The sequence below is a fragment of the Numenius arquata genome, chromosome 9, assembly GCF_964106895.1.
Source record: "Numenius arquata chromosome 9, bNumArq3.hap1.1, whole genome shotgun sequence".
NCBI classification, from domain to species: domain Eukaryota; kingdom Metazoa; phylum Chordata; class Aves; order Charadriiformes; family Scolopacidae; genus Numenius; species Numenius arquata.
The window spans coordinates 5,012,314-5,156,001 of NC_133584.1; the positions used below are offsets into that span (position 1 = coordinate 5,012,314).

The 143,688-nt window shown below is 41.2% G+C and overlaps 6 protein-coding genes across 7 annotated transcripts; 1 reads left to right on the top strand and 5 right to left on the bottom strand.

Annotated features, from left to right (window-relative positions):
- Positions 1–592: 592 nt before the first annotated feature.
- SKIL (SKI like proto-oncogene) lies at positions 593–13,360 on the bottom strand. Its single transcript, XM_074153556.1, has 6 exons — positions 12,254–13,360; positions 7,271–7,368; positions 5,505–5,743; positions 5,051–5,292; positions 3,750–3,974; positions 593–754 (listed from the first exon to the last, which is right to left on the bottom strand). The coding sequence occupies exons 1-6, from the start codon at positions 13,358–13,360 to the stop codon at positions 593–595; spliced, it is 2,073 nt and encodes a 690-aa protein (XP_074009657.1).
- Positions 13,361–21,078: 7,718 nt separating this feature from the next.
- Positions 21,079–49,942, bottom strand: PRKCI (protein kinase C iota). Of its 2 annotated transcripts, XM_074154206.1 has the most exons (18): positions 49,719–49,942; positions 42,240–42,361; positions 37,362–37,451; positions 36,038–36,088; positions 34,806–34,891; positions 33,502–33,642; positions 32,666–32,720; positions 31,860–31,918; positions 31,228–31,404; positions 30,155–30,252; positions 29,057–29,143; positions 28,312–28,447; positions 27,213–27,300; positions 26,479–26,604; positions 26,297–26,376; positions 25,202–25,291; positions 24,787–24,902; positions 21,079–23,689 (listed from the first exon to the last, which is right to left on the bottom strand). In XM_074154206.1, exons 1-18 carry the CDS (start codon positions 49,832–49,834, stop codon positions 23,602–23,604), a joined length of 1,806 nt encoding a protein of 601 aa, XP_074010307.1. In that variant the 5' UTR covers positions 49,835–49,942; the 3' UTR covers positions 21,079–23,601. The 2 variants fall into 2 exon arrangements, with proteins under 2 accessions (XP_074010307.1, XP_074010308.1); XM_074154207.1 differs by lacking the exon at positions 34,806–34,891 and having other exon boundaries at positions 49,719–49,932.
- Positions 49,943–56,237: 6,295 nt separating this feature from the next.
- On the top strand, positions 56,238–82,835 carry PHC3 (polyhomeotic homolog 3). The gene is made up of 14 exons (XM_074153057.1): positions 56,238–56,363; positions 57,116–57,274; positions 58,703–58,780; positions 60,298–60,456; positions 61,657–61,755; positions 64,775–65,015; positions 66,515–67,392; positions 69,176–69,326; positions 70,161–70,414; positions 71,235–71,391; positions 73,635–73,749; positions 75,139–75,289; positions 75,381–75,612; positions 79,682–82,835. The coding sequence occupies exons 1-14, from the start codon at positions 56,238–56,240 to the stop codon at positions 79,834–79,836; spliced, it is 2,955 nt and encodes a 984-aa protein (XP_074009158.1). The 3' UTR covers positions 79,837–82,835.
- A 5,594-nt stretch (positions 82,836–88,429) lies between these two features.
- Positions 88,430–89,449, bottom strand: GPR160 (G protein-coupled receptor 160). The gene has a single exon (XM_074153058.1). The coding sequence runs from the start codon at positions 89,447–89,449 to the stop codon at positions 88,430–88,432; it is 1,020 nt and encodes a 339-aa protein (XP_074009159.1).
- Positions 89,450–102,705: 13,256 nt separating this feature from the next.
- Positions 102,706–121,304, bottom strand: SEC62 (SEC62 homolog, preprotein translocation factor). Its single transcript, XM_074153111.1, has 8 exons — positions 121,246–121,304; positions 112,963–113,071; positions 112,465–112,570; positions 109,944–110,154; positions 108,242–108,334; positions 106,684–106,744; positions 105,788–105,907; positions 102,706–104,818 (listed from the first exon to the last, which is right to left on the bottom strand). Exons 1-8 carry the CDS (start codon positions 121,279–121,281, stop codon positions 104,352–104,354), a joined length of 1,203 nt encoding a protein of 400 aa, XP_074009212.1. The 5' UTR covers positions 121,282–121,304; the 3' UTR covers positions 102,706–104,351.
- A 9,435-nt stretch (positions 121,305–130,739) lies between these two features.
- Positions 130,740–139,088, bottom strand: SAMD7 (sterile alpha motif domain containing 7). The gene is made up of 8 exons (XM_074153937.1): positions 138,986–139,088; positions 138,124–138,250; positions 137,855–137,991; positions 136,660–136,738; positions 133,492–134,171; positions 132,539–132,660; positions 131,928–132,038; positions 130,740–131,012 (listed from the first exon to the last, which is right to left on the bottom strand). The coding sequence occupies exons 1-8, from the start codon at positions 139,086–139,088 to the stop codon at positions 130,740–130,742; spliced, it is 1,632 nt and encodes a 543-aa protein (XP_074010038.1).
- Between the last annotated feature and the right edge of the window lie 4,600 nt (positions 139,089–143,688).

Consider the following 143,688-nt stretch of genomic DNA (forward strand, 5'->3'; position numbering starts at 1 on the left):
CTGAGAAGATCAGCTTGGCTTTACACAATGAAATGGGAAAAACGCTGGTCAATCACTTTTGGTGATCAATCATCTATCATTGTGGCGATTTTGAGTATTTCCTTACAGATGAAAAGTTGCCCTTGCTCCCCCCAGTTCGAGAATACATAATTCTCACTGAAACCCAAACTATTTTTGACCTCGAAGAATTCAGAATGTTTTTAATGTATTTTTATAACTGGATGTGCAATTGATAGCAAAATAAAGATCACCACATATATTTTAACAGACAATGTTAAAAGGTAGAGAGTCCTCAAGACTGCATTAGAAATAGACAGAAACTGGTCACTCTAAATCAAGAGTTTCGTATTTTTCATTGTTTGAGAAAAACACCAGTACAAATAAATGCAGATTTTCATTGGTTAGGAAAATCTAAAAATGTATACCTATCTATCTCTATTTATTTATATATATGTATACCTTCATCCGGACTTGTCTGGGAAGTAGAAATCTGTAGAGAATACTTATTCTCATCACACAGAAACTGCTCACCATTCATTAAAAACCAAAACACCCTGTTTGAAGGACGCAGTCATGCTTCCTCTTCTCATTTCTATTTTCCTTTCCCATTTTTTGAAGACTTCAAGATCTGTAGCTTCAATTCCTTTATCATCATCTCTAACTTTTCCCTCGCCTCTCGTTCTTGTCTCAGTTCATCCTGAAGCTCTTGTCTGTCTGCCTCCGCGTGATCCAATCTCTGTCTCAATTCTGCTAGCTGGAAAAGAGGAGAGAGAGAGGCAGAGCAAATTTTAGCAAACTTATTTGCAAACGTCAGCAATTCACTTCAAGACACCACTGATGACCACCCTGTGCATCAGATAAAAGTATTTATGAGCTCATCTTCTACTGTTACCAAGAATTATGCAGTTACCTACTCCACCGTTAGCAAATTATATCAATATGCAAAGTTGCATAAACATCATACTACAATAAAAAAAAAAGGGAAAGTCTAATTTTTAAATACATATAAATTGCAGTTATATGAACTGTCACACTAGACCATGTCAATAATACATATAATCTTTTAGGAAGATTGTGATGATGTCTGCAGCAGGCGTTTCACAAATCCCAAAATAAAGAGCACTTTTTCATTTCCCAGGTTCCCTTCTCTTACCTGACAAAATATTACTTATTTCAAAGCCTGAATGCATTTCTAGAACAAACAAAACCACCAACACTGTTTTTGATACCTTTTAGTGTAAATGAAACAGAATTACCAGCAATAACACCCAGAAAATCTTGAACATAACTGCCTGTGCGTTTATGTGTGTGTTCAAATATAAACATGAGTTCACCTAACTTCTTTTTGCCAAATATTTTGTGTTTAAACACAGAAATTAAATAATTTTTTCAACTTGGGAGTACAGTAAAACTGAAACTTGCTAGAGTGTCATCAAAACTTATTTACAGTGAGATCTGAAAACCTCTGATGAATTTTTCAAGTGTGGGAAAGCTACTGTAAAATTGCTTGTAAGTATTCTACCAGCAGTTAAAACAGGGAGGAGACTGGAAACCAGTTACCTTCTCTCCCATTGACTTAAGGGGTTATTTCTTACAAAAACACCTCACTGAATCTAAAAAAAAAAAAAAATCTGCCTTTATAATGACAGGTATCTATCTGATCTAAATCAACACTAAGCGTACACCTCACTGAAAATAAGGAAGACATGAGAATGAAAGAAGCAGGAGCCCAGAGGGTCACTGGGCTTCCCCAACTGCTATAAAATGTACTGGGCAAAGGAACTCCTGTGCTGACTTTAGAGAAACATCACATCCAGCGGCCTTTCATCTCCGCTTGTATAATCAGAAAGACTTAAACAGTTCTTTGTATAATCAGAAATATTTAAGCAGTTCTGAGACGGTAATAGGCTATTCATGTATGTCTCCCGACTCCAGTAAGCTGTGGCAGTGCTGTCATGCCCACTGCCTGCATGTTGCAGCACGTACTACACATGCACTTCTCCGGTTGAGTTTTGTTTTCCAGCTCTAAGGAAAGGTTCCAGTACTGGTTATACTGCCCTACTGTGATTGACAGCGTAAAGCAACAACTGAACTAGACAATTCAACAAGTAAGTCAAAAAGGGGGAGAAGACACTCAGTGCATCTTCAGGCAGGCCTAGAAAGAAGCACAGATATTTAAGCAAGTTGCAAATCCAAAATTACTCATTTTGTTTAATGTACAAAGAGGGTTCCTCCCAGTCGACAGTTCTGAGAGAATGGGCAGCCTGGGCAACTGCTTCATGATGACGTGGGATTAAGGCTTTTTTTTAATTGCTGTATACACAGCTTGGGAAAGGTTACTGGTTGCCAGGACCTCTGTTTAACTCGGGTACTTCTGACAACTGCTTGGAACCCAGGGTCCAAAATCTATTCTAAGATGTGGTAAGTGGAGAAAAAGGTTCAAATTGTATGTTGCAAATAGCTCTACTGCACAGGTAATAACAGAGTAAACTTTCACACAAGGAACGTGTTTAGTTTTCGAAGTCTGACTTCAAAAGAAACAACCAACCAATCTCCTTGGGGAACAACCTATGGTTTTTACCCTCTAAAGAAAGCAAGCTACACAAGCCATATAAAACATGCTATACATGATTATCTTCATAAATTAGAACACGCTGTTACTTGCAGTAATAGGGCTTGTACCAGATGTTTAGTAAATCAGGCCTTAGTCAGAGAGGATTATTTCTGGCAGCAAAGGCCAGGAATCTGTGGAGTGGGATGTCATGAAATTAAATTCATGAGAAGGATTTATGATGCTAGTCTCTGCCCTACTCCCCAAAAATACCAAAACCTGTCTCTCAAGTACTGCCTGTTTGTTAGTTTGAGACAGTAAGAACAGGAAATACACGCAGCTATGATCAAATGACCACAAAGCTCTACTGAGCTGAAGCTTCAGATTTCGTTTACTTTAAAAAAAAACCTGTAAAGACTAGTTTTCTTTATCACAGTACAAAATACATCACTATCCATTTAATCATAACTGCAACTGGTTTTGAAAAGGGGCATTCCAAAGCTCCCTTTGGCATTAACTATATTATTCCCATTGGAATGACATGAATAACCTCCAGCATAAAGAAGCAATACTAAAAGTTAAAAGGAAAGTGAAAGGAAAAAAAAAAAAAAAAATCTCTATCGGTTTTGACATATGAACCCAAGAGGTAGGAATGAGAGAAAAAAATATGGGTTTCCTTTCCAAGAGAAGTCCTGAACAAATGCTTTGATAGAGCACAGAAGGGGGCTCATCAGATAGTCCAGAAAATTCTACCACCGAGGAACAGAAAGAGCAGCAAGGTAGGCTACCAATCTGACAAAAAGGTCTTTGAGAGGTTTGGATTCTTTTTTTAACATAAAAGGAAGAAAAAGAGGAATTGCTTATTTCTGTAACTAAAATAAGGGTGTTTAATTCTATAACGCAGGCAAGCCTACATACGTTAAAAACATGATTTCTTTTAAATGAGTATGTAACAGGCCTTCTGTTTAAGATTAATATTTCATCAATAACATCGTATGCTTCTGTAAGTTGCATTCTATCTCAGTTTCAATCAAAGAACGGGGAAATAAATACTGCTGTCACTGGGACCTATTTTGGTATCCGTCTATGGTGTGCAAGACACATGGAGAAGATGAAACCTTAAGGTGCTGAGCAACAGCTTGGCAATTTCTTGATAGACTAAATACCATCTGGTTTGAAGCGAACTTTCCCTTCTCACCTGTGCTGCATATTCAGCTTCTTTGTCTTTTTCTAAATTGGAGTCGCAGCTACACTTTTGCTTCATCACTTGGTCCAGTTTCTTCTCTAAGTCTCTCTGCTCAAAATAAAATTCTTCCATTCTTTGAGCATGCTCCGTTTGCAAACATTCAAGTTCTTTTTGTAAATTCTGCTGCTCTTCAGTTAGTTCCTTCATAGCTTTAGAGTTGCTTAACATTTCCACTTCCTGTCAAGAAGAAGCAGGGTCACATACACCTTGGTTCTGAACCCAGAAAAGTGAAAAACTGAATTTACATGTCTAGCTGGAAACACCGAGGCCAAAAAGAGCACATTTATCTGATAACAATAGCCTGGTACCACTATTTATCTACTTATCAACGACAGCCTGTAGCAATCATTTCTTTTTTAAGAAATTATTTATACTTCCAAGTACATGGAGCTTCCAGAAACAGATTCACAACTTCCAGCAGTGAACCTCAGAAAGCAGCAACGTTGATCTACTAAAATATACTTTGAAGATGTAAGAAGTGCATAATCAGAAAACAGAATAATGTGTCTGCTTTCTTTTTCCACTAGCATTTTGTTATTTTTTAAAAGTCTTTATTTTTTTAAACTCATCTACAAGCTCTCCAACAGCCGAGCAACTTAAAAGCAGCAGCTCTAGGGCCCTATCTGAGCTCACAGATTCTGAGCTTAACATTAAATAAACTAAACTTAACTAAAATATTAGGTCTGGTCTATGAATGTAAGAAACAAAGGTGGTATTTACCTCAATTCAGAAAAGAGAAATGAGGCAAAATCACAAGTGAACACCAATATCTAATGTCATCCATTATTTAAAAAGGCTAACGAAATCCCCCTAAAAACAAGGGCTTATCAAACAGAAATAGGAAGGTGATATTCTTTTTTATGGAGGGCAGTGAGAAGCCCATTCCTAGAATATCGATGTCTGCATCTTTAAAATCCTGAAAACTGAGAAATTTTAGAGAACGTAAACTCCATTTGCCAAAATATTTTTAAACATTTTGAAGTGAAAGAAGTAGTTTTCATTTGGGTAAAACGAAGCAGGAGGTGCTTGAACACAGTTGCTGCAAACTGAAAAGACACCACTCTAGTGAACTCGAACCTAAAGAGCATCAGGGATATAAAAGATCTGGTGTCTGGATTCAAGCTGGGGGAAAAATTATCTGTGTGTTTTGGTGTTTCTAAATGAACGTTACCTGTGATACTGATTCTAGAACCAACAAACCAACATCAGTTTCCTGATGTCAAAAGTGAAATGCACTCAGATTAGCACCATACCATTTGAAGCTGCTGTTTTCTCCGCAAAATAGTATTTAGTTTTTCTTGCTGTTTGATGTAGGTTTTCATTACTTCTTCCATGATCCTCCCCTTGTCATCTTCACAGCTGATGTCTTTCATGAGAGTGGGGGACAAGGTTCGCACATCATTATCTGCTTCTACACGGCTGGACTCTCTAGTGATTTTGGAAGAAACGCGTTCAGATTTTCCACCTCTTGCAGAACGAGTTGACACAGGTGGATCTATAAAGAGAAGAAGAACACAGCATAATAATTGCAGAAAATCAAACTTCCAGAGTGGAAAAAAAAAAATGCAAAGAAAACTGAAGATTATAAAAAGGTGAAAAGAATTTTCTAAAAACTGAAGTGACATCACAAAATACCAGCTTGGTGTTGAGGTTTGCAAAATTACATGATAAAAAAAAATTGACTTCAACGTAATTTTCACTACTCACCTAAATGTTTATGCTGCTCCACGCCAGTTTTCAAGTCAATTTTTTCCTGCTCTTCAAGAGAAAGCTCCGGATAGGAGGCGGCTTTTTTGTGTTTTCCACTACTGAGCTTCTTTTCTGACTGTCCAGGTGAGGATTTCATTACTTCTGAAGCTTTGACTGTTGGTTTTGCAACATCCTTATATTGTGATGCAAGAGATACATTTGGGGCAACCACTTTATCACACATATAAAGGTAGTAACTGAAACAGCAGAAGAGTAAAAATTAAGAATGAAAGGTAAGGCATAATAAATGATGACTGGTAGAGAGCAGTAAATTTAATTTCATGTGATTTCACACTGTAAAAGCTTCAATGAAAAATAAGCACGTCCTTTTTAAATTTTTCCTATGCAAAAGGAAATCCTAATGACCCACTTAATATTTACTGAGTAGATTATCTAGATAAGGTTTTGAGGCTATCAAACAGAAGGATTTTTCAAATGTGGCTGATTAAAAAAATCTATAGAAAATCATATGAAGACTTCATTTAAATGCAGAGTGAAATTAGAATGCCACTGAATCCAGATTCTCTAGTATTTTCATAATCCTTATATTAGCAATGGAGGATAGGGGAAGCGACCAGTGCAGTGGGAAAGAGCAGATCGCTCTTTACAAAGCAAATCTGTGCACTGCCAGCGCTGGGGCACGTCTGTGACCAAGCCTGGACCTTCCTTCCCACATATATTGAGCAATCCATCTGGATTTTCACAGCTCCTGGACTCCTGGGAGCATCCTTCTGTACCGCCCTAACCCAGCCACTCAGCTTTTGTCTCATACAGAGGGAAAAAGAGCGCCAGATGTGTTAAGGTCAGCGCTGAGATAACCAGTGTCTCGATGGTGGAGTCAAGGTTGCTGTTTTCAACACTTTCCCTTCTCCTAGTTCTCCCAGTTTGGAAGGCACCGACAGAAACAGCAAACCGAGGGACTGTCACATTCACGTGTGAACTGGTTTGATGTGTGTGTGGCTTTGACGGGTGCTGGTAGCCAAAAGACTCTAATCTCACCCATATACGGTAAAGGCATAATCACATGGGGAAGAGGTACGTCAAGAAAAACTGTTTCCCTTGTTGATGCAGATGACAAAGTGCACACTATGTTAAGGAAATGCACTCCGTTTCTAAACCAGGAAACTAATCAACAGACAATTCAGCTGCAGCCATGGTTCCAGTGTGGAAGAAAGCCTTCAAACATGTTTTACAAGTCTTTTTTGAAAGGAAATCAAGTTGCACTCATGATAAACAGGCCCTATGCAACTTTCCACGCGCGTGTATTATATTAAAATAAGAAAGATTAAAAATTACTCTGTCATTTCTACTCTGAAACGGGAAATTGTAATTACATTTCAATTGTATTGCCTACTGAAGAACACTCAGAGATCACAGCTTGAGTCCTGTACCAAGAAACCACTCATAAGCAGTTCATTAATATTTACACTAAGAAGAAGTTAGGGTTCAATTATTCCTCTGCAATCCCTTACAGTTTTCACAGAATCACAGAATGATCTGGGGTTGGAAGAGACCTCTGGAGATCATCTAGTCCATGCCCCCTGCCAAAGCAGGTCCACCTAGAGCAGGTTGCACAGGAACTTGTCCAGGTTTTCCTAACAGTTTTCCTAACAGTTCAAGCTGAAAATATATTTTTTTAAACTTTAAATACGTTTGGCTACTTAAAGATAATTCAAATACTTGTACATACAGTCCTTACAGCTCTACATAGGAAATTCAGTTACCTGGGATGGAAAAATGAGGGTGGTTGAGGATCGGTTTCTGCTTCTTGCTTTATAACTGGATACCACTGCGGTAATTCCAGGCTCTGCTGTGAATCTGCCTAAAGAAAATAAAATAAATTGATAATTGGAAGATGGATACATGTTATTTACAAGTTCATGAACACTCCTCAGTGGAATGGTATTTACACCATCAATGCATCCACACCAGAGAAACTGGGGGTAATGGAAAATAGAGTGGTTTCGGCAGAGCTGCAAGGTGATGCAAGCCACAGAAGTTCCTTCAATCTCCAGTTTCCCATTATGGGCAAAGCAGCAACAAAATTAAAAGAAAACCTCTTTACAAACCTATATAAAAGCTCTGCTGACTTTCCAGAACTCTGCCAGAGGCACGCTAAAAATGTTTGGGAGAAACAGAAAGCAGTAACTAGGATTCCCAGAAGACTGCAGGAGCCTTTTACAATAAAGTACCCACATCATAGTAAGCACTTGCCAGATACTTTATTACAAAATAAAACCTGTGAATAAAATTGAACCATTACTGGTGTTCCACAGACACCAGTTTCTTTAGTTGTCACGAATTTTTATTGCACAAGTGGGCAACGCTGCTGCAGTAACATGACAACTCCATTTTCTTTGCAGTAACAAACAAAATTAATTCAGTAGCATCAGAATAGATAATCTTAAAATCTTCTGTGCGTTTTGCATTTGGTTAGAAATGCTTGTTCTGTTTGTCTCCAGAAACATTTTTGGAATTGCTCTTTAGTCAAAAGAGGATACTTGGTGCTCCACTGCAAGGGTACTATTAATTTCAAGTGAAAGGTGTCTCATCTCATATTTAAACAAGACTCATAGCTAAGAAATTGGTTCTTAATTTCTTTGCATTAAAATAGCCTTGGGAAGCGGGTTTTTTGGCAAGGTGTGTTCGTCTGACCCAAGCCAGCAGCCACGCACCCACACAGCCGCCCCCTTGCCACCGCCCGCAGCGGGACAGGGACAACAGCAAGAAAGCTCATGGGTGAAGATAAAGACAGTTTAACAGGTGAAGAAAAGAGAAAAAAAACCAAAGGATATTTCTCACTACCTCCCACAGGTAGACTGATGCCCAACCAGTCTCCGAACAACGTCCACCTTAGATGCCAAAAACCCCCTTTCTTCTCCCTCTATCCCAGTTTTTATGGCTGAGCATGACTTTATGAAGTACGGAGTATCTCTTTGGCCCCTGCCAGTGTCTTGTCTACCCCCAGCCTACTTGCTGCAGGGGCCGAGCACGAAACCCAGAAAGCCTTGACGCTGCCAAAGCCAAAACACTGGTGTGTCACCAACACCCGTTTTAGCCACAAATCCAAAGCACAGCACCATAAAGGCTGCTATGAAAAAAAGTTAACACCATTCCAGCCAGATCCAGTATTTCTGGAAAGTTGCTCAATTAAAAAAAAAAAAAAAACAACCTAAAAAGCTAAAAAAAAAATCCTACTGTACCAAAAGCTTCACCTAGTGTTCTAACATCTTCACAATTTCTTGTGTACAGGGTATATTATCGGAAAAGTTTGTATTTACACACCCTGAAATAAACCGACGGCAACTTCCATCTCTGGCAGCCAAGAGAGTAGCCAATTACCCAGGGGTGGCTTGGACCAAGCTCTGCAGAATCAAACGCCACTTGATCATGAGAGACCAAATCCCATCTACGACACTCTGTGTCAAAAACTAGTCAAAACTTCCTGCCCACTAAATTCAGCTCTAGCAACGAAACTGAAATTGAACTCCACCCCTGCAGTTCCTCAAATCATTTCCAAGGCAGATAGAAAGGCGGGGTACAAGGAAGCTGAGCTACAGAATAGGAAATTAATAATCAAGCCTTTAAATAATAAAGATTTGAAATACAGCAAATAATCTCAAGAAAAAACAGCCTCATCCTGACACTTGTCAAGTCTCTTGTACTTACTCGGATCATTCTAATAATTTAAATATTGAACACAGATTCTTCTACATTACAGCTAGTACACAGTAATCCAATTTTAACTTCAGATTTACATCTTGTCCATGTTTTAGGACTCATATTTTAACATGTTTATATATTTACATATGAAATTGTAACTATCTTCAGGTAATCTGTATTTTCAAGTGTTAGGTCAGATTTTTACATTCCCACCTATTTCAAATGGAAAACAAATGTACTGTGTAACCATTACTGTGCATTTTATAAATGAATTACATAACTTGCACTCAAATTTTTACTTAGGAAAGAAAATGAGAGGTAATCATAAATGAACATGAAGTCTTTTTCTAACATGATTCCTTCCTCACCATCCAGGCTAATTAAATAGAGATAAAGCACGTATTTCAATATATACATGTGTATTTCACCACCTAACAATCTCTTTAGTTTAGATGCTCTTAAATCATTCTATAAACGCAATATATCCAAGTAAATCTAAAATTTAATTACTTCTATCTAAACTGTTTGAAAGGGCTACAAGAAAAAATGTCTTATTTCCCTTCTAAAGCCAGTTGTACAAAGCTGTTAAGAAAATATATATATATATATTTAAGTTGTGCTTTCAGCCAGTAGCTTTAGCAGAGATGGGATTTACAAAAATACTCAGAAGAAATGTTAACTGTCCACATCACGAGCTTTTCCCCACGCACGGTGACAAACTCAAGGAATTAAGACTGAGAAGCAAGACAAAGTTTTAAAGCAGGGCGATTATCAGAAACTGTCACAAAGTCCAAGGGAATGAGGATCTGACAGCGCAGAGATGAGCAGAGACTTTAGCGAGAGCTGGTCCCACAAAAAGCAGGTGGATGTGACACTGCAGTCTAGAACTCAACAGAAAACGAGAAACTTGGTGACAATAAAATATACAGCTCATAGCTTCCTTATTAGCACGAAGAACAGAAAGTAATTAACCTTTTGAGTACACTGCTCTTAAAATACTGAAAGCAAATCTGTGAGGTAAATCAACTCTGAATGAAACATGAAGCAGAAAGGCAATGCACAGGCTCTAAGATGCTCCAAAGACTATGGGATTTAATTAATAATTTATTATTACTGGCTGGACAAAGACCTAGCCAAGGGCAACTGTTCTTCCTGGGCCCTCCAAGATAACCTCAAAGATGTGTCGGCACTTCTGAGGACTGACTCAGCAAAAGTGGTTAAGGAGGTGACAGAACAGCAAATGGCACACCCTGCAAATATTTTTCCCTAGGAGCCTAAGAAACAGGAATGTCTACACATTGTACCTGACACCTCTCTCACAACACGAAACGAGGTAAAGAAAAGGCTACTGAAGCAGCACAAGCTTCCCCAGTACAAGGAAACAGAGGCTGTGCTCCAACACTCCCCTAATTAAAACTCTTCTCATCTTTTGTACTTTCCAGATGAACATCCGTGAGACCAAAAAAATGAGAAGAACCCTCCCCAGCCGTTTATCTTTGTCCAAGTTTTCAGTTTCTCTCTCATTCCGATTTCAGATCCTGCTTTGTAAGAAAAAAAAAAAAAGCATACAATTGGAGTCTGCAATGGAAGACTCCAGAAAGTTTTTCTATCTCATTTGCAGCGGTCCAGTCCAGATGGCTGTTACTGCTAATTTCAGCTGTTTTTTCCATCTGTATATGTGAAACTGAAAGACCTTGTGGTCTGAAATCTGCTACTGTGAAAAGGGAAGCAGTATTATAGGTATAAATACAGAAAACTATTTCCACCGACGCATCCACCATCCTGTAGTTTATTACCTACACTGGCATTGGAAGGATTAAGAGTGTTTCCTTACTCTGAACTTACCTGCATCTTCAACTAATTCATCACGTGGAAGCACGCCATACTGCAGACTTTTGTGGAAATTTTCTCCTAAAATCCCTTACTGCAGGCTGGCACAACTGTAAAAACACCTGTTACTGCAGTTAAGCCTTCCTGCAATGCTAACTTTTCAGAAGTTTATGCTGAAACACGTCAATTTACAACACGCCCTTTTGGGCTCAACCATCTGGACTGCTCTTCCTGCTATTTTGAAGTCCACCACAAAACATCCACCAAGCAAAATGGATATACAATCAAATCAGTAGCCATCAAACAGACATATCAATGCCAAATACGCTGAAAAGAAAAATAGTCCTGGGGCGCAAACCATTTAAAAACCTCTCAAGTTTAAATTAAACCCAAAAAAATCTACCTTCTGTAAGCGGGAACATCTGTGATGTTCAGTATTTATCTGGTGCTTGTCTTATTATTTAAAGTAGGAGCTCTCTAAGGGAAAAATAAGCTCTGTATTTTTGAACCACAGCACCGACTTGCAGGAAAAAAGTTAGGATGGCATATTTTAGGAAAAAATACGACATCTATTATTAACCATTGTCAAGATACCGGCCTACAGCTCATTACTTGGGCTGCTTAAAACCCCCTCTCTTTTTGGCATATTTCTCTATATAACCAGTTTAAACAGAAAGCTACTGCTGAACAAGCAGACTTTGGGCTTCTAAATAGCAACTTATCAATGCACCATTACCCTGCACGCAGAGTCATGAGATGGGTGGTTAGCAAGGCAGATCGCCATACACCGCACGTGTGCGGGCTGGAGTAAAAATAACAAAGGAAGAATTAATTTCTAATACTTGATTTTCAAGGTCTTCTCTGCTTTGCTCAGCTGCTGCAACGCACACCGCATAAAACATACTGAAAGGTCAAATGGGAGAATGATGATTTCCACAATATCTCCAAATTTTCCAGAGACTGCAAACCTTAGAACAAGAACCAGCAAAGCCAAACCAGCTCGAATGAAGTTACTTACAGCCCAAAGAGGGAAGAGATTACCGCACCTTTTAATGAGAACTGTATTTCCATGGTGAAGCTCTCTCATAAATTTACCTTAGGCTTGATTTGACAAGCATTCCCATTTACAAAAAGCAAGCAACGCGCTTCCAAAATAAGTAATTACGTGTGAGCTGAAAGAGACTTGGGAGTTTTACAAAAGTAGGTGAACTTACTTTGGACCGAGTTCTTTTCTGGTTTTTCTCGCTAAATTTCTCCTTCATTTCCTCCAAGAGATGCTTCAGTTCCCGCTCCTCCGATGTTCCTAAGTATTTTTGGTTAATATGCAGGTAGCAGTGCCACTTGGCCGATTCGAACCCCCAGTGGCAGGTCCTCTTGTCCGGGGATCTGTGCGAATGCATCACAAACGTCTGGGGCGAGAACATCCCGTAGCACTCCAAACACTGGATACACGGGTCGTCCGGTGCCAGGTAGAACTGAGGTGCGAACAAGCCCTGGCACTTGCCCAGGCATTCGTGCTCCACTTCAAAGGCACTGCCAGTCTCTTTCAACTGGGCCAACGCGTTCTTACCGGGTAGAAAACCGCCATTTTGCGGAAAAGTGCGAGGACGTAGTAAAGCATTGCATAGTCTCTGAGCGTCAGTCAGCGTAATCAGCCCACAGGAGGGAGCATTGAATGGAAGAATTCCCAAAACCTTCAGAATATGAAGCTGGTCGGAAGTGCACCTCGAGCAGTATATATACAGTTCGTCACACACCGTATTGATCTGTTGCAGCGAAAAGTCTCGGAGAACCGAATTCAACACTTGAGGCAGGCAAAGCCTTTTTTCTCCTCCGACTTTAAAACAAGAGATGGATTCCCCCTCCAGTATGGTCTGGGTGAGTTCCGTAGAGCTGTCCGGAGGAATGAGCAGCGGACCAGAAAGGATTTGCGGTGATGGAAGAGGCAAGAAGACAGTGGGTGACATACTTTCCTGGGAATAACGAGCCGAAAAAGCTGCCGGTCCACCCAGTGAACTCTGGCTGCTCAAGTGGAACTGTGCCAACGTGTGTTTCAAACCTGGATTTAAATTCAAAGGCTCAGATAGCGAAGTGCTGTTTGGCTTGGCGGTTTCCCCATCTGCCTCCACAGGAGTTTCGTCATATTCGTCCAAGTTTTCCTTCTTTATTGTCGGCAACTTGTTTATTACAACTCGCACTTTGTTATTTACATGCATTTCTGTCATTGCTTTCTTTAACGGAGGACTCCCATCCTCTTGGATCCCACTCCTTTTTTGGTCCGAAACTAGACCCAGAGGGAAGTTTATTTGTGGGCTTTCCATTGCTAAACACCAGAACTTTAATTAAGTCAGTCTTGAATGTGCATTTTCCTGCTTCTTCATACAAAAAAACAATTTCAAGTGATCTTGATTACCTCAGGCACACCGAATTTTGCACTCCTTTCCGTAAAATGTTACTTCTTCAGCCTCCAACAGCAAACACTGTAACCCATTTTGCATGTAATACCATAAAATTAGTAACAGTGGGGTTACACAAATTTTTCTTTTAGTTTTATAGTTATTTGTTCAATTTTCTCATATAAAAAACCCGGTGCAGTAGGTATATAAAAGACTTTTCTTCATACCCTACCCACTACTTTACACAGTACTCTTGTACAGCGACTTCGTAAAAAATGATGAGTTGATGCAAGACTGTCCATCCTTTATCATTTTTTTCTTTAAAAAATATACTGTCTTTCAAATAAGTCTCTATTTAAATATTAAAATAGAAAAAACTGTCTCAGTTGGAAGAACAGTGATCTTAACGTAACTGATCCAAAAGCGTAGTTTAAGTTGTATGAAAATTTTATTCAGCACTTTCAGTTCTCGGAGATCAAACACAATCTTTAGGGCTTCGCTTTATATTGCGCTGCCAACTTTATGATTTCACCACCACGAGAGTTACGATGGCAGCTCACAAATAAACCCCCCAAATTAAAAGCTGCTCCAGCTTGCCGGCAAACAAAACCCCAAAAACCTAGACGTCCCCGGAGAGTCACCTTTCACACAGATGTCACTGGTGTGTGTCACAATTTTCCCACCCCGAGTTAATAGCGAGAGAGGTAAGATCCAGGCCACCGGCTGAATTCATGTCTGGTGCTAAGGCAGCCTTTCCAGGTAACCTGCGAGGAGAGAAAGAGGACGGGCATGAGCGATCCCAAAAACGTGAGTTTTCTGTGTGAAAAAGGAGGTTTCCCGATTAAGGAGAGCCGTCCCTGGCCACCGCCAGCCCCACCACGGCCCCGGCAGACGGGCGATGCCGGCGGCAGCAGACACCTCCCGAAGGCGGGGCGGCACCGCGGAGGCTCCCCCCTCCTCCCCCCCCCCCCCCCCTTCCCCCGCCACCGTGCCCACCGGGGAAGGACGGGCTCTCCCCGGAGCCAGCAGGGCCGCTCTCCGTCCCCTCCGCCCGGGGACCGGCCCCGCAGCCCCTTCCCGGAAGGGCCCGGGACGCCGCATCCTCCCCGCCGCCTCACCTCCCTCCCCCGCCGTGACTCACCTCAGCCCCGCCGGCACCGCTCCGGGCTGCGTTCACCCCCGCCGCCCCTGCCCGCCTCCCCGGGGACACAGCCGGCCCCACGCCGCCCCCCCCCCTCCCCCGCCTCCCGCTTCCCTCAGCCCGCCGCCGCTCCCTCCCCCCGGGGACGGCGCGCCCCTCCCCCGCCTCAACCCCGTACCCCCTCCCCCCGGTAACTCCCCGGCTCCTCACCCGGCGCCGCGGGGGCTCTCGGCAGCCCGGGGAGCGGAACAGGCGCCGGGGACGCGCCGCCCACCCGGTGACCTCACTGCGGAGACGGCGGCGGTGGCGGAGACAAGACACCGAGACGGCGGCGGCGGCGGCGCGCGGGCACGAACCCGCCGGCGGCGCGCGCCGCCGCCGCCGCAGCCCCGCCCACTGTCTGGGGCAGCGGCGGGAGCGGCCGCCCTTCCCCCGCCCGCCGCCGCCGCCGCCGCCTCAGCGCCGGGAAACCCTCCCCTCCCCCAGCCCGACCGCCAGGAAAAGGGGGGGGAATAAAAACCCCCAGTAAAATAATAATAAAAAAATTTTAAAAAGTGTTATTTCTGCTCGTCCTCCCGCCGCCTCCCTTCAGCCAGCCCCGGGCCGCCCCGCCGCCGCCTCGCCGCCGCTGGGGGCCTGCGAGGCCGGGAGAGGCGCCGGGCGGCGCCGCTGCTGCGGCCGGCGAGACGCTGGGGGACGGGGCGGTGGGGGAAAGAGCAGCCATGGCGGAAAGGGAGAGGACGGGCAGCAGCCGCGGCGGGAGCAAGACCGGACGCTGCCGAGGAGATGTCGGGCATATCGCTCCCCTGAGGGGCGGCGGCCAGAGAGAGCGGCCCGCATCGGCCAGAGAGAGCGGCCCGCATCGGCCAGCGGCCCTCAGAGAAGGTCCCTCAGTGACTGTTCCTCAGCGAGGGTCCCTCAGTGACCATCCCTCAGCAACAGTCCCTCAGTGAGGGTCCCTTAGTGACCGTCTCCCAGTGAATGTCCCTCAGCAAGGGCCTCTCAGTGACTGTCCCTCAGCGAGGGTCCCTCTGACCATCCCTCAGCAACAGTCCCTCAGCGAGGGTCCCTCAGTGACTGTCTCCCAGTGAATGTCCCTCAGCAAGGGCCTCTCAGTGACTGTCCCTCAGTGAGGGTCCCCTCAGCAACTCCCTTAGTGACCATCCCTCACTGAGGGTCCCTCAATGAGCATCCCTCAGTGACTGTGCCTCAGAGAGAATCCCTCAGCAACTGTCTCCCAGTGACTGTGCCTCAGAGAGAGTCCCTCAGCGACTGTCTCCCAGTGAATGTCCCTCAGTGGGGGTTCCTCAGTGACTGTCTCCCAGTCAATGTCCCTCAGTGGGGGTTCCTCAGTGACTGTCTCCCAGTCAATGTCCCTCAGTGGGGGTCCCCACACGAGGTAGGCTCCACTCTAAGATCCCACTACTGGGGGACAAGGAGATGTGGGGAAGTCTGGAGAGCATGATGGTGTCTGGCCCCAAGGTGGTTTCACAGACCACACCTTCCAGTCGTGGACCCATAGTGCGGCACCAGGAGCGAGGAGGTGCTGAAGGGCTGGAGAAGGTGTCAGGCTCCATCATGGGGCTTGGCTGGGAAGCGGATGATCAGTTCAGCTACGTGAGGGGCTTCTCCCCCTTCGGGCTTGTTGCTGGGCGGGGAAGGTGCTCTTCAGGGACTGCTTAGTCTTTGTACAACCAGTTTATGAATTACAATTTCCTTCTGTCTGCAAGGAGCCTAAAGCTTTTTAGGTCTCCCTCTTTGCCGAGACAGCTGAGATTAAGGCACAATCCAATTTCCCGCTGCCTTTCATCCCGTACAGTTACATATTTCGATCCAATGCGAGTATAAAGGAGCATCCCATGAAAATGGGGCTGTTGTACAACCGCCAGGCACCGCTTACCACCGGCCGGCGCTGCCCACGGGGAGCGGGTTTTGCCCTTGATGTTAACCTCAGATGGTCGCAGCTGCAGGTAGGAGCCATCCTACTCTACGTTTGCACAGCAGGTAGCGCAATCTTCGGGACCCACGGCGCTTTATATTGCAAAAATAATAAATCGCTGACAGTTTAAGTACTAGAATAGGGTTTAGAATAACTGTATAAATAGCAGTGCCTGGGCTTTTAACGGTAACTCTGTGCTAACAAAGACAATAACGGTTGCATTTTTTTTTTTAAAACCTAGAGAAAACCACTTGACCTTCCTATTATTAAAGACTTCAGGTACAGATGAAAGAATCGTAAAACTGAAATAGAGCACGACCTCCATTTTTGCATTCAGCGGAAGGTGTCGTAACAGGGATCAGTGTTTCACTGTTGCTCTCAGGCAGGCGGCTTGCCTACATACGAAAGGGTACCAAAATGAAGCCTTAATTTTGTTGAGGGATGTAAACCTCCAAATTGCTTGAAATTAAGCGTGCTTTTTCTTACAGCTACTTCGAATAGACATTTCACAGAATGTCTGTAGAAAATCTAACTTCTCTTTTCACAGGCTAAAGAAAACAGAGAAGGGAAGGCATAAATTACTTCAATTCCATGTAGGCCAAAGCAGACAAAAACTTCCCAAAAACTGGAACGAAGATTTAATCTTGGGGAAGAACATACATGTTAAAGAAATTCAATTTTTCCCTTCCCCTTAATACTCTATTTGTCCTTTTCCAGTCTCTTTTCCCCCCCCCCCTATTTTTATTGTAAATCACTAGAGGTTGACTAGATGTTGGACCCTAAACCTACTCTTGTCTCATCTTTGCATCCAACAGCACTTGATCTGATTTAACACCACACAAGTGGTTAATAAATACTGCTCATCTCACCCCAATATGCTGTTTTATACCTAAACTCATTGTACTTTTCCAAGCAGGGATGTGTTATAAACACGTTTAAATGAGTTCCAGCATTCTGGAGCGACGTGGAGCGCCCTGGTGCTTTTCATAAATGCTGTTCTTTACCCGGCAGCGACACAATCGCGTAGGACTGTTCAAGCATCATTGCATTGTGGCTGCTACATCGAATGCTTCTGCAGCACCTACAGCCTCGGACAGAAAAAAAGAGATTGTTTCACGTAACGATTCTGCAGAAGCACCTTGTAAATATTGGTATTTTTTTTCTCCGTTTGCAGTTAGGCAAACAACAAAGCAGTTGCCGGAAAACAATCGTTAGCCCTACAAGAAAACGTGAACTGCTTCTGTACAGGGCAAAGGAGCCCGAGGGAAACGATGGAGAACATGCAGAAGTGCGTTCCTGTTTGATCTCAGCTGCCTGTTTAAATGCCGTTTCTTTATTCTTCAGCAATAAAAGGTCTGAAGGTAGGACAACAAATAGGTTGTAACCACTTTTGTGAAGTATACAAACACTCTGCACTTACTTATGAAGCAGACAGGAGGTTTGGTTAAAAGCCACAGTATAGCAGAATAAAAAGAGCTTTCTCTATCTACCAACTTTTGGAGCTGATCCTGAAAGACATGGACCTGTGATACAATTTTCCAGACATTCTGGACATTTCTGTCTTCTCCACCCTCTAGGAGTTTAAGATCCAATTAAAAAAAAAAATTCTCTTCAAATACCAGTCAGTGAAACGCACTCTGTCATATTTCCATTTTAAATGTACTGAAAAAAATGCAAGATTTCTAACACCAGAGCTGGACTGAGCTGTGGATATGAGGAAAGCGACGCGTGTGGGCAGATATTACATCTTTTATTAGACCTGCTGATGTCATGGAAGCTTAGGAATTCGGTGTCCTTGCCTAATTGGGGTTTTTCAAGTTCTGCTGCACATTTTCCATTTCAGGTTGCAAATCCTGGTAACTATTGTGCTGTAATGATAGTGTTGCTATAGAGCTACAACCATCAGGCAATGTAAGACAAAGTTTGTAGGTAGAGGATTGTCTAAAAAAAGATGTTAACTCTGCCTACAACTTCGACTGTAGACTCTGAAAAGCAGTTCCAAAGATATTGTGCAACTAAAACCCGAGTTACAGACCTTCCCAAGATGTAATAAATGGCACTAACAGAGCACAGGAGGAATGTTTCTTTTATTATTAACTCCTCTGAATTTTCAAGAGGTGCTGAAGCCCTTTGGATGCTTACAAAATTAACATTTAAGGTTGTCTTAAAATGTAATTCACAAACAGCACCTTCACTGCTTGGTTTCAACACCTCAGATTTAAAACTGAGGCAGCCTGTACAGAATTTTTGTCTTTACTCGTCTAAGTCAGCTCTAAGGAAGAAAAGTTATTATTTAAGAAACACATTTTTACTTTACAATTCAACAATGATAACAAAAGTTTCATTTTCAGTTGAAATAAAAAAAAATGAGGGACATATAATACATGGGAAACCAAGCGGTTCCCTAGAAAGGATATCATTTTTATTTCATGTATTTCTCAAATACCACCAAGCAGGACACACTCAAAACCACAGACCTACAAAAATATCATAAAGCAAAAAAAAACGGGTGTTTAAAAGAAGAGCAAGTCCCATCCTCCCACACACACTTACCCCTTTGAATTCCTTGTGGCCACCTCTGACAGTCCTTGGGGGCAATTCTTCTTCCTCTCCTGCGCTATGAAGCGGGGCAAGTGCCACAAACTAATCTGCATTTCTAAGCGCAAATAAAACCACATCCTTTAAACTACTGCATATAAAGGCAAGTGCCAAATACCATATTAAAATATAATGATCTTTCGGCTGAGCTGGTTAACGGAGATACAAAGCTTTTGTCAAACTGCTAAGCATGTAAAGAACTTTGTCACAGTTTTGTGAATAAGATTTAAGTTGCATATTTATGAAGGGGGTTTCTACAGAAAGAGAAAGAAGTATTTTTTTTAAAAAGTGTTTCCATACAGTCTCTAAAGATGCTGAAGAGCACAATTTAACACTGAACAGAGAACAAAAGTTGTGCATATTCTTCTCTGAAGGTAATAGCTCGCGCATTTTGAAGAAAATACATCATTTTAGTGGTGATTTTTAATGTTAAGTTGTAATACTTAAGACCGCTCTCTTGAAACCCCCTATGACAGATTAAGTAACATAGACAAGATACCGTATTAGATACCTTATTACGGACCTTATGAGCACAACCAGTTGACGGATTTCAGCATGTACCACATCTTACAGGACGAGGGACTTTGGAAACAGTTCTGTACAAACCCCTTCGGCGAATGAAGAACTTGAGCTGTGACTCGGTGTCTGCATCTGAAATCACGGTCAAAATTCCGCTCGACGCTTCACCGCCCAGCACAAAATGGATGTGAGCCCAGACACTCTGCTCAAGTTTAGGAGTCATGGATGCAACAGATTTCTGGTCCTATTTATGCCTGGAAAAGCCCAGCTCCCACAAAAGCCAAACAGATCCAGGAGGTAGATGCTTCTCTGCCTTTAACTGTCGATTAAATAGAGAATGATAAGATTACACGTTTCAAGTATGCAGTTCAGATGCCTTTGCCATAAGCAGGAAGAAAAAAAAAAAAGTCTTAGAAAACCCTCACACCCTGAGCTACTCTCAGAAAAATGCAAGATATGGTAAAATCCCCCTTTTCTGAAAGGGGCCCCAATCCCCCACTCCCTCTTCCTAGGAAAATGTCATTAATTTATAGGCAATTTCAAATACCTTTCTTGCTTAAGCCGCTTATGCCGTCCATCATGAAGCAAGGATGATGCTTAGCAGTGAAGGTATCAAGTATATATAGATTATACAAGCTATTAATTTCTTTTATAGAACGTCTTAACACAAACAATTGCTCAGACTGAGCCGAGAGCAGTTGGCCACCAAACTGAACAGAAACAAGGAGTGTGCGTGGGGGGAGGTTAAGCATTTAAGATACGCGACCATCTGTAGCATTTGCCTACCACTGCCGATACATACTTGTACTAACAAGCCAGATTGCAAGAGGAAATCTCTTTTAAAATATAGATACACAGATACTGAAATAAAGATAAATTAACATACTGCATCTGTAGCAGGGTATGAAGTGCCCTCGCCCTCCGTGTCAGAAATCCAAGAGAATGTGGGGGAGGAGTTGAAGGAACAAAGAAGGAACTCATGCGGAAGTAAGCACAGCTCCGAACTCCCGATCCCCAGCTCTGGCAGCTGAGATGATGTCGTCTCAGAAGCACCAGCTGAAAGAAGGGCCTTGGTCAAACGAGCTAGAATCGCATTTTGTATTTTACTTGAAGCTTTTTGCATCTGCGCAACTGACTGAGGCCTTACCGCTTACTTCTGTTTCATCAAAGACAGAACCTCCAAGGATGCTTTTTCTCCCCAGGGCACGATGAATGCAAGGCAGTGAAACACGCTGGAGAGGGACCTCCGTTCTGAGACGTGCCTGAGGAACATCAGCTGAAAGAGGTATTTCTTAGGTTGCTATGGTCTATCCCAGGGCATTCTCCTAGAAGAAGTTATAAGATTATGACAACACTCCTGTGGGACCTGGATATTTAAGGGCCAGACGACAATCCCACGCAGAGCCCAACATTTCACAGTGTTTGATTTACAAGTTAACACACAGAGGCCTACTATAAATGTTTTATTTAAAGTAAAAAGTGTGCACAAATAAAGGGAATGATTACACAACAACGTTCAAGACCATATTCCATATGAAACAGGAAAATAATAGTGACAATATTAACTAGCAGAGCACCCATAAGAATCCAACTCGTATACAAAAAGGAGGTTACTCCACATAAATACATTATGCTTCTGATGCAGACACTTTCTCCAAAAGACAAAGCCGACTGCACTGGACTGTTTACACCCAATGTCCCTTCTGAATATTTATGAGAGTTGCTATATCCTTAGCAATGAAAAATAACTGTTAACATCATGGCACTTTGGAGAAAATTAAAGTTTAAAAATGGATTTACAGTCATTTAAGATGTTTGTCACTTAGCAACATTCTTAATGGTTAGATACGTAAATAGAAAATATCTTTTTTGTGACATGATCTATAAAAAAAAATTCAACTGTAGCTTTAAGCACAAAAGACAGTGTTTTACTCCATTACTCTTTTGTGATGAACAGCAGAAATGCCCTTCCTTACTTAAAGCCATTTTACTTAATACCCCATGTGATACTAAGCCACTGTAGAGACAAGGCTTTTCTTGTTTGCTTTAAATAACTTCCAAGTTTATTATCAATTAAGTCCTGATCTCTAAACTACTCATGCGGGTGTAGAAGTCAGAGGCGAGACAATTAATCACAAGTTTAAAACTGCATGTAAGCAGTTCACTTGACACGAACAAAACGCGCTGAAGTTATTAGCTGCTCTTTAAAAGGAGGTTTACTCCGATATTTTACATTTGAAAATATACAACTTGAATTTAAGGGAACCTGATTTTTAACAGTGCGGAGGTTCAAAGCTTCCCCAAAACTGAGGCCCCTTCAATCGCTTCCTAGTTTTGAAAACTCAGCCCAATACTAAAGACTTTCCTATTCACGTTCCGAAGAAAAATATGAACTAAATACCGTAACACTGTGTGCAATCCCTCTCCTTGAAGCTAACATGTAAGTGAAAAAACATTCACCAGAAGATTTGTGCTATCAGTTTACAGTGTTGCCATACATGGATTTTCAAGGAGAGAAAACGACCAGGCAGAAATCTTATTAAAAGCTTCAGATAAGGTTTGCTAACTTGTGCTTACAGATACTTAGATCTGCTTTCAGTAACGCGTAGCTTGCCTTACAGCTCTTAATTATAACACAGATTCGTTTCTTCAGTGTCTCTTAATCCCTTTTCCCCAAAATAATAATAATAAAAAAAAGTGGTACATTTGGCATTTCTTCGGCCTAAGACATTCAAAACTATTCCTTAAACATTAACCATAGGAATTATCTGTGCTGTATATTACACTGTTTACTAATATGAAATGTAAGAATCACAGCCCCCAGAAGTCCTAGTTTGAACCGTTCTTTCAGTTTATTCCAATTGCTTTACTATTAACTTTTGAGTCTACTACCAACATTTAAGGTTTGATTGTGATTACAAATCCCCACCTGGAAGTGGAGAAGGGAGTCATTGTGGACAGCACCTATTTTTTCCTAGATGTGCTTTTTCCAGTGGCAAAGTCAAATGCATTTCCAACAGTATGGCAGTAAGATTATTTAAAAAAAAGGAAACAATGCCCTTATTTTGGCCATAGCTGTAATGAATGCGGTTCCGATACAGATAAGACAGAAAGTGTAAAAGCAATAAATAACAGCATGAGGTTCTACATCCGTCAACACTAGCTGCCCCTTACTGCTAAATTACACTCTACAGATTTTAACTTTTTAAAGTATTAATTGAATTCCTGTTATTTAAACTGACACTTTATACCACGTACAACCCTCGCTGGAAGGGGCAGGCTCAGAAGGACACTCTCTGCGCATCAGCATACGATTCCTAGTGTATCATTTCGGAGCAAAGCCTATTGATTCTAATATTGAGTTCATCATCTCCTTTTGGATAGGATCAATATACCCTACGAAAGCAGCCATCCTTGACCTATTCAGTTTAAAAATCTGCTCTCCTTGCCGTCATCTCAATCTGAAGGGCAATAACATAGCTCTAACTTCTAAAGAGAACAGGGAAATTGGATGTTTAGAGAGAAGAGATTTAAAACTACAGAAGTCATAAAGTCTTACTTTCCTTGCTGGAAAAACAGAATTCCTTTAACGGTATTTTATTACATCTCCTAGTGCAATTTGTTATTCTTAAAGCAATAAGAAAACTTTCGTTTATCAGAATGCTGTATTGGCAGATTATACACCCAGACCCCATTGTTCAGTCAGGAGCCCCAGAGACCAACTTCTCTATTAAAATTCTAATTTTGGCAAAACTGTTGGGAAGTTTGACATTTGAAATCTGGCAGCCAAAGGTTCAAGCATAACAACTGTCCCAGATGACAATTAATACAAAAAGAAAGTTAGTAATTCACACAAGGTGGCAAGGGTAAGGTGTTCAGTTCCTCGTTTCACGCAAGTGCATCCAAATGAGGAGACATTTATCCATGCAGAAACAGAGTAACAATTGGCACAGTCCAGAAATGGAGAATTCAGACACATTCCTCAGCTGACATCAAAAGGGGATTTATATATTCAAAGCCTTCAAATTCAGACTGGTCAATCTTCTTCACAATATCACTATTAAGATGAAAAGACAGTCATTAGCTCAGCAAAATTAAAAAGGTAACAATAGTAACTGGTAGTTTGTCTTAAAATTTAGGCAGCAGGTTGCAGTTGAGAACATTTCCCTTCTCTCTTTTGTCTCTCTCTATTCTTAGAGTAACCACTGTTTTTTTCCTAGCCCCTAGAACAGTAACAGAACACAAACCCACCCAGGAGCAGTGACTGGGCTGCTCCCATGCCCACATCCTCCCCACAAAGCAATCTGCAAGGTTTGCAGTTTGAAAACTTTCCCAAAACAGTCAGCTTTGTAAAAAAACTGAAAACATAAGGATGGGATAGATACTGCATCTGCATCAGCAACTTCTCTAAACTTTACTTGTTTTACATTTACAAAGGGATGAGGAAGGAAGTGGGATCTCAGACCTAATTAAGGTGCATAGGTAACATTTAATAGTCACTGTGTTTACATACCACGTAAACATTATACAAAACCCCAGAAAAATTCCTAAAACGCTAACAGCAGTGGCTCAGTCAAACTAGATAGGCCTTTCCTTCCTCATCCCAAATCAGGGCCCCTCGGGAATAAGGAACCACAAATCCATTACCAAACCCAAACGCATTATCATGCATTTTGCTAAGGCTTTTCAGCCAGGATAATCTCACTTGATGACTAAGAATTTAAAATACCCAAACAAGCCAAGAAAGCATCTTCTCTTGTTCAGAACACCCAAGATGAATTCAATCTAAACCCAACATTCTAGAAACATCATGGCTTAAAGTAACGCAAAAATAAACCACTTGACAAAACAGGTCTTTTCCTTCACACCTTCATTTCTTGCAGATGATACCACTAAAACTTGTAAAATAGCACTTATTCACCTTTCCCTGAACTAAGATTCATTATAGCAACTTTCCCACCGTTACTTAATTTTTACATCACGCCAGACTACCTCTACCATGAGGACACATAACAGAATTTTCTCCAAACTAACCCAAGAAAATATTATTTACTCCTTTACATATACTCTGTGTATTACAGCTGGAGATATTAAATGAACTTTAATAACTCCTTCACTGACTTATCAGAACTTCTTAAATTCTACATTACTTACTCGTCATCCGGAGTGAGCTGCACAGGTTCATTGGTGAACTGGGAATCAAAGTTATCCAGACCAAATTCTCCAGATATATTTGGTTTAAACGGAGGCACCACTTGCTTTTGCTCCATCTAAGAATAAATGCACTTAGTGACACCAAGAACGAGTTACAACCTAGGGAGTCACTTTTAAAGAAGGCTGGAAGTTATTATTAAGTTTCTTTTGAATACTTTCTACAATCATTCTATTAATCTACTGTACTTACTGTGTGTAAAAGGGCTGAAAGATTCTGTATAGTCATTATGGTGCATCTTAAGTTAAGAGCTTAAGGTTTTTGAGGTTTTTACATCATCTTTCATGCTCAAAGCAAGTTGTCAAGCCATCACTGCACACAAAGTAAATTAAGGCAAGCCAGTGAGCGTTCACATACCAGATCCCAATCGACATTGCGAAAGAATGGATGTCCCTGGATGTCTGCAAATCCCGTTTGAGGGTGGCAGCCTAAACGTTCCTTTGGATCCTGCGCAAGGAAGAAAATATTTCTAAATGGGTGCCATGGCCTACACATGAATAAAATACAAATGTTACAAATCCCACGAGAAATGAAACACTAGAGTTAGGAGGGACACTGAAGAACTAATTACCATTATTTATTTGGGAAACTGTTCCAATTTACCGTCTGAAATAGGCATGTATATATGGAAGCCTTTAATGGAATTTTATATAAACAGCCACGCCATCTTTCTTCATTTTTATTCAGGCCTGTTTAAACAGACTATATATTTCAGGGCAAACTTGGTTAGATTACAAGTTCATTTTATTCTTCTCCCCACCCACCCCTTCCTGAGTGGACTACGCCAGGTGATCACAGTGGGGTAGTACCTGCAGGTTATGAGAAATGCCGTGGAAAGAAGGTTATTTTAACAAGACAATTCCATCTCCACGTACACGTGTGCACACACTAAGGAGTTCTAACAGAATCAGTGTTCTCAAACAGCATTACTTTTTCAAAATAATTTAACCAAATCTGTTTTCTCCTGTACCTCTTTCTCCCCACTACTCTACTGAAATAAAGGCCAGCATGTCCTTGGACAAGTCCACCACCATGTAGGCACCTTCTGACTCTCGGGCTAGTTGGCCACCAGCAAACAGCGTGTGCTGCCTCTACATTTCCCTCCATGAAGCCATCAGAAATTGTCAGAGTGATTTGCTAACCACTTTCTCTTTAAAAGCCAAAATACATCTGCTATTTGTCCAGTTGCCCAGATTAAAGAAATCACTTGGAGCATTTCAGTTTGATATTTACTCGTGATCCCAGCCTGAGAACGTGGAGATTCAGGTTTTCAGACAAGTATCTAGAATAGGTCCCCCAGCCCCACTGAGATGCTGCTTTAGGGTCAAACCTTTTCTACCCTGTTTCTGTATATGGCAGATAAAGTACGTCTGCTACACAGCAATTGGTCACCAGGTTTTAAGAAAAACAGTTCCTCTTGAGAAGTCTTAAATAGTCCCCTTTAGCTCTTACCTTATTGAGGAAACTCTTTAGAACACCTGCTGCTTTAACAGAAAGGGATCGGGGAATTCGGATCTGTTTTTCCAAAATCACTGCAGGAAAACAAAATTCGTATCAGCCTTTGCATCTTGAAAGTTAGATTAAAGGTAAGTAGAAACAAAGCACTAAAGTGTAGGAACACTCGTGGTACTCACCTTGGAAAAGATAATCTTCCGTGTTCTGATCGGGGTTGTCGGAACTCCCAACGATATCAAATGGTGACCGGCCCGCCATCATTTCAAACATCAGCACACCAAGCGCCCACCAGTCTACGCTGAAGCCTGGAATTCAAACGAGAAAACACCACTGAAGGTATTTTGGAGCAAAAATACCAACACGCTAAAGACAGGCACGTTTTGAGAAGAAAGAATCAATTAAAAAAATTTAAGTATTGGCAGTCTTTCTGATTACCGGAGCAGGTAACAATTGTACTAGACATTATGTGGTTCGTTACGTGCGCAACTGGAGGGAACGCTGTGAGGTTTGTGAAAGGGATGTCTGCTCTCTAGGTCCTTTGCAATGCATTTATATCTAACACTGTCATTGCTGCCACACATAAAGCTCCAAAACGGAACATGATTCAAGACTGCAAGAATATCAGTATTAGTATCTGAAATAGTTATAAACAATCATAAATTTGGGACGCTCAAGCTATTCTTCAAGACTGATAAAAAGAATGTGAAGTGTGGAAGGCAAGGTATCTCGTTTGCTCGGTGTGATGTTTCCTGCCCTTCCTTTGAAGTGTTTATTTACTTTATCAGACAGGATGCTGAATTAATACTGACCACGTGTCTAATGGAGATTTATACTTTCTGCTGCTAAACAACTCAAGTAAGAAGTAAGAGACAAAGTGAAAGCTATATGGTAGCAGTGAAAAAATTCAATTTACCATAATCCTCTCCCCGAAGAATTTCAGGTGCAATGTAGTTTGGAGTCCCACAGAAGGTGCTGGTTGTGTCACCAGGCCTCAGACCCTCCTTTAAGAAAAGACAGGAAGAAAATACTTTACAGGTATCCAAAGATCCCACACTCCCCCTCTGCTAAGAACTTCACTTTGAGTTCATTTAAGCGTCCTGAATAAACTGCTTTCGTTTTGGTAAAATTATACTTAAATCTGCATGTAAATGAATACAAAACACTACTTGTTTCAGAAAAAACAGAAGTAGGTCACATCTAGAGTCTCAAGAGGATGGCACATACCTATTGATGACAACATCTTTCTAGGTTTTGGTTAGTAAGCTCCACGACAGGCAAATGGGACTGACTGGGGCACGGTGGAACAGCTTACGTGAGCGGGGTGTGCAATAGACAGATAGAAGTTTCTCAGAGGAGAGCATGGGATGCAGAATTGGGAGGAGTTACCCAAAGAAGTTGTACAGTCTTCACCCTTGGAAGTTTTCAAGGTCAAACTGAATAAAGCCCTTAGGAACCTGGTCTGATCCTATAGCTGCTTTGAGCAAGAGGGTGGATTAGACTCCCTGAGGCCCTTTCCAACTTGTATGATTTTATGCTTTTTAAGTTGCTTAGCCAAAATTGTGACATTTGAAATAGTTCTAATAGATCAGCATAATGGCAATCCCATGGCAAAGTCAAACCTGTGCTCCAGTGTCTCTGTAGTGACAGTTTTTCCTACAGAAAATGGGAAGTGTCATAGAATCCAAGTGGGAGGAAGCGTGACTGACATATTTCAACCTCTTGCTCTTTTTGAAATCAAGCTCTCTTGACTCTTTCAGCCTACACCTCCCAGTCAAGCTGATAGAGCAGCTTTATATATATCTATATATCTATATATCTATATATCTATATATATATCTCTCTATCTAATCTGTGCACTTCGGTATTTCCTTCTCTTTTCTCCATTTGTAGAAGTAAAATGAGAATAACAGCCTATCTGCACTGGGTATAAATGAGTACCATCTTACCATCTTTTAATTTATGACAATTTCTTAATTGTTGATTTTACTCCTTAATAAGGAACTAGAGCTTACCTTGCACATGCCATAATCTGTGAGTTTAATATGCCCTTCAGAATCTAGTAGCACATTATCCAGTTTTAAATCTCTGTAGATTATCCCCCGTTCATGTAAATAGTTCAACGCTAGACTGATTTCAGCAGAATAAAACCTAGTGTAGAAAGAGATATTGATTACTTGAGTAATCAAAAACCCAAACCACAATAACATAGTCTTGACAGTATGATACTTTTCTAAATATAACCCCCTGTATTCCTATTATTTTTCATCAGAGAAGTGGATAAGTTTATAATCGTATAAACATTTCTACCCACAGTCACTTGAAAGATTATTTTTAATTAATATTAACATCTACTGAAATCATCCCTTTCATCTCACCATCTGAGATGAAGCATATGCACCAAGAGCTCAGCATTTGCCTGGACAGCTGGTAGCGGTTGTTGTAAAAGAAACACATTGATACCATTAGACAGTTAAAAAAAATACCACGGAAGTGTATTTCTATATAAAAATTCAGAATCAGACTGAAGTCATCTAAGGTAATGCTAATACAAGCAATACCTCAGTGCTTCCTATTACAGTTCCTCCTTAAAACAAAAATATGGGAGGCTTGCAGCATTAAAATGAAAATGCAGTTTCACATTCCTTAAATCCTTAACATCTGGAGAGGATTTGCTGGCTCATCATCATAATCTCTGCACTGCTGCACTGTGTCAGAAAATCAACTGCTTTGATGCAAAAAATCTGGAATTAGATGTACCTGGCATGTTCCTCTGGCAGCTTTCTCTGTCTCTGCATGTGAAACATTAGATCTCCCCCATTTACATACTCTATAACGAAGAATAACCTGAAACACGCAGGAGTTTGTTACAAATGATTGTATACAACGCTGAAAGAGGTTTGAGATGTTACAGGTCTGTTATCAAACAACGTCAATTCAATTCCTCCCATCCCTGCTAATATGGCTGGTTTCACCATTTTCCCTCCCTTTGAATAAATTCCCAAAGTCAAAAATCAAGTATATGAAGTTTCTCCAGATAATTTCGTTTAAAGTTAAGTAATCCTTCCCACATTCCTAATCCTTTACAGCTACTGCTTCTCATTATTATGTATGTGACTATATAAATAGATCCACATCAGTTTCTATGCACAAACCAGAAAAAAAAAATATAAAAAAAAAATCTCATTTTCCTTCCTGATCCCTTTAGTTTCCTTTGTTTGTGGTTAATACTATTAGTATATTACAAATACTCTTTCTTCTCACTTCCGTCCACTAGCTTGTCACCTTTTCAAACAGCAAAGATGTTGTTTAAATATACAATAACTATATTTTATATATACTGAAAATTATTACTGTATAGAAAAGTAATTTATTCGTCTACTGCAATCTCTTCTCCTATATATAAACACACAGGAAAATAATAATTTTCATCTCTGTTACCCTGCTTTCCTTTTTAAAATTCACATACTCTTTTCCCAGTCTTGCTCAGAGACTTGTCTCCAGACAGTCCGTGCAACTCATTTTTTGTTTCTGATTTTTCTCTCCTTAAACCCTTTTTTCCTCCCATTCTGGGTTCTGTCTTTTACCTCATATTCTCAAGCTTTTTTTTTTTGCTAGCTGCAACTCTCCTCCTGCCCGGAATTCCCTCCCAGTGCTTTACATTCTTTTGCATCTTCCCAACCTGAAAAGCTCAAAATTAACTTCACCTTTTTGCTCATAAAATGCTACGTTAATTTACAGTACATTGTCTTTCGCTACCTACCTAACACTTAGTGCTTTAAAGAGGCCTTTGAGGTGCCTAAGAGTATGAAATATTTTTTGAATAAGACTATCTTTTTATTATCTTACGAGTTTTACCTGCTTTCTGTCTGGAAGCAAGAGTGTAGTCCGACAAGAAACGGATGATTTGAAGCCTGTTCAAAGACGTGTTTCTCTGTCTGAACCCAATCAATATCCTATTTATTTAAGAAAAGCGACACTCAGAAAAGGATTGTTGTACTTCGGTCAAGTATTAATGACAATTAGCAGAAAGATACTCAAGTGTTTTGCCATCCTCATTTTACTTGAAAGCAGTTAAGTATATAGTTCTCCAATGTGAAGACAGACATTTAGCATACTCTTTTTTTTTTCCTGTCTTGAGCATCCTGTACTTTTAGCTTCATTGTGTAATTACACTTGGGAATGAAAAAACACTCGTGTGTAAGAGACAAACTGGTGCAGACAAACAAAAAGCAGCATCAAGAAACACAGAAGAAATCGGTGACAGACTGCGAAATAAACACAAAAGCTCTTGGGTATCAAACTGCAGTCGGTCGAGCCTTTTCAGAGCAGCGTAAAGAAACACAAGGGAAACCTTCAGCAACAAGAGGTGTTAAATTAGAGTTTAATACTACAATTCTGATTCATTTCCATCATGACTGTATAAGCTACACATTTTTAAGATGGAGGTCTGATTTAAAGAGCAATTAAAACAACACTGGGAGTTCTCCTTTGTGACAAAAAACTAAACTTGAACATATGAAAACCAGACCACCCATTTCTTTTTCAGCCCAGCAAGCCAGCATAACAGGAGAAATATGGAGCACTGCTCCAAAATAACGAAGCAAGCCAGGCTTATTAACTTGAACTCTGCAGGAGCCCTGCTGCACACGGCGATGATCACAAAAGGAGACAGGGAAAACGGAGGACACGAGGCTCTTGACAGAAACCCCTGGCACAGGAGGGCGGCTGTGAGCTACCAGTCTGCCAATAAAGACCTCAAAATTGGTTATCTGTCTTGTGAATCTTCTATAGCATAGTATGTATAAGAAACCACATGTATAATTTTCAATTAGAGTTGCAGACCCAGAAGCCTGGCAACCACCTTGTGGTAGATACGGAATCTCTTTGGCAGAGTTGCCCGATTTAATTGATAAAAAAAGCTTTCCTACCTCATCATCATTGACGAGCTCTTTCTTCACCACTTTCATCGCATAAATGCGCTCCGTTTTCTTCAATCGAACAAGCAGGACTTTAGCGTAACTGCCTCTTCCTATAACCCGCAGCAAATCAAAATCCTGAAGACCCAGACTGGAAGAAGCTTTGCCACTTTCTCTGATGCTCATTGCCTGTTGAAAAAGAGACTTTTAAATTAGTAAGCAGGCTTGGCAATTTTAACAACTGCAAAAGTTAGCATTTCAAATAGAACAGCAAAATTAATATAAACAAGTAATTCAATTAACACTTGTTATTCTTAAAAGTGCACCATCCTGGAAAGGAATGTGAGGGGAAAGAGAGGAGGCAGAGGAGACTTCACAGATAAGAAACAAACGAAACTGGAGGAGTTTGGAACACTTTCTAAGACAAAGCACATCTATACTTCTTAAAGCAAAGCATATTTCAGCTCAAAGATCAATATACAACAGCTTGCAAGCCATATAGGCATATACCTGAGTGAGCAACCAAATGTGCTTTAGGTACTAGTTTTCTGTTTGTAACAAATTAAATTACTAAAATATCGAAATTGAGAGAGATAAAAGCTTTAGGATCCCTGAATACAGTTAGCATGGTTAAGATATTTTACCTCTTTTTCTTCACCAACATGGTCCAAGCTTTCATGACTTGAGGGATTGTACGGAATCACTAGAAGTGCAAGAAAAAGCAATTAGACAGATGCAAAACAACAGTATTTTCTTTTGCCTTAAAATTTCCCCCCCACAAAAGCTCAGAGAGATACACAATTTAACCGCATCTATTTGTAAGCGTTCAAACCTGTTGGGTTTGGTGTTTGGTTTTTTTTTTAACCCATCAGAATCATTCTTTTGCAATACTACATTAATAATCAGTTACAGCTAATAAAAAAAGCCCTGTAATTATATTTGGAGATCTCTTCAGATTAATCTTGACTCCACACACAGAGAATCTTGTGCAGAACTGTGGTTTGTTTGGTTTTTAAACTGATTATTGTCTATATCCAAATTCAATTGTTAGGACCATCACTCTGATTGCTACAAGAATGAATTTGTTGGGCAACCGATCCAGCAGAAACCCTGCTAATTCTGTTAAGGGTTTTTTTTGTTTGTTTGTTTGTTTGATTGTCAGGATATTTAAAGTACACAGCTTACGATGGAAAAAATATAACTGACAGCCTAAATTCTTCCTTTTTAGCCAAGTTTCTTAAACTGATCGGAAATAGAAAACTGAGGAATTTATATATTTATAATCCCTTGAGCATTAAAAAGCCATCTTATTTTTCTTGTTCTATGAACAAAAGTAAAGAAGGGTTTTTAAAATAATTTACTTAACGTTACTCTGTTTCATTTCAAAACACAAAGTTCATGTTTCAGCAACATGTTACAGTAATTTAAAGAAAAAAATTATCGATCTTACCTGATTCTACATTATCTGGATGCACTGATGATGGATCCATAGGCATTATTGGTTCCTGCAAATATGCACAGTATTTTTTTAATAGACTGTCCAAGTTCAAGAGACATAATTTTAGAGATAAGTTAAATAAATGATCCCTGAGCAATATAATCTAGCTACTTTTTCACTTGATTAGTCAACACAGTTACTGCTCTAATCCATACACAGTAAAAGAAGCCACTGCAGTCTGTATTTAACTTATTTTCCAGAAGTTATGACATGTTTGCAGAAGCTGTTGAAGTGACAACTTAGTACAACAGAGAAAAGTATAGCAGATGAGAAATGAGAGAAACACTCAAGTACTTCAGCAGTACAGATATTAGTCAACTGAATTCACAAAACGTAGACTTGGAGCTGCCTGCTTTTAATATTGAACCAGGAGCAGTAATCGTCTAATTTTTTCTGGGGTCTTACGAACTTCTGCACTTGATTTTCCTTTTCTGTAAAATGGGAAATAGTCTAATAATCTAACAGATGTTGAGAGAATTTATTTTACCTTTAACTCACTTGAAAGATGCAAAATAAAGGATGAGGTAAATATCACTTATATGTTTATATTTGACACAGGAAAAAATATCAGATATGAAAGTTAGACTCCCATCTTGCCACTAAATTGCCATGCTGCTAAGGGATTCCCAAACTTTCTTGCAGAGCGTCACAGTAACCACGAAGAATGATGTTCCATCTACTGTGACTATTTGTAGACTACAGTTTGAAAATCATTAGGATTAAACGGGCTTTTTAGTTTGATTGGTCAGGTTTTTTTAAAGACAACTTTTCAGAGAAGTTTTACTTACTGGTTGTAGTGTGTGACGGCCACATTCAATACTGACAAGTTTGTGACACTTCTTGTGAACAAGGAGTTTGCAATTGATGCATTTATACCCCTGGCGACCCAGGCCCCATATTCGGTCAGTGCAGATGGCACAGTGAGCTCTCTAGAATGACAAACCAACAAAACTGATTAAAGAGCAAAACTTAACAATGAAAACTTTTCAGCCACATCTTCATTAACAAAGAACACAGGACAGGAGACCTGAGAGATCCCTACTGAACGTGCCACTATACCAAGAGTCTCTATCTGGAAAGTTTAAGAACGAAGGCTAATTTGCTACGTGTCTTGTCATCTATCTGTGTAGAGAAGTCCTTACATTTGTACAGAGGAAGGCAGGAGAGCAAAAGCTTCAACACATCAAACCACCAGATAACAGGAAACAGGAAGATCACCACTCACTGAAGGACATTCACAAAACAACTCAAAAGAACCATGAAAACAGGGTGCCTACAAAAGCAAGAGTGGAAAGTGATTAACTACCGTGCCTTGACAGCCTTGGACCAGGAAGAGGTCAAAATTAAAAAAAAAAGCAAAAATAAAAGCAGAAGTTAGATATGAAGGATGCTCAGGATGAAGTTTAGTGGAGACAATCTCAAGCATTAAGCACAGAGTACGCTAAGCTTAGAAAAGAAGGAAAGATTATTGAAGCTGTCAAGGAACCCAGCTTATTCAAATATTTTGCGTTCATTTTTTGCTGTTGCTTTTTCTAAATAGAGCAGAAAGCCTTCTTGGTCCTTAGCTAATTACATTTGACCATTGGTTCTTGAAAATATTACAAATTGTTTGTTATTTTCAGCTGATTACATGCCATAATAAGCAGGCTGTTTGGAGAAACATCTGTTTTTCACTTAAAAGGCATGAAAGAAAAGGCTGTGCATAATAAGGGGAGATCAGACCTTTTTACTCCCAGAATTTCAAGAACTGAAAATGTACTTTCAGCTCAGACATCCAATACCTGCGTGCAAGTTTACCCTCTGGGGAGATTCTAAGGGAACACAGGAGCATTTATATAATCAATATCATGGTTTCAGAGTACATGTAAAGTGAATTGAAGCCAATTTATTTTTTTTTTCTATTTTGAGGTCCTGCTAATTTAATAATGATTAAGCTTCCCAAAACTAGAGGGTTACCGAAAGTCTAAGTGCTATAGACAAACAACAAAAATGAGAATAAAACTACCTAACAATTTTTCAAGGCAGTGACACTGTAATTAGGCAAGTAAGACATCCCTGTATCATGGTTTTAAGTACCCAACAAGAGTCTCACCCTGTTAAATCGTTTGGCTTGGAAAGTGTGACCATTTGCACAATAGAGCTTTCGCCACCGGCGGGCGCCTCGGCGATAAATGGATTCTAAGAGGAAAAACATACGATTATATCCATAAAAATATAAACACAGAACTATAACATCTTCTCATGGACATTTCTGTCTAGAGTGATTTGCAGAGTAAAGTTTCGCTCCCGCACCCTACAGAAACACAGAGGCACGTTCCAAGTATCTTTTTCATTTTTTACATTTTGGAGAAAATTTGAAGTAGAATATCCTGACCAATTCAAAGTTAATTCTGCTTTTGCAAAATTAAAAGGAACAGTGAATCAAGAGAAGGAAAACTGCTCAGCAATACAAATACTTGTGTGCAAAGTACGCATCTAAACTTGGGGAGGAACTGTGGCGAAAGGGAAGGAGGGAAGAAGGTGAATTTCAGGAGCACGCCCATGATTTATCAGATTGCTTGCACAAATCGTCCAGCGTTTTAGATTTTTAGATCCACAGCTGGCACTGTTCAGCTTTTTTAATTTTTATTTTTTATTACTAGAGGCACATCAGGAACCCAAATTGAAAACAGGAATATACAAAACTACACTGAGTTGCAAATCTATTTTTGATTCACTCTGCCACCTCATTTTTTATCAGAAAAGCAGCATTATCCATACTGCCACAGTTAACTTCTAAACATGAAAATTTAAATTCGTCAGAGACTTGGATATCAACCTGAGAGATGTGTGTGTGCATAACATACACATGCTTCAAAATTACCTCTTTGATGTCTAATACATTAGATATTTTCGGAGGATACTCCTCATAGCAACTAAACATTTTAAAATGAATTAATCACAGATCTCTAAGTGGTGATAGGACAAGTCATTACCATTGGTTACAAGCCTTTGTTCACATTCGTCAGCCAGAGATCTGGCAACTACCAAAAAGACGGGAATGTGATAAAAAACTGTCACAAGAGAAGAGGCAAAAGCAAGGAAAGCAGAGTGACATGGATAGTTAACAGAAATGTGAAATGCTTATTAACAATGATTCAGAAGTGACAAACAACAATTAAGTTTAGCAAGACTTTCTATTCCTTTTAAATATTTAATTTCTAGAAATCTGCATTATTAATATTCCTAAGTGTGGGATGTCAAACCATAGAATATTATAATCTTCTAAAACAGGAAATCTGAATTCCTGATTTTCTGTACTTCTTAACTAAAATGCCTACTTACTGTCTTCTCCTGGACAAGGCATGCCAGGCCGTTCTGGTACACAAGGAAATACTGCAAGAAAAAACATTAACTGCTGATTAATTTTTATTTTGGACAGAAAATAAATCTTTGGGTTAAAGACAACACTTCTGAAAGGCATTCAACCGTTTCGGAAGACAGCACAGGCAGCATTTTAACAAAACCTTGAGCAAGAGTAGCGTGAGCCAAAAAGCTGCTACAAAACCATTTGGTTGGACATAGCACTGATATATGTGAGAAATACAAGCAAAAAGCAGAATAAACCAAATTATTTCCTAATGAAAGTAACTAGAAAAAGGTAATGATTCTGGTTTCCCATGTGACCAATCGCCACAGTCAGTATTTGGAAATCTTGACTATAAACATATTATATTACAGCGTCCTAACAGCTACATATGATCTTGTCTACATTAGCCATTTTTTTCAGTTTATTTTGCTTCAGTAACTGTCAGAGAGAAGTATAACTGGGGAGAGAGAGCCCTGGTGCTGGTTTAATCAGAAGCTTATTAAACAAAAATAAATGGAGAAAGGGAAGATCAAAAAGCATACTGACATAATATATAGAGAAACACGATTTCATTCTTCTGTCACTTTTTAAAAAGGCTTTGTGGGAAGCTGAAAAGCCGTCCCTTCCAACTGAGCTGATGGCGAAGGAGATTTTTTGAGTCCTTTTTGAGAAGGACCATGTTAAGACACTGTAGTGTAACACACCCATTAACACTCTTTACAATGACGCCCTGCTTTTCTGCTATGATCCCTCTTGAACTGACATCTATCTTTAACTTGTAACAAGTTACAAACAGGAAGAAAAATATATTGTGGAAGGTACCAAAATAGGCATATAACCTTGAAAAAGAAAAATTGAACAACTACACATCAAACAGGGGCACGATATCGTTAGGTTCATAACTGGTCTCAAGCACCTAATTTTAGAAAAGTGAAACTTTTGACAAATCTGGCGTCAGAAATGGAGCTCATCAGCTTCTTTTCCCAATATAGATGCTGCTCTGAAGCACCTGTTAATAACACTGTACTATATATCTTCTACAATTTGTTGCCAACAAGCGTACGAAAGCACTTGCAATGAATGAATGAAAGAGGTAAGGGCTTTCTTTCATTAATAAACCAACACTGAAGTATTTTTTCCTCCCTTGATTTAATAAAGAACATTTATGAAGTACTGACAGCTAAAGTGCATGGTCTTCAGCATCCTCTTGACAGAACGTCACAACAGGCCTTTAATTGAGGAGGCTGTGCAAAACACACGGATAACACAAGGTAGAAATTCACACTTCTTTCACCGTACCGTGAATTAAAAGCTCTGAATCCTTGTTTAGTTCATACAACCGAAAGGCCTCTTCTAACTCCAGCTGAGAAGAAACGGTACATGGATCTCCTGGAGAAAGAAAAGACAACAATTCAAAACTCAATCCAATTAATTCCGTGCCATTCAACAGTTCCCTCGCAGTTGGTTCTAAGATAATTCCTACAGTAAAACAGAACAATATTCTCAAGTGTGGTAGTATTTATTTTTAAGACTGTTCAGAGAGCACATCTGAAAATACCATCATATTGAATGACTTCAGGAAAAATAAAAATATGAGATATTCTCAGGAGGCAAGCAGATCATAACCACAAAACATCAGTGGTTTGGTCTGCTACAAGCATGGTTATACAACATTTCAGTAGAGGAGGTGAAGGTTATCTTCCTGCACCTAAAATCCTTTAGAGATTCCATTTCATTTCATGGATTTTTAATTAGAACTGAGTCAATTCTATTTTCACAGCTGCTTCAACATTTCCAAGACTTTAACCAGGAGGTGCAAAAGCAGTTAGATCTCTAGTATTTCCTCAAACCTTAATCAAGACTTGGAAAAATCATGCAACTTCCTGGCAGTGTTTAAGGCCAGGCTGGATGGGGCTTTGAGCAACCTGCTCTAGCGGAGGTGTCCCTGCCCACGGCAGGGGGGTTGGAATTCGATGATCTTTAAGGTCCCTTCCAACTCTAACCATTCTATGATTCTATTATTCCTATTTTTTCATTTTTTTAACTACTACTTTCATACTCACAGGACTATTTGAAATAAAATCTCTTAAAGAAAGGGCACCAAGGAAGGAAAAAAGTGTGGGTTGGTTGGTTTGTGGGGTTTTTTTTTCCCTGTTTCAGAAAACAATTGCAGCTTTGGTTGACCATTTGAGATGGAGCAGATTATCATACAAGCATTTAATACGTATTTTAAAGTTTCTCTGACAGGACTGCAGTGGATTGCTTTAACAAATCTGTATTTCAGAAGTAACAGTTTAGGACTAAGGTCTCCTTTTAGGTATCTACTTTGTATTTCTAAAAAATAACATGTATCAACAAAGGTATTTCAGAATCATTAAACAACAGTTAATTACATCAGGGTAATTTTGGCCTATAGGTAGGTTTAAACCTAAGGACAGGGGTGGGTGAGGAACACGGAGCATCAGGCTAAAGATCTGCTGTATTCAGCATCAGGAGCAAGAAGGACCTTAAATTTCAGCCTTGGTTCATACTCCTTCGGACACAGCCTGTACTTTACCTGTTTCTCAAGATTTATCTAAAGGCTTTATCTGATATTTTAACTGACCTCCTGTGTCTGTCAGTGTTTGGAAATGGCTATGAAGACTGAAAAGAACAGCCATGCAACAAAACATTTTCTTTGGTGCCTGATGCAGATTAGTAACATTATAAAAAAATGATCCCCCTAAAAGAAGAAACCTTGCTCAAAATAATACAACTGAAACAAGAAACGTTGAATTTGAATCATCACTGCCCCAAAGAAAGAAAATATTTCTGGTTATTAGTTCAGATCTTTTCCCCCTCCACCTATACAAGGTGTTCTGTGTGAGAACACAGGATTTATCTCTGCCTACACATGAGTAGAATAAGCTTCTTTCTAGCCAAAATCCCACCCAGGAGATCTACTGTCATATAACATTTCCAATTTTTAACGAAAATACTACTTTCCACACCTTTAAGCAGTAAACTGGTGGTGGGCAACCGAATTGGAGGAAGGCAGAACAATTTCCATCACAGCTGAACTGAATCCATTATCAAAGTCTTACTGCTTTGAGTCTTTGGTCAATACCATGGTTTGAAAGCTAATTAGCAACAGTCTATGAACTACTCACTTTTTGTTTTGTGCTACAAGATACCAAAATTAATACAGGTGTTGCTAAGGCTTTTCAGTAGAACCACGCACCTAGTGGGCAGAGGGATATTTAAAACTCACCCTACAAAAGTTTTTCCAGTTAATTTATTTAATTTCTAATGTATCCATTCTTTCCGATTGCTAAAATATTAGTGCTAAATGTAAACTGTCCATTTGCATCATTCTGTCTTTATTCTTTTCTGCACATCATAATCCTCAAAACTATTATTTGAAGCCAGCTGGAGTCATTTTTCACCATACTGCCTCCCCCCTGCAATTAATTAGCCTATCCGGACATCAAACTGCCTACCCGTTGCACAAACTCACACAGCGCAGGGCACGGGGAGGGAGGGAGGAGGAGGAGAAGGAACAACTAAATTTATTCAGACTCACTAAGAGAATCAACAAACCAGTTTTTCTTCATTTGTTTCTGACACCTGTGCACACAGCTTTGTTTGAAAAAACAAAAGGAGGCTCTGAAGAACATACACCCTGCTTCAAATAGGAAGAGAAGGTTTATAGACGTTTGTAGGAAACTTCAGAATTAAATCTGACTCGCACTTTAAGTTTTTACTGGTGATCACAACTTAGCCAGCAATGGCAATAGCGTGTAACTGACCCTCTCAGACTCACAATTTCACTTTGAAAATCTAAAGGTGGATAACAGAAGTCTTAACCGATGAAGCGTTGTTAGTGGTGACAAGGTATATAAAACAGATGAGCTACAAATACTCTTTCAACAAGATCAGACGAGTAAGAAGAAGGCTGAGATAAAGTATCAGGAAAATGTTTACTTTTGAATTTTATAGCAAGAAACAACAGACGGAACACAAACACAATGCTAGTTTCAACCTATAGCACACTTCACAAGACAGAAGTAAGATGAAGTGACTGCATACAGATAAAATAGAAATTTGTCTAAAATCAAGTCAAGTTAATTCTATTTTCCAGTTGAATCCAACCATTTTTTTTAAGTGGTTCCACTCAATTAAATTAGGCCTGCCATCCTGTGCTCTTACCTCTACGAAAGAGAAGTAACTAAACAAGATGCTCTGTGTCTTGCAAAGGCTAAAAAGACATTTAGTAAATGACAAATAAAAATCTCAATGACAAGGTAAATCCAGTTTAGTCACATACTGACTAAATAGAGACGGCCTGGATACCATCTCTTGTCTGGTACTACAAGAAACATGGATAGGAGTATAACAAGCATCAGACCACCGTACACACATTTCCTCACACTACTATTAGAGTGAACTACAGCTTTAGCGAAGAAGATATGACATAGGAATTTTCCAAGAAAGCAAATCATTAATTTCTAGAGAGAATGCCAACTGAAAACATGAAAGATTGGTGGGGAGAGGAAGAGAGGAGGCAGAGGTCTTGGCAAGAAGTCACGCATTGTTGATGCAAGAATCACTCATAATAAAAATGGGGATTTTTTTTTTTTTTAAACACTCTCTTCATTGCCAGATTAATTTTTTCCTCTGCTGACATTAAAGTGGAAGTCAGTGATTAAAGCAAACATGGACTGCTTGTGAACACTAAATCTTAAGTGAATACACGAAAAAAAACAGTCCAACGGCAGCATTCCTTTTTTTCAAAAATCTACCTCTACAGAAATGAAATTGAGACAACTGTTCCTTCAAGTAAACCATTGAATCTGCACAAGATTTTCTACAAATAGTTCATTAAGTTCACTTCTTACTATGACTGACTGTCCCTTTTCAGCGAGAAGTCTATTATCCTCAAGATGAAACATAACAACAAGCTTACTATGAAGTAAATGTTCAACTCTGCACAGAAGTCCAGTCATAAATACTGTTCATTTTACTTTACTGCCTGGTGTAAATAACTTGGGAACGATGAGAGGAATACATAAAAGAAAGAAAGAAAACCTGCTCAGATTCCCAAGACCACATAATCTTCAACACACCTCCTCCTCATACAGCACTTCCAAAAATCAGCTTTGGTCCATGTTTAGCTTTAAGCTCTGAATAAACTGGCACTCGCCCAATTTTGAATGAGAAAGCTGTGAGAAGGGGAGGAAACAGTTCTATAAGCACTATTTATGCTAATCACTACATACAAATACTAATCACTCACTGCCGACAAATCACTGTACATTATGGCCCTTTATGTATTGCATCAAGTACTTAGCATGCTAAAATAACTCAACAGCTATTTCATAATTAAGACATCTCTTTGGTGTAGCTCAAAACCCAGGTGTAGAATACACCAGTTCCACAAAGAAAATAGGAACTACAACTAACTTTTTTAAAAAATGATATACAGCTCAGAACCGGACTACGTCTGTTAAGTAAAAAAGAGACCAGACACTGAACTTTTTTAATCCAAGGTAAATTTTAACATGGATAACGTAAGCGATAGAGAAGACATGAGTTCTCAGCCAAGGCTTTGATGAAAATCTACTCGGACAAGTAATTTCTCTTTCAATAGTTAAAAAAAGTTTTAATACAAGTTACATGCTAATAGGTCGCTAAAGTAACAGCTGATACAAACACTCAAAATATAATTGTTTTGGTTACACATACAACTCATATATGAAATTGTGTGAATATTTTAGATAAATACTGTAATTTGTATCATTTAAGGTTAGCTTAACTCTCAAGGATTTCAGACGTAGGGGGAAACGTGCCTCTCCAGCAGTACAAAGGAATCTTTCCATTCCCTTCCTAATTAACGGTAACAGTGAATTCATATTGTGATAATCACCAAGTTTTAATTTATTTATTTGGTTAAAAAAATAGAGCTCTCCACGCTAAGCTGTTTGAAACAACGACCTTTCCATTAAGATATGCTTACAAAGCATTATTTTTAGAGCCAGATTTACTATTTCTAAAAACATATTTATGAAGTATGTTTTATAAACTTATCTTATGAAGGCAGAGGGAAAGGAAAAGACGAAAGGGAGAGAAGAACGAGACAGCTGAGGAATGTATCGATCAAATATTTGTCTTAAGATCAAGCACCAAGCATCGATTTACCTTCTTCATCAATCCATTTCATGGTGAAAAGCTGTTCGTTGTCAAAAGAGCACATGTCTCGAACTTCATTGCACAGTCCCTCAAATGAGATGGAAGGTTCAAAATAGGTTATCATGATGTCCCTGAGAAAGAGAAAAATAAGTTTGAGAAATTGTATTGCAATATGTAGCACTTGATCGTCACCTCTAACACTTTCCATATAGCGCTAATATAAACCTCATCCCTGCTGCAGCCCCCTAAAAAAATATTAATGTTAGTAAAGCACTAGCATGTAAGTTCTCTTCCTGTAGCAAAGTCAGGCTCCACGTGATTTTCATTACCAACTACTCGACATTTAACTCTCCAGGTATCTGCTTGAATAAAAATAAGATTTAAATGCCTTAATAACTATGAAGTGAGCTATTAATCACACACAGAAATTAGTTATATTTTAACAGCGGAAATCGAAGAACTAAATGCTGCAAAAATACTGAAAAATATTATTACTGTATTGCTGGTTTTGTCTGCTCTTTAACAGTTTTTTTGTTATTAGATATCAAACTGCTGTAAGAATGTCTACATCTTCTCCAGCTCAATTTTGATTGTGTAGATGTTATGAGAAAGTAATTTAAAATATTAGACGTGCTTCCTAGTGGATTTGGGGGGATGTTCCAAATACTAAAAGTGCCTTTAAAGAACAGATCCGTGATGCTTCACCACAATGACAGGGAAGACTGTCAGAGAAACATGTACTCAGAATTAAAATTTACTACTGTACTGTTATGCAGAATGGGTATTTCTGTTATAATTAAGGTTAAGAGTTAGTTAAGCTGGTGTTTTAAATACGTTAACACAAAATGCTAACCCATTGTCTTGACATTTCCTGGGCCTTAAAGGGGACCATGTGACTCAGGGTTGCAGTCCTTTAAAGAAAGGATTTCAGAGATACGGTTCAGAGGAAGGTGGAGGGGTAAAAAAAAAAAAAAAAAGGGCTGTTTACAAGACACTCTTCAAACATCTCCTATAAGCCCAATGTTTGAGCTATGAGACTAATCTTCCTGAAAGAACTCAGCCAGTTGGAGACTTGTTTCAGTTGGTGCCACCCACCAGCACTATTTGGTGGTGGTGGGAAGAAATAATTGAAGCAACAAAGTTTCTATCTGGTGAAAATTTACATCAACATACTTACCAGACTAAAGCCTACAAATGCAGCAATTTAAACATTTTTAAATCGTCTTGTGCACCTGCAGGGTGGTATCAAGAAGGTGAGTTAACACAACATAATGTGGTCACTGAACCCGAACCACTTTCAGGAGTGGCAGAGAACACATGTGATTAACACGCTTGCCCAACGCTCCCTTAAGTTCAACAGCATGAATAAAATAAAAGAAAATAAACTAGCAATTTCTAAGGACTCTTGAAGAACAGCTAGCCTACTTCTGGGTTTATGAGCATGATCGGAGTTAGTTTAGTTAGGGGAAAGACTCCAGTAAATGGTTAGGATAGCTAAAAAACACCTCTACAATAAACTGAATAAACCAGTCAAAAAGCTGCTACATTATTTGGGTGAGGAATTGCTCCTCTTCTTTCCACACGAGACAAAATGCAAAACAAAACAATATTTAGATCCCAGTATTTCAACGCAGTGTAGTACTTTGGGGCAAATGGGGCTTCATGTGAAAACCCCGATTGTGCCCATCCCACAAGGAAAACCGTGTTCTCTCCAATACAAAGTTCTCCCTTCACACCCTTTCCCAAAAAGCACGAGCTGCGAACCCAGTGCCAGCCTTTGTCTCTAGGAACTGAGGGGGATTTAACAGCGCGTTACTGTCACAGACACCCAGGCATCAGCCGGAGAGAAACCCAGGAGCCTGTATTAGGAGGCAAAGTCTTAACCTGTATTTCCTGTTCGTCAGGGAAGGAAACAAGGCACTGCTTACCTAGCAACTCCACTGATTTTGTGCTAAAGTTTACCATCCCTTCATTTATTCACATTTTAGCACAGATATATTCACTTTGGAATATTTTCCTAAACCAAAAGTTACATGCTGAAGGGCACTGAAAAGTCAGAGTTAAGTATTTTAACTATTGCTGTGTATTTTATGATTGAACTAGTCAGGAATGGGAGAAGGTATGTTCAAAGCAGCAGTGACTACATGACTATCGCTGTCAGACAAGCAAAAAGAGTTAGGGGATAGATCACAATCTCAAGAGACTGTAATCACTGATGCTCTAGCAAAACCTGAGGATAAAAAAAAAAAAAAACAAACCAAAAAAACAAACCTATATTAAAAAAAATAATCTATATTAGCAAAAACTGTTCAGCAGGTTTTCAAATTTGATAATTCAAGTCCACTTAAATCAGATTTATCTGTACTACAGCGAACAGAAAAAGTCACGATGTTAAGATGTACTGAACAGCCTGGGAATCCCCTCGTACCTGTAAAGTAAAAGCTGGTACCAACTGAAAAAAAAAAAAACACTCTTCCTACTTGTTGCTACCTTCAAGTAGCAACTTAGTTGCCCTTCAAATAAAAGGAGAGTTTCATTATTTTAGAATTTAAGAAACTTCTCTAAATTACTGCTCTAATACCTCCAATGGGACATGTATCAGACAGTTGTTCAGTACATTTCAGAGTCCCCCAGCTAACAGGAATATAAAAAAAAAAGATGTAAGCAAGCATGAATAAGGTTCTACAAGCAACATCTAGCACACTTTTCCTAGAGATGTGAAGCCAGCTTTACGTACCACAGAAACGGAAAGATTACAGGTCTCTCTACCAGCTTCATTTTGCCATTTTAACTGTATTGATGACACCGACAATTTCTACTGAGACAGGTCTCACTTCGAGGATGGTTCTGTAATCACACCTTTGCGTTATACGGTTCTTTCCACACTTCTTGCACCTAACACCACCTTGATGATGTCTCCGTTAGGAACAAGCTGTATTCACTCAAGCTAAGACATGAAGTTAAACTCTACTGAGAAAAAATGCGGCATTTTAAAGAAAAACGAGTAGGCTACGTTAAAGAACCAAGGAAAGCTAACGCAAACCACAGCCTGTTGCCTTGCATGAAATACAAAACGCTTTCTTTCATTAAGACATGGGAAAGAATTTCTTGACAACAGCCCTTTCCTTCTGATGAGGATAAGCTTATGTCCCACTTTTAATAAGCATGTTTGTTATAAAGCTATTCTAAGGCATAACGTCCTCATTTGTCTCCTCATGACACACACTGCGAATTACAAGAAAATCTGATTCAAGCGCACTCTTTGCACCGCCACATTTGGATTAACGCTATTAACTATTAGCTACAGAAGCACCAGGTTTTTAGAATTTATTTTAGTACTATTATAATACATCTTAATCAGGGACCTGCAAGTAGGAAATATGCAAATAAATGAGAAAAGTTGTCCTGAACTACTTTAAGTAAAGATGTTGCCATTTATAGTTCCCATCAATATTAATAAAGGATTGCTTTATTCATACTAATAAAAGGCCTGCTTGAATCATCATCCTACAAATGTAAAACTCAGTAAAAGATAAACCATAGGAAGACAGAGAAAATGCAAACGGTAAATCTAAACATGAACACTAGAGAACAGATTTGAAGTAACTCTAGAAATCACTATCTTCCCCACTTTTCCTCTGAGATCAAACAACTTTTCTGTTGCCTTTTCTTTTACAGATCATTCAAGAGTCATAACATCCTTTATCAAAAAAACAAACACACACCACCCACAACCAAGCAAACGAACAAAACAAACAAAAAAACCCCAATGCCAACATTTAAATGCAATTCAATATTCATATCTCATTTTTCCCTTCTGAGCTTAAACCTCTGTGAGAGAACAATCCACCGTAAGAACAGGGACTCTGCTGCTTTAGGTTTTTCCACCTGCAGCCTAAAGTAGCTATCACATACTAGGTAGATGGAAATATACAGACACATAATCACACATTATCTACATATCCAGATATTTATCACACACCTGGGTCAGTCATTAAAGCTTTTGATACTGTGTCATTACAGCTCATGGAAATTAACCCATACAAGACTCCTGAAGAATTCTGCTGGTTCAGTATCACTTCAGTACCGATGTTCTGCCATTCAGAACAATCTGAAGCATCTCTTTCTCCAGAGGGAGTCGGAGGTCTCAAATTGCCTGCCCCTGCAATCTATTTTTCTGGAAAAAAATGTATTACCAGAAAATGAATCAATGTTGAATATGTAAGAAGGGGTGAAAACGTGTTCATAGGCTTAAACCAAAGCTTTCTTAAGGTGAACACTCTCCTGTGAGGAACTTGATCCTTAACAGACAATGAAAGCCACTGAGCTAAAGAATTGACCGGAAAGTACTCAAGACAAAGAGCAATATAAGGAAAGGATGCAAGAACTCAAATTTTTTTAATAAATTAATTTCCTGGAAATATTTATGGAAGTACATTTTGATTTTACAATTAGAATGGAACTTTTTTTTCCCCACTTTTCCCACTCGCATAAATGTATTAAAATCACCAAAAGAAGCACGTTTAACATGTATCATGAGAGGACCGTCAGCAGTATTTTTCATTTGAACCAAATCAAACTGAAGGTGGGCAAAGCATTGGTGACCTATACCCTTAACTATATTAGAAGTCTAACCTACATCACAGCCTACACAGTTAAACCAGTGCAAAATCTGTGTCAGGCACAGAAAGAACACGAACTAGCAGTTCTAATCATGACAGAAAAATGGTTCTTCAAGCTTGTTGTTTGGTTGGTTTGGTTTCTTTTTTTTTTTTTAAATCAACAACATTAATTCTACTGGATTCCTAGTGCACAAGCAGTGTATTATTCCTACTAGCTCTCTACTGCTACAAATCCAATCCTCCCCATGTGTATTAATGATACAGTAGCTTCTTGTACTGAACTGACAAAAAGCATCTTCAACAAATGAGATAAGACAAAAGGTAAGCTTTGAATAATATTGGAAAGCTGAAATGGGTGTAATTACAGGTGCTGTTTGGTGCCACACATTTGAAGCTGTGTTACTCTATGCTGTGTTACTCTGTCAACAAAAAAGTATGTAAACATTTGGTATAATAAATTCAATTCCTAAGAACTCACTCAGGAACCTCTATTATGTAACTGCACAGTTTACGGTAACTTTTTAAAATACGTGAGACTATTTTCAGAATTTTAAACAACCAGCCCTATGAGAAAGATAAGCGTGGCTTACCTGAGAGAAGGAAATACCTGGATAAACTCAACCTAATGCCCTAATTCCCAAGTCTCTGGGAATTCCCATCCTCTTATTCTCATGATCTCTGTTCATTTTAGGAAAATGTTCCTTCCTGGTTTTACATGTTTCATGAATTTAAGATAAAGAATTACCACTGCACGGATGAATGAAACAAAGACCCTTCAAAGAGTTCTTCATGAAAGCCTTTGTCTTGGCTGAGAAAAGCAATTAGGCTCTGGGCCAGACTCAGCCATGTTTTGAGGATTCAGGTTCGGCTCTTTGCTCAGTGTCTCCAGCCCCAGGGGAGCATCCTGACTATCAGATTCCCAACCATTTCAGGAACAAACCTGTGCTTCTGAGTTGCTGGGTTTTGGTTGTGGTTTTTTTTATTTAACCAGAAACTGCTTCTGGAACTCAGAAAGACCTTCCTAGCAAGACTTTCACAATAACTTCTACAACCCACTTAAATGATTCTATTAAAACGAAATTAAGAGAGATTAACATTTCCTGATTAACACTATTTCCCATTAAATCCTCTATCCAGCTTTAATCTTGAGATAGTTTATTTGACAAAAGGGGAAAAAGCTGCCTTTGATATCAGCATTTAGATCCTCAGTCTCCATGTTTCAGCGTAAGCCCAGGTGAAGTGCTTTGCTTTGATACACACAATTCTTGATAGTGTCAGCCTGAGAAGGGGCTTGGACTTTCTGTTTAAAGAAAGGGGGGATAATAATTTATTTAGATCTCGAAACAAATCATGACTAAGGCATTCAGCTTGTTAGTTTGTTGGTATTCACAATGGTTAACCAACACCCTATATGACTCAGTGTCGTTATTAAAAGTAAATGATAATTGCATTAACTGATAAAAAGTCAATACATGAGACTCAAAAGAAACATTCCAGTGTCTGGGAAATTATTACCTAATATTAAAGGTGTTGTGAGCCAGCATTCCTGCAACATAGCAGTTTTCTTCCTCACTCCCACAACCCTGAGCTGCTTTCTCCTTGTTCTTGCACCATAACCTCCCTGGGCTAAAGCAAGAATTCATGTGATTGCATGTGGAAATGATCAAGATTAAAACCGACCCAGCAGAAGAAAAATAAATGGTTTTAACCCAGAACACTTCACACTTTAGTTCCCTGCCTGACCAAATGAATGCTTCTGCCAGCTAATAGCCAGGGGCATCTCCACGTCCTCAAGAAATGGTGGATTAAAGGGATGGTAAAACAAAGAGCTTAGAATTTCACACACTATTACTTTGACGGTGTTTCACACGTCCTTTAAAGTCACAGATTGTGCCAGTCTCTGCAGTACTTCCACAGACTTCTGTAACTAGAAACCCCAAAGCAGACACAAGCCAGAAATCAAACACGGTAGCAAATACCAAACGCTCAGCATGGTTTCTATACCTCTCCTTAAAACGATAAAGCTAGAGATACTGAAAGTAAGTACTGTAAACATAATAAATCTTTTCTTGTACTTAGTACAGCTAATTGGAAGGAAGCTGTCGAGAGAAGCATATCTTCAACCTTAACCCAAAAACGCAACCTACATTTTTTTCTGCTTAGATCACCTCCTCTCAGACTCCATGGCCCAATGAACCACTCTCAACCCTTGCACTGAAACTTACTGAGATCCTGTAACTGTTACTATTTAATAGGGGATTGTGAACCCAAAGCAGAACATTTCTTCTGCCTTATGTTACTGTTGGAGAGCCATTGAATTCGATGAGCAATATTCAGATTTTCACTGCGCAGACCTCTAGTGTGTATTTTTTTTTACAGCAGAAGCGTAACTGACAGTAGATGCATTTTAGTTATCATTCACAGACTCCCTCGGAAGCCACTCAGTCCCTAGGAAACAGCCTAAAAACTGATTAAATAGATTTTTCATCCAAATACCCTATTCTTTCAGACCTGAATATCATATAACACGCAGAGACCAGGACCAGAACGTATTTTTTGAAGTATTTTGGTACGTGTCCCCCACCAAAGCGTTATGAAGGGATACGAACTTATTACTGACAGCGGGTCAACACCCAGGGCCTGGGGGTGAGGGGGCAGCGGGGTGAGAGAGGCCCCTCAGGTACATCCCTGTTCACCGGTAAGGCCTCGGCAGGAGGAGGGAGACCCGGGGGTGCTCAGCCCGCGCCCACCGGCTCCCCGCTAAAACCCACCGGCCCCGGCCCCACCGGCCCCTGCCCCACCACAACCCTCTCCTGACGGCGTCCGCCGCCTGCCCGGGCCCGGCCGCCCCCGCGCCCTCACTCACCCCTTGTAGTAGGCTTTCACCCGGACCTGGTGGGCGCTGTCTCCGCCGAGGCCGCCCCCTCCGCCGCCCGGAGCCGACATGGTGCTGTTGCCGCTGCTGTCCCGCTGCGTCGGCATCGCCCCACCCGGCCCGGGTCGGCGGGCGGGTGAGGGGCGCGGGCGGAGGCGCCGGGGGTCGCGCAACCGCCGCCGTCCCTCAGGCGCGCCGCGGCCCCGCCCCCTTCTCACGGCGCCAGTCCGGGGCGGGCGGGACCACGGAGGGGGGTGAAGAAGGGGGGGGAGGGGCACCGGGAAGAGGGGAGCGCGGAGCCGTGTGAGACGGCGCGGGAGGGGAGCACGGACGCTGCCCCGGTGAGGAGACGGAGCCGCTTCGTGAGCGGCCGGTCAGCGGCTCTGCCGCCCAGTGAGGGCGGGCGCTACGCCTCGTCTGCGTGTCCCTCCCCCCTCCGCTCCGTACGTGGGCTCTTCCCCGCGCACACCTGCGGAGCGGAACGCTCCACGCCGGGGCGGAAGGGGGGAGGAGGCAGCCCCAAGATAAGGCGGCGGAGCCAGTGTCTCCAGCTGCGGTCTCGTTGGCCCCGCTCCTCCTTTCCCCGGCACTTGGTACAGCCCGCCGCCAGGCACGCTGGGAGTGCCGGGCGGCAGCGCGGCTCTGGCTCTGGCGCCGGCGCGGCGTCGGGTCTGCCCGGCTGCCGAGCCCGAGGTACCCGGCCTCCTTCGGCTGCGGCTCGTTCTGCGGGGTTTCACCGCAGCCGGAGCTGCCGTCGGGAGAGGGGCGGAGGAGGACCCCCGCCGTTTCACTTAGGTACAAACGGGACCGCCCTGCGTGTGAGGGTTGAAGAGCTCCGCGAGAGCCGCCGCCCTCTGAGCGCTGGGAGCGCGGCCTGGTCTCGCTGGGCCCTTGGGTAGGACCCAAACTCGCCCCAGAGCCAGGAAAAGCAGCCCTGGGCACCTCTCCCTGGCCATCAGCTTCGTGCCGTGACTCCGCCGCCAGCTTTGTCACCACCAGCCCCGGGTGAGAGGTGCCAGAGGGAATTCAAGGCCTTAACACAAAAGGCGTCGCACAAGCAGCGTGCTGCCCGGAAACAACAGCAACCCCTCGATTGTTAACTGCTGACTAAAATATTTGCTGTAAGAATTCTGAAGAATCTACGCAATGTGCACTGCCCACAGGTATACTCAGTTCAGGTGAAGCTTTAATTACCATCTATCAAATGGCTAAGATAATTTTTAAAGAAAGAAACAGGAAGGATGCTTTTTCACTAAGCAGGGGGAAGGAGGGTGGTTACCAAAAGGTATTTTGTTAAAAACTGTTAATCATAACTAACATAAACTGTTTAATCATAAACCACCTTATCACTGCAAGTAGTATTTCCTTCCCGCTCTGCCTATTTGATAACGCATAGTTATATTGCCCAACACTTCCTGAACAGACGGATGTTTCTGTCAATCCTAAGAAATAGGGAACCTTTGTTTTCTTCTCTTACAGTAAAAACAATTCCAGTCGGCATTGCACCTGGATGGTTTTATCAGAGCAGCTCGGAGTTCAGCTTTTCCGTGCTCAGAGATCGGCACTTCCCAATCCACACACTTTGCTCTCTCTCGTACTGGTGATAACTTAAACCCCTATTTGCTGTTTAACTTAGGCGTGGTTACAAAGTGCAGAACTTCTTTTCACACTACCTGACTTGCCTGCAGTGGTTGGTTGGTGTTTATTTTCTCCTCACAAGAAAGTTAGTTGCTCCACCCAGCTTCCATGCAGTCCCATACCCTTTTTGTACATCCGTTTGCTGTAGCTGAACTCCCCCGTATCTTCCACCAGGACTTCCAAAATGTTTTCCATTTCCTACTGGATCTCCAAGAGTATTTCAGCACCGGCCTTCATTTTCCCTACACCTCTTTAACCGATGAAAATTCCTATTTTTTCCTACTGAGTCATCATTTGTCAAGGCATCCCATGTAAGATTCAAATTAGGCTTATGTGCTCTTTATAGAGGTTGGGCTTTGCTCATCTATCCCAGGTAATATGCAGCAGCTGCTACCACCTACAGACAGGAATTAATTCAATTCTTATCAATTATGGTCAATTTAGAGGGAGAGGTGGTCTTCCCAAAAGCAGGGAAAGGCTGAAAAGCCAACATTCTCTATGAAGGAACTGAAAGCTAAGTTAATAAGGCTAAATGCCTCTTCTGTTTCATATCCCTCAGAGGAATCAGAAGTTCACCACCAGCGCCCGGGTTGGAGCTGCTGAGATCCTTGAGCAGCCGATGTGGAAAAACTCTATGAGCAGCTATTTCCCTGACTAACCTCCCAACAGCACATATTGCAACCTTCATTTTCCTACTGTAGCCAAAGCATGAGATTGCCCAGACAACCTGTGGAGACCCCATCCCTGGAGGGGTTCAAGGCCAGGCTGGATGGGGCTTTGAGCAACCTGGTCCGGTGGGAGGTGTCCCTGCCCATGGCAGGGGGGTTGGAACTAGATGGTCTTTAAGGTCCCTTCCAACTCTAACCATCCTGTGCTTCTGTAAGTAAAGCTTATTTTTGCCACAGGCCTTAGAAAAATATCGCTCAACTGTACCACTTCCACAAGAAAAATAAAGTAAATCCCTGCTGCCACACAGACCTGCAGGCCCTGAGGGAGACCAGGCCCCTCACCTCAGCCGGGCTGCCGCTCCCCGCCATAGCCTGCCTGCACTAACGTGAATCCAATCGCTATCTCACCGCGACCCGGGAGGCCCCGCGGTGCCGACTACCGACAGCCCGGGCCTGGCCTCACCTCAAGGACGACGCCCCGCTCCAGCGACAACATGGCGGCGGGCGCCGTCACGTGCCCAACGGCGGCGCCCAACGCGCCTGCGCGGCACCTCCCCCTGAGGGAGGCGAGAAGATGGCGGAAGCGGAGTGAGCGGCTTGTCCGAGGCGAGTCTCCCGGCGGGACGCGCGGAGGAGGGGAAGCGGCAGCGGCAGGCCCCGGCCAGGCCGCGGCGGGGCGGGGCGCGTAGGCGGGGACCCGCGCCCTGACAGCGCCCCGGCGGCGGACCGGCCCCCGCGGGGAGCGGGTGCTTCCCTTCCCGCCCGCCTTTCCTCCCTCCCCGGTGGCGTTGGGCCGGAGCGTAGCTGCCGGTTGTGTCGGAGGGGCTGATCGAGGCGGCGGCCCGGCGCGGGGGGTTGAGGGAACGGGTCAGCCCGGCGGGCCCGGCCTACGGCGGGGAGCGGCCGCTGAGGGGCCCGGCCGCCGCCCGAGGAGCCGCCCCGGGGCTCCCTCAGCGCCCCGGGCCCCGGCTGCCCTCGGGCTGGGCCGATCCGTGACGGTTCGCAACGGCGAGTTGCACTGCGTGGCGTGGGTTGTATTTCCACAGAGCATAGTTTTAAATTTTACTTTTTAAAACAAAAATACAAAGCCCCAAGGTTTGGGTAAAGTTGGCCTATGCTGTTTCCCTTCACACTATACAGAGTGAAGGGAAAGAAAGAGGATTAATTTAGGAGCCTTCACTCACATACAAAAATGCCTGTAGGAGTTAGACTTTTATTTTCTGTGTTTTGTACCCTTGGAGTTCGTGGAGAGTTACCTTGCACCCCAAGGAGAGGTCATGAATAGAAAGAGTAAGAATAAACTGCGTATGTTAAAAAAAAACCAAAAAAAACAACCCAAGCACCAATTCTGTTTTCAAATACCAGTTACAATTGCAGGTCGTCAGCAGTGTTTGTCATTACCATGATGTTTACCAAAAGTCAAACTTTCTAAATCGGGAGTAGTGACATTCATATTCACTGTGAAGGTAGTTTAATCTTATCGGTATAGAATAGCAGGGTGGTTTTTTTTGTTTGTTTTTTGTTTTTTTTGTTACTTTAGGTATTTGCTTTGACCAAATAATAGAGCAAAACTTCTGAATATTAAAATTATGCACAATGTTTTTTGAAATTATGTGGTGTCTCGTACTGTTACTGCTTGAATAAATACCTGTTTTCAATGTAGTTTTCTGTTGTGCTTTGTATTTTGGGCTTCCTAAATGCGTAGTGGTTGTTTAAAGCTGAAGTTTAGTGCGTTTTCTAAAACTTCCTTTGTGTTAAAGGTTCTTTTAAAGTTGCTCAGAGGCAACATCATTGTGAGGACTTCGTTATACGTTTAACAAAACTAATTTTACTGTAAGTTAAGAGTCTTGCCTCTCTGATAATGTTGCGTGCTCAATGAACAATTTCAGGTTATTATTTTCAATTGTATTTGAGGGATTTCTTTATGACTACAATTGATCTACATACACTATATAGTGTTGTAAAGTAAATGAAAGCTGTGCTGTAAAGGCAGTTTGCTTTTAAGCCTGTATTGCTTTTTTTCTGTCATAAAATATCCATTTGCTAAATTGTAATGGATTCTTGGTTTCCTTGCTAAAAACAACCACTTCTTACACATTTCCTTTTTTCCCTTAAACATTCCACTCCTCGCATGAAGAGAGGTTTCTAACAAGTGTTATCTGTTGAAGGACCTCGCGTCTCCTTCAGCCGGGAGAGGGCACGCTATTTCTGTGTGTTGGTGCTGTGCTGCCTGGTGATATGGCTGGGGATGGCAGGGGGACACAAGGAAGCATCTTGGAGTTGTTGGAGGAGGGAGGAACCGAGATGCAGTTCAGCGTCAGGCCCCGCTGAAAAGTTCGGGAGCTCTTTCCTACTTTCCTTGTTACCTCCGCTGCGGCAACAGGATGGCAAAAATATTTTTGGAAATGAGACGCTTTCAGCTAAAGGATTAACAGCTCTCGTGGGGTGAACGTCTGGTGGAGTAGCTGGTAGAGTGGGATACGTTGCATGTCTCCCTAATAATACATCCAAAACGTAGCTGAGAAGGAAGGAAATAAAACATCCAGTGTTGTTTTCTTAGGCTAATTTAACTGGTTGCATAACTCTCTGCTAAAACTAGCTAGACAAGTTAAAGGTGTAAATATTTTGATGTGCTTTTAATGTCCTCTGGAGGAGACAGAATTTTTTTTTTCCAAGGTACTTTTCATTAGCATTATGTGAAATTAATGTAAAGTGGTTTCAGAAGTGATGCTGTTTTTATTCCAATTGAAGTGGTTAACCATGCGCGTTACCTTGTGCTGTAATGTAGGTGGACAAATGGCATCAATAATGCACAGCAGATCTGAATTTTTAACAACAAAGCCATATTTTCAGTTCTAATAGTAGGGATCTCTGCTTTTAAAGCATGCTTTACTGCCATGAATATTCTTTGATGGCGAAATATATGCAAGTGTACAGTCCAATGATAGGCGTGAGGTCCTTAGGTGAGCACGTATCTATTAAAGTTTAGTTATTCCAAGTACTCAGGAGCTACGGCATTGTGTGCAGTTCTCTACTTGCAAACTAGTTGTGTTTTGAGAGGTTTTGAGCCTGGCAGCGTTGGGTTTTGCTTTCAGCTGTGGGAGTTCAAACTCCTAATTATGTTCCTGGTTGATGCAGCATCCAACGGGCAGTTTGTTAAGCGCTTGGCAATGCTGCTTTTTTCCTAGTACATTGCAGCTCTCTCAGTGATTATTTTTCTGAGCCCTTCTTTATTGTAAGAAGGAAACACATCTCCTCCCCACCCATTTTTTTTAACATCCTTTTAAAAGCCATAAACAGCAACTGTTCTATTTCCTGTTAATCATAATACTAATACTGAAAAAGAAACTGAAGTAAGCGCCCCTTGTATATTGAGATATGCGATTCATTCAGTTTTAAAGACAACGTTTTGGGAGAGAGATTGTACTCTGCAACAGAGGGAAGTCTGGGGAGGAATCAGAGATGCTTAAATAAGTAGTTTGTTCCTTGGCTCTTGCTGTATTTTGTGAGGTATTGCTGTAAAAAGTAAAAGCATTTTTCTCTGCATCCGTTCCATCTCTTTCCGAACAGAGCAGGCCACCGGTGATTTTTGCCAAGAACATGTAGAGAATGATCAGCCAGAGGTCTCAGCACTGTGCTGTGGGGAAGAGTGTAGCGATAGGGTAAGGGGTAATGGTTTTGAACTGAAAGAGGGGAGATTTAGGTTAGATATCAGGAAGAAGTTCTTTCCTGTGAGGGTGGTGAGACACTGGAACAGGTTGCCGAGAGAAGCTGTGGCTGCCCCATCCCTGGAGGTGTTCAAGACCAGGCTGGATGGGGCTTTGGGCAACCTGCTCTAGTGGGAGATGTCCCTGCCCATGGCAGGGGGTTTGCAACTAGATGATCTTTGAGGTCCCTTCCAACCCAAACCATTCTATGAAGAGGGATATGGGAGTTCTCCTGTGTACCTTGCTAGAAATCTTGCATGTATTCCTAAATTGGTCATCTCTTGCTACTCTTGATGGATGTTAGAAGATCGTAACCACATCTCAAGAAATTCCACCAAGTAATAGCAAATAGTACAAGTTTATCCATTTGAAAATTGTCTGTTACTTTATCTCAGTGAAGCTTAGACTTTTTTTGCCTTTAAAATCTGTGTACTGGCCTTTTGTTTGTGAACGACTTTTATTTCAATTTCTGCCAGGCTGGACGAACACTGCACAATATGGAGAATGAACCAAACACAACAACATGTTCTGCATCCACAACGACCATCACCACCACCTCCACTTCCCGTACGCAGCTGCCGCAGATCTCTGTCTACAGCGGCTCTGACCGACACGCCGTCCAGGTACTGGGCTGGGAGAGATTCTTTCCTGTCCCGTACGGTGCTCTCAAATACAGGCATTGCAAGATACTTTACACAGGATTAACTTTCCATTCTTAATTGCTGTCTTCTTTCGCAGTGTCTGACTTGCTGGTTTTCAGAAGATGTTGTTTACTGAAGGGTATCAGACAACTTAAGAATAGTGCAGGGTACAGGCCCGCCTCCCAAATAAGGGAAGGGGAAATGCTATGCTAAAAAGTTTAGTTTTTTCACCATTCCCTAAGGGTATGGATTATTAACATAGGACTTTACAAAATAAAAGAAAATAAAGCTGTTTGACCAACATTGACTACAGGAATCCAGAAGTATTTGTGTGTGTAGCTGCTGCTTTGGATCCAGCCCCCTCTTGCTGTTCTTTAAATTAGTTCTCCTCGAACTCTGCACAGTCCGTTCTGTTGGGTTTGATAACTGAGTCTCTCCCACACTATCCTGATCCTTCAAAAAGTGGACCGTTATGTAGGACTTGTTGACAAGAACCTAAGAGGCTCGGATGTTGTGGTATAGTCAGCTGATTGTCAGCTTTTCCTTGAAAACATAAATATATTTATGTTGACTATATTCTGTTACTTGGTTGAGACCAGTGATGGAGCAAGTTCAGTATTATGTAAATGGTGTGAAAAGAATTTATTTGGTTTTATTTCCTTGTAAACCTCAGCATCATGTCAGCATGCTGTGTACTTTGTAATTGTAATTAATTACCTACTGATTTGTCACAGGTTATTCAGCAGGCCTTGCATCGTCCTCCTAGCTCAGCTGCTCAGTACCTCCAGCAGATGTATGCAGCCCAACAGCAGCATCTCATGCTGCAAACTGCTGCTTTGCAGCAGCAGCACTTAAGCAGTACCCAATTTCAGAGTCTGGCAACTGTACCACAGGTGAGAGCGAAGATTGCTGAAAAAGAAAAATAAATGGTGTAGTACATTCTAGAGTAGGACTACATTGTCAAACATAATAACAGGTTAAGTGCCTGAGCTTAAAGCCTCACAATAATTCACTGTTATATTCTAATGACTTCGTTATTTTAAATTGTATCTTCCTCCAAACTATTTGGAGGATTTTGTCCGGTGTTAGAGATGCTCCAGTAGGCGACCATTCCATGCTTTATTGCATACATTATAATGCATCGTGTAAATCATCAAACAGTAATAAAATAAATATTAAAAATAGACTATTTCAATCTTCATCCCATGATTTTCTCTAAAAGTTGATGGGGAAAGCAATGAATAGCAATGTGTCGTAGTGAAATAAAAGAAAAATAATGAACATCTGGTATCTTGCTACACATCTGGCTGCCTTATAAGTAATGGCAAAATTCAACTTTAATTCTGAGTGTGGAAATGTAGGAAGTAAATGACATTTCATTTCTGAAGCACACATTTTGACATTAGTGAACACTGGAGGAGACCCGTTTTGAAAAGTCAAGCAGTGGAAAGATTTCCTCTGACCTCACTTGAGCTTGGATTGAGAATACTGCCTTGCAGAGATAGGTGGTTGTTAACGATTTTATACATGGAAATGCTAAAATGGAGTTAAAGACTTCGGGGATATAGCTGGTTGTTGTCAGAACTGGGACTGACTCTCCTATGCTCCTGGCTTTTTCTTCTATACCTTTTCCATTAGATCGTGGTAACATATTGGTTTGTCACTTTTTTGTGATGGATTTGTGTGTGCCTATACCATTACCGAGACAGAGCAAAGAAAATCAGATTGGGGAAGGCAAAGAAGTTTTGGTATTCAGGCTGTTAATACAGAAACCTAAATCTCACTGTCCCTGTGTTTATCTGAAGGGCTGGAATAGTGTACTGTTACAGACACTTGGATGTGCACACACAAATTATCATTCTAGAATAAGGGTGTTCTTTGCAGCATTTATAAAGTTGGTTTTATTTTTAGAGGATTCTAATCATAATAAAAATTATGATGTGAGTTTTAATAATGACAGTTTTTAATGATGTCTCATTTTAAGTTCTGAGCACCTTAGGGAATGAGCTGATCAGTTAGCTCCATCGTTAACAGTTTGATAGACTTCACCTCTGATAGTTTTTTTTTCAAGTCTTGATCAGCAAGAACCTGAGTGCCTGAAATTGGGTAGGAATTAAGGGCATTTAGCACCTTGCAGACAGCATTCCGTAGCGCAGAGTGCACTTCGCTGAAAACTAGTTCCACTGAATAAAGCATTTTTACCGTGAACTCAAAGAAAAAGTAATGGTAGAGAGGGATGTTTCTGATGGTTTATGCAATGATATGAACATCACTTAAACACTTTTTGGTTTCAATATTTGACACGTATTCTTGCTATTTAGGCAAGCCTGTCAGGTGGGAGGCAATGTACTTCCCCCACTGGGAGTGTCACTCAGCAGTCAAGCATGTCGCAGACCTCGGTACGTAACTGAACCAAGCCCTCCATCCATTCTCAACCCCTCTGGTTATTATTTAACTACTCAGAAAAACACAAAAGATTTTAGTATTTAAACTTGTATGGTTAAAATTAGTATTAGAGAAGCAGTAAATAGAAGTATGATGACTCTAAGAAGTGTTGGCTGCACTTCCAGCCTCTGCCAGCGATCCTTATGGGTGCTGCCAGCCCCTATCGTTGCTGGCCAGCCTTTGAGGCTTCCCCAGTTCCAGCCCACTCTGGGTGCTCTGAGGGGCTGCCGCTCGTTCCACAAGCACTAGTGACCGTTGAGACCGCTGCAGGAGTCACTCCCTGAGCTTTCATCTCTTATGTGTTTTTTTAATTGGATTTTTCACATCAGTTTCTTTAATCAGGGTACTATTGTAGGTTAAAATCATAACTGTGTATCAGTGATTAAAGAGCACCAAATCTAAAGAATCCAAGTCAATGCTTACATTCGTGTATATATATATATACACGAAATTGATTAAAAGTTTATAGCATTCATTTTTTATTGATTATCATCTTTTATCATACATCCTCAGGTTTCAGTTGTTAGCAGCTCTGTGTTCGGTTCATGCTGTATTTCTTTAAGCAGCATCTTCAGATGTGTAATTTGCACAGTCTTTTATGTATGGTTCTACAGCTGTCTTGAGTAGGACTTTGTTAGTCCTGCAGACATCCTGCTTATTAATCATGCCCTCAAGCTGTTCATGACTTCAGTGCATAGCTTCAGTAGTTTAACTGTACATTTTTTTAAGCTCTCATAGCATTGCTTTGGCTTACAGTTGTTAGAAGTGAAATCATTCGTTCATTAAATTTTGGAGGGAACGTCTTTAAAGATGTCTGATGTTAAACTAAAAGAATAATTGGGCTGGGATTTTTCAAGGAAATCTTTTGAGTAAGTGATGAAAAAGAGCTGGGCACTTAACTCTGTTAGACTGGTTAGAAGGAAAAAAACCAAACCAACTCAAACCAAAACCACAACAGCTTTTGTTTGAGAAGATACTAAAGATCAATTGTGCAATAAATGTGCATATGTAGAATGAGGAATCGAAGTCCATATATGGCGGCACAAACAAGTGTCCTGTTTAGGTTGTATAACAAGTGTAACAGAAGGTATCAGTCCAGTCAGATAATATAAACATTTAAAAATACTTAAATATTAGAATGCAGGTATTTTTCTTAAAATATTTCAAGCTCATGGTCTGTGTCCTGTAAATGTGTATTTCTTTGAGGTATATTTTTCAGAAGTCATAATATCATTGTTTATATTCGTAACTGCTTATTATTATTTACTGCTAGATGGTTGCTTGCAGTTAAAGAATGAAAATGTATAATCTTGCCAGAATCCAGTTTTGTGATGATTGGCTCAATATATTTTTGATATCTTTACAGTTTAGAGGTTTCAACCGCCCCTGCCATTTTTGTCAAAGGCTTTCTGGCTTTAGACCCTAGGATGAATGAATTTCCATGACAGAAGCAATATTTTTGTTTCCTTAGATTAACCTCTCCACCTCTCCTACACCTGCACAGATAATAAGCCGTTCACAGACCTCCAACACCACCAGCAGCAGTATTACCCAACAGACCATGTTGCTGGGGAGCACCTCTCCAACCCTGAGTGCAAGCCAGGCTCAAATGTACCTGCGAGCTCAAATGGTAAGTTTTAATTACAGTTCTTAAGCTTAGTTTTGGTCTGTCCATTGTCATCGTCCCTTCCCATCCCCCCCAAAAATCTTTGACTGTTTCAGGTTTTATTTTGTTTCTATAAATATTTTTCTTTAAATTATTTATAAATATTTTTCTTTAGTTTCAAATAGCGTTGAGAATTTAGTCACTAATTTGTGAATACATATCTTCTGAAACACTTCACACATCAGAACTAAAAGGATTGCTCTATAGTTCTCTGGTGAAGTTTGCTTAAGTATTTTTTTTAACCTGGGTGTACTACATTATTAAATTGATCAAACATGGGAAAAATAGAAAAAGAGTGCTGGTCTTTTCTGGCTGTGTAGAAGGGCAGACCGGAGTCTGGCTCGATTCAAGGTAGATTGTTTTCCAATGCACTGGTGTCGTGGTTTAACCCCAGCCAACAATTAAGCACCACGCAGCTGCTCGCTCGCTCCCCCCCAGAGGGGATGGGGGAGAGAATCAGAAGCGTAAAACAGAAAACTCATGGGTTCAGATAAAAAAGTTCAGTAAGTGAAGCAAAAGCCACTCCTTGCATTTGAGATCTCTTTAAAAATGTGGAAGACTAACTAATGATCTCTCTTCAAAGCCTTCCATAAAGCTTGTTTTTGCTATGTTGCCTGTAAAGAAATTAATGGCAGTTCGGTACACTGGGAGTTAGTAATTTCAGGTTGGTTGTATACCTGTTCTCGTTATCAAACTTAATTAACTTAGGTAAAGTTGGTGTAACAACTCTGCTTGTTAAATAACATTTTGACAGATTGGAAGATCTTCTAAGTTCTCTTTCTGTAGCATTGTAGAAATTGGGCTGCTCTCTTGATGTTTTTTAAATTTGTTTCGCTAATTTGTAATATTAAAGGAAAAGACCTCTTTAAAACGCTTGTAGGAAATATGATACGTGTGTCTTTTTATGAGAGAGATATTTTTCTGAATATGCAGAACAAATATTTTACATTATTATATTTATTTTACATTACTATCTTTTAAATTTATTTACTTAGACTACCATGACAGATTGTTCTTTGAGTAAGTTCATCTGAAAGGAAAAAAGCTGTACATCGCTACATGTAGCTTATGTATCTCTCTTTAAAATATTGTGTTTCCTTCACATATTTTCAAAGTTTCAGTCTTTTATCAGATTTTCTTTTTTTTTTTTTTCTTGCTTAACAGCTTATTTTTACTCCTGCAACCACTGTGGCTGCTGTCCAGTCTGACATTCCTGTTGTCTCATCATCTTCATCATCTTCCTGTCAGTCTGCAGCTACTCAGGTGAGCTTCTGTAAACTTTTTAAAGGTACGTCCCGTAGAGCGGGCCAAAACTGAGAAGTAAGGAAATGCTGTGCTTAAGTTTTACTTGCTTATAAAAACTATTAACGGGTGCTGGTTATGTATAACTCCAGTGTCTTCTGTTTACCATCATCACACATTTAGAGGTGATCCTGGGTATGACATTTCGGGTCTTCATATTTAGTTCTCCTCTTTATTACTTTGAATGACTTCATGTTAGCAGCTGAACTTGTATCACCTTTTCACTGCTCAACATATTTGCGTATCATCTGGAAAAAACACACGGCACAGCAGAAATATCTACAGAACGTATTTGTCACAGTCTTCTGCTGTGAAAAGTGAACATTTATCTAATGAATTTATGCTCTCGGGAAAAATATTCTATCTTAGCAGTTTTAAAAGCCTTTGGTAAATGGACCTTATTTAGAAATCTTTCAGAAATCCAAGTAGATTATACCAGTTGAACGTTCTCTGACTTTGTTTGTTTAACCCTTCAGAAGATTCCAATAGGTTTGTGAGTCACTGACTCTCCTTTACAAAAGTCCTATTATTGCCTTGGCCCCGGAAGGGCGCGTGTTGATGTGCTCACTAATTTGCTTCTTTATTACAGTTTGTAGTACTGTACCAATTGTATTCCTCTCACCAATAGCTGCTCGTTACTCAGTCTGCAGTGTTCCCCTTGGCTGTGAGTGGACGTAGTTTCATCATAGACAGTACAAGTTGGTCAATAAATTGTTTAGTTGAGCCATACTGTGGAATTGATCAACAGATGTTTAGATGGGGCTTATCTTCATTGTATTTACCAGGGCTTCCATGTATTTCCCTGGAACTATTGTTCATACTGAAGTCAGCTTCATGTAAGAACTTCTGAATGAAAGTTGAGAGAATAGTTGTCTTCATTTTGATAATTGACCTGTTGAGGACTATTACTTAAGCCATTAGCTATCCTTAGTGATTTGAAACCTTGGCTCATCCCAGGCTTTTCCAAAAGTTTCTTGTGAGTGGTATGCAAGTGTCGGAGGTACTAGTCCTTGCCATTGTTTGTCCATTGTAATAAATGTTCTTGTACCAGTCTTAATGCAGTCGAAGTGAGTTCATCTGCCACTGACTTTGCTGCATTAGCGCTCTTTTCTTGATGGTGTTCCTAACTTGTTTTAGCCTTTCCTGGAGCCTTGCTTTCAGTTTGACTTGGATGCAGCTTTGCAGCTCTTCCTTTAAGTATGTTTTCAGTTACTTTCTCAGCACATGTTGAGCTCTTTCCCTTTCATCTGAGTTTTCAGCAAAGCAAATGGCATGGCATGAGACTGAGAGTCTAATGGGAACCGCGCTTTCGGTATGCTATAGGCTGGACTGTGAGACTGAGGCTTTTATCACTGGGTCCTAATAAAAGGGAATGGTAAAGCCTTCCTACTGTTGCTTCCAAAATTTCCATAGAGCATTATTCAGTCAGATGAGCAGCTCTGGTGATCCTGCCAGACTCAAGCTGTTCCTCTGCCCTCTCAAGGTTCAGTAGTGCCCTATTGCCAGCTGTTGTTAACCTTGGCTGTCTGGGAGTTTCTGTAGCAGCAGTGACATTGCAAAGATCCAGTTTCATCCATAGTCAGTGAGGCAATGGAAAAGGTTTAACACCGGAACATTTTATTTTTTTGTACCTTGTGATAAATACCTCCTTGGGATTTCAGTCAGCTGCGTTTAGAGAAATGTCTTTGTTTACCATATAAGCAAATCCAAGCAAGTAGGGAATGCCAGTTAATAAGAAAGAATGCGTTTGGTTATATCCATAGATGCGTATATTACGTTTAGCCAGGATGTTTGTGAAGGTACAGTGTAGTGATCTCACAGTATTGTCTTCCATGTAGAAATATTGGAGAAGCTCAGAAGATCATCAATGATTAGCAGTGTCTCAGCGGCACACATGGCTTGTTAGGTGAACCGACACTTCTCTCCTTCTTACTCTTCTCTTATGCTTTCATACTTCTTTCTTTTCATACGTGCCCCCCTCATTTACGATCTGGATGTCTCAGACTAGTTAGCTTGTCTGTTCAGGTGTGCTGAAGGCTGATTTATGCTCACAGAGATAGGATTGCAATAAATGCCTCACACGTGCCAATAAGCAAACAAATACCATTGTCTTCAGAACAGGATCTGAATTCATCCTGTGCTAACACACTGCACAGTGAGAAGTAAAATGTCAACGAGCTGCTCATTACACGAGTACTAACTGTTCAATGAGGAACGGATTATGTAATCAAAACAGTGGATGGTGATAATAATTACTCCTCTTTTTCATGTGAAGTATGATGTAAATTAGCGCTACAAGGGTAGTCTTGAAAATAAAATTCTAGCTCAGGATGTAGGATTGGAAAGCTGGCATCATTATGCACAGAATCTGGCTGTGGTATAACAGACATTAGTGAAAGTAATCATCGACTGATTTACATTTCAGACGGCAAACCTTTTGTTTCATGTGACATTGGAGGTGTCATGATTAAAAGCTACACTAATACTGCTGTAGAAATAAAGGGCTCAGGTTTGTTAAGACGTGGATAACATACAGCAGGTTCTGGTCCCGTTGACTACTCAAGGCTCTGGTTTATGTTAGTCTCTGCAAACGTACTTACAGACCACTGCACTTCTGCATAAAAAAAATTGCATTTGCTTAAGATGCTTTGTGTCATTCGCTTTGAAGGCACAATAAAAGAGAAAAAATGCAAGTTTAAATTTAATGTAATGAAGATTTTCCATTTCTTTTAAAAGTTCAGTAAGAAAAAAGACGTTCCTGTATTTTCTTTATTGCTGAAGTAATTCAATATCACTATTCTTCTCCAAATTTTGTGGCTTAAAAGATGCGTTGATATGCAGATTTTTAACTTCTCACATATTTTGATCACGTGGAATGAGAAGCACTACATAACGTCATTCTTTTGCTACTTTTGCCTGGATGTTTGTCGTAGATGTTTCTACGGTTTGTTTTATTTTCACGTTTTTGCTCCTTTCCCAGGTTCAGAACTTGACATTGCGCAGCCAGAAGTTGGGTGTATTGTCAAGTTCCCAGAATGGCCCACCAAAGAGCAGCAGTCAAACTCAGTCCTTGTCTCTGTGCCCCAATAAAACTGTAACCAGCTCCAAGGGCAGCCAACCAGATCCCTCAGAAAGCAATAGAAAAGGCGAGAGCCCAACTCCAGAGTGTCGGAGTACACCAGTCACACGGACATCAAGCATCCATCACTTAATAGCACCAGGTAGGATGAAAATGGAGCGATAAGAAAGTTATTGTAATTAAAGTTAATAAGTATGTTAGGGCTTTGTCAGAGTGCAATGCTCTCTGACTGGGTTCTTTTAGATATTCCACGTGAAGAGCATTTAATGTTTAATTGTAAATTTACTTATTTGTTGATATTGGGTGTTACTCAGGATTTTTAGAAGCATGATACAGCAATGTTCTTAAATCACAGTACAAGCACAATACAGCAATTGTAATGCATAGCTGTATCGTAATACAAACATGATTCTCCTTGCTGGTCTGTCTGTCTGCTCATTGTCAGGACACATCGTCCCTGATCTCTGGGAAGCAATACGTGGTCTGAAATCACCTCTAACCTCTTATCCTCATAAAAATCTATTTTTCTGGTGGTTCTTTTATTTTTTTGCTGTCTTGTCTGTGTCATCAGAATGTTTTTATACCAAGCACTTATTTACAAATCCACATGGATAGTGCCCTAAAGTCTTGGTATTTCGTATTAAGAGAGAAATCAAAATAAACAGTCGGTTAGATATGCATTTGCATTGCCTGCAATGCATTTGCGTTTTACCTTCTTTAGTTTGAAAGAGTAAGGGTAGTCTGGACAATTGGTCTGAATTCTGTGGAATTTAGCTTGCCTTAATGTAATGGCAGCTTTTAGAGAAAGACTGTGAGGCAGACATTCTTGAGGAACTGAGCCCTAGTGCACTTAGAACTCACTTCTGTAAAGAAAAAATCCATCTTCACTAGCAGAATAAATAATAAAAAAGACAAAATAAATGAGTTGTTTCTCAAGTGGTAAAAACAACACAAGAAGAGGTTTGCGTGTGGAGGAAAATATGTGTGTGCGCTGTAAGGAATTACTGGCAAATCACTGGTTCGCTTAAAGGTGATGTGATTTCTCTGGAAACTGCACTATTCTTAGATTCATACCTTTGAGTTTGTGTGTTCAAGTTCAGGCACATACTTGGAAAGGTTTTAATTCATACTGAACTCTTGGAATTTTGTTTAGTCTCTTAAAATTATATTGCCTAAACTTCAGCTTAGCAGTTATCAACAAGCCCTGTTGATTGTGACATGCTTATCTCTTCCATTCCAATCTGTTTCAACACAAAGGTTAAATCCATTTAAAGTTGCATTAAATTCTTAAATAAGCGAAGGCTTTTTCAGTTGTAGTCTTAGAAATAGCACCAACAAGATAAGTTTAGATACTTTAGTATAGAAAGTACATATATGTGTATATATATGTAAAAAGCATGGCTGTGTTCCTTTATTCATTGCTGCGTATTGCTTTGGAAATTGGTATATTCCCGTAATAAACTTTCTTGTGTACTATATGCTGTCAAAAGAAGATACTTCTAAACATAGATCTGAAAAGTTGAAAAAGTTGTGCTGGTCTTACTTTAAAGTAAAAACTTCCTTTCTTTTAATATATTTATAACGTTCTCTGGACTTAAAGAAATAAATACTAATTGTCACTTCTTTTCCCCCCCCTCACAGCTTCATATTCTCCGTTGCAACCTCATTCTCTAGTAAAACATCAGCAGATCCCACTTCATTCACCACCTCCGAAGATTTCCCATCATCAGCTGATACTGCAACAGCAGCAGCAAGTCCAGCCGATTGCACTTCAGACCCCCGCGGGCCAGGAGCCCCCTCCGTCCCAGCACTGTCTCCCACTCCCAAGCCACAGTCTTCCTCCTGCTCCCAGCAGCGTCCAGTCTCATTGCTCACCTATTCACATCCATCCTCCGCCCCTAACGCTGTCCCCCACTCCATCCCAGTCAGCCCAGCAGTCAGTAGTGGTATCCCCTCCACCTTCTCACTCCCCTAGTCAGTCACCCACAATAATTATTCACCCTCAAGCACTTATTCAGTCCCAGGCAAACTCCCTGGTGCCAGCAGCTCTTCAGCCAGAGCAGGCTGCTCCTCAGCAAACCACCACCAATCCAGTTCGACCAATTGCACAACCACTTAATCTTCCATCGCATCTTCCGCTTCCATCATCCCCCGCTGTACACATAGGGTCGGTGGATCAGCCCAGCTTAGTTTCCCCAGGCCAACAGATCGTGTCCTCGACGCCACACCAGCAATATTCAGCCTTGCCGTCCACACCTATCCCTCTGGCAGCTCCTCCTCAGCTGTCGACCTCTTCAACCCAGATTCAACAACTGCCGTTACAGTCTGTGCAGTCTTTACAAGTGCAGCCTGAAATTCTCTCCCAGGGCCAGGTTTTGGTTCAAAACACTTTGGTTTCTGAGGAAGAACTTCCTGCTGCAGAAGCTTTGGTCCAGCTGCCATTTCAGACTCTTCCACCGCCACAGACTGTTGCAGTAAATCTGCAAGTGCAGCCATCGGTACCAATTGAAACTCCAGTGGTAAGTGGTGATATTACAGTCCTTTATTCTTTACCCTCAGCTTCTCTGAATCTGGCCCATTGACTTCAGAAGGAGATAAACCAGGTGCAAGACAGAGCACGAGCAGAAACCTATTGATTACAGAAACGTGTTTTAAGAAAACAGTAGACATTTTCCTCTAATTTCATTTTTTGGCGTAATGGATCATCAGTCAAGAACATCAATCGAGAATTATGAAAGTGCAACTTTTGGACCTAAATTCTTACCTCCTAATGAAATTGCAGCGATCTAAAGTTGAAAAAGCAAGTAAATATATGACAACGCTTAGATCAAAATGAATTTTGATAAATACACTATATGGACATATGGAATTTTGATAAATATACCATACGGACAGTAAGCTTTTACCTCTTTATGTTACTAAATATAAGCAGTCAAATATCATGTAGTCAAATATAATACAGGCAGTCAAAATTTTGAGTAGGAAAATCATCTCTGTACTAGGTGTGAAGGTGTGTAGCAGATTATTCCAGATAATAGAGTTCTGGGTAATTAATTTTGTACTAACATTGAAAAGATCATCTGTCATGGTTTTGGCCGGATTGGCCAATCGGAATGACAGATGGCCCCTCCTTAAAAAGAGAGAAGAGGAAGAGATAAAGAGATTTATGAGTTTAGGAAAAAACTAAACTACTTTAATGAAAATTAATAATAATGAAATAATACATAATAAGAAGAAAATTTTTAAAAAGGGAAAAAAAAAGTATAGAGCGTATACAAAACCGTATCAAGCTCCCAGGACGACGATCATGTCACCAGCAGGCACAGGGAGAAGTCCCAGGCTGGACTAGGGGAATTTTTGATGCTGTCTTGGTGTTGCCCGTTGCTGCCATTTTAATTTAGTTCATTGTTAGTCTCAGGCATCTGCAGTTTGTAACTGAAGGTTTCGGCTTCACTCACACTGGACCAATATCACGTACAGTGAAATATCAGTGAAATAAAAACGATACGCAAACAATGCTGACATTGCAGATGGCATTGCTAGAAGCTTTAGTGGTAACATGCTAATGAGAGTAATGTCAGCAAAACAATCAGCAGCTCTTGCAGGCTTTTTTCAAGCTACCAACAGGTTAAGGAAGAAGGTGTGCTGTTTATTTTTAATTTATATTAAGAGGGTAATGATAATCTCGACTCTCTGATACTTCATGTAGAAATCGGGCAAAAGAGTAGAAGCTGGGTTTGTTTTTGAGAAGGTGGTGTTTTACATCCTAATTTACTAAACTGGCTGTCAGTAATTCATGTAAATTTATTTTAATAGTTTTGAGTAAAATACCTTATAATCTCTTACAACCACTAATACTTGACAGTCTTGGTTTACTCTTCTGAAATGCTCAGTTTGATTACGCTGCTGTATAAGAGAACAATTTGCATACTTCTCATTTTGTTATAAAGCTTGCATTTTGCAGAAGTGTTTAAATAGCAACAAATGTGCATGTAAATAAAAATACAGTAAACTATAAAGATAAGACATGGAAAAAGTTGAGTTCTCTGGCCTGTTTGATAGGAGAGCTGTGCCTCTTTATATTTTGCTCTTTGTAACAAAATACTTTAATTTCACTCCCCTGGACATTATGATGTCCCCAGAATTCATTGTTTTGTAGGCGGTTTGGAAACTAGTATTTTATTAGGAGATTAGAAACATATTTTAACCGGTAATGTCTTTTAAAAACTGTATTTATGCAACTCTTTTAAGGTATTAAGCTAGAATGGAAATCTCTCTAAAGCAATAGTTTGTTGGATGCAGATTTACCAAGTGGAGAATGTATGTGAAGAAGAGATGCCCGAGGATTCCGAGTGTGTCCATATGGCTAGAACGCCGACGCCACCCACTTTGTCCCCACCAGCCATACCCCTGGGGAACGGAGAGGCGCTTAATTCCGATGATCCTTTGTCAGGTGAGAACAAATGTCAAGCTAAGGTAGCTGTTCTGCTTAGAAACTTCTGCTCCTTATTGGTGTTTTAAAATAAAAATCTATGATTTTCATCCTTGTTATAATTTATTGCTGTCATTTTTTAAGTAAAAGAAACTATATGAAATATATTAGAGATCCATGTGATAGAACAAATGATTCAGTCCCGAAGATGTAGTTTATATATGTATTTGGATAACATATATCACGGAAAATGCTTATTTGAAGCCTTTAGCATATACTTTTGTACTAATCTTAACTAATATACTATATAATATACTTTTACACTAATCTTTATACTAATCTTAACAGGAGTGTCAATCTCCGGTTAATCTTTAGGTGATAGCTGTGTGATATGGGCAAAATATGTGTTTTTCTACACATGAAACTGGGTGCTTAGGGGCTTGATGTTGTATGTACTTGTGACCCTGCAGCTTATTGAGGCTCAAAGCATTCCTGAAAATAAATTATCTCGTTAGAAATACCTCAGCTGCTCAGTCTTGAGATGCAGTGTTTGAAAATACTGATTTCTGCTCTTGACTCAGGGATTTGTGATTTGTGTAGGTAATTAATGCTTATAGTTAGTAGATATTGAGAAAGGAAAATGTTTCCCTGAGAGCTGTTTGTTGGTGGAATAGTCTGTCGAGGCAAACTATCTTGTTTTGAAGGTAAAATCTATAAACCCTAGGGAAGAGCCCGTGTTACAGGATGATGGGTACAGAGATGGGTGTGTTTATCACCTCTTAGTTCTGGAATTCGGAGCCAACAGTTGGATATAAGTGATTAAAACATAACGTACTTTGTTTTTTTTTTTTTCAGAACATGGGGGACTACCATCAGTGACATCATCAGTCAGTGCCTCAGTAATTAAATCTCCATCTGACCCTTCACATGCCTCTATTCCACCGCCACCTCTTTTGCTTCCAGCAGCAACTACAAGGAGCAACAGCACATCGATGCCCAACAGCATCCCCAGCCTAGAAAACAAACCTCCGCAGGCTATTGTGAAACCACAGATCCTGACCCACGTTATCGAAGGTTTTGTGATTCAGGAAGGGTTAGAGCCGTTCCCTGTAAGTGTAAAAGTTACTATTAATTTTTTTACTACTAGTTTTTGAAACAAACTGCTTCTAAGGATGGTGTTGCTTGCGGCTAGTAGCTGTTTAGATCTTGAATCATTTTTCAAATGTTGGTTGTGATGTTTTTTCCACTGATTGGTAACCTGTTTCCTACAGCCGTTCAGTATCCTTTTGTACTGTTTGTATTGCCTTCCCTACATAATCCGGATTAGTGCTACTGTTTGCCTTGTCAGTGACACTGGGTGACAAGGGACTTAGATGGAAACAGACACAGTGGAATAGACAGGCTGTATCTGGAGATAAATACAGAGGCTGCCATTTGCAATAACTTCTTTTTTACATTTGTCTGTCTACTACATACCTCAATTTAAGTGGTACCTTAATTTAAACTTCTGAGATGAGTCTGTGTTAAAATTTTGTTGTTTAAAGCAGTGGCCAAACCCCTTACTGAGCTCGGTGTGATTAGTACTGTGTCTGGTGAGAATTACTACTGAAAATTTAAATCCACAAATGGACAGTTTAAAACCTGTGAGCCTGCCTCATTAACAAATTTAATGTCTCTCATTTTCACATTCCTTCATTTCTCTAGGTATAATGTATTTCTTTTGTTAAACGTAACTGCAATCTCTGCAGAGCAGCAGTGAGTCTCTGTATTTGAGAAATGGTATTTAGAGCTTTGGCACTATATAATAATGATTCATTGGTACAGAATAGAAACCGATTCTAGTCTCAGCTACAACTGCTAAGTTGCAAATACTATTTTCAAGTATTACTTGTTCAGTTAATCACTGTTGCTTTGCCTTTATTGCAATAGGTAAGTCGTTCATCTTTGCTGGTGGAACAACCTGCAGAAAAAAGATTGCTGGTGGAGGGTCAAATCATGAGCGTCGTGTGTGTTGAATCAGACTTGCAGAATACAAAACATGCAGACAACTCATCGGACACAGAGATAGAGGATATGATTGCAGAAGGTTTGTAGTTTTTGTTTAATTAATTTATTAAGTTGGAGACTTGAAACAGAGAAAGCTCTGGGGAGACCTTATAACAGCCTTCCAGTACCTGAAGGGGCCTACCGGAGAGATGGGGAGGGACTCTTTATCAGAGAGTGTAGCGATAGGACGAGGGGTAATGGTTCTGAACTGGAAGAGGGGAGATTTAGATTAGATACTAGAAAGAAATTCTTCACTGTGAGGGTGGTGAGACACTGGAACAGGTTGCCCAGAGAAGCTGTGGATGCCCCATCCCTGGAGGTGTTCAAGACCAGGCTGGATGGGGCTTTGAGCAACCTGGTCTGGTGGGAGGTGTCCCTGCCCATGGCAGGGGGTGGGAACTTGATGATCTTTAGGGTCCCTTCCAACTCTAACCATTCTGTGATTCTAACATGGTGATTTTCAGTCTGATGCTGCTGATAACTTCGGTTATGTCTTTGAGTCCTGATACATCAGGTACGTTATTCAAATCCCCTTTTCAGTATTTCCAGCTCTTTGCTGCACTAGTGCTTTTTTTTTTTTATCTTATCAGTACAATAGTTATTTTTAGCAAGCAGTTTAGTGTGTTAACATCGCTATAACAGACTTTTACAAATTCATAGTTAAAATCTTTCAGTTAAACTTTGATACCTGCATTTCTGTGAGCTGGCATCAGAGTTTAACAAAGAGTTTAGAACAAAAAGCTGGTTTGCAATTTTTGCAAATAATTATGTAAAATTAAAAGTACGAACACAGAGGGTGAATAGCAAGAGGCAAAGTATATGAAACAGTGGCTCAGGTAAATTAGAAATGTGGGGGAAATGTATGTGTGTTTAGTTCTCTCAATTTTTGAGCAGTGTATTTTGTCCGTGATCATAGCCATGTGGCTTGCAGTTCTTAACCCAAATGACCACAAAATATTACATTTCAGTTTTTGCCGGTTTCACTCCTTCCCTCCTTTCACAGATGGTGCATGGGGATAAGGGTGGTTTTTTCCAGGCCAGAGGCGAGTTGGTTTGCAGATACGGTGGGATTATTCTAAACTGTACAGATCATGCTTTACCCACTAAATACGCTTCCAGCAGAAGAGAGCACAGACATTCAGCGTGTGACGTGGGCTGCCTTGGTGCCTTCTGCTGTTTTCTTTTGAGATTTTCTGCTTTTTCTTTCACGGGTTAACTTTCTTCTCTCGGCTGGTGTTTGAGTTCTTCACAAGGAGGAGGAAAAGTGCCTCCTCATCTCACCAACAGCAGAAAAATACTCTGTAACTGTAGACTGTGAATTTGTAGATGCTTATCACAGAATCACAGAATGATATGGGGTTGGAAGGGACCTCTGGAGATCATCTAGTCCAACCCCCCTGCCAGAGCAGGTCCACCCAGAGCAGGTTGCACAGGAACATGTCCGGGCGGGTTTTGAATGTCTCCAGAGAAGAAGACTCCACCACCTCTCTGGGCAGCCTGTTCCAGTGCTTTGGCACCCTCAAAGTAAAGAAGTTCCTCCTCATGTTTAGATGGAACTTCCTATGTTCAAGTTAGTGCCCATTACCTCTTGTCCTGTCCCTGGGCACCACTGAAAAAAGACTGGCCCCATCCTCTTGACACCCACCCTTTAAGTATTTATAGGCGTTAATCAGATCCCCCCTCAGTCTTCTCTTCTCCAGTCTAAAAAGACCCTCAGCCTTTCCTCCCAAGAGAGATGTTCTAGGCCCCTCATCATCTTTGTAGCCCTATAATCCTTTTCTTTCTTACGTGCAGCTTATCTTTTTCAAAGATAAGATTCAATGTTTTACTTGCTTTCACAAGTCCCTTTGGTTGTAGCAGTTGCTTATTCAAAGGAAGTATTTTAAAAGGGTAATGCATTATGTCATTACAGGAGAGCTTGAATCGGAGCTGTGGAATGCCCGGTTCTCTTAATGAACCCTTTATAAGCAATTCATGAGGACTGTAACACTTCTTTTTCATTGTTCGCTGTGTTTGAGGGTATACTTGCTCATGGATGGGTTGAAATTTAACAAAAAAGCTGATTAAGTTCATTGAATAACTTAATTGAAGGCTCAGTAAGGTTCAGTTTGCTCAAGATCTAAGCTATGACTTGCTTAGCTTTTCATAATTTTCTGCTAATCAAAGTTTTTAATTAAATGTGTTAGTTATTTGAAAGTCTTCTACATGCCTGCTTCAGATGAGAAATTCAAACATAATTGTGTCATTGAAACTGACTTCTTTATGCCTCATTCCTTTCTTTAGAGGGACTGGATGAAATTGAAAATGAACTTCTGAAGTGTGAATTTTGTGGGAAAATGGGATATTCTGATAAGTTTCTACGGTCAAAAAGATTCTGCTCCACATCCTGTGCCAAAAGGTACGCTGTCTAGTTATTGCTTATCGTTATTTGGTTAACGGAATAGCACCCAAATAGTATCTGATGTTGGAAAAATAAAGAAACGGTAAAAAGTGAGTTTGCAGAGTATATGGGTACAGAGGACTATGGGAGATTATAATGTCTTTCAAGAAGATAGATGAAGGGAATTACAGTAAAATTGTGGACCTCTTTCCAGAGGGTGCCGTGAATGCTGTTGGGCTTATGGGAAGGTGATGGGTATCATGGAAGAGAAATCCATTAAGGGTTACTAAGTGTTTGGAAATTGGTGCAGAGGTTCACGGGCCACAAATCGTTACGTATTTCCCATATTCCTGTTGTCTTTCCCACTGATGTTGGGCAACGTCAGAGGAAGAATGCTGGGCCGGGTGGGCTTTCTTCCACTTTTCTGTGATGCTGGGGGAAAAAAACCCACTCAGTTTATCTTGGCATAATTGAAACGCTGCATAGACAAAAAAAAAAATCCTTAAATGTTTTTAGTAACAGTGTAAAAATTCTTTATTTGCATAGAGTAAAATAGAAATATTCATAAACATAAATAATTTAGTTTTTTCTAAAGCTTCTCCTTTCTTGGAAATAATAAGTGATGCCATTTGCTTGTACGTGGTTGGCAGAGGAAAACAGCTGGTTTCTGTTTCTCTTTGGGTTTAGTACTTTGCTTTTATTTTGTTTCAGTTGAGAGAGGAAGAATTCATCGTCAAGATCTGAATGTAAAATCTTCCATCATTACAGCTGGAAAATTGATGTTTAATCCCAGTTCTTTTAGAAACGGGGAATAGTTTCCCATTTCTAATCACCACTTAGTTCTTTTTTTTCATCATATGCCTAGAGACCATCTCTCTCTTATGGCTGTTACTTTTTTAATCCCTGTGTGAGACATTCCCATTTTAAGTAGTGGGAATGTGCATTTTTGATTTGGTACTTGTTGGGACACCACCAGTGAAGTAATCTTAAAAAGGAATTCGTCCCCTTAAATTGGGATTTTTTGCCTCCATCCTACTTTGACTGGGTATCAGCCAGGTGGAGAAAATGAACGCGAAAGATTCGGTGTGACTTGAGGCTTTTAGTGGATGTTTTAGGGAAGCGAGATTGGACTATATGATAAAATGCAAAGGTATATCCATCATGGAAAATTTTTAAGAATGGGAAAGACGGACATCTTCCAGGGATGATCTAGATGTACCTTATCTTGCATCAGGACAAGGGGTTTGAGTAAATGGCCTTTGAGATACCTTTCTCTTGCATTTCTGTGGCAGCTGCTGGTGTCTTTAATTAGGCAGCGTTTCTACAACACTGTAATTTTATGGTTACTTGATTGACTTCAGTCCAAAGACCTATTAGTGCATTATTGAATATATCTTACTTCTTTAGGCACAGCCTTAGTTGCACTAAGAAATTTGGGCTGTTTACGTCAGACAAGACCAGTCGTTGGAATCGGAAATCAGATAGCCAAAGTCTTGGGCGACGCGGGCGTCGACCGAGTGGCCCTGATGGGGCGTCACGAGATCATTTTCTTAGACAGGTCTGTGGAATATTTGCTTCAAACTATGGCATTGTTTTGGGAATTACAAATAAAATATAATACTGTAGTGTATTTGTACTACGTTTTCCAGCTTCCAATTACTTATCCATCTGCAGAAGAAGATATGGCTACTCATGAAGATGCTGTTCCAACTGCCATGACCACCCGTCTGCGAAGACAGAGTGAAAGAGAGAGAGAACGTGAACTTAGGGAACTGAGAATTAGGAAAATGCCAGAGAGCATTGACTTGTTACCTGTGGTGCAAGCTGACCCGTCGGTATGGACTGTCGATGAAGTTTGGGCCTTTATACATTCTTTGCCTGGTATGTAACGTGCAATAACTTCAATAACTTGTTCCTTTTGATTTGTTTCGGGTGTTTTTTTAACAGTAAAATTCCTTGCTTTTTAGTGGCAGTGCGATGAGGAGGTGGCGTGGGAACAGCACTAGTGTACTCATTAGTTGGTGATAGAAATCGGAATGTGATTTGTTTCCTCTTCCTTGTTCCTTCAGCACAAATCCCATGTTGATAGAACTAGTTCCACTTCTGCTGTTGCATCCCAGCTGATGGAGATTAGAGCTGTTCCTCCCTTCAGTCTGACTTCTCTCCAGAGGTCAGTAGACAGATCAGACACACTTCCTCCTTTTACACGTCTGTCTTCTCTGCCCCCCTTACTTGCTGCTTATTCAGTAGGAAAAGCAAGAAGAGAGTTATTTCCCTTTATGCAACTCAAAAATTTGAAAGACCTGTCCCGATACAAGCTGTTAAAAAAGAGTAAGCAAGTTTCTTCTATAAAGCTAAACTGTTTTGTGGAGCTTTGCTTAGTAACTGAAATGCAGAGAACTTCTGCATGTGGACTCTGCGTCCTGGTAAACACAGTCTGCTCTCAGAAGAAAATAAACGTGTTTCTCCTTATTTACAAACTTTCCTTTAGAATGTTCAGAGTTACCTTTACATCATCTTCGGGTTACTTGACATCTACTTATCATTCCCTAACGATACCAGCTTTATCATAAGCTTTATCTTAAGCTTTAAAGTTTCACTCCCCACTCCTTCCCTAGGATGCCATTCTGATCAGCTACTGTAATCCTTCCAGGTAACGAGGCAGGTCTCCATAACAGCAGTTGTACAAGAATTTCTGTTGTTTACCCGTGTAACTCGCGTGTCAAAACATTGACCCGGGTTAAGTTTTTTCTTAATTTTCTGCTTTTTCTGGAATGTTAAACCATTTTTCTATGTTACCTCATTAGGCTAATAACCTGTAAGGAATTATCTTCATTGCGAAGTCATACACGTGGGTTCTGACAGATAATATTATATAAAGTATGTCAGGCAGAGAATTGACTAAGAGATGTCTTAAATCAGCAAAAGCCATTCTTGAAGTACCTTTCTTTCGGTAGTTTATAAATTGCAATTAAGTTACATTATCTGCTTCTGGGAACCTGCAATGATCTGTGTAAAAAAACAAGCAAAGCTCCTTCGGTTTAAGACACGGTCATTCGTGTTTGTGTACTTTAGCTGTGTTACTGGAATAGAACTGTATCTCTGCTGGTTTGAGTTACTATTTTTATAGATTTGTGGCTCTAGTTAATTCAATAATGTCTTGACCTTAGGTTCTGCAAAAGAATAAACTTCCTGTCCTAGAAAACTTAAAGTACCACATAAACACAATTCACTTGCAAGTGTGAAAACACAAATATTCTTCTTAAAATGTGTTTTCTGTTCTAAAACCATTACTTTTAGAATATTTCACCAGCTGCTGGGTCTGGGTTTTTTTTTGTATTCTATAAACAAGGTAGTCTTTGATTTTTAAATGAACTTTATATTTTTCTGTATTTAATGAAAATGTATTATAATTACTCATTCCCGTCCATATAAAGACTTAGTGTCTCAAATACTTTTTTTAAAAAAGTTCAGTAGGTATTTAAAATTATATTCCCAACTTACCAGAATTTTTATTGTTACATAGCTACATTCATGGGTTTTGGCAATTTTGGGGTTTATTTCGTTCAACATATTCTCGAGCTACTCTCTTTGAAAAAATATTTTTTTCATGTGCTGCCAGAGCTGAATAATACAAGAAATAATATAATTGACTTCCATTCTGCTCTGTTTTAATATATACTTGGTGCAAACCATCTGTCGTGTCGTAGGGGACGGTGATTTGTCAGCATTTCATAAACATTAGGGACATCTGGTTTGATTGACAGCTTTCTGCAGAGAGTCTGTAGCTGAGATCTAACTGCGCAGTCAAGTGTCCCTGTCAGGCTTTTCCTGAATTCCTCTGGAGTCTTTTGGAGAAATGAAGATTGTAGGACACTTCTACCGTCACCTATTTCTTCTGGGGGAAAGAGACAGCAACACTTTAAGCCCCAGTTGAGTTGTTCCTCCTTTCTTTCTTCAGTTGTGAGATTAATGGTCTTTCATCTGCTTCCCTTCCTTTTTTTAGTTAGGTTCTTGCACAACAGCCAATTGTGAAAGCGCTCAGATGAAGGAACTGAAATGCATTCAATTGTCATCCTTTGCTTTTCCAAAATCACTTTGATAAAAGGTATTTTAGGAGAAGTTGGACGGAAACACTTCATGTCCCACTTAAAGGAAAAAAGCCTGCAACAACCACCAGTTATTGTCTATTTTAATAGGACCACTTTTGTTCCGAAATGTAAAAACTTCTCTTGATCTCCTGGATTCTTTGTAAATGCTGTGGACTGATAATCACTGTGTTGAGGTCTCAAGTCTGACATACAGCGATACCTTTCCCAGAAATACATCCTTAATTCTGATTAAAAGTTAGCCAGCTGCTACCGAGTGACTGTTTTACTTTGGGGATTGTAGTTTACACAGTTGTAACCTAAACTACAAAGGTTTAGAGGTGCAGCCAGAGGCTACAATAAAATTCCATAAGATGACCTTTCCTTTTTCAAATTATCTTTTAATTTTTCCCTTTCCTTAATAAAGTGGCAGCTAATTGTTGCATGAGGTCTGTTTAACAAATCATTAAGAAAAAGAAATTGTGTTTTATTCTTTGTGAAAAGTTAACCTTTGCTAACCTTGTATGCTACAACCACTACACAGTAATAATCCAAATGAATTAAGGTTTGGATGTCTATACTTCCTTCCATGTTTCCTTTTTATTTGTCTCTTACACACCTGTAAATCCATCAGGAAATTAGACTTAGCTATTCTTTATAGAATTTAAAGCCGAACACACAAAAGGACATGAAATTAGTCAGTTGCTCTCATCTGGGGTGGAAAAGGAGTTCTTCACAATATTTTTATGTCTCTGTAATAGTATACTTTTAGAACAGGGGAAAATAGAAAAATGCCAAAAAATAGGCTTAACTGAGGAATAACTGAAAGCAGGAATGGAAGGTGGAGCACAAATTAAAATGTGCCTGACAGGCTCTGAGACAGACAGACCACTGGATCGAGAACATAAATATATAGAAAACATGAAAAATGTGGCTATGGGGAAAGAAGCTTCAAATAAATAACTGACAAAGAGTGCTCTTACTCACGTTGTTAGAAGCCATTTGTCCATCTAACAGAGCTGCCGTACAGCCAGGCATAACTGACTGCTGCTGCTTAACACACGTCCAGAACTTCTTTTTGAGGAACCTTTTGTTTCCACGGCGGTCTTCAGTGGAAAGGGGCCCTCAGTTACTTGGGACAGTCCAACCCATGGAGAGCCCTTTTGCTTATGTTGTAGGCTCAGTAACCTGAGACCGTGTGATTTCATGTTTAGAAAAAGAATTTATAATTATATTTATAATTAAAAAAAATAAAATGCAACGAGTTTAAAGTTGCACTTGCGAAGTGAGTTATTGCTGTGTATAGAATATTCTCTCAGGTAACTGATGATAAATGTCTTTGTGGGACAGTTCTGCTAAAGCCCATAAATCAAAATTCTGCTTACTTGATCCAGTGGTGGTAACATATAGATGGAATTAACATCTTTTAGAAATTGTAGCTACGTGAATTTCCTCACGGAGTTGTCCATAGCGGTAGAATATGCATGTCTTTTTATTGCTGGAAAGAACCCGCTTGAGTTATGCTCTTATTTGATTGCTTTTTCAGTGGTATTTTGCCAGTCTCTTTCAATTGTGAGATGATGGTGAGTGTTCCTCTTAATGAAATGAGAAACGGGACTGGAAATTTCCAATGAGTAATTCTCCGATAATTATAGTGTGTAATTAGAGGCTGTAGTAAAAATTACTTTCAGATTATCCTGGAAATTCCCATTGTGGTATTGAACTCTTGCATATACCTTGGGTTCCACAAGTTGAAGGGAAATTGGAAATTGTGCAGCTGAAAAGCTCTAGGGTGGACAGTCATTGCATCTAAGAATGCACATTTCTAACCCAGGAATTCTTTTTTTCCTCTTGCCTTGCAGGTTGTCAAGATATTGCGGATGAATTTAGAGCACAAGAAATTGATGGACAAGCTCTCCTCTTGTTGAAGGAGGATCACCTTATGAGTGCAATGAATATTAAGCTTGGACCTGCGTTGAAAATCTGTGCACGTATCAATTCGTTGAAAGAATCCTAAAGGGGTGAATGTGAAGGTTTAAACAACAGTTTCTCAGTGACAGAACCGCCAGTAATACGCCAGCATCTTCACTGTGGCATGAGCGTTACTATGATGTTTTGTTAAACATACGGGCTTTTCCCCACATAAAGACTTAAAAATATTCCTTTGATTATACCAGGTAATCCTCTGTAGTTTCTAAGAATTAACAGGTTTGGGGTAAAGCCTGAGTAAAACTTTGAGTTGAAGCGGGAGTTCATGGAAATACATGAAGTGAAACATGCGGTGGTAGGTTAAATATTCCCCAACGTGTACTTTATCTTATAAGTTTGATTAACACCCCAGTCTAAACGTTGTTTAAATTGTGTTGCTGTATTCTGAAAGATTTTTCCCACATACAGCAGTTTTTGGACTGAAATAACAGAAGTGTCCACAGACGCTGTGGAAGCACTAATAACAGTAAAATGCTATGCATTTAGTTGTGCTCTCTTGAGTTTCTTTTAGTCTTGAGCAAATTGTTTGTAAAGGGGTAGGTTGGCAGCCGGTTTTCCTTGTGTAGGCTTACCCTCAGCTCTGCCACTGTAGTATTTTCTTGAAGCCTGGAAATACTATAAACCACGTAGATGTCTCATCAAAATCCTTATCGTCGGGCGACTGAAATGCAACGGCACGATCCTCTTGCTAGAGGCAACTGAAGCACATGTTACTTTACTCTTTGTATGCTGCTATCTACTAAGAGGGCATTAAGTTGTTAGGTTTGTAGTTTCACGTGCTGCTAGTTAAACTAGACCAGCAGTTCTCAACTGGGGGTTCAGAGTGGATCCTGACAAGGTCTGAGAAGACTCGGGGTTCAGGTTCCGAAAGGCGTGAGGGGCTGAAAACTGCAGCCAGGACTAGCTCATGTGGAGACAAGTGTACTTTAAAGACTGGAGGTGGAGAAGGGGTAGCGTAGCCCAGATGCTCTTGTTCTTGATACCTCTTCTAACCTGTCTTTCCCTGTAGCGCATTCCCATTGCCTCCCTGGAAGCTTCCAAGCACCTTTTATTTGTCTGCTGGCTCGCATGAGCTGGGCTTGCAGTAGCCTGAGGAAGGAGCAGGGTGGGTTGCTTGATGAGGTCCCTCCAGAGCTGGGCGTAGGAGCAGCCACCCCTGCATCGAGGGACCTGCAAGGCGGGGGCAGGAGGGATGCCCTGCCCCAGGACAAATCTCTAGGGCACCCTTCCTTGTCCCTCTGGCAGGAGATTTCAACCTGGATGCTGCAGACCCAGGCGGTGGGATGAGCGTCTCCCTCTGTCTTCCCTCTCTGTGCGGAACAAATACCTGTTTCCCCAGTTACTGACACTCTCGGAAGCCGCTTGGGCTCAGAGGCAGCAGCGCCTTCTTGGCCTTCGCTTCCCCATCACCTGTGTACAGACGTTCGTGGATGTATTTTGTACCTTCTCTTCCCTCCCTTTTGCAGCTCCGCTCCCCTTATGTACAGACCTAGATCCCTAAGCTCCTGTGCAGGGAAGGAAGGGTATGTGTGCCGATAGAGTCGTTGTGTATATTTGAATTTAAATATGTGTATGTGTCTACAAATAATGTATTTTGTATTTTATGCAGATTAATGCATAATATATGATTGTCTAGGGCGATATTCAGGGGGACCCTAAAGTATTTGTGAAAAGAAGAGGAACTGATGTAAAGTTTGAGAACTGCTGACCTAGATCAAAAGGAGTCAATGCACATACACTGGCTGAGAGGAAAGTTTATGACAGGTAGATTAATATGTATAATATTTAATTGATGACCTTGAAGAGTAAATTGGGATTACAGAAAAATCTGTGCTTCATTTTCCTTTAATTAGACTATTGCTTTGCTTTTATTAACAGACTTTCTACCGTTATCTTCTAGAGATCAAAACTACAATCAGTTTTTAATTACAACTGTTTGAGCTTACTAATAGCAGATGCTATTAATATTTTTATTAACCACTGAAGCTCCAAGTTAAGACAACCCATTGCTGTTACGTGCTCGTACGTGGTGAGAGCCCTTACCCAAATGGCACCAAAGGCTTTAGAGAATTCACTGATGTTTGGGTTTATTTTGGAAGGAAGTTGCTAAGCACTTTCTGATTTGGTTTTTTTTTTTTTCCTGTCTTCAGTTCCTGTTGTCAAATAAACTTCTCAGTTGAAGGTTCGACGTTTGGCAATGTTCATTTGAAAGAGATTCAAGTTATGGAGACAGAAGGTTCCCATTTGTAGCATTTCTGTAAGATACACCCTGTAGCATAGCTGTAACATAGGTTCGAAAGGATGCGTTCTGTTTTGATGAGCTAATTGAAGACTAAACAGATCTTAAATATTTATCCTTTGGCTTTTGTCTTAAAGTTTCATTATTTTTATACGAAAATTTCACTGGCTAATTTTTAACCTGTCTTCTGATTGTACTGTTCTTTGGCAACGTAGACGTTAATGTGATTTGATAACGGCTTAAGGCATATTTGAAAACGTGGAGTTACGAGTCTTACTTAGACCTGCAATTAGTCACAGTGTCGTTACATGCATGAGAATTTCACCCGTGTTTTAATTTGGCTTTATTAGACAGCTTTTAGGAGAACTTCTACAGCTTGTGTTTCTGTACAACTCCTGGGCGTAATCGCTGGCAGATGCCGGGGGCTCAGAGCAGACCCAATTAACGCACGTCTGTTCTGGTGCACGACATCATCTGTGGTTTTGGGAGAGCTGCAGATAGCGAGTTACGCGTTAAATATTCATGAATTCAGCAACTAAGAATGTGGGCCTTATGTATATTGAAAGTTTTTTCTCCTTCAGTGATTTTTTGGCATTAAGCAGGAACTTAAAAGCAGACACAGCTCTACCAGCCTATACCGATAGAAAAGCACGTGGGTTGGAGTGTTTGCCAGGGTAGCCGTGTCAATAAAATCAGTCTGGAAAAAAAAATCACGCTTGTATGTGAAAGCAGGCTGGAAAACTTTTAAGTGCAACCAAAGTCTACTTCAGAAGCTTTTGAATTTACTCAAAAAAAAAAAAAAAAAAAAAGCAATACAACACTCGGGGTACTATTCCTCCAGAAACATTTTACGTACCGGTTGCTTGTTTCTGTTCAGATCAGTGAGGTTTTCCCAGGCTTGTACTACCATTGCCCATGGCTTTCCCCTCAAATTAAGTCTTGCAAAAGAGGAAGTATTGTGGATTTTAATTGACTTTATTTTTTTAACACTTGCTCCCACTGGATGTGTCTACAAGAAATCCTTTTCATTAGCTTTATTTCCTGGGGTTTTGTATTCTGTATTCAGACTGCTGCTGTTTGGGCTACGCCTCAGGGTAATCCCTGCAATATTTATGTTCCTATAGAAACAAATATAGCATGCTGTAGGATTTTGGCTCAAAAGGGAGAGATGTTGGATGGCTTTTTCCCTTCCTTTTTCTCCACTGGTCTCCATCCTGCCCTACTCCTTAATGCAAAAACCCTCTCGCAGAGCACTGGGCTGAATGTGACCATCAAGATTTCTTCCACTAGAATTATAACTATTAACGGTCGTCTCGGAGTTTATTTGGGGAAGAAATGCACCTGAGTGGTCAAAATGGACAACGGTCTTGTCAAGTTACGCTGGCAGTTGGCTTGGATCACCAGCGAATATTTTGGAAGGTTTTTAAATGGTCTGTGCTGCAAATCCGTTTTTTCACATTAATCCATCCTGGTTTTTTCCAGAAATTAAGTTTCTGATGGAGGGTGACACCTTTGTTAGACTTGTGTTGATGAGATACCTCAAATAGACACTTTATGTCCCGCAAGGATGCATTTCCTCATTTCTTTCCTGTGAAAGCAGTTTTTTTCCCCCCTCAACTTATTTTTGGACTAATCACTAGTGGGATTCCAGCCTTTTGGATAGAAGAGATGGAGTCCATCAGAACTGCAGATGTGGCAGCCAGAGCAAAGAAACAGGATAAAAATAAGTATTTGAGTAGGTTTTATGACAGCTTCTGGATGACTTCTTTATCTTGGTCGTAGCTGTATGGAAATGTTCAGGTATAAAACCATTTCTTAACTGTAGCCTTGAATGGAGGTTTATGTGGTGAGACTTTGCTGGGCGTAGTGTCTGCCTGACGTAACGGTTAAAAATAATGCCTGTTTCCTTGGTTTTAATGTGGAGTTTTAATTAGGTTGGGGTTTTTTTCCACTCATTTTAGTATCACAGTATCAATGCGGAGACTTACAGCTCGGTAGCTTAAGGAATTTCTTACACGTTGACAAATGTGCGGCTCCGAGGGATCAAAGAATTCAGTGGCAGCTGTACTGCGAGTCCTGGTTTTGCAAATAATTAGGCATCCACATAATTTATAACACGAGTGGTTCTTCTGATTCGTATTGAGACTATTCCATCTTAAAATTAAGCACGTGTGTTAAAGCTGGCAGGGTTATTTTCTTACCAATGTTGCACAGAGATATTTAGATGTGTAGTTGTCACTCGGTAGCCAGACTTTTACTCATCAGTTGTTCCAGGCTGCAAATAATAACTCTGCAAGCAAATCAATCTGGGCTACTTTTTTTTTTTTTTTTTAACCCAAATTAGTTTATTAGGGATGAAGAGAAATTAATATTTTAAATAATTCTTCTTTTAAATGTCCTGTTTCTGCTGAATGCTGAGTGGAACAGGTTTGAGCAGAGCTATAAATGCATAATTTCAATATAAGGTGTTAATAATTGCCCATCTTTTATAGCGAAGTGGAAGTAAAAAACAAAATTGAAGGTGTGTACTAAGCTTATAGTAAGGCTTCTGTAACTGTTGATCTGACTTTTCCGAAGCCCAGCTCTGGGAGTCAGTGTTACAAACACATCCCAAGTAAAAAAGTTTTAAACTTTCAGCACATATTAGCTTCTTGCTGAATTACCCAAAATGCGTAGAGTGAGGAGGCTAGAAAAAGGATCTAAAGAGATATATATATTTTTTTTTCCATCTAGAAAGAATTACAATTTGAGCACAATTGTATATTCGTAGAATAGCGATCGTAAATTTAAGTGCAATACAGAACACTTAAGGAGCATTTTAATTGTGCGTAAAAAGCACTGTATGGTTTCGTAGGGTTGTTGAAAGGCTGTAGGATTGTTCACGGCTGCTAAATCAGGGTGTCCTCCCTGATGACGGGATTAGGCTAAAAGCACAAATATCACCGATTCAGGAGGCATTATCTGTGTTTCGAAGACTCCTGTTGCCTGTGTACAGGCAGCCAGGCTGTTGCCATCCTCTGGCAGCTTTCTGCAAATTCAACCTTTAAAAGAACCATGAGACGTTCTACACCCCCAGCCTCCTTTTCAAGTCATCTTTGTGTTACGGCGTTAGCAAACCAGTACGCACCGGGAAAGATGCGTGTAAAAAATGAAGGGGTTTATTAACGAGTGCCAAATCCTTCTATTTAGAATTGGAAACCCGTGGCGTATCTCATTAAAATCAATGTTGATTTCTAAGGGAGTGTTTATATGAGCAAAGTAGAGAAGATTCTCATAAAGGGTTAACACTTCAGCCGCTGTTACCATTAATATCAAATAATCCTTTAAGAATTAAAGACTGTAAAGCATTTGAATGGTATTAGGCCGTTAGTTGCTGGCACAGCACAAGTGATGCACAGAGGAGATACAGCAGTGCTTGGCTCTAGTTGTTATTATTTCAGATACTACCAGTTTCCTGGGATGACGTCTGTCTGTCTGTCTGGCAGCGACACTGGGGTCCTGTTCAAGAGTAATAGTTCATGGTTACGTGGCGGGACTCAGGGTTCAGTGTCAGGACTTCCCAGAGAAGGGAAAACGCAGAGGGAAAAACTTAAAGAGTCGTTAGGAGGGTAATTGAGATCACATCAGGTATCTCCCTCCATAAAAAGTCAAGGATAAAAGCGGGCTTTAAAATATGCAATTTTAAAATGCTTAAAATTAATGCATTTTAAACTGGTTATTTAGCAGGCTCGGGCGCAAGAGTTGGACGCTGCGTGAGGACCTGCGGTGCCACTGTCGCCTACTGGGTGGGCGCAGCGACAGCCTAAAGCTTGATGCTCTTTGGCACTTTTCCCCAAAAGAGTATGGAGGGAAGAATTTGATAGTAATACAGTGATATCCCATCAGTACGTGAATACTTGCTTTGGCTGCATGTTGTGGCTTTCCCTGTAAAAAAAATATAAAGTTTTAAAAATGTAAAATGGCTTTATCGGCGCCGCAGCAATGACGGGAATTCCGCCCCGTCAGGATAGATGGGGTTGTGTAAACTTTAATTACGGGTTGAGAAGCTGAACCGCACCGATAAATACAACACATGGGCAGCTTTACCCAGCTTCTTGCAGTTCCCAGTCTGTGTGTGTTAATGAATCACAAGGATGAGACTAATCACACCGAACAGAACCATCCAAAATGTACGTTCTTGAGAATAACTTTGCCTTCATCTGGTGTTAAATGAATTTTGAATTAGGAATTTTCCCTCGCCTGCCAAGTCTGCAGGGATTAGTTCTTTCGTGATCATCTGGAATGCCCGGTGCATTGCTATATTTGAGAGACTTGCTGGTTTTTTTAAATGGAATTAGGTTTTGTAAATATTTTGTCAACCCCATTTCAGTGGGTGTCCGGTTTATATAAAACCTGAAGAAATGTTGTGTCAAAAAAAAAATGTGTTCACACACGTTTTATCCTATAGCATCTCAAGTGCTAAATAACAGCAATTAAAATTTGAGGGAGTAGGGAGTGATTGCTTAAGGTTGTTTTTCAAGTTAAGGTTGCAGGTGCTTTCCTCCTTTTAACATGGAAATAGAATTCCTCCAAATACATTTTCCAGCAGAAATACCTTGTGGTGCCAAACACGTCCAGCTGTGTCGCTAAGCGTTGCCTCCTCTGATTGCACTGATTTTAAAATGCAATTTTTGATCATTTACTGTCCTTTCGATGGCCTTTTTAATAGATTCTCCCCGAACCGTTTTCAGCAGCTTAAAAACGCTCACGTCCTTTTGGTGACATCACTGGCACATCAGAGGAATTCACCCCAGACTCTGGGGGAAGGAAACACTACGGGGGGGTGAAGTAATGAATCAGAACAATAATTGGACTTTGATATATCGCAGAAACGCAAGATTAATATATGATTGAGATATGATTGTGTATTCTTATGGAGTCATATACTGAAATATTCTTTTATAAGAAATTTTAGCCCACGGAGCGTTAAATTCCTGCAACTAAATCTATGTCTATAATTGATATATAATAATGTAAATGATAACCCGAAATTTAAATTTTACAGTTGAAGAGCACACAGTGAACTATGTAAAAAAAAAAAAAAAAAAGACGATCTTCACTTTGTGAATCATTTTTTTAAAAAGCACTTTCCTATTACCAACGAGCATGTGAATGAGTTTTAGATTCTCTCATTTGTTATGATCTGTAGAAGTGAAATTTCTTTAATCTGTCTGTTAAATGGGTAAATCCATCATACAAATGCTGAAACAAAGCACCTTACACTATGCTGCTTAAACTTGCTTGTAATTGCACCTTTTGTTACCTGCAGATTTTTTTTCTTAATGAGTGTTCGTGTGTGACATCATTGGTCCCTGTGGGTCTGGGTGAGTGATTAACCCACCTGCGCCATCATTTACTTACATGGTTTCTATTTCAATACAACATCGTATTGTGAGTTCAGTGCTTCAGAAATAAACGCTACTTCCATTTGGCTGCTTGAGTTGTGTATCATTTCTACAAGATTAAGTCCGGACCTTCTTAAAACTGCAAGAATTTGAAAACTGGGAGAGTATTTTTGCTGTTCTTCCCCTGCTGAAGTAGTCCCACTCCATATTTAACTATTTTAATTTTCAAGCAATTTTGGCTTCAGAATAAATTTGATTTTAATTTAAGCCATTCTTTAACCTTGGGCATGTATTTATGCATAGCAACTAACCTCATCACTTATTGCTCTGACTCTATTAATTTTTAATAGGTACATCTATACATTAGAGGAGCAGCAGCAAAGACATAACGAAACCTCACTGCCTTTCCTGTGGCTGTGGAAGTTGCACGTATCGGACTGGTTTTGTACTACGGAACCAAAGGTTAGATTTCGGTAGGAGTTGGAGCTTTACGTTAACTAAAAAGAGAATTATTTCTCATTATAACAGACAAACTTTAACAAGAAATTACACTTGAAAAAAAACACTGAAGAGTTGTTAGAACCTTTTGACGGTGGGTTAACGCATGTATGTAACTGATAAAAGGGCTCCAGCTTTGAATAAGACTTTATTGCATTTTGTACTATAAAAACCTGAGATCATTCCATTTAAAGCAAGTGTAAAATTCTAGTCATAAGGTTTAACTGAAAACTTGGTTTTTGTGAACAGTGGTCTTTACTTAAACCCTTACTTTCAAGTTAAATTCTCTGAACTGGAACCCAGTGTGGAAGCGCGCCGTGTCCCACACTCTGGTGCAATATTTATTACAGTATTGGTGGACGTTGGACTGTTGTTTTTCTATCGGGTGTAGCTGTGGAGACGTTTCATTGTATAATCTGTAAGGACACGGTCACAGGCCGTCAGAGCACAGGCTTCTGTCGCGCGGCACTTAATTTGTAGTCCTTTCGGTCAGCAGCTCATTAACAGATCACAATTACCGCGCCCGGCTTATCGGCTGGCTCTGTGTTTTCATTGTTAAACGGCATAAAGCAGAATTTCCAGCTGACAAACGGATCTGTGGCCCACATCTCCTCTGTCAATTCAACGTCGTGACATCGGCACCAGTAGGCCACGGCGATGAGAAAGCTGTTGACGAAGTACAGCCAGGGGACGTTCATCTCCATGTAGGCTGGAATCCGAGCACCGAGAACCAAAATGATGATTTGCAGGAGAACAAAAGGTGCCCAAGTGCCAAGAAAACAGACGAGGAGCCTGGTGAGGAGCTGCCACCTAAAGCAAGCGCCGCTGTTGTTAGAGACATAGGAGAACATCAGAACGGGCTGAGCGGCCACGGAAATGATCCTGAGGGACAGCAGCATGGTCAGAACTTCCTTTCGACAAGCCACCAGGGCCGTGCCGATGAGAAACACCATGGCACAGGAGACGGAGTAGCTCTGCCCGCTGGCGTAGAGAGGACACCAATAAGGAGAAAGCCGGTTCTGAATTTCTAGTTCTTCATAGACAGCGGGAACTTTCAGAATACAAAAAAACCCTGAGGTCCATATGACAACCACAGCAAATACGTAAAGTAATCTTTGAGCTCTTTTAGGAAATTGAGAGGTTTGGGCTATGGTCAAGTAATAATCCAGACCAGCCACAAGATACACCGGGTAATGCAAAATGCCGTAGGTAAGAGAAATTATCTGAGTGAACAGGCAAATGTGGTACTTCGTAAATCGTACCCCCCAGAGTGCAAAGTCCTCAAAATAGAAAATGAAAAATATACTCAGCAGCAGTGTGAAATCGAGAAGTGCCAGTGAAACACAGAAGTTTCCCATAAAACTAACCTTCACCTTTTTTTGCTGAACTTGCAACATGAAGAAATCAAGGAACACTTTTCCCAGCATAATCAGGAGCAACATGCAGCTGGTTTCAAAAGGTTGGCGGACCTGGGTGTAGTGGTACTGACTGGAACAATTTCCACAGAGAAGGGCAGCCATCCTCCAACGGTGAGAAGCAGCAAAATGAGTATCACAGGGCACAGAGCTTCATATCTGAAAAGGAAAAAGAAAAAAAGGTTTGTAAAAATTTATTTCTGGGTACCTTACTAATTAGTTAATTCTCCACCACAGCAACTATCAAATTTATGTCTTAATTTTCCAGGCTCCTGAATTAAATAGCTTCACTAACACGTCATTGTTAAGAAGCACCTAAATTTTATCTTTTTCAAATAACATTCTCTTGAGAGTTAAAAGGTCAACATAGACCTAAGTTACTTTTCTAGCTACTTTCTTAAGGAAAAGTTTGGGAAATAAGGTTGACTGTGTTCTTTTCCTTTAGAAAGTACAAGGGTCTTTCTGTCCAGCTGGGCAGAAGGATGAATTTTTCAGAGATACTACATATTTTGAAGAAATTAGATAACCACATAGGACAGAAATCATACAAGACACAGGAGATGTTACAGTAATTATGGCCTCGCAGTTGATTATACTCATACAATCTACACAGAATTGAGGCTGCAGAAATATCCTGAAAGCAGAAAACACATCAACCCAACTCATCCTTTTTAGCTGCTAAAATCCTGGAACGCCGAGGCAATCCGAAGCATGCAGGCTTCATTAGTTGATTGGGCTTTTTGTTCATCCTTTAACAATGTAAATATTACAGTGATACCTCAGAACAGTTGTTTTTCCTCTTGGACTTCCGTAAGTTTCCTTATAACTATTTTCCCTGTATTAATTCCTAAGGAAAATGAACACAGGATGGCTTCGTGTATAGAAGAAGCCACATGTACCTGAAGAAGCAGGATGGTGTGAGCGTTCTCAGCGACAGCAGAGCAAAGCCAAGAAGCCGAGGCAGCTGTAACATGGAATTGCCTCTTAGGATCTCTGTTAACAGTGATTCACTAGTATTTAAATAGACATTTATTACCTACATTTATTACCTACATTTATTACCGTCTCACCAGAGTTAGTGAACGTTTGAGTTGGTGTCTCCTGAGGAGCAGGATGAGAGGAACAACCAGAAGCACTTGTCAGTACAAGGTGAGATGCAGCCGCTGGCTGCCACTCAACGCGGTTACAAGCCTACCTGGCCGCTTCGCTACTCATCTGTAGAAGCACATTTCATCCTCTAAAGCCAAATACGTTTTGCAGTACAGCTTAAAACCGCCTTCCGTGTGTATTTTCTCTTCATATAGTGCTTGCGCGCACAGAGAGGAGAAATCCTGCGCTGAAACAGGGTCATACAACGCAAGCCATCGCTGAAACCCCTCTGGTATTACTACTATAACACAGAATCACCTCTGCGCAGGTGAGGCCTTTGGGCTGAGCCGCGGCGGGGCTGAGGGAGCGGTGGTTTCCCCTACGCCCTTTCCTCCCTCGGCCCCGAGGGCTCCCCGCCGGCCTCCCCCGGGCCCCGACCCCTCGTTGGGCTGAGGGGGGGAAAGCTCTGAGGGGACGCCCGGGCTGGGAGCGGTGGGATCCCGCCCGGCCCGCCCTCTCCTCCCCCGGGAACCCACCTGCTGCTGCTGCCGCCGCCGCCGCCGCCCCTCCGCGCTCCTCCTCGGCGTGTGCTGCGGGGACCGTCCCCGGCCGCCCGCGCCGCCACCGCCACCTCAGGCGGCGGCCATCTCCGCCTCTCCCCATCGCACGGGGACCCGGGCGGGGTGGGGAAGGGAAGAAGGGCAGGGCTCGGCTGCCGAGCCGGTCGGGCGGGGCCGAGCCTGCCCTGCCCGCCTAGCCCCGCTCCCAGCCGGTCCGGCCGCTCAGCGCACGCTGAGGAGGCTCCGCGGCGCCCCACGGTTTCCCGCCGACCCCGGGGCGCCGGGCCGGGCCCTTCCCCACGGCTGGCGGGGAGGGACTCAACGTTGAGAGGAAAAACAACCGCTTTGAGAAAAAGCGTTAAATACGTTGCGTTTAGTCCCTCCCTCCCTCCCTCCCTGCGCACACGCCCGGCTGTGACTGAGGGAAGTCAAACGGCTCCCGGCGCGGGAGGTGAGCGCCGGTCGTTACCTGAGAGGCGAGGGCCTTCCTGGGGCCGCGGAAATCACCGCGGGTAAACGTTTACCCTTCTAAATGTGCGAGTCGTGTGGGGAAAAAAGGCAGCGGGGACGACGGCGGGGCGCTGAGGGCGCCTCAGCGGGTGTCGGCGAGAGACCGGGCCCCCGGGGTGGGCGAGCGGCCTCAGTCCCTCGGTCCCTGATGGCGGCGGCCAGCGCGGGGAATGTCGTTTAGGAAGCCCCGTGTGGGTTTACCCACCCGTGTTGGCTTTGGGATTCTTGGTAAGTTGTCACCTGTTGGTAAATTGTCACCAGTGTCACCCTTTGGGACTCATAGGCCTGTGGGTGAGTTGTCAACAGTGTCACCCTTTAGGGCTCGTAGCTCTGTTGGTAAGTTTCCACCGGTGTCACCTGCTGAGACTCGTAGCCCTGTTGGTAAGTTGTCACATATTGGTAAATTGTCACCGGTTTCATCCTTCACCCCACCGTGCGGGTTTACCCACCAGTGTTGGCTTTGGGACTTGTAGCCTTCTTGGTAAGTTGTCACTGGTGTCACCCTTTGGGACTTGTAGCCCTGTGGGTAAGTTGTTACCTGTTGGTAAATTGTCACCAGTGTCACCCTTTGGGACTGGTAGCCCTGTTGGTAAATTGTCACCAGTGTCACCCTTTGGGACTCGTAGCCCTGTTGGTAAATTGTCACCATTGTCACCCTTTGGGACTCGTAGGCCTGTGGGTGAGTTGTCAATAGTGTCACCCTTTAGGACTCATAGGCCTGTTGGTAAGTTGCCACCGGTGTCACCCACTGAGACTCAGAGCCCTGCCGGTAAGTTGTCACATATTGGTAAATTGTCACCGGTTTCATCCTTCACCCCACTGTGCGGGTTTACCCACCAGTGTTGGCTTTGGGACTTGTAGCCTTCTTGGTAAGTTGTCACTGGTGTCACCCTTTGGGACTTGTAGCCCTGTGGGTAAGTTGTTACCTGTTGGTAAATTGTCACCAGTGTCACCCTTTGGGACTGGTAGCCCTGTTGGTAAATTGTCACCAGTGTCACCCTTTGGGACTCGTAGCCCTGTTGGTAAATTGTCACCATTGTCACCCTTTGGGACTCGTAGGCCTGTGGGTGAGTTGTCAATAGTGTCACCCTTTAGGACTCATAGGCCTGTTGGTAAGTTTCCACCAGTGTCACCCACTGAGACTCAGAGCCCTGCTGGTAAGTTGTCACATATTGGTAAATTGTCACCAGTTTCATCCTTTGGGACTCATAGCCCTGTGGTAAATTTTCACCGTTGTCACCCACTGAGACTTGTAGCCCTGCTGGTAAGTTGTCACCGGTGTCATCCTTTGGGACTCGTAGCCCTGTGGGTAAGTTGTCACCTGTTTGTAAATTGTCAACGGTTTCACCCTTTGAGACTCATAGCCCTGTTGGTAAGTTGTTACCTGTTGGTAAATTGTCACTGGTGTCATCCCCACAGAGTTAGTCACAAGGAGCGGGGACACTGATGTCCCTGAAGGTACCCAGTGGGCTTTGGAAGAGTTAATTTCTGGTTTTTTACTGGTCTCGCAGCTGGAAGAACTCTTGGATCTCTCCCCGTCCATGGAGCACTCCATGGGGAAGCGCATGGCTTTCCTTGGGGCACGATACCGTGTGAAATGCCCTGGATTTGTGGGTGTCCACATGCACGTAACTGAATGCGATGCTTCTAAATATGTGACAAATCACCTTTTTGCAGCATATCGCTCCTTTTGTCATTGATTAAGCCATCAGAAAAACGCAGTCAGCCAATTGTGTATTTGCAACACAGTTCAAATTTTTAACATCGTATAATGGTTTTATAGAACACTTGGTTTTGACATGCTCTGGGCAATCCTGCTTCGGCAGGGGAGTTGGACTAGATGATCTTTATGGTCCCTTCCAACTCTAAAAATTCAGGGAAATTCAGGGAAAGACAACATGAAATTGTACAAGTCCCTCAATACTGTGTATTTATTCTCTTCCACAGGGGAACTTAGTATTTAACTGGCAACTACATCCTGGTAATGGTATAGTTAAAGGGCTGTATGGTAAATATTAAGGAATATTCTACCGTGAATGTTACCTTGGCAAAGAGATTTTTTGCAAATGGCTCTCTCGGTTCTGTCTTCCTCAGAGATCCTTAGCAATTAAGAAGAGATTAGGAGAGAGGTTCGGGAATACCTATTTTTTGTTTTAAGGTAATGATGAATTAAAGTAGCGTTCCGGTTTGAAGTAAAACCAAACCAATTTTCTGTTCTGTAACTTTCCATCCTAGCTCGGCCTCCTCTAACTCTCTGAAATTAACGGCAGATTGTGGAGAAAACTGCTCGTTCTCAGAATGATGAGACCAATGTTTGTGCTCCGTGCCAAGGGATGGTGAGCAGGGAGGCCCTTGCTTATCCTTACTGCTGTAACAACCAAGGGCAGCCAATTTCGTTATTTGCCCCCTTAGAGGGTCGGAAATGGAAAAAACGTAGAGGGGTCACATCGGTGGGGAGGAGTGGACAGGAGAGGTGACCCAAACCTGACCAGCTGGGGTATTCCATCCCATCTGCCCCATGCTCAGTATAAAGGCTGAGGGATCAAAGGGTCAGCCCCTTCCTGCGATGGCCGACGTCCAGAGAGGACTCTGTCTGTTCATCTGCCTTTGATCCCGATCCGTGTGTTCCTGACTCCAGAGCTGGAATCCAGTTCCCATCCATCATTGAGTCCAGTCTGGGACTTCCCCAGTGCCTGCCGGTGACGTGACTGTCATCCTGGGAGCTCGATATGGTTTTGTATATATGGTATCTATTTCATTATCTTCTTCTTTATTTTTATTTTAATATTAATTCTTCATTAAAGTAGTTTAGTTCATTCTAAACTTCTGAATCTCCTTTATCTCTTTCTCCTCCTCTCTCCTCTTTTGGGGGGGGGAGAAAGGGGGGGAAGGGCCATCTGTCAGTCTGGGTTTGGTAAATTCGGCCGAAACCACGACAAGTAGATAATCGTGAAAATATATATAAAACCTTCTAAACGGGCTGGCTTTTTAGCTTGACTGCCCTGTGGCAATCTACTTAATAGAATTTAAAAACTCACAGTAACAGCTTTTTCGCCTCTTCCAGATCAAACTACTAATTTAGTTTTCCATTTGTTAATTCCCACCTACCAACCCGCGTAGAATAGGAGGACGTAGTATGTCTAGTGTCCGTTGGGAAGGAAACATTTTTTGTTGTCTTTCTTGCAGGATGCAAAGCCGTGCGTGATCTGTGTGGGCAAAAGTACCCAGTGGCCGGTAGGATCTCTTCTGAAAGCAAATAACTCCCTGGAATTAAATTCAGGTGTAAGTAGAGCTGCTTTTTTTTTTTTTTTTTCCCTCCTCCTTCCCTGGTTTATCTCAAGAATGAAATAACTTCAGAAAATAAAAGAAATTTGGGGTTGGTTTTTGTTTTGGTTTTTATTTTTTTTTGTGGAAAAACAAGTTGATCGGTGTTATCTGAGGGGTTTTTTTATCCGAGTTATTTAAGTCTGAAAAAATGTGACAGCTTAAAGTAATCTCAAGCAGCATTCCCGTCGGCAGTATTTATTTATCCAAAGATTACTTGCTCAGACTGTTGCACAAATTGCAATAGAATGAGAAAATGTTGACACCTGAGATGGGTATTTTACATCCTGAGCACCCAGTCCACAGCGTGATCCCGCTCGGGGGTATCTGAACGGTGATGTTCTCCAGTAAGAGCTCGTTTTTTTCTTAGTTCTAATCCAAAGCAGTGAAAGTGATTTTCCAAATGGGAATTGTTTGGATGGTGTATTTCTGGTGGTTTTGTTTGTTTCTGATCATGGCTTTCACAGTAAGAGTGATCAGATACTGGAACAGGCTGCCCAGGGAGGTGGTTGAGTCACCGTCCTTGGATGAGTTTAAGAGTCGTTTAGATGCGGTGTTGGGGGATACGGTGTTGGGGGATACGGTGTAGGGAAGAACTTTGTAGAGTAGGGTAGATGGTTGGACTCCATGATCCCAAGGGTCTTTTCCAACCTGAATGATTCTATGATTCTATGATTCTTTCTTTTATGATGGCAGAAACTACTGTACTGGCCTATGTGGGGAGACACCTGGATGGTGGAAATGAGCAACCAGGAGGGGAAAGGGTGGGTTTAAACATATTTTTTTCTGCTGATAAAAATCTTAATGAGCGTGTGACCTTCGGAGTGTGCAGCACAGTGTGTCTGCTCCGTGCTCGGTGAGCCCCCACAGGAGCGCTGTGCTGCCCAAGTTACACCCCGAGTTAACGCTGGGACTACTTGGCTTCCCTTTCCCTCCACCAAGCCGTTTGAAAGCTTGGTTATTACTCGCTGATTACTCTCAAGTGATTGTTTTCTGCATTTATCTTCACACGCAGCTACAGAAAGGCTTAAGAAATTAATTTATGTTTGCATGCAGGCAGCCGTGTGTGAAAATCAGACAGGAGACTGCCTCCTCCAGCAGAAGGGTACATGAAATGGTACAGGAAATCATAGACTCATAGAACTGTTAGAGTTGGAAGGGACCTTCAAGACCATCTAGTTCCACCCCCTGCCATGGGCAGGAACACCTCCCACCAGACCAGGTTGCTCAAAGCCCCATCCAGCCTGGTCTTGAACCCCTCCAGGGATGTGGCAGCCATCTCATGCAAAAGCAGTTTGTGCAATTTTCAGATGATCATGTTGTGGTTCTATGGTGTCTCTGTAGCCGCAAGATATTTGCATAGAGGCTTCCTTCCTTCTTCAAGACTGCTGCTGGTTGCTCATATTTTGGGTTCCGTTGTTAAACTTAACCGTTAGTGGAGAAAAGAACAAGAAAAAAAACACCACTAAACACTCTAATTTAAAATCTAACTCGAGCTGTTTCTGAAAGAAACAGAGTGACTGAACAAAGTTAGTGTCCTCACAGGAGAGGAATCCATCTCTGCCCTCTCCTCCTGTCTGCTCAGCTCTGGAGCCCCATGGTTCACCACGGCTTCTGAAGTCACTTAGAAAGACCAATGGAGAACAGTAGAGTTTCTGCATGTTGCTTCTGTTTCACCCTGAGCGCTGCCTGAATTAGGGCCAGGAGCTTTCCTTCAGAGGTAGGTGTAGATGATGAATACAACTTATTTACCATTACGTGAAGGAATATAGGGAATGTTTCTGATGTAGTTAGCAATGGATCTTTACTTTTCCCAGTTCTTCCTCTCTGGGACGTGTTGTGACAGTTGCCATCTGCCGCTTTATTCACTTGAGCCGAAGGGATAAATTTAAGCTTCACCTTTGTGTATTTCAAGAAATCTTTTGTTGGCATCTTGGACACCTCAAACCATGTGGGAGCAAGATGGGGAGATCAAATGCACATTTATGCATTTTGATGTCATGTAGAGGGAAAGCTGTACACTGCAAAATGAACTCCCGGAAAAAAATGGTTATGAAAAATCAATATCCTGGGCTGTGACTTTGTTTGGAGACGAAGGGCCGTAACAGCCATGAGCAGAGCTGGCAACAGAGCGCGGTGAGTGCAGAATGTTGTCTCTGGAATATATTTGTATGTGGAGATGAGTGCCCATCTGATAAGGCCTTTCCTGTGTCCTGTCCTTTTTCCTGGATGTGCCTTTGGCTGGGTGTTGCCAAGCTGAGCGTGTTTAATGCCCCAGTGGATTTTATGCCTGGTCAGCACAGGATTAGCCACCGCAGTATTGCAATGGCTGATGAGCAAGCGGTTGTGGAGCTGCTGTTCCTGAAAGGCTGCATGTCTCGGAAAGACAGTGTGGTGTTTACAAAGATTTTAATTTATTAATAAGATCCTTAAATAATAAACTCTTTAACATTTTTTAAAGAAGAAAATACTTGACCAGTGTCCCATTTACAAGGTGTTTTAATTTACTTTTCAGGAATCTTTTAAAAGCACAGACGATGTCCGTTTGGATCTTGATTTGACTCATTTGAGGTGTTCACCTTAAAAGTAACAGGTTTGTTCTCAGGAAGTTCTTGTTGAGAAGCAGCTGTAAATATTTCCACAGTAATTTTAATTTGAAGGCATCTTGTTACAGAATTCTAACTCTGCCTATTCAGTGCAAATCTAGTAAATGCAGTACACGATTGTTGCCAGCCTTGATGTGTTTTTCAGAAGCAGCGTTCCCGTGATCCGTGTCACCGCATCACACTTCCACTGCACACGGTGAAATCTTTTCCCGCTGCTCATTATGACACTGCAGACTTTTTGGCTTTCGCTTGTCTTTGACGGAAAGGATTTTTCAGGGAACTAGAAGAAAGATAGGGAAGTACGAGGCTCTGAAAACTACATGACGCTAACCAGTAATTTATAAACCCCAACTGATGGCTTGCTGGTGACAATTAAAAATGTTCAGACTGAAGCCAGTATGGAGTGCAAGGTACGATCCTACTCTCGTTATGTTGCTCACAAACAAAAAAACAGAGCTAGGACTCTTACATAACCTGATAGCATATTACTGCCTCCCACTAGACTTCCTTTTTAAACAAATTCTGTGGTGGGGCTGTCACATAAAAGGAAGCTAAAAAGGGAGGAAATGTCATTTCAATCCCACCCTCAGTCTGAAGAATTCAAAACTCCATCTTCTGCTTCCCAACAAACCGCCTTTCTTAATTATTGATTGAAGACTGATAGGCCAGAAAGAGAAAATAAGAATTTACGGTTAAGGCTAGTGAGGGTCACACAAGACTGTTCTCTGTTTCATTTATTGGCTAGTAAATGTAAACTGCAGGAGTGTCTGGTGAGCACCTACACCCTTTCCTGGATCCAGGCTGCAGAGCACTTTCAAGGATCTTTTGTAGCCTTTTCTGTTTGTTTCTGGTTTATGTAATGAGGTTTAACGGTGGTCACCACCTGTAGAGAACCCTTTGATCTGCATCTAAAGCATGATCAGTGTTACCGAATACTGTTAGCCCTCTCTTTACTTTAACTTGCACTGAAACTGTTTGCGTAGTGCTGTTAGTAACTCTAAACTAACTCCTCTCTCAAAAGCCGTTTATCATAAAACAATTATTTTCCTGAGTGATTATTATTTTCACATTAAAAAAAAACCAAAGGCGTGGAAAAAAGAACGCCTGCTGTGTCAGCCAGTAAGTACTGGACTCTTTGTGGACACAATCAGGAAATGTGGCTTTTGTTTTCCTGCACCTGTTGCTCTATTACAAATAAAATCATCCAATGTTTTATTAAATAAATGGAGAAGCCCTAATGAAATTGTACCAGCCGTTACCAGGAAGTCTATTGAAAACATTCAGCAGCTGCTGGGTCCCAGTTCATTTACACTGATAGGATTGTTTTGTCCTTCTCCTTACGCTCGGAGTGAGAAAGCTGCAGCGCAGTGTTGGTGTGCAGCAGAGCCACGGGCTGTTCCACACCGCTCCCCTCTGACTCCTTTTGAAGTATTATTTAATCAGAATCAGTAACAACATGCTCAGCAGTTGAGTACCTGTGACTTGTAAATGTTTGCTAGAAGTCACAGGCTGCCCAGGGAGGTGGTGGAGTCTCCTTCTCTGGAGACATTCAAAACCCACCTGGACAAGTTCCTGTGCAACCTGCTCTGGGTGGACCTGCTTTGGCAGGGGGGTTGGACTAGATGATCTCCGGAGGTCCCTTCCCAACCCCATGTGATTCTGTGATTCTGTCAAAGTGTTGCAAACACAAGTGTTTTGCAAACACCAGCTTCCAGTGGAAAAGCAGGTAAAGATCTACTGAATTATTCTGATTTTATAGAGGGATTGATCAGAGAGGTTAAGAATCAAATCACTCTATCCTTTTGATTAGACAAAATACCCGGATAGCCTGAGGAATCCTCTGGAGAGAGCTGGGGCTCAACCTTGTTCAATATAGTTAAATATCACCACTCTTTCCCTATCAGAACTGATCTGTCTCTTCTGTATTTACACGTCAATCCTTCTCTCACACGGCTGTGCTGGAGAGTAGGTAGAGGCTCCTTCTCAGAACAGGCTGTAGTTCCTAACAAGAGTTGCCTAATTTAAAAGAAAAGGTAAACTCTGTGAAGAATTTAGACTCAGATATAAGGAAGTAAGGGAAATACAAGCTTTCTAGAACTCAGGAATAATATGTATAGAATCTATATGTATAAAACCTTTCTGTCTGAAAAGTTGATCTGAAATTACACGCTGCGGTGGGCTTCAAGCAGTTGTTGGTGAATGGCATTGGCATCCCCAGAATCAAGTCAAGCCAGGGAGACCACCGGCTCCTGGGATGCTGGATCTGTGCCGCTTTGCTTTGTGGAGGAGGGAAGTGAATTTGGAAGTTAAAAGGACTCAGCTCCCCCTTAATAAGTAAGTTAAGGCCAGAGCATCTTTCATGGGGTGCTTAAGGGCCAGCACCGTTTTAAATAAATCACCCCAAGCTAATGGCAGTGCATAGCAATGCAGGGCACCTAGAGGCACCTAAGGCCACTTCTGGGGACAGAGAAGAGGGGAAGGATGTGTCCCCATCATGAACAGCCGGGTTTTGTCATTTACAGTCAGGCCCACAGCATCCAAGTTTGGGCCCTGGACCACTTGGTGGTGGGGAAGCTGGTCTGTTGTCCTCACAGGGGCATCTCCTGGGAGGAAAACTGTAGGTACTAATATAACTTTTCTACAGTGGTCTTTTTTCCAGATGGTATTTAGGTGTTTTATTTTGTAAATTGCATAGGTTTGTGGCTGTTGTATGTAATTTGCAGCGTGGGGACAGCAAGGGGCGAGCACTCAGCAACTGCCCGAGGGAGGAGAAGGGCAGGGCCCGGCAGCAAATCAGAGGAGAAGGGTTTACTCTGACCTGAGCTCACTTCAACTCAATCTGCCAGCAGGGATCCTGACGGGGACCTCCGACCACTGCCAGCAAAACTGCAGCTGGAAGAGCGGATGTTTCTCTGTTGCTCGGTGCTTCTGAGGCCGACTGTGAGGTTTGAATATTACTTCGCTGGCGTTGTGAGCCTATTAGAAAAGAATTATGTTCTCAGAGGAGCTGGAGAGTAACCCTGCAAGGCTCCGACAGCTTCGTGCCACAGTGAGAGGCACAGCTGGTTGCAAGGAGGGAAATAAAGGGCTAAGCCAGGCAGGTATATTTTTCACACTTCTACATTTAATGTTTATATTGTCTTTATTTAATGTTTCCATCAAGCAGAGGCTTCTGTCAGCCTTTCTCCTGAGCTAACAAAAGGGAGGCATGTCCCGGTTAAAGCGTAATTTAAGAGTTGACTGAGGAACTGAGACATTCGCTATTTTTCTTAATCTGCCCTTCTTCACACTGTGTGATGTTCTGTGAACTCCACCTGGTGTTATTTCTATCAGAAACCAAAGCAGGCCTAAATGAGCAAAATATATATATCCTAGAAAATATATATATTTTTAAAAAAAACCCCACAAAAATCTGCTATATGATATATAACAGGTGAAAGTAAATACTCCCCCTGAGCCGCTGCTATAAAGGTACTTCACTATTCGAAAGTTGCTTATCATCACAAGCATCCCCACCAGCGCTGTAACGTTGCTACAGGTAAAGAAATACGCAAGTTTGTCAAAAAATATTTTTTAATTATTTCTTAATTGCTAGAGAAAGATCTCCCTTTGTTTAAAGACCCCAAGTGAGCTTCCCAAGAGGTGACTGTGTCCGTACCAGGGCAGAGCATACTTGGGTGTAACATCTCCATTAAATACTGATCTGCATTAAATACTCACTTGTGTGTTAACAGTAGTTAATTAAAAAAAAAAAAAAGTTAGGAATAATCATATTTTGTTGCAAGGAAAAATAATCAGAAAATTGTATTTGGCTTATAAAATACTGGGAGGCTATCAGTAAGACCACTATGAAATTTTATTGCAGGAAGGACATCTTAAGAGAGTAGTTATTTAAATAACTTTCCACTAAATATTTAAGTTTATACTTGTTCCCGTAAGGTCACCTTAGACTGCTCAAAATCGGTAAGAACTTTGAAATACCTGATATAAAAACTGTCCTGATAAATAACTAAAAGTGGCCAAGTACCTTTGTAATTTTCTCTCTCTGGACTGGAAGTGCTTTCTCAGGATACCGCAAGTCCACTCACAGTTTTGCTGCTACTGGCACATTGTAATCATTTCTCTCCTTATGTCATTCCAAAATAATTCTGAAGTATTTGGGGGATATTTGTAGAAAATGCTGGATTACAGGAATGGGTCATGAAGTCCTTTCCTTAACCACTGAACAGCTCCAACAGATCTCTTCCTTCACGCTACTTCTTCAGAAGATTCAGAGTTGTTCACTGCAGATCAAGGGAAAGAGTTTTAGGAGTAATTCAATTTCTGCAGCTGTGCGAGCTTGGAACTCTATTAAGGTGAAAATACGTATTTTTGATAATTAATTTTGAGATCCAGACACTTGTCCCCAGGCCAGAGGTGGGCAGCGCTGGCCTGTCACACACATCCACTTAACAGGAAGCAGATGGCAACATTACTAAAGTATTTATTATTATTTGATCGTGTCAACTTGTGTTTTCTCAGCAATGCCCTCAAGATGTTAAAATTTCATTTTTAGGAGGAAATGTACTTGAAAAAATTGAAATTGAGTACTTTAATTTCTCAAAAACATGGCAGTAGCCTGCTGTGACCCACTGCTGGACACCCTGCCACGCACACTTTCAGTGCTCTCCCCAAAGTGCCAGTTTTTAAACGGCTTCTGGAAGACATGTATGTTTTAGCCGCCACTGGAATCAGCAGGAATCAAATACAATGAACTGCGAGGTCTTCAGTACACAGATTTTTATAACTTTTTTATGGCGTGGTAAAAAGGAAGAGTTACCAAGCAAACTGTACCATGAGCTACAGAGCCAAGGAGCTGAAGATTCTTGCCCAAAGAGAAACGCAGCTCAGTTCTCAATGCCGGACACGAAAATGTGAAACACAAGTGTGAAGGAAACCAGCCTCTGTCTCAGAGCAGCTGCTGAAATGAGTGAAGAGGCAGCTGTTGGTCAAGAGGGGAGATTTAGATTAGATACCAGGAAGAAATTCTTTCCTGTGAGGGTGGTGAGACACTGGCCCAGGTTGCCCAGAGAAGCTGTGGCTGCCCCATCCCTGGAGGTGTTCAAGGCCAGGCTGGATGGGGCTTTGAGCAACCTGGTCTGGTGGGAGGTGTCCCTGCCCATGGCAGGGGGTGGGAACTCAATAATCCTTAAGGTCCCTTCCAACCCAAACCATTCTATGATTCTACGATCCTCACACAATGCACATCTCGGTAAGGTACTGAAGGCAGTGACAGGAATTCGTTAGCTATTTTAATCAATGATAACACACAAGTGCTCAGGAGTCAATCCGTTTAGGTAACGGGTCCTTTAATTTTTAGCTATATTAAAAAAAAGTGATCCAATTTATCTGTTTCTTTTTGGAGTAAATATTCAGGAAATTTAAGAAGCAAACACACCATATCCATGAATTGTTTATCAACACACCCATGACGACGGATATATTTGCACAATCTGAAGAATTAGTATCTTCATCCAAAATGCTAATGCTGGAAGGAAGGGGAAGCAATTTAGGATAGGAAAAAAGAGTTCTCAAGTCAGTTATTAAAACATGGAGCTTACCCGCTCGGAGAAGATGAGCATTCGGGAGACGATCAGATCTCTAGTTACTGTTAAAGTCCTCTAGAGGAACGACGCCAAGTTAATGCTCAGTTAATCAAAACACACAGTAGATCCTCCAAACATCCAGCTGAAAGGGATGTGCAAGAGAAACTGCACAGACTACTGAAAGATATTTATAAACAAGTTATTAATGGTCACTTCATATTAGCTTTGAGTTACCTACAGTTCTGAACAGACGAATACTCTCCCGTCTCTTCGGTTTAAAAAGTATTCCAGTTCCAGAATATCGAAAGTTTTAACATTAAGGCATACATACAGCTATGTTGTTTGCTTTCATTTAATAAAGATCAATTTACTCAAATACATGGAATGTTGGCACAAAACTAAAGCTCTTGTGGAACAGCTACCGATCATACACAAATATTCTGTGAGGTCCTCTTGACTTGCATTTCTCTGATAGATACACCACAAAATGGCTTTCATAATACAAACTGAATGCTGGATCAAATCTCTAAATAATAAGTAGCAGTTAAAGTAAATGGTTTGCTTTATTTGTAAATTATGTACAGAATACATTTTTTTGTTGTTGTTGTTGTTTTAATTACGATGGAGCAGGAGAAAGAAAACAGCTGTAATTTCCAAAGGGTGCTGCTTCCTTCACCTGCTGGAGATGACACCTTTCTCTGAACCGATGTACAAAACCAGTTTGGATTTCCTCAGTTGCTGGGCACACAGTCTGAAGAGACAGAGGACACTGCAGCCACGGTCAGCGCTACCAGCTTTTTCTATTTTCAGCAAAAATACTTCTGCTAAAACTAGGTTTTTCTTAGGAAAGTTTTCACAATCTTTTGAAAATAAAATCAAGAAGAAATATCAAGAAAGCTGTGGGCTAAGAAGGGCTTTACCTAACTAGCTATCAAATGAGTACAACTAGGAATAATCTGAGATTTGGTCATTCAACTTTTACCTGTTTTACAAAAGCAAGTTTGAGAAGCGGAACTAATTGACCGGTTATGCAAGTACCAGAAAATTACATTTTTCAGTACATCTGAGGACGATCTGGGCAATCTATCAATCAATAGAAAACTTGTCAGATTGATAAAACTTCCGTCAATGGCTATTAATGATTAACAGTACCAAGTAATCAAGTTAATGGTTAAAAAAAAAAAAAAAATAATGAAGGAACTAGATATAAAACTGTTTGGTAACATGTATATTTCAGCAAACAAAGATGCTACTGTATGGTCTATGTTTTGGTGATCAGCCAACAAAGAAAATCCAACCATTTGCACATACTGAGTCCCAAACCCACAGTGAGTTATGATTTTTCGTGTGAAGGCCTACTTTCGTTATCTTCCTCCTCTTCCTCTTCACAATCCCCTTCATCTGTTTGCTGTTCCAGTTCTTCTTTTGTGATCATTTCAAAGTCGTTTCCGTTTCCACTACTGTGCTGGGACCTGTCGTCTTCACGCCTGTCACTGTCAGTGTCTGAATGTCGCTCTCCTCCCGAGCCGTCTGTTCCCGAGTTCCTTGTTGCTTCTGTTTTCCCATCCTCTTCCTCCTTCTTCTCACTATCTGATTTCTCCTCGCTGTCGTATTTTTGCTGCTTTTTGGATTCTGATTTTTCCTCTTTCTTTAAGTCTGCTTTTGGTCCTTTGTATTCATGTGTGTACAGGGGCCTGAAGGAGTCAATGAATCCCACGTCTGCGGTGAGATTTGGCAGGAACCAGAAGTGATGCCTTCCTCCAGTGATGAGCCAGATGATGAGGAAGAGGATGCAGCGAGCTGTATAAAGAAGGAAAAGGAAAATTTGGGGTCTTATTATAAACACCACTAACACCCACCCGAAGCCAGGGGTGACCTTGGGGGAAAAAAAAAAATCATAGAGTCATGGAATGATCTGGGTTGGAAGGGGCCTTAAAGACCATCTAGTTCCCACCCCACTGCCATGGGCTGGGACACCTCCCACCAGACCAGGTTGCTCAAAGCCCCATCCAGCCTGGCCTTGAACCCCTCCAGGGATGGGGCATCCACAGCTTCTCTGAGCAACCTGTTCCAGTGTCTCACCACCCTCACAGGAAAGAATTTCTTCCAGAGATCTCATTTAAATCTCCCATATTCAGGTTAAAACCATTCCCCCTCCTCCTATGATTCCACTCCCTGATCAAGAGTCCCTCCCCATTTCTCCTGTAGCCCCTTAAGGGACTGGAAGGGGCTCTCCCTGGAGCCTTCTCTTCTCCAGGCTGAACAGCCCCAGCTCTCTCAGCCTGTCCTCACAGCAGAGGGCCTCCAGCACCTCTGGTTCTGCAACATCGCTGCAGAACAGTTTGTTTTCACCATGTCTCCCCCACCCCATTAACATTGTATCTATGATTTAGCTCTTAATCCCCTCTGCTGAAGAAACACAAACCCAAGAAAGCTTAAAAATCCCGGTTACACCATTGTCACTCCTCAATTCTTATTTACAGTTCTTGGGTATGTTTTGCCTTTTTTTTTAATTATTATTTTTAAACAGAGGCTGTAAACAAATCTTCACTGTACAGGAAACACCAAGAGGTGACACACACAAGCGCGTGCTTTCTGTCTGTGGCACAACCCTGACACCCGGTGGCCGGGAGGGAAATCCATGCACAGGATCAGCCTGGCTAGTGCTGACAAGATAGTGACACATCTTGGGCCACCTTTCAGAAGCAGGCTGCCTCTCCGCCCTTCCAGACTTCCCCTGCTGATAAAGTGAGGATGAGCGACACTTACCAACGGCAAGGAGAAGAATACTGGCGACAAAACAGCCCGCACCTACGCTGAGGTAATAAACACCAACACGCATTTCTGCTGGCCAGAGCGGGAACAGAGTTGCAGCTATAACGGCAATCACTGAATAGAAAGATAAGGAGAAAAGCATGAGAAGCACAATTAGTTTTTCCTGCTACGCACAAGAAAAACTTCTAGGCTCAAGGCACTGGCTTAGCGTAGCGTGAGTTACTGACAGTATTTTGGGCCTTCACTGAAACCTTGTCTAGTCCCCCTGCTCCTGTTCTCATGCTCGTTCCACGCTCAGCAACTCCACGTCGCTGGGTGGGGATCGCGGTGGCCCCAAGGACTGGCCAAAGGCCTGAATATGGCCCCAAGGGATGACCCGCATTCTCGGGAAAGGTGGTTCTCTCAGGGCGAGGACACTGGAAGGTACAGGTCAAGGGCAATACAACGATCTGTTAGCTCACTGATGTCAGTTAGCATCAATACTAATTTAGATTAAAAAAATAAAATTAGCTTATTAGGCTTACCCTACACTAGGGTCACAAAGGTATCATTTGTAGTTTAAAATAATTCCTTTAAAATCTTTCACATTTTTATATAAACCACATTTGTCTGTTGGGCAATTTGTTAGTTTAAAACAACAGAAGTGAACAGCTTGTGCAAGCTCAGACAATTGGCTACGGCATGTTTCAGGTTTGGTTTTGTTTGTTTTAAACACATGTAGCCCGTCTGCCCTGAGATCAAAATTCATATAATATGATCGGTGTCAAATCGTGCTGGAACTGAAGAGCAGAACTTTGTCCAGAAAAAGACAAACCTCTCCCGGGACAGACAGGCCTGTTGATACTACCCCTAAATTTACAACGTGCTCACTAATATCTACTCTTACTTACCGAGCACAAGTCCCATGGCAAAAGTTTTAAAGTGAACGGGGTCATAGATCCACACATAGACCTACAACAGAAATAATCTGGTTTACGCTTGGGAAACAAGCTGATAAATGATTTCATTTATTCCCTGACCGTAACAGCTTATTGCCGTGCTGTCACACTTGGTGCCAAACAGAGGGCCCCATGGTCAGCACTGTACCAGGGCAAGGCCGTGTGTCACAGGCAGGGCTACACCTGGAAGAGGTTTCTGCCAGCAGAAGAGATGACAGGCAGCCCAGGGGCTTCACGCCTGCCTGCCCACACCGCTGCCTTTGCTGGGGGCTGATGATAATCTGAGCCTCCTGGCAGGAGGCCGAAGGACACCGTGGTGCTGGGGCAGGACACGACACAGCGCTGGAGGCTTCCAGCTGAGATTGGGGAAAGGGATGGGGAAGGAGTTTCCATACTGTGTAAGAAAAACAGTGGAAATCTGAGACTGGATCTCTCAAAGAATTAGTTCATGAAAGAAGTTGTACCCAGAGTAACTTACAGGTGATGTAAAATCCCGGGGAAAACAATCAGACAGTAAAACCGATAGGGAAATGAAAGATTCAGAAATAGCACTGAACTGAGGATGCTTTTATCTTTCTTTAGTCATTAATGTTGGTCAGCATGAAGCCAAAAAAACTTTTGTAAAGAAAAAATGTCTCAGCTCCACCAAGTGGAAACACAAAAAACCCCAATACTTCAGGCTTTGAAGAGATTCCCTCAAGACAAAAAAAACCAGACTGAACATATGGAACAAAGCAACCAGCTGAAATGCTCAGATCAGCGTTAAGTCCTATTTGATGGCCTCAGATAAGTGTAATTGTACCCTCTGTTCCACCGCGCCCTGTTATCTAAATGTCCATGCTTGTACCAAACGTTTGTGAGAGAACTGTGGATCCCTCTGAAGCAGATTTGCTCAGCCTTATTAAAAAAAAACCCAACAAACCTTCTCGGTGAAGTGCAGGAGTTCCTGGACTAGAAAAACAGAATTTTTTTTTTTTTCTTACCAAACTAAACAGTTTGAATCTTAACTATTAACTGTGAAAAGAAGCTGCTGATTACCAGGAACCAGCAACCCCCATGGCAGATGTGTTAATAGGAACTACCAGGAAACATTTCAGCACGATGATGGCCACGGGATGCTTTGGGCTGGAAGAGACCTCAGGTGGTCTCTAGTCCACCCTCCTGATCACAGTGGGGCCAGCTGCGAAGCTGGCCCAGGCTTCTGGGGTCTCACCCAGCCCAGTCCAACACCCTGTCACACTCCAAGGACAAACATTTCACCACGTGGCTGCTAACACCTCAACAACTGGAAATTACGTTTTCTTTTAGATGTTCTAAGTCGCTGTCCTACGTTTATCTGCCTCTAACCTCCTTGCAAGTACCTGAAAATCTGATGTTTCAAGATCAGCCATCAAATTGCCATTAATTTTTCTTACATGTCAAGAAAGAGTTTGCAGAAACCCAGTAAATGAACCTATTACCTGACAACAGCACATTAGCACTAAAGTTAGAAAGTACCCATCAATCTTACCTCATTTCCATCCAAGAAAACTTGGTCTTCGTGGGGCTCAAGTTTAAATTTCCTCTTAGTTTCCTTTTTCTTGGGTGTTCCTGGGGCCTCATCCTGAGGACAAACACAAAATATGTATTTTTTTTTTTAAGAAGGTTTTAATTTCCAGTATTTTAATATATTGAGTCTGATAACTTCTCACAAACTTAAGATCATTTTCATCCTTTTTAAGTAAAGATGCTTTATTGCCTCCTGTTCTCATTTATTACCAAGTTGGTACCTCGAAGGTAAAGAAAAACTGTAAGGAAAGACAAATTTTGTTTTTATTAAGTGTCCAAGGACTAGACTATGACTTCAGGATTACATTATGTCTTCAAACGCACAGCAAAGCTCTGCTGATATTAACAGAAAGTCTGCACAAAGATCAAGAACAAGGTACAACACTTCATCATCACCAGCTTTATTAGAACTATTTGGTACCTTGGTGAGGATTTACCACAGAGGCATCCTGTCAGAACAGCTTCTGCCTGTTTATTATTCTCTGTCCTCCTCAATCTCTTTTTGGATCTTGTGCTTCCTCTCCCCTGTTTCCTGTCTTTGCTTATTTCCTTTCTTCCTGTCTCCTGTTTCCTTCTCTTTGCTTATTTCTTTGCTTGAAATTAACTTTCTAATTTTTGTTCTGTGTTGTTGTTCAAGTTACTGCCCACTGGTTTATATAATCCGCTAAAATATCAGTTCAATAATTAATGATTAGTTTAAAAATTAACATTACATCTAATAATGTAACGCTCCAGATGACGGGAAATTGGAGCAGTTCGTAACTTTCACATTCAGCATTTTAAAGTACCTCCAAAGTTCAGTAATCTTATATTGGATTCTACGTTTAGACTCCCAGCAAGATTGTTTTGGTTATAATTCTTTTATTAGCCATGTAGCTTTCTTCTGAGATCTCCATCTTTGTACATACAGACTATACCTCTCTCTAAATGTGTTATTATTTTACTTCCCGAGTGTCTGAGTGGGAGTAACTTTTGAGCACTATCCTACTGCCACTGGATTCGTACCGAAAAAACACATCCCTTCATCAAGTTTCTCCCACAGATTCCTAACATTTTCATTTAGGAATTCTGTTCTGATAATAAAATAGATCAGGAGTGAAAACATGAACAAGCACATGAAAAGTTGTACAGTAATAATAGTCTGAACTTTAAAGAAAAGAAAATAAATCAGAAAAATAAGCTTTATGCAGATGAGTAATGGAGCTGTCATACAGAAAAAGGGCCCCTATTACAGAGCTATTTACAAGCACCAAGTTATCAGGTGTTACATTCCAAATCTTCTTATTATGAAACATGGCAAAACTGTTCTTGTTTCACACGCGCGGCTGCGCTGCTTTGAGATGTCAGGTCCCGTGCACGTGTGTCACTCTATGCTAACGTTCAGTCGTACAGCGCGTCACCGCCTGCTGCGACTGGGGAGAAGTAGTTTTTGATTAACTCAGTCCACATTAGAGGATGACGAGGTACCCAACGGCCCATCAAAATCAGAACAACTCCAAAGTTGTGGGTGTTTTTTTTTATTTTAGGCATGAAAACAAGCACAAGAGGCATGTCATGTTTTAGAACCAACCAACCAACCTTATTTTTAAGCCAAAGTCGTCTTAACAATGGGGTAATCTATTCCCTGTTTCAGATTTGTCTCTTCTCTTACAGCCAGTACTTACCTTCTTACTCTCCTCCTTTTCGCCATCCTTTTTCTTTTCCTTTTCTTTCTCCTTCTTAGTTTTTTCATCTTTGCCGCTTTCCTTCTTGCTCTTTTTCTCCTCTTCTTTCCCACTCTCGGCCTTTCCTTTTTCCTTTTCTTTCTTTGTGTCCTTGTCAGGTTTCATTTTCATCACTTTTAACGCTCGATGAAAAAACTGTTTCTTCAGGAGCCTTCAAACAAACAAACAAACAAAAAATCAAATGAGACATTTAAGTGTGGCTGCGATAACAAGGTTTACACTCAGTTATGTTATTAGATACCATTCTAGATTATCTATCTAATATAATCATCGATAGCATGACTGAAAAACAGAGGTCACCATCATCTACTCTATTTACAACTAAATACACCAGACACTTGACACAGGATAATTAGGTATCTATGGTCAGCGGGACACGAGGGTGTAGTATTTGATTGTGACCAACAAGTAACGTCCTTTTAGGACCACAGCCAAATCCAGAACAGGAGGAGCAGTACAGAACACTGCTCTTCAGACTGAGAGGAAGCAGCGGGCTGTGAAGCCCACGGACTCCTTCATACTGAAAATCCTGGTCCTACGCTCCAAATCCATCTGATTTGTCCCTGGTTTCTCTTATCTCTCGCTGCAGACCAAATCCTGACGCTGGGCTGCTTGTTAAATGAGGAAAACTCGCTGAAGAGAGAGAAGTCGTTCTACCAATTAAACTTACGTGGGTGCTGACTATCAAGGAAAGTTGTTTCAGGTACATAAAAAAACCTTCCTTCAGACAACTGTTGATGTGGATGCTCTTTCTAGCAACAGAAAATCGTGTGTTTGGGAGAAGCTTCTTTTCTTCACAGCTGGAAGTGTAGGGGACTCGAGTACTGAGCAGCCCAGGGGACAGGTCTGGCCTGTGGGACAGCTCTTGCACTTGCAGGAGCTGCTTCTGCCTCTGATGGAATATAAAAAGATGGGACTGTGTAAGACCTTCTGCTGAGAACCTGCAGCCACGGCGTCAGCATGGCCACCAGCCAGGGCCTGAAGAGGGACAGACCTTGACATAACCAATGAAGTGGTGGTTGCTTAGTGATTCCCTACTTGTTACCCCTCTATAGATCTGCTGAACAAACCACTATTGATGTGCCTTAGTTGTGACAAATCCTCTCAAAAGAAAACTCACTGAACTTAGGTCAATATCTAAGTGTACCGGGAGACCTTGTCTACTGGAGCAGCATTACGAATTGTTAGTTCCTTGCTTTAAATACACAACTGATGGATGCAGTTGTCATGGGATGAAGGAGCAGGATCTGGTATTTGGTTTTTGTTTGATAGGGCAGGTAAAACAAGGAACAGCCACACCAAGAGAGTTAAGGTATTTGTTTTTGATATGAACAAGAGCCTAAGCAGCCTCTTACACTGAAGGCACTAGTTCTGTATCAAGGTATTCCTCTACCCCTTCCAAAAGGCAAAGGAAGCACAGCGCTAACGTTTAAAACACTGAAAACGGTTTCAGTGACCAAAGGTGGCCTTAGCATTATTAGCAACACAGAAGCGAGTGAGAGAAACCAAACTGCAGACGTGGTACGGTGCCAAATGGATCATCAGGGCACGAAATGACACTGGTCATAAAAATCAGCGCCAGAGAACAGAGGGTTGAACTGATTTTCTTTGCACACTACGCAGGCGTTCTTTACGCTGCCGGAGCTCAAGGACTTCACCAACCGTCGTCTCATCTGATGCTTTAGTAACTGAAGAACAAACACATAGACTCCTGCCTCACTTCAAAGACTCTGGAAAGGAAAGCTTATTTTTCTTCTTGCATTAAAATAATGGTATTTTTTCCTAAACCTTCTTGAAGAAATGTGCAAAAGAATTAAAGTCCAAACACAGAATCAGCCCTGCTTCAGCCCTGGAACTGGGGGAAGAATCTCACCTTGCTGGATGGCTAACTAAAAGAGGCCAGAACAAAAGACTAAATATTAGCTATATTTTTTTCATTTCTAGGTAGCTTTCGCAGAGCTCTCCAAGTGTAGGCAGTTCCCTTAACCCTATGCATCTGCCCCAGATGAGGTATGGTCAGAATATGCTATTCAATCTCAACAAAGCACGTGGGAGTACACTAAGCAGCAGAGACAGGCCATTTGAGAGGCATCAGCTGAACCTCCAAGTCCAGCTTCTGCCATGATGGCAGACTACGGCAATGGGAAAGAGAGATTTGAGGGCTCTGATCCTACTAAATTAAAGTAACTATAAAATTCAGGAAAATTGTTTTGTTCATGTCGCTGCCCCAAGCAGCATAATGAAAGCATGAGAGAGTTTTGAGAATAAAAGATGGTGCAACTACACCGTTTCCATTTCTGGTGTGACACCCACAAACACAGTAATAAAAATACAATCATTATTTTCACATACAACCACAAGCAGAACGCATGGAGCATAAGCGAAATTGGTTCCTAAATAACTTAAGGCATCTTGACAACTATACTCATTAACAAAATTGATGAATTAGGCCAGGTCATACCTGTTGCAGTAATCGACTACAGACTCTCGGGTTGTAAATAAAGCCTCTTCTCCTTTCTTTGCCTTCGCCCATTTAGAATCCAGGAGGCAATCCACAGCTTTTGAGGCTAGAGGGGAAAATGGAATTAAAAATGCATTAAACTAATGACATTTATTTTAACATTTAGTCTACATTCCTTGAACCACACCAACCAGTCAGTCAGTTCTGGTGACGTTCTACATCCTCTCAATCTTTAAAGTAAGACTAACCACCATTCTGAAATACAGCACTCTTGACAACTATAAACCTTTAAATCACTAAGCGAAAAGTTTATTGTGTTTACTTCAGGCTGATAAGATTAATTTTATGGCTATCTAATACCTAGATAAAGTTTTCAAAACCAAACTGTAAGATCAGTACTTTTAGATAAAGGACTAATAATAAAAACAGACCAGCCCACCCCCCCCCCCAGTACAATGTTAGAAGAAAGTTTCATTCTCTGGTTAAAAGCGACCCTACCGATAAAATAATCAACTCGGTGGCCCATCATGTTGGTGGATTTTGTCGGACAGTTGAAACGCAAGTATTTAGCAACAGCCTTCTCCTCTTTGAATGGCTCACCGACCTCCTGCAACAGTAAAAGGGCAAAATGAATACAGTTTTAAACACACGGGAAAATAAACTATTTTGGGGTCAAAAATCAGATATTGCAACCTCTTCATTATTTTATGGCAATATATAAATAAGAAATAAAAAGTAAAAGATGTGAAAATAGGTCAAGTCATTTTTCCCAAGAACCTTGTGTCTACATAAAGCAAAAAAGCGGGAATTCTAAAGTTAGACGATCCGAAGCTAACGACTATGAGCTTATTTAACAGCTCTCTAAAACAGAGCAAGCTCAAGGAAGAACTGAGAGGAAAGCACCGAGCCCCTGGAAAGCCACTAAAGGCACACGCCTGGATGAAAACAGTTATGAAGCTGCGAGCAAAGAAAAACAACCGAGCGAGGAATGAGCATGTATGAAATGACAGCAAAGCAGGCACATCGAGAGAATACAAAGCAGCTTGAATTTCACGTGAAAGAGGAGAAAACCACGTTGAAAAGAAGCTGAAAGATTTGGCCAGAAAATGTCAGTACCGCTGCACGACTACAAAATGACTTAGATTTCAGAGCACCATTGAGGAGATTCTTCCCATCTGGAGATGAGGAACATCAGTGTGAAGCTCAGCAGGATGGAGTATGCAAACGTCAAAACAGCCGTTTTAGGAAAAGGGAGCCCTTAAGGCTGCACGCATTCCTAAATTCCATACATTTACCAACTCGCAGAGAGGCAGCAGAATTCAAAGATTTGTAAGACAGAAGGATGGAGATGGGCATTTTCAATTATTTAAAATTAAGACCTAATATTTGTAAGCAGGAAAGGAAGACCTTTCTAGTGTTCCTGCTTCATGAAAATATATCTGAAACAAACATTTGGCGTATTACACTGACTCATGCAAACTTTCTGTAAGAGTTCTTTTAATCAGCAATGCTTAATTCTCCAAATCCCACCCCACTTCTTGCAGATCAATAACTGGGAAACACTAGGACATCTTTTCAGACTGGCATCCCTTCTCTGTCCCTGCTCTTCTCATGCTGGCCAAAGAAATAGACTACAGAAGCCACAAAACTGATTGGTGATTTACAGGAATATATAGAATTCAAAGATTCTATTTAGAGACATAATGTTTTTAAAGGTCAATAAACATTTACAACCTCCATTACTGTTTTTCAGATGTATAATCATAATATCACAAGATGCACATTAAGTGGAAATGCAAGGTCAAATAGATGATGTTACACCAGAATAAAAACTTCAGATGGTGAGAGTTGTTAATTTTCAACAGTTTGCACAGCTAACTTTCAAAATCAACTGGTTAATGAATTATCCTTCTAGATGGGATTGTTGCTTTTCCTGTCTGAGGACAATTTTGAAGAGAATATTACAGACATAAGATAGCCAAGTTACCAAACGAACTCCCTAGTTTGTTAGTTCTGAGATTACTGACATTTTTTAAAGCCTAAATTCTTTATATGTATGCAGAAATATGCTCTCATAATCACCAGTTGGACATTTTTAAAAACATGTGCCTAAATTAAGCCAGATGATCCTAACAGACCTCATATAGATTAAATTAACTCTTTCTCCATGTTCAATCTCCCTTCCCCCCGCTTTTTTTTTCCCCCCCTTCTTTTAAAAAGCTGTATAAAACATCAGATAACACATAGAAAACTATTCCCTAACTGGCAGTGTGTGTAAGCACGTAATTTATATACTATGATGTCCCCTTATATGGTACAGTTGTACCGGTAATTGTAAATCACCAATGATACTACCAAATTTGGTACCAAAGCAGATTTGGTTTAATAGCAACAAAATGAGGTACAACGCATTTAAAGAAAATGAGTGAAGGTGTCCCATCGTTATCGCTCAGGTACCATGGGGAGTGATGACCACATGCAGCAATGGAGTTTGAAAATAATGCTATTTAATATTTTCTACCAACAAATTAAACTTGGAACCACAACTCACAGGGCAAATGTTCTTCTTCACAGCACAGACTGTAAAACAGTCAAGAGAAGCTGCAGATATTCCCATCAATGTTAATTCCTCTGCTAGGATTTTTTTTTTCCTAAAATATTTATGATTCTGCTGGGCCATGTGATGAGCTATACAGGCAGTGGCTGGCACCAGGAGATATATTTTTTTCTCCGATCGCTCCTTACTATCTATTGCTTTGCCCTCTTCTGTGGGATAGTTTCATAACATCCCAAACAAAAAAGCTTCCCTGTGAGAGACACTGCCACAGTTTATCTGAGCTCGTTCTGAGACAGTTTTCCCTGCAATTTAATCCCCATTTTTCATCCTATTTTCATCCCTTTAATTGCAGAGACAGGCTTCTCCTAAAATATTAAAACAGATGATAGATAGAAAATAATATTACATTTCCTGATAAAGTAAAATCAACAAAAGCATTGAAAATTTTAGTATCTTAAGGACAACTTTTTAAAGATGCATTTTAACCCATCTTTATGTTCAGTTGTAAAAATAGCCAAACACCAGGCATTTTAAGCCTCTGCATACATTTAGAAAAGGATTACACAAACGAGTCAAGAGGTAGTCCTCGATAAATTATAAAGCTTTGAAACAGATGACAGAGTCTTAAAAAGCACATGAAAACTTTCTGATAATTAAAGTTTGCTTTTATAGGATAGGCAGATTCAAGAAACATTTCAGGCAATATACTTCTGGAGTGTTGTAAAATGTTGTCTCAATTACAATTCTATGATTAAACTGTTTTCAATTAATAAAAAATAGGATAGTGTCAAGCTTCCAAATACTTCTATTCTAGATTTTGTTTTAGATCCTTGCATCTACTTTAATTTTATACATCAAAAAAAACCACATGCTGTCACTAGACAGCATGTAAAATATAGAGAATTGTGATCCCTGATAATTTACAAACTCTGGAAGAATGACATTAAAAATAAAATCCAACCCAATCTCTTATTTATCTAGCCAGAATTCCACCTATAGGAAGGTAGGAAAAGCAGTGCTCAGTCTGCCTACTTACTAGTTAATGCACTAAAATATTAAGATTTTAAAGAATAATTCTCCAGTGCGTTGAGATTTTCAAACCCAGTGACCTTCCAGACCCACTGAATTGAAAGAAAAACCCTCATCAAATGCACTTTTTACCGTTACCTCCCAAATCGAAGTATAGCACAGCGCATTCTGAACTTCCTTCAACACACTGATGTAGCTCCCATTAATTAAATCTCTAACTGGGACTGCAGCAGAAAAAGAGGCCTGTATCCATTAAAAATAAACACATCTGAACTGAGCTATTAAAATTAGCATGTCCATGAGCTTCCTTCCCCCTCTCATCTCTACCTAAGCATGACTTATTCAGGTTCTTTTACTCCTGGAACCAGTGTCAATGGATGTCAAAAGACCAGAGCATATTTGTGGCTTGAAATTTCACTCATTTTTTTGCCTCTTGGCAGCACAGTTGCGAGAAGCCAGGCACAACCCAAGACAGGATGATCTCCTTCCACAACACTGTAATGTAAACAAGGTTTCTGGAAAATCGGAACAGAGTAAATGATGACTATCACTAACAAGACAAGTTATTTCATGTGCAGACAAATGCATCACAAGGATTTATGCTCCTCAGTTTTAAAGGGGGTCATAAAAATTCTTTGATTTCAATAAAATGAAGACCTAGTTTAGTTCTTTGCTCTTACATCTGAGAACTTAAGACTTTCAAAACACCATCCCCCACAGAGGACTCCTGAAGTCTAATAGTTTATACAGTTTTCAGATAAGGAAAAGAAGAAATTTAAGCGCATTTGTCAGGTGCAGCCTGTTCTTCAGCTGAGAGGCTACGTCAGAAATGACACTGTGTCAACCTGTGTTCCATTTCTCACACCTCTCCTCACATTATAAGAACACTACAACTGCATTAGCGTTATCTTCTCTGAAGATGGTCTGAGCACATCAAAGCTTGGGCTGAATCACAAAATTATCTTTTTCCTTTCCCTGTTGACTCTCAGCACCTTAGACTAGAAGATGTTCTGTGGCAGGGGAGCAAGTACTCCTCATCCATCCTGCCGAAACATTTATACTTCTCCTAAAATATATCAAGGACAGAGAAAAAGCACACAAATTAGCATTATTCCATAGATCACCGGGTGGGAGTGGGTAGAGGGAGAAATAAACATATTAGGGTCTTAGGACGTGCTCTTAGGACTCTATCTATATTTTCTTCAGTGACTAATAAACATAAAATTGTCCGACTCTTGCACTGATGACCAGGACATGGATTGCCTGAGGTCTCTTAAAAGAAACTGTGTCAGAGCCATGCAGAGAAACCAGTTCTTCTGGATTACTGTGGCTATGTGCTAGCCACAAGACATTAACTTTTCTTTACAGAAAGCGATTAACACATATTTTTTGTCCTATACATATCCTATAAAAAGAAAGTACTTGTTTTCTTCCTTCTTTCTCTTCAGCCATCACTAATTTTTTTGAGCAAAAGCTGTACACATACTGAGTTCTAAAACACACACCAAAGGAGCAACGAAGCCAAAACATGTCAGCTTCAGTCCTCTTTACCTCTAGGCCAGTTGTTTTGACTTTTTCCCTTCCCACGTCCAAAAACGTAACTCAGATTTTCAAAAGACAGTGATTCTTCTTTTACCAGTAAGGGGGGCTGCTACTTTTAACTCCTATTTTGCTGCGCTTTCCCCTACCTCAATCTTTGTTTCTTCCTCCTCTATCACCTGATGCCGCTCACTTTCAAAGAAGTTATTTAGCCATTCTCCTTTGTTATCATCCCACTCAGTTTTACTAGAATTTGTGAGAAAAATGAAGACAAATAGGCAAAATGGATTAAAATCTGTCTTACTGGAAAAAAATGGCCATTTCTGAAGAGCCTTTCCATACTTGTTCACGAAAAACTGTAGCACAGGAAGCTGCAATGCAGCTGTTGCACATTTTCTTTCCAGCAGAGCTCAAATCAAGACACGACAGAACTGCAGGGTACAACAGCTAACACTCATTAGTAATGTCCTTCATCAGGAGAATCTCAAAGCTTGAAAACAGTGACTCGAGAAAAAAAAAAAAGGCAACAAGGAAAGCACGTATCATTAATGGCACGTACACGGCATTTATGCCACCTCAGCCATCAATTTGCAGTGAGACATTTGCCTAAGAACTGTTTTCTCTCTTCATAAGAGCAGTATTTATATGCATTAACATTTCTAGATCAGAGGACACAGCACTAAGGTGTTCTGTAAGTGCTATTAATCGCAAGACAAAGATAAACCAAACTTCACATGGGCAGAATAAAACTGCGCACAATGGAATCTGGCCAATGTAATTAAAACTTAATGCCTACTTAACAGTCAAATTGCAGACCTGCCAACAAAATGCCACGTGTTACCCAGCTGAACACTTGTCAAAGTAACCAACTCTGAAGATTCTGTGCTTAAGTGAATATTTCAGGATACGTATGGAACTGTATTTTTTTTTTCCAAGAGATGAAATAGCTTTGATCAGGTTCCTGGAGTAACAGGCATTCAAAGACATCTCCTATCCTTTGAGATGTATCTGTCTAAAGAAAAAATATTAAATTAACCATTAGACAACATATGTTATTTTTTTCTTTAGTAAGTCCTTTACACACAGCAAGCATTCTTGATTTTCAGATACTTGAATCATGAGGGGGTCCCGCTGGCTCGAGCAATCTGCATCCTACTCTTTTCTGCATCCAGTCTCTTTTCACTACTGGACGTCTTAAGTAATCTCCATGTTAATTACAAGTAAATTACAGGAATGACACTTTGAAAACTTTACCTCTAAAAAGTCTTTATTCAAACTTTTGAAGTTAAGATTTCTGCAACGTCTTTCAGCTTGTTGCCAGCAGAAGAGTCTAAACTACGCAACAGAAGTTGGGCAATGTGTCTTTTTAGGAAAACGCATTCTATATAACATGTCCTTCCTGTTACCACTTCCGATGGAAAACACAGAAAGTAGGCTCGACAGGACTTTGAACCATTTTATCAAGACCTTTTTTCACGTCTCATCTCATGTGTAACTCGCTGATTCCAATCTTGATAGACATAAAATCCTATAAAAATTATGCATAACCCAGGTTCTGTATGCACAGTAGTTGTAATTCAACTCTGTAACACCAGCCTCTTCCACAGCTAAATACACCGTCTCCTCCTAAGAACCATACTCTTGTGAAGAAATACAGCTCTACTTAATGACAATGGAGCATGCTAATGTCAGACTTGCATACAGTATGATAAACAGTCTCTTTATTAACAGACACCACCCTAAAATAAGTACACACTTCCAAAGCACTTGAAACAGCTACAAATAAACATCCCTCAGTTTGATTTAAAAGAAGAAATTTGCAGCATTATCCTAAAACACAATAATCAGACTGTAACTATGCTGATAAAGTTCAAAAAGCTTAAAAAAAAAAAACCAAAACCAACTACCAAGAAAAATACATGTTGTTTTACTCACAGACCTATTTAGAACACCCTCTGGGCATTCAACAGTATTCTTTGTTCACCCTCTCCTCTTCCCATTGTTGTTGACATACACTGGGAAGCTACGAAGACGCAATACACGTTTATCTGCATAATTATATCCCAAATTTAGGCCACAATCTTAAACCTTAAGTGTTAACACCCAGACATCGATTTAATTACTAACAATCCGGGAAATACTTTTACTGCTAACAGGCTGGAAATTAAGCATGTGCTTAAGTGCCTGCAAGACCACAGCCTTGGGTATTATACAAAACATTAAATTACATTTAATTTGGTTTTCATGGATGCTTTACTGAGCTATTGTCATCCTTGGTAAGGGACAGTCTATAACGATTATGGAAAGAGAATAATTCTGTAATGTTTTACGATAATTCATTGAATGCCTGTGATTGATAAGGCTTGCTTAACAAGATTCTGATTAATTACTCTTCGCATTCCCTCCCCAGTAATTTGAATTAAAGGGAAAAAAGGAACCATGACAAGTACAGACACATCATCTTCTGGGGGAAGGGAAAGAAAGGAAAGCAGAGAGATGACATATGCAGTGTACACTGTCGAACAGCTCTGTGATTTCTCTTGTGAATATTATCTCTGCTTACAGCAGAGCAATAAATCCCAAACAAACACTATTTAGGCTTAGGGTTAATAATACGTAACAGTAACAGGCATTATAGGAACTGATGCTGTAACTATGCCCAAAACATGCTTTAAGAACTCTGTAAAACTCACTGTTAAATTGATAACATTGAGAAGTCCTGACTTCCAAGTAAGTGAAAATACCTAAGCAGTCTCCACTTTGCCTTTAAGTGACACCATATAATTATCACTACATTTTAACATGATCTCAAAGCTGATTAGGTCTATTTTTAGAGGCGGTTGTTTGTTTATGTTTTCTAGAAACAAATTTCCTTTCCTCACCACATCATTTCCTGGCTGGGGCACGTTTGTTTTTAAGATGCTTATACCATCTGTCCCCGTGTCTTTTCCTTACGAAGGGCTGGAACAGACAGGCTGGGTGTCAGCTCCTGGCTAAGGTGGCTGCTCGCCTGGGTATTTTGAGTGTTGTTAACCACATTAAGCTATTGTTCGACACCTGTAACGGGTGAGATCCTAATACGGCGATTAAAAATAGGTTAACAGCTGGAAATCTCGCTCTCCGGTCACCAAGACGACGTGCTTTTTGAGGGCCCGGGCTCTCGGTTACCGGGAGGCCGGGCTGCCCGCCGGCCGCCCCTCAGCCCCCGCCGGTACCGGGGGGTCCGGGGACGGCGGAGCCAACGGCACCCCGGAACGCCCCCACCTCCGCCGCCGCGCAGCGGGCTCCAGTTTTTCCACGGTATTTACAAATTTGCTAGAAAATTCTGAGGTAAACCTGTCTCCCCCGGTGCCAACCCGGGCTTTTACCGAGCTCCGGTGAGGCGCTCCCGGCCCCCACGGGGCTCCCGCTGCCCCGGCGGCGACCGAGACCGGGGCGCTTCCCTCAGCACCGCCGGCCGCACAGCACCGCCCGCCGCCTCCTCGCAACGGCACGGCGTCGGGGCGGGGAGGGAGGCCGCAGAACCGAAGAGGGGGAAGCCCCTCTGAGAGCCAGCCGGGCCGCCCGGAGAAGCCGGGCCGCCCTGAGGACGGGGAGGGGGAGCCGCCGCCTGGGGAAGGGGCGCGGGCCGGGAAGGGAGGGAGAGGCTCAGCTACCTGGATCCGCTTCCTGTGCCTCCGCCGCTCCGCCATGTTGTCCCCGTCTGCTCCGCCGGTGACGTGGGCCGGGGCGGGAGGGGGGGGGGGGGGCGGTGGCGGCGGCCTCGCGAGAGGCGGCGGGAGCCGGTGGAGGGGCGGGAAGGCCGCGCCCCCTCAGCCCCTCACGGCGCCCGGCAGCGGAGGGAGGTTCGCTCGCCTTAGCCCCTCACGGCGCCCGGCAGCGGAGGGAGGTTCGCTCGCCTTAGCCCCTCACGGCGCCCGGCAGCGGAGGGAGGTTCGCTCGCCTTAGCCCCTCACGGCGCCCGGCAGCGGAGGGAGGTTCGCTCGCCTTAGCCCCTCACGGCGCCCGGCGGCGGAGAGGCCACCCGCCTCAGCGCCTCAGCCCCTCACGGTGGCGGAGGGAGGTCAGCCCGCCTCAGCCCTTCAGCCCACCTCGGCGGCCGGCCCTCGCCTCAGCACCGTTGCCGGGCGGTGCCGGGCTCTGAGGGAAGGCCGGGTCTGTGGGCAGCCCCTGTTGTTCAGAGGCATCGTTACACGCCCGCCGGCCGGGCTGGGCCCCCGTCGGGCTCCACTACAGCCGTCTGGTTAATGAGAAGCTCCCCGGCGGGGGAGATGGAGCCTCTCCTGCTGCTGTGCCGGAGCCTCACCCCGCCGTGCTCAGGTCCCAGCAGCTAAAGTCCAACTCCCAAATCGGTACTGAGGCCTCTCGCTGCCCGGTTCCCTCACAGGCAGCCGGGGCTCCACCTCAGGGCCGGAGGCAGTGATCTAGCCGAGTGATCCAGCCATGTCCTGGACAAAGCTGGGGTGCCCGTCAGCGCTCAGAGGGGTCACTTGGTACCAGAGCTAGCCCATCCCACTGGAATTAAGGTGCTCCAGCTCTTCAGCAGTAAAAATTTATATCTTTACTTTTGATACTCCCTACATAGGATGCTAGGCCTTAAAAGATGCTGGATGTAACAGGCCTTTGTTAGTTGTTACCTAATTAAACACGCTCTGACCACGCGGGCCTTTCTCGTATACCTACAGAATTCAGTTCGGAAAGCAGCCCGTATGGAGTGAAATGGCCCTTTGTCAGCGGTTGTCCCGCATGCTTTCGCTATGAGGTCACCCGAGTTAGCAAAGCGTATAATGGTTTATCCTGGCTCCATGTTTCCAAACCGCACCCTGGCACTTTGGGATGGAAAAGTATGTGCAGCGCTGTATCGTCTTGTCCAGTCTTTTCAAATCTTGTTGCCCCTTCCTGCTCCTACGATTTTGGAACTTCCCCGATTGAAAACTGGGTAATTAAAACCCTAAAATTGTTTCCAGCAGCGTATTTGCCCCTGAGTCACCGTGCCAGTTTTTGTGTTTTTTCTGGTACGGTGTCTTCTTCTTTTGAATGTTTTCCTCTTGCTGTTGCTGGGCAGAAAATCTATACAAGTTACAAATTAAGCTGACTGACTGCAGAGCGAGTGAACTATAAAAGTATAATTCAAAAGATAAAGTTGTAGGTATGGGGAATTAAAGTTTTTATGATTACAATAAAACAAAGCCTCAGTAAAAGTAGGCAAACTGCATTTATTAAAAAAATACATTTTTTTTAGGTTGGCAATCATTCTAACAGTTATTTCATGTGGTTAACCTACAGTAACATAAAAGCACAGCTGAAATTGAGGCTTTCTTGTGGAAGAAGTTTTAGCCATCTGTAACTTAGGGCTTGCTAATAATACACAATGCCTTCAGTAAAGGTTTTAGCATGGTGTAGCTCGAAGCCTTTTCAGAGCCTCTCTGCTATCCCTGCGTAGGCACCGGCTGAACTTCAGCTGGGAAACTCCTCCCTGCTCCATGGGAGAGGTTGTTTGGAACCACACTCCTGTCTGCTCGCTGCCCTCCTCGTGAAGAGCACAATCACCTCGTGATGTGTCTCGTTCCAGATCATCATCCCTCATACCTCTGCTTTCAGGCTCTTTTAAGATCTTACTTCCCATGTGCCCTCTGTCTCTTGGAATAAACCCACCTTTAATGCTTAGCTCTTCATTTTGGGTTTTTTTTGGGGGGCATGGTATATTATCTGCAGCACATCAAGCTGTTTGGTGCCAGAAAAGCACCTTGGATCTCTGGTTAATCTCTATTTTCTTTTTTTTTTCCTCCAGAATATTTCACTAATTTGCAGGAGCTCTTCCCAGGCCAGTGGGGTGTGCAACACAGAGAGCAAACCAGTCACTTCAAGCAGACCTGTGGAAAGGATCGAGGGATGGAAAGCAGGCCAGGGAACGTGTCCTCCAGTCTGAGGCACTGGATGGTGAACTTCCTACCGCTGTGGGGCACAGAGTCGATCAAGACTGAATCTTATATGGGGCGAGCTTATTTGCAGCCACCAGTATGGTGGGAGAACAGGAGAGAAACAAGTGGCTGAAGCTCAAGAAAGCCAGGGAGTGGAAGTGGAGGTTCCAACTGATTGCGTTTAAGGTTAGTGTCCATGTCAGCTGTAGGGCAGGCTGCAAAAAAAAGCATTTCAGAACCCTGCAGTAAAGTTACAGCCCCTTAAGGGCCAACCGCCACGTTGATTAGAGTAACGTTTCAGAACCATGACCGCTTAAATTACTGTTTTGAAGGATATTGCATGTAAGTGGAGTGGTTTCCTTTTTCAACTGAAGCCACACTGACAGCATTTCATTAGCCTCTTTTCCCTCCTCCTCCTCCTCCTCTTTACCCCAGCTGTGTGATCTAATACAGCAATATGGATGCTGGAAACTTGGTTCAAAAAACAGCTGGATACATTAATGAAAAAAAATGCATCATGAGCAATTAAATATAAAAGCTATCTCTGGTTATCTGTGTGATGGGTCCCTGGATATAAAGGGGGTATTCTGAGATGTTTGCTTTGTTCTTATACTCTGCTTTAGGTATCTTCTCTTGGCCTCTGAGGCATGACACCAAGTTAGCTGGTGTTCTACTCATTCTGGTACATATTTTCTTATACTCTTATATTCACTTATTCCTGGCAATTTATCAGCATTTGTGCTATTGGTAGTCTCATTCTTTTGGACTCAGTGTCTGTCATCCTGGATCCATAAGATGATATCATCTTACCACTATGGCATAGTTAATATGCGCCAGAAGTGCAAGGCCTACACATTGGCAATTGAATTACTGGCAAACGTGTCACTAATTATCTCTGGAGTCACAATGCCTTCTGCAATACAGAAATTGAAGTGACACTAAAAGTCTCAGCAAGTGTCTGTTCTGCTGAACGAACCATTCACTTGTAAGAAGCTGCCACTGGATCCGTGGTTAATCCTTCTGGCTTTGGGAGAAGAGGGGGAGAAAACAAATCACGATTACCTCAACTATTATGTTGACAGGAAGGAAAGAAAGAGCTTCCATAGAGGGATCCAAGGAGGATAGGCAAATTCCCCAGCAATATGCTAGGAGCCATGCAGGCTCTGGAGTGACCTCCCATTTCACTGAATTTTCACTGAATTTCACTGAATTTTTAGAGTTGGAAGGGACCATAAAGATCATCTAGTCCAACTCCCCTGCCGAAGCAGGATTGCCCAGAGCATGTCAGAGCATGTTACTCAGGACTGGATCCAGGTAGGTCTTGAAAATCTCCAAAGAAGGGGACTCCACACCCTCCCTGGGCAGCCTGTTCCAGGGCTCTGTCACCCTCACCGTAAAGAAGTTTCTTCTCATATTTGAGTGGAACCTCCTATGTTCCAGCTTGTGCCCGTTGCCCCTCGTCCTCTCACTGGCAACCACTGAAAAGAGTCTGGCTCCCTCCTCCTTCAACCCACCCTTCAGATACTTATAAGCATTGATAAGGTCTCCCCTCAGCCTTCTCTTCTCCAGGCTAAAGAGTCCCAGCTCTTCATCCAGTCAGTTTCGGCACTGAATATGGGTTCAAAATATAAGGAATATGGGCCTTGTACTGTACAGCAACACATACTTTAAAGGCAGGTTTAACTAAAATCCACCCACAAATACATGAGTCATTACTCAGAAGCACACTCCAGTGTAGACATCTCCTGAGTCACTTCCATCTCAGAAGCTTATAAATATTTAGTTAGCCACTTAGCTTTTAATTTAGCAGAACAACAAAGATTCATTAGACAAATCTCCAGAATTATCTTTCACTAAGAAGCTTCTTAAATACTTCCACTCTTCCAAGTTCGTTTTAATCTTTATACAGCTCATAATTATTTGATACATATAACTTATAAAAAAACATAGTTGAACTAAGAATGAATTTCCCCTGATTCTGGTCCTTTTGCAGTTAATTTAATCTATTTCAAATACCAGCTTTCCTTATTGCAAGAATACATATTTTTTTTAGTAATAACCAGAGAACCCTAATAAAGACATGACTCTCCTGAAGTGGAGTGGCTTATCACCATTCCTAAACACCACTGTCAATTCTACTGGTCCAGCAGACCGTGCTGGAGTCAGTGGGGACGTACCTGGACACATAAATAGGTTAAATGGAAAATACATCAATCAATTTTTTTGAAGAACCAGCTGCGGTTTTGGGGAGAAAAAAAAAGGCTTGCTTGTATCTCTGTTTTTGGCAGTGACAGGCGGGGAGCAGAAGAATGGTAATATTTAAGGATACAGCACTAGGAAAAAACAAATTGTTATCATTTTATAAAATAATAAATTTGTTGTTATGACTACAAGTATTTCAGTTAAAAATATCTGTTATATAAAAATGCAATTCTTGAGATTACATCTCTTCAATTAACAGATTCAACCAGAAGCCGGTGATTGCTTTACAGACCATCTTTCAAAGCTGACTGTTTACAGATGCTGGAGACTCATGAATCACAGCCTGAACCGCGCTCCTCTCCAGCAGAGCTGTTTGAACCCTGTAACTGAAAGGTAATCAGCAAAGATGAAAACCAGATTGGCTTGATGATTTCTTTTTCCCCCTTGGTCAGCAGGGCTTTTTCTGTTTGCTGTTTTGGTTGATTGATTTTTATTTCAGTAATTCACAAACGCAGATGCCACATATGTGTTTTTAAATGTTGATAAAGCAAAACGTCTATTCGCGTCTTTGCTGTACTATAGGAAAAAATACTATGTTATTCTCTATACAACACAGACAATAGGTTCCTCTTTTCTACAGTCTAAGTAAAAGACTTTCCATCCTCCTCACCAACAGGGAACTGGTTGGTTCAAGAAGAGCCTGTGGATTGTAGCAGAACTAATGTCAGTCTGGAAGAATATAGACTTAGGTGAACTTGGCAATGGGTCAAAGAAAAGGACGGCGTAAAGGCCAAGTGAGCAGAATAATACTGGTGGCTTCAATATAGGTGATAGTAGGAGCAAAGCCTTCCCCAAAAAAGAAAAGGCAAAGGCAGAAAGCAGTGCCCCCTCCTGAAAAAAAAACCAACAAACAAACAAAAAAGGAGAGTTGAGTTTTTCCTCTTACCGTAACATGTATTCTTATTATACTGAAACTGCCACAGCAATATAACTATAGCTATTTATTATCAAATGAAGGGCTTAATCAAACCCAAGCTTCACAGGTGGCAGAACCCTGATGAACACCCAGCCTCATAGAGCTGGCTTTTTATTTTCCAGTGAACAATAAAGGGCTTAGATAAGACATTCATTATGCCGTTATCAGAGCAAGGCACCAAAACAAGAGCTGTATCTAGTTTTGGGTGCTTTTCTGTAAGATGTCTGAGGTTGAAGGTGACTCAAGACACGACAAAACCAATCAACATTATATTTGGGTAATTGGAAAGACTAAAATATGAGAAGTGTCTTCTTAGTTTAAAAAACAGAGATGATTTTAAAAACTGGAGGTGATTCTATTTTCTGTTTCACACTCAAAGGCTAAAGTAACATTCTGAAAAACTATTTTGTGGAGGATTCACAATTGTATAAGGTCTTAGAATACTAAGTTTCGTCAAATCCATATGTGGATATGAGTTGGTTTGAAATACCATTGCTTTGTGGACCTAGCTGCCTGTTCTTGTTTTCATGTGTATGATTAGAGTGACTGCTTGACTTGCACCAGGTGAGAATTCTGCCTAATTGTTGTATATTCATAGAATTTTAAAAAGATTTTTTCACCTGGCGAATGGAGCAGAGAATTATCAGTTGAGGTCCGTGTGAGTATGTATTCCACATCATCATTGTGTGCGGCAATCATGAGGTCATTAATACAGGTTATGGTAGGAAGGACAAGCCGTTTCTTCCTTTTCAGGACTTTCCTACCTCGGTTATTTATATTTCAGAACCATTTTGTTATATGTTTGTTATAGCTTTTTATTTATTTTGTCTTTAACCTTGGCCCTATTAAAAAAAAAAAAGAAATGGAAGTCCCTGTCCTTAGGAACCTACACATTTAGTGTAAATAAAGACAAAATCAGGTATTTCTACAGCATCTCATATAAAACATTCTCTTCATCCACTGCATCACTGTTACAGACCTATACAGCAATAGGTCTGTAATACGAGAAACACTTGTAATGATGCCACACGTATTAAAATACATCATCTGCATCCCATTCTGATTTTAGTGGCATAGCAGAAAAAATGAATGCAGCGATGACACAGGCACCAGAAAGTAGCACAGTTCTGCCAGCTTTGTTACATACTTGTGATTGCAGCTACACCCCTTTGCAGCTGGAATAAGTGTTAAAAGTCAAAAAAGAGCTTGTAGCTGCCGAGGATCAGTAAGGCCTCAAAGTTTACATACAAACGTAATTCCTGAAAACACATCAAAATCTGAAAATATGGGTCTGTCACTGATTCTATGTATTTTTTTAAATTTTTACCTTTTTTTCCCCATTCTCTCCTAAGTGTTTGTAGGAGAGGAAACATTCATTACCTGTGGTATTTCCTTCATTAGAAATAGAATCGATTATGTCTGTTTAGGTAAATCCCTTTCCTTCCTATTTCACTCTACGGCTGTGTGCAGACCAGTGCATTTTGGCTGCTCCGACACATCTTCCCCCAGTACAGGAAGCCATGAAGTCATTCTTTTCGTCATTTTGGGAAGAGGAACCCAGAATGTGCAAAATATCATATGGGGTTTTTTTTTAATTGCAGAAGTGGTACCAGACTGCAAAGTTTGTATCCCAGCTTTCTCTGGTTTTGCGTTGTTCATGGCTGAGCCACGTATAAAAATAGTCACACTCTTCACAACCAGATTTCAATCTTTCTCCCCTGGCATATGGGATTTCAAGTCAAGCTCCTCTGCTGTTACTTTAGAAAAACAAGTTCAGTTTCCTCTTACCTTTGCTCTTAACAAGTCACCTGTACTTCAACCGCGCCGCATTTCACTTGGGAGGGGTGGTAGATAACCTCTCGCAGCTTTGCAGCGACATCTCGTGGTCGTGGACCTCGACATCTCAGGTCATCTTCGTTGACCTGGAAACGTATCAGAGGTTCCTCTTCTAGGGTGGAGAAGGTCGCACGTAGGTTAAGTAAGTCAAATATTTCATACAATGAGGAGGTAGGATGCCAATTGAAAACGAATTCATGAACTGCTTTTAATTAGATAAGTGATATTGTCAACACGATCATCAATTGTACAAAAAAATAAGTTAAAAATTGTTTCAGATGCTCAACAGAGCTGGTGTCCCTGATTTTTTTTTTTTATTTTAACAAGCACTTTTACTATATAAAAATATTTTCCCCTCGTGTTATATGGACAATCTACATTAAAAAAAAAAATCACAATATTTAAATCTACCATAAAACATTTCTTGTGGTGTAATTAAGCTGAGATTATACGTGTGAAAATAACAGTAAAAGCATTTCAAACAGAGTATGACTTTTTACATTGACAATTGTGTTTCATCCAAAATCTGAAAAAGTAAACTTTTATGTTACCAACATAAAACTCTCCAAGCTGCCTTACTAAGTTTTAAAGCCATGAAAAAATGTAGAAAAGTTAATGAAGAGAACAGAGGCTAACACTTTTTGAGATTGAGCCGAACTAATTGCAGTCCAAGATTAATATTGCTGTTGTACATCTCTGTGGTACAGTCTTATGGAGTTATATTTAAGCTTTCCAGCTTCAGGTTGTAATTTTGCTTTCTTTTGAATGCTTTTGAGTATTCAGTAAATAGTTCCTTAGATGAAAAGTACCCACAGGTGATGCATAAGACATAATCCAAACTCTTGGGAAAGACTCCCATGATTTCACCAGGTCACAGATGTGAAGGTTGGACAGTAGGATGAACATCTTAAATTGCTGTTGCAAACATCTAGGTACATATTATCTAGTGCACAATTATACCAAAAATATAAAATCATTTATCTCAGGCTAAAGTAAAAGAACAGCTGCCCACAGTCTAGAAAATGAGAATACTCCCTCTCTGTGTGTACTTAGACACTCCCAACCTAAACAGCAGTGGACCTCTTGGTTTTTAAGCACTTGAGGCCACACAAACTAAACTGAGGGGAGAGAAACTAAAGTAGCAATATACAGCAGATCCGCAATCTATCAACCCTCAATATTTACAGAAATTAATTTTATCAAAAATATTTGTGTGTCCTGTGGAGTAAAGAAGTGTCCTTGCAAGGAGGAGGGTGGAAGATGGCTCTGTGATATACTGACATCCAAAGCCTAAGTGGAAGACCAGTGTGTGACCAAACAAAGAAGGAACAAACATAATTCACCCAGAAATCATAATAAAATGCTGGGGCTTTATCCCTAGCTACAAACTCTATTTTGTGGCTAAAATCTTCCAAAATGAAGAACACTCAGCGTGCTGCTGGGCTTTTCATGGCTTGCCCAGGTGAGCTGAGGAGAAGGGTGGCTTTGAGCCTGCTGCCTGCGGGAATGTTACTGTCGCGGTGATGGGTCTTCATGGTGGAGTCTCCTGATGCTTCCTCCTAACCTCAGCTCAGCTGTGCTATCACTCAAAGCAAATTCAAACCCCATCGATAAGAATGCCTCGGAATATTTAAAATTGCTGTTACACGCAGCATTTTCATGTCCGGGGTTTAATCCTTGTTTCTTGTCTATACCCTATATACCCTTCCCAGGCACTTAGAAAGACTTAGTTCTAGAACAGCAATGGAATTAACTCAAATTGCTGAGTCTAGGGTATATTTCTCTATATTCTGCAGGTAATGCCATACTCTCCCAGTGAATTCTGTATAATTTTGTTCAACAGAAGCAGAAGTCAGCTATGTGTGGAAGCTGTAACTTTTCCTTGTAGTTTCTCAGCAGGAACACACTGTAAGACAGCGCACTCTCAGTCTCTGACATATTTCAGTGATCACACTGGACTTTCATGAAAAATTGAATTTACCTGTTAACTGTACTGGTATCCTTTTCAATGAATTGCACTTGAAAGTAATTGCACTAACATGTAGTTGCATTTTTTTTAATGCTTTTCAGGTACCATACTTCCTCGTGCTGCATCTGCAGCTTATTTCACTCAGCTCCAGTCATACAGAGGTTTCAGGCTGTAGCTATCTTCTCAAACACTTTGTAACTAGAGGTTCCTGTATGATTTAAAAACATTTCATGACCTGGGCTCAGCTCAAGTTTTCTGAAAAGTGATCATCTGGAAGTCAGCCTGAGATCCAGCTGTGTCACATGGATTTTCCCTGCTTTCTGAAACGATCTGTTCCACTGCTTTGGAAGTTTCTGGGTCCTGAGAGCAGGGACTATCCAGTGTATCGCCGCTGCTGTTGCAGTGAAGAGGGGAGGCCATGTCGGAGGGCTGATCTGAGGGTTTCCCTGGAGCAGGTGGCAGAGGCACAGAGAGAGGAAGGTTCATCATGTAGAACACATTGCCCAGACGTCGGGACACCTTTAAAGACAAAACGCACAATTGCAGCGATTGCTTCTTGAGATAGTGTTAAAGCCATTAAACAGCACTGTCGCATAGCAATGCCAGAGACATCCGGGAGATCCCAGCCATTTCCAAGGGTTATCAGTGGTTAGAAAAAGTGAAAAAACGTCTTCCATTTTCCCTCTCTCATATTTTTCTAGGCTTGGGTTCTTGTGGAAGGAGCTTGGCAACACTTGGCTTGGGAAACAGCCCAGTGTGCTGGGCCTGACAGGCTGCTCTTGCTCTCTAGGTGCTGTAGTACTCAATGGGATAGAGCCAGCCAGGAGCAGGGAAGGTGGTTTTAATGAGAGAAGTGAGAGAGAGCAAAGCATTAAAGAAGAGGAAAAAGAACCAGGCAACAACAGAAACACACAGAGAGTTGATATTACTGGATGAAATTAAGAGCAGAAAACTTTAAACATAGAGGGACAGCTTGTCCGTGAAGCATGTAAGATTATATTCCCAGAAAGGCTGTAGAAACCTTTATTTGGTATGTTTTAAAAGCCAGGTTGGAGCAAAAGCAAGTATGTGTCCGAGCAGTTCTTACCAGCTGGGAAGGGAAAAGAGGAGTGAAAGTGAGTTAATTTGTCAAAAATGCCTTTTACATTTCCAGGCTCAGCCTGGTCTCCAGTGCTGTTGTATCCTGACTCCACTTCAGGTGTCTCTCAAACTGACAGTCCTCACCTCCCCTTAGTGTCTCCCTGCATGCTGTTGTAACATGCAGAGAAGCAAAAGCAAAGTATGGTGGAGTGCTTTCTTTTCTCCTAATATTATGATAGTTACCTAGATATGATAGTATGAGGTGTTTTAGTTTGGAGAAATTTCATCCTGTTCACTTCTGACTCTTTCATGTTTCTGGGATTTGCCATTTTGGCATACATTTAATGATCATACCTGAGAGCGGATTTTTAATGCTGGTCCAAGTTTTAATCCCATTGTATCCAGGAGATGTTCCTCGGTTAGCAGTGGGAGGGTTTCTCCATCAATAGCGTGGTCTTTAAATATCTTATGAAATGATAAAACACATCGTGGTGTACAAAAACAAACTTTACTGGTTATTTTTTATGCTTAATCCTGACACATAGACAATAAAAGGAGGAAACAATAATTTTAGTGTTTTATCTTCATATTTATCTCTTAACTGCAACATGAGGTCTCTTGTTTAGGTGTGTGGATATCAGCACATTTGCCTGTAACTCATCTACTTGTTCTCAGCAAGTGGGAACTCTGTAATGTTTCAATGTTAGTTAGTTCTTTTAGGTTTTTTAGGAAGTGAGCAGCTTGCTACCAGTGAAAGAGTAGTGTTGAGCTTATTAAGGCTTTACCAGGAATATACAAGACTTCAACCTCTTTGGTTGCATTTCTAATGATATTTCATTTTTCAAATGGAATGATGCCTATGAGAGCTCAGGGACTAGTTAACCTCTAGCATTTACATTTGTTTGATGACCTTTAAATCTAGATGTTCCTAAAGAGCTGAGAACGTGTTGAATGTTTATAATCACCTGGGCATAATCTGAACAGCCTGGGAGGCTGCTGATGAAGTTGTATACGTCATCAACAGTCCACTTGCGAATGTCTTCAATGGAAGACATGTCTTCTCCATTCAGGATCAGGCCATGGGCTCCTTTGAGGAGGAAACACAAATGTTATGTTTGTAGGACTTTGCTGGTAAATTAATAGGAAATTACTGTTAACATGAGAAATTTTACAATTCTCCAGAACTTAATATACTAACAGCAGAGTGTAGTCACAGACAGATACAGGAGTCCTAGACACCAAAATCTCAAGATAATCAATATTAGCTGATTCTGGAGTGTTTTGGTGGCTTCTTTTGTTTACTGCTGGCACAGTACGTACCAGTCACTACACATACAAATCCTACTGCGTATTTTCTCTAGTTAGTATATTCCTTGTCCTGTTTTGATACACACAGGGATTATGATCGGTATATTTTGTGCTACTACGCTTCCCCCCAACCACCAGAAGGAGAGGAGAGAATGTAACATGTTGAACAGAATTGTGGAGAACCTGGCACTGCTGCTAACTTGACAGTTTAGGGGTGACAAGTGTGTTGTCCCTAGGGACTGATAGAGAGACAGGATGACATCCTACAATGGTATAGTGCGAGTCACAGAGGACTGAAACAATTAGGAGGCTGCTTTGTGACTTCTTGCTGCGCAATTGCATTGAAAAAGTAAAGCACTGCTACCTAAGATGCTGAAACCTCCATTATACCAGCAAGCACCAGTTTGCAGGTAGGGAAACCACTCTTTACCTTTGCTGACTTGGATTTACCAAGTTATTACTATTTGCAGCATATTAATTCTCCGTTTAGCTGCCATGTCTCTATCGTACCAAAAATTTGTTTAAAACATAGGGAAGAAATAAGAGAGCAAATCAATAAAAATAAATTATATCAGCATGCCATTAACTGTAATCCGGAGATCTCACAAACCTGAAGGTAGCAATGGGTTGCTGGGTACTGGAAATCCATATGGTAACGCTGAGAATGGGATTGCAGAAGGGTACATGTACTTGTCATCAAAAGCAGCACAGGAGCTATTAGATTCCTTCTCATTTGTGTTGCTGCAGCTGTTGGTTTCAGCAGAAGTTTCATGAGTAGCACAGTTTTTTCTCAAGCCTTGTTCAAATTCTTTACAGTTTTTGGCAACTGCAGGTGGCTCGGTCTGGTTTTTGCTTTGTTCATGTTTGTTTGGTGTCTCCACCTCTGCTTCTTTCTTGTCTTCTTTCTCATCATCCGCTGCAGCTGAAGCAGGGTCCATAGTTTTGTCCTCAGCTTGGTTCTTCATGCCATTGGCACTACAGTCTACAGTTTTGTGATTTCCAGCTCTTCTCCCTGGTCGACGTCCCCTCTCCCTTTGCAGAGTGCTGACTGGAGGGTATGGGCTGGTTGCCATGAGCATAGTGTTGCTGTGAATTTCATCGAGGGTGGTTCGATGAACATATAAGTCGCTGGGAAGATGGCCTTCAGGCATTCTGTGCCTGCCACGGAAAGCAATGGGACTAGCTGGCATCCCATGGTAAAGGAAAGGTGCTTCCAGGCCCAGTAGCCCTTTCCGATGAGCCTTCTCCATTTCTTTTTGCTGAAAAATAGCGCTCATCTCCATTTCCATTCTAAGAAACACACAGAGCACAGGCAGTTAAGGCAGCTCATGTCCTTCATCACCTCTTTTTTTTCAGTAGCAGTGTAAAACTCCGCTAACTGAATAGGCAAAACTACTGCTTTTTTCCTCTCTCTCCTAGATTGCTACGTGTGAGACATCACAAACTGCAGATGGAACGGCAAACCTGGCTGTATTTGTTGTACTGCCAGATACCTATAGTAAACTAAAAGGACGAGGGAATAAAACTTCCATGTGATACCTCTGAATAATATTTCAGACAAAAAAAGTGTTATTTGTATATTGATAATCCAGGCTTTATTACAGTCATTATGCTCAGTTGGGATGTGGAAAATTGTCTCCAGGATCATAACATGCTCTAGGCAATCCTGCTTCAGCAGGGGAGTTGGACTAGATGATCTCTATGGTCCCTTCCAACTCTAAAAATTCAGTGAAATTCAGTGAAATAAGGGTCAAAGACTAAAGTAAATAAGTGATTTACATTGCCAATCAGAAAATTACACTGAAAAAAATGGGAAATGGCAACGATATTGTAAATTATAAAGAACTAGAGTTACATTATCTATGGATATATTTATCCTGGTGGATAAAGCCAATGCTCCAGGTTCTGTGCCAGCTTCCTGCCCCTGGTAAGGAGGGTTTACCAGTGAGATATGGAGAATAGGAGTAGGATGTGTCTCCACTGTACCAACCTTTGCTGGCATCAGCTTTCCCTGGAGCCGAGCTTGTGATCAAACAGAAAGCTCCTGGAGCTCCACAACTTCAGCTGGAGCTGAGAGATGGGAGAAGTGAGCCAGTCTACCAGACACAAACCAGAAATGGTTGAGCCTCCCTTCCTTGCTTTGAGGAGCTTTCAAGTGGGGCTTCCCACATTCTTCTTTGGGAAAGGGCTTGTGAGGGCAGCCAAATCTTTAAAGTGCACTAAGATAGCTTTCTTAACACGGCATTGAGGATAACAAGTCAGCGGGAGTCTGACTTTTAGGAGACTTCCCATCAATGTAAAATTGTCAGGAAAACAGTTTGGGCAAAAGGCGTCTATTCAGATGATTGTTGTGAGGAGGAATTAGTTGATCACTCATAGCATTCAGAGCTTTTTCTCTGCCCTCTTCTCATCTTTGCTACAACCTCCAAATTATGAATGTTCTGCTTTCAGAGATCCAATGGAAGTGTTATGTCTATGTACTGCCTCCTTGTACATTTTGCCCAACTGTCATTACTCGCACACAGCTCTCAAGGTGGGGATAAACGGCAAAGAGCATTACATTCCTGACTACTCCTCCAGGTAAGAGAGTCTGCTTCTCTGAGGACCAGCAGGCAGGGGATCACTGAGCTTTGGTATGAGGCAGAGTCCCTTGGAGAACAAGGATTTGCGGCCAGGTGCTCAGCAGAATGAAGCAGGAGCTGCCACAAGTGCAGGAGATTGTTTGCCAACATCTGACTTCTATAAAGGGCAAAAGGAACAAGTGTGGTGTGTGATGTGTGATGCAGAAAGCAGCATGAAGCTAGTAGTAACTGCCAGGATTGCAAAAGACTGGGGTAAAAGGTTATCTCATGGATTTAGGCTGAACTCTTTTATGTTGGGGTTTGGAGGGCTGAGGAAGAGCCTGAACAGGTAGGACAAGCTCTGATGTTGCTGAGGGTGTATGTGTTGGCCATGCTTCCTGCTGGCTATTTCACTTGTTTTCCTCAGTGTATTTGCCATGTGGCAAGAGCTACATGAAATGCGTTGTTGATGCAAATTTTGGGCTTGGAGGAGTTCCGTAATCAAGCTCTGCTGACTGAAGAGCTCAAAACACTTCTGTCATAATTCTCTTGAGATGCCTGCTCAGAATTTATCTGTTCTTTGCTCTTGGTCTTCCTGTGTGCTGCCACTCAGTACTGTGCCAAAGCCCAGTGCAGGAGTGGTTGAAGTTAGGAGTTCCTCTGTGGAAACGGTGTGGGCTGTGAAGGGAGGGCACTGGTGGTTCCTTAACCTGCTACTGATTACACTGAAACTGGTACAAATAACTATGAGACATTCCTGATATCCAAACTATTTGGTTAAACTAGGAAAGCTGTCCACCCTGGTAGGGTGGCGATGTAGCTAATCATCCTCAGGGCCCAGCCTTAGAGGCTTAAAATGTTGTGTGTGATAGCACACAGCTGTAAAGTTTGAATTTGTTTCTGACTTTTAGTAACTTCAGGATGTTTGGATCCAGAGTTCAAGGACTGGTAGCTTGTTTGTTTCTTTAATCAACCTGAGGGGTTTGTTTCTTTTTCTTACATCATTTTACGGCTAAAAGCAGAATAGAGACAAGCAGAAAGTTCAGTAGCTTCAGACTTTAAGAGATAATCAAGAGCCTTCTGCTTGTGTGACTTGAAAAAGTATCTCAATCACTGTAAATGAAAACCCACAAAAAGTCTGTGACTCAATAATTTCCAGCTGCCTTTGCTGCCCTAACCCTGGCATGCAGCTCAGAGCAAAGCTTACTATTGATTACCTGGCAATATTTTGCTTTTGAACCAGTTCCTGTCTTCTGGCCACAGCTTCCATGGATTCTGGTTGCAGAAAGCTGTATCCTTAAAGGGAGGGGAGAAAAAACATCTTGAAACCGCACTTGTTTCCTCAGGTGAATGCACAAACCCCAAAGCAATGCAGAGACACTTCAAAAAGCTTTTTAAGACTTGAACTATGTGCTTCACCAGGAAGCTGATGTGACTTCAAGTTAAATCCCATTTGTGTTCATTGCTTCGGGAATAAGTAGTAGGAACATGAAGTCCAGCACTGGGTGTTTGCAGGATCAGATCTGCAGTTAGGTAAGCCTGCCGTTTTCCATAAAGGAAAGAGACAGAAGGGTGGTTTTATTTGGTGAATCGTGTCTTTGAATTACATATAGATGCTCAGAAAATAATAATCAACAGTTAAGCAAAGCAAACCTGCTCCTTCAAAGCTGTTTTCAGCCTAGATGCCATGTAATTTTAAATTACATCTTTTACAGAGAATCTCTTGTTTGAGATCCACATTAGGGGCAGGGAGAAAGCTGAAGCCAGAATTTTTTGTTTGTGGATCTATGTGGCATCGAGAATTTATTCACTTATCTCGAAGAAGGAACCTTAAGATATGAATTCTTTGTATAAAGTGATTTGTAAATTTATGTAAATTTCTGTGCAGCTTGACACGCGTGCCACAGTTGTGTCGCCACACTGTGATATTTAGCCTTCCCCTTAGAGCTGTGCCTTGTAATTTTGAACCTCTTTTAAAAGGACCTGTAGCTGTTCTACGTGAGTAAAATGGCATGTGATATGATCAGTAGTGTTTTAAAACAGTCAACGCTCATACATGATCAAGAGTTAAATGTAGCAGAAAGTGGTGTTGATTGGATTCATTTGTTTAGCTACAGCCTTCTGTTTAGGTGTGAAAATACTTGGAAAATACAAAAGGAATAGGAGAGTACACAAACATGCAAACGATTTTGAAAACAGTGTATTTAACAAAAGCTAAAATGGATGGGTTTAGACTCAAACTGGCACAGTTTAGAATCTCTGCTAGGCAGAGTGCTTCTTTTAGTGAGGCTATTTTTCCAAAGAAAAACTGTTTATTGACACTACTGATAACCCTATGAAATACTAGCAGGTAAAGTTTGCTTTCTCGTTTACACGCTATCACTTTTCAGGATGCAGACGAGGCTTCATTACCTGGGCCTGGGTAAACACGGTTGGACAATATGTTCGGCATGTTTGGGTGCTGCGGGACGGCGGGTCCCAGGTGGGACGTGATATGGATTTGTCTCGGGTCAGCTGATGCCATCATCTCAGTCGAAGGTAACAGATCTCTGAGAGGACATAAATACGTTCAGACATTCAAAGGGCATTGTTTAGTTAAGTATAATCTAAGATCTTGATATACTCCGGTACGCAGTTATTCTTTAACTGCAGTGTTATAATAGAGAAGTGGTGCAAAATACCTGTCTACCAGTCGAGGCTCAAACTGGGAGGGAATCGCCTGCATTCTCTGCTGGCCTGTGCCCATTAGCTGAGGGTTTACTGTCATCAACTGATTTCTCATTAGCATCTCTTGCCGCTGCCGCAGTTCTGATACAAAGCATATACAGTTCTGTTGTCAATGTAGGAAATTAGAAAGTGATTCTCTCTGCAGTATAACTTTACCAGAAAAAATTGGGCTTTTTCTTCAAGTGCCAGCATTTTAGTGTAAGTTAGCAAATCACAATTTTTTTTTTAATAGCAGCAACTAAAAGAAGTTTCCACTGCCACCTGCACTGCTTTGTTTGAATAATGTAAATTTATACAATCAAACTGCAGTAAAAATAAACAGGATGTGCATAGTCAAGTGTACAAAAGGACAATGTACAATTAACAATAATTCATGTAACACTATGAAGCAGAAGAGAATATCCACAAATGTTAAGTTCTCTGCTTGAGAGAGTTTGCATTTCTAATACAGCTTTATTTTTAGAAAAATCTTATTAGCTGGAACCCGCCTTGTCATGAGACAGCAGCTCTGGAAAGAAGAGCCTGCAGTGATGAGCCAGAACCTCATAATGTCCAGCTATGGCTTTTGTTGCTGAGCTCCTGTGTGACCTGGACTCTTCTTCCAGATGCTTAGTGTCTCTTGATGAAATTCTGAATGCCAAGAATCCCCCATGTTAACTTTTAACTACCCTAGGAGAAATGTTTCTCTGGTTACTCCTAAGATAAATTTCAGATACCTTTTAAAGACATTAAGCCTGTTGCTGGCTGTTTCTTGTACGTTGTACAGATATTAGCAATCCTATAAACAAATGTGCAGTTAGGTTTCTTCCTGCTTACCTCCTGCTGCCATGCCGCTTGCTAATCGGTATAAGTGCTTTTCTTCTAGTGTTCCTTGTTCTCCCAGGATAGACATTTTTCTCATGTGATCTCGTGGAGTCATGCTGCAAAGAGACAGCAACTTTTCCATTGTAAAGGACGGAATCAGCAGGCCCAAAGAAAAGTATAAGACATTCAACAATGTAAGAACCAGAGCAGGTTATACAGGTTAATTTCTCAGATAAGCAGGTAGACCTTCTGCCAGTCACAGCTGTAGCTTTCAGTGCTTGTGGATTGTATTAGTTACCATATAGAAACCTCCCATTTTCAGGACAATGCAAATGTTGCCCTTATTTATACTGAGTTGTTCAGTGTCCTTGGGTATTACTATGCCAGGAAAGTCAGGATTTTGGGGAGTATCAGCTGCTCAAAAGGATGTAATTAAGCCAAAGTCTTTTGCCTGCAGCCGTGTGTATCACAGCAGCCCTGAGAACTGACGTGCTCATGCTTAGGAAGGCAGGTATCTTTGGTTTCATTTTGGAATTGTAATAGTTTGGAGCCCTGTCTACTGTAAATTAAGTGAAACAGATGGAAAGAAATGGTAGAAATAAGCTGTTCCAAATGACATCAGCCCCCTAAGGCTGCCAAATGAAGTAAAAAAGGTAAAAGGACATACTTTGTAGTGATGTGATAAAAACAGTGATAAAACCAGCAAGGCTCAGATTAATTACCCATATATGTACAGGTAAATAAAGCCGGTTGAAAAGTAGAAATCTAGACTAAAAACTAATAGCCATCACTGAAGTGGATTGTGTGAACATTTCTAAGTCTGTCCAAAGAGGAAGGTGACTACATTACAAATGATCCTGATGCCAGGGGAATGAGTATCCACAGTGTGCCCTGCTCAGGATTATTTGTGCAGATAGGTCATAAAGGAAATAAGTCCTGTAACCCACAGCCTGGATGTTCAAAAGCTATCATGTGTGGGATGCTTAAGTTGAGGGGTTGGCAGAGGGAGCAAGCCAGCTCTAAAGGCAGCAGGGGCATCTGTATATTCATTTCAAACTAAATTTGCACAGAAAATGATTGATTTTTTTTTTTTAAGTAAGTTGAAATTAAGGAGTTGAATTTTCTTCTCTGTTCACCTCAAAATGAGTTTTCCAAAAGTAGACAAGTTAGTCATTTCAGCCATTCAGTCTGAGAGTGGAGACTATACTTGGACCACACCGCTGGTGTTCCCTCAAAATAAAAATTCTTTACATCTGTAAATGTTGTAAATGCTAGATTCTCTGTTGGCCAAGGGCCAGGTCTCCCTGGAAGCAGACAAACCCGTCAAAGCCAAGAACAGCACCATGTCCTTTGTTCTTGACATACATATCTGAGCATGTGCTGCAGGACATGTTTCCATTTGCCTCTTTTTTTTTTTTTTTTTTTTTTTTTTAGGATACTTTAGACTTAAAGCGGTTTAGGGTGCTGGGTGCTTCATGAAGAGCATTTGAGCTGCCAAAGTGCTTCTGAGCTGCTAAAGCATTTTAAAGCTCAGTACTAAAGCGATTTAGTGCTGAACTAAACTTTACAGCAGCTCAAAAAATAGATGGCAACTGGGATGATGGTATTTGCTGTACCGTATTGGTCCAGTTGAGCCATTTAGGTGGTTCTCTCTCCCGGATGAGTGGGGGAGTATTAAACATTCTGGAAAACAAAGCTGCAATTTTAAACTTCGTGCTAACCTCCCTACAGCCTGGCCCTTGGCCTTTGCTTGGTGCACCTGACTAGAGAATATGAAGGTGCAAAGCAACCAGCAGAGGTCCAGATAGACATAATGGAAAAAAAATGGGAAGTTTTAACCTTTTTATTCTAGTAAATCAGAAAAAAAACCTAAATTAAAAGCTAGTATTAATGCTAACAAACTTTTGTCTGTCAGATGACTGACAAGCTGTACCACTTTTGCTTTTTAGGTAATATTAGAATGCTCCAATCCCCTTTTTTAATCACAGGTGTGAATGCATTTTATTTTGGGGAAGCTGTCCCTGTGTGGGAAAAAGACATACAAGTGAAAGGCACTTTTCTTTATCAGACCTACCTAGTACTTCTACACTTTACTGCTGTAGTAACACCCCTCACTCAACTGCCCCCTAAAATCACACCTCTGACTAAAATTATTTGATACAACTTTAAAGTGTAGAATCGTGGAAAACCTACTGGGAAAAGACCCATCTATTCTGACCCAAATCCACCACTTCCACATGGGATCCCCTGTATCCCACCTGTTCTGACAGACATCTACCGACATCCAAGCGGCAGTAGCTGTGGTTAGAAACGGTAGCACCAGTATCCCTGTGTTGTTTTCTGTATAGTCTCAGCAGTTCCCAAAACAAGCCTGGATTTTGTGTTGGATGTGAAGTATGTTACACTCCCTGTTGACAGGTAGTGTCTCACGTAGCCTCTTCTCCGAGCTGACAGCAGAAGGTATTTAAGACCGTTCTTTAAATCTTCTTTTTTTTTTTTTTTTAAAGTGAGGTTTTCTTTTAAATGCTGGCATTTTCACGGAATGTAGGGTACCATACACAGCAGCATCCATAGTGGAATTGTTCTGTATTTATTAATAGATTATTATCCACTAGATGACCAAGATTCACAGAGCATTACTTTGGGCAACATTCCTCACTTCAGGCAATGTGCATCACATAAGCAACTTATCCTTGCAAGGGTAGACTAGGTGGTTTGTTGGTTTGATATGGAAAAGATATAGTATTTTAAAGTCATGGAATAATATGACTTAAAAGTTCATTGATACCTTCTTCCACTAAGGCGGTAACTTTGTGCTTCCACTGACCCAGTTTTTGGCTCATCATGAGACAAAGGGAGGGTCTGATTCCTTAAGGAGGTTTTCACTGGAGTTGCTCCATGAAGTCATTCTGGTTTGTTTTTTTTTTTCTTTTTCATTGGTGTGCCAGTCAATCCTATCCAACTTAGCTTGGATTTCTTCTCAGATATATAGAAATAACTTTGGTATCTTTGGTAAAAAATTTCAGTTGTTATTTCCACCAAAATTCTAATCTGTTTTCCCAGGCTGAATATTAGAATATCAACATGGTGTAAACTTAAAGGACACATTTTGTATGTATATGTCATCCGCATTAAATTGCTTCTTTATTTCCCTGAATTTCCTGTTTAGGGAAGCATTGAATTGATCAGGCAGGATAAATAGCTTAATAACCTAATATAAAGACTTATGTCTGTATGTAAGCATAAGGTATGTATGTATAAGGTATGTAACCCTGTGTCAGCAGGAGATACTGAACTTGCCTAATCTTTGTTATTCCATTTGGAAAAACACCTTTTTTGGTTACTTAGCTGGGGTTCTGGTTGCAGGTCAAATTTAGGATACTTAAGGATCATACTATTTCCATAAAAAATTAGCATGTTAGAAACCAACATCAGCAAAAAACGATCTCTGAGGGAACAGGGAAAGTATATTTCTGATACATATATTAGCTGGGATTTGAGAGTAGCTCAAAATCTTGCATCAGGGTTGATGTAAATTCATACACACCAGCTGTCCAGTGTTACATTCATATATGGCTCTTCTCTGATCCTATTGCACAAATCCTGGCTGTACAGCACATTACAGGGATGAAGACAAGTTAATCTCTACCTTTAGAGTCTTACCCTTAGCAAACCCTTCTTGGCAGCAGGCAGAACCACTCACCCAGTACTAATTCTGTCTCAATTTATTAGATGAGAAGTGGCAAGACACGAACTTCATGAAACAGAAGCATTTGCAAATCTAATCATGCTATATGCAGTTTCAAAATGTCTATAGTAGTCTGTGTATCTGTAATATTAATTGCATTGGCAAAATAGAGTTTAGTCTTAAGTATAATATAGACTTGTTGGAAGACATTTTTTTTTTAGGTAATTGCATTAAGATTTCAGTAACTAATACTGCTTTTATTTACATCAAACACGTGGAATGAGCATTTTTTAAAAGCAACGTTTAGTATACCTTTGCAGTGGCTCCACAGACTGTTTGGAAGAAGCTGAGTATTGTTTAAAATGCTCAGGTAAATCTGTGTCAGAGAAATCAGTTGAACATATAATATAAATATGTATATGTGCCTATGAGTGAAATATATGAATTAACTCATACGTAGTCTCATTTCCATTGACTCCTATTTTAGAAAAAGCTCTCCTGACTACTTGAGAAATCAGATGCTGTTTTAAAAAATAGATAAATAATCCAATATTATTAATATTCTAACGCTATTAACTGTAGTATCAAAGGTTCTTGCCCTAAATCGATGCTAGGGGTCACAAAGCTAGAGATTGCATTTATTCAAGAACCCACAGTCAGCAAAATAAATAAGTTTTGGAAAGCAAGAAGGCAATTCTACCAACTTTATATCATTCAGGAGCATGAAATATGTCATCTTAATAGGGGTAAGGTACCATTGGAGAGACTGTAGGGCTAAATTCTAATCCTAGATACGTGGGCACAGACTGCTCAGAGACTGAGATTAGAGTGTAATCCTAAAACTGGATTGAGAACGATACATTCCCTAAAGAAAGGAAAATAACTATATTTATACTGCGTGTGCCAGCCAGCAGAGTTTGCGTTGCATGCCTTTACACTGAAATAAAGACACGGATGTTTCAGCATTTTTGAGCTGGCTAATTGGTAAGATTGCAAGCAGCGAGTCACTCTTTGTTTTCCAAACACA

Bases quoted from the DNA above. Each gene is read 5' to 3' on its own strand.
- SKIL (XM_074153556.1), bottom strand. From the start codon at position 13,360: ATGGAAAGCCCACAAATAAACTTCCCTCTGGGTCTAGTTTCGGACCAA. The intron at 5,293-5,504 runs GTGAGTAGTGAA...TTCTCTTTATAG, and splicing joins GGAGCAGCATAAACATTTAG to ATCCACCTGTGTCAACTCGT. The intron at 3,975-5,050 runs GTATGGTGCTAA...TCTTCTTGACAG, and splicing joins GAAAACAGCAGCTTCAAATG to GAAGTGGAAATGTTAAGCAA.
- PRKCI (XM_074154206.1), bottom strand. From the start codon at position 49,834: ATGCCGACGCAGCGGGACAGCAGCGGCAACAGCACCATGTCGGCTCCG. The intron at 36,089-37,361 runs GTACGGTGAAAG...TTTTTCTTGCAG, and splicing joins TTCAGAGCTTTTAATTCACG to TATTTCCTTGTGTACCAGAA. The intron at 31,405-31,859 runs GTAAAATATCTT...CTTTTTCAACAG, and splicing joins ATGTTGGTGAAGAAAAAGAG to GCAATGAGCATCAGAGAAAG.
- PHC3 (XM_074153057.1), top strand. From the start codon at position 56,238: ATGGAGAATGAACCAAACACAACAACATGTTCTGCATCCACAACGACC. The intron at 56,364-57,115 runs GTACTGGGCTGG...GATTTGTCACAG, and splicing joins CTGACCGACACGCCGTCCAG to GTTATTCAGCAGGCCTTGCA. The intron at 60,457-61,656 runs GTAAGTTTTAAT...CTTGCTTAACAG, and splicing joins TGTACCTGCGAGCTCAAATG to CTTATTTTTACTCCTGCAAC.
- GPR160 (XM_074153058.1), bottom strand. From the start codon at position 89,449: ATGGCTGCCCTTCTCTGTGGAAATTGTTCCAGTCAGTACCACTACACC.
- SEC62 (XM_074153111.1), bottom strand. From the start codon at position 121,281: ATGGCGGAGCGGCGGAGGCACAGGAAGCGGATCCAG. The intron at 108,335-109,943 runs GTAAGTACTGGC...GTTTGTCCTCAG, and splicing joins AAAAGGAGGAGAGTAAGAAG to GATGAGGCCCCAGGAACACC. The intron at 104,819-105,787 runs GTAAGTGTCGCT...TTCTTTATACAG, and splicing joins TATTCTTCTCCTTGCCGTTG to CTCGCTGCATCCTCTTCCTC.
- SAMD7 (XM_074153937.1), bottom strand. From the start codon at position 139,088: ATGACTCCACGAGATCACATGAGAAAAATGTCTATCCTGGGAGAACAA. The intron at 138,251-138,985 runs GTAAGCAGGAAG...GCTTTGTATCAG, and splicing joins AAGCGGCATGGCAGCAGGAG to AACTGCGGCAGCGGCAAGAG. The intron at 131,013-131,927 runs GTATGATCATTA...TTGTCTTTAAAG, and splicing joins CATTAAAAATCCGCTCTCAG to GTGTCCCGACGTCTGGGCAA.